Raw genomic sequence first — 144,179 nt, 5'->3', positions numbered from 1 at the left:
TCACTTAAGAAAAATACACATTACACAACTCATCATAGGAAACCAAAGCACTACCTTGTAAGTGATCATTTGTATCACGGTTCCCTTTCTGCCCATTAAAAGGGCAACTTGCAAAACTCAAGAGTGCCCCATTGTGGAACAATGGGACAATTGACTTCTCAGGGTTTTGCCATTTTTCTTTCTGCTTTATTTTGTTTTCTTACAAGGATTTCTCTTTAAAAGAGGAACTTTCTCTAGTTTAGAACCTATAACTAAATCTCCTTAGGAGTTGAAAAAAGCAAAGAGCCGATCATATCCATGAGTACATTAATATATGTAGTTTAGGTGACTTTGTATTTCTTTTTAATTTGTTTAAATGTTTATTTATTTTTGACAGAGAGAGAGACAGAGCATGAGTGGGTGAGGGGCAGAGAGAGAGGGAGACACAGAATCCGAAGCAGGCTCCAGGCTCTGAGGCATCAGCACGGAGCCTGATGCAGCGCTCAAATTCATGAACCGTGAGTACATGACCTGAGCTGAAGTCTGATGCTCAACGGACTGAGCCACCCAGGTGCCCCTATTTTATTTTTGAGAGAGAGAGAGAGAGAGAGAGAGAGAGAGCGAGCATGTGCGGGGGAGGGTCAGAGAGAGAGGGAGACACAGAATCCTAATCAGGCTCCAGGCTCTGAGCTGTCAGAACAGAGCCTGACGCGGGGCTTGAACTCACAGACCGTGAGATCATGACCTGAGCCGAAGTCAGACGCTCAACCGACAGAGCCACCCAGGCGCCCCTAGGTGACTTTATATTTCTTAGGAACAAAATACCCTTCATATTTCTTAACTTGTATACTTTAATGACTATTCCAAAGAGTAAAGAGAAAATAAAAGCTACTTGTCCAAAGTGCTGTCTTATTTTTCTACACAATGCCCCAAGGGGAAGGACATTTAAATCATAAAAAGAATATTAGAGACATCACAAAATTCTCTTCCCCTGAAGGTAAGAGACAAAAAAGGGTATAAAATATAATGACACCCTATTTCCAAGCTTCATCTCATAATTAAATCAATTAAATTTTAAGAGAACTGTGTATATAATTCACACAATTATTTTTTTCTTCCTACTATGGAATGTGTATTGTGTAAGCCTAAAAGGGAGTGAAGCCCTGGGTCCGGGCTTGAAGCTTATGCCTGATCCTTCAAACCCCACTAACAAAAACCACTCATCTGCAATGTCATCTATCTAGTTGTTGCCCAGTTCTGGTTAACATTTTCCTCTGCATAGTGAAACTACAGCTCCCTCCTGAATTATTCCTCCCTCGACCCCATTATCCCAATGTCTGGGGACCGTTTTATGACTTTCCTGGGTGTTCTGTGTTTAGGTGAATTATCTCTGTAAGCTTAAGCAGCTCCTCACAAGACATTTCCCTGCTTCACCCAGTCCTCATTATAATCTACAGGGCCACTTGCATGGAGGACGCCGCCTGCAAGCTTAAACTAAAACTTAAAATCATCTGAAAGAACAAAAACAAGAATATCCAGCCAGATGCGTTTCTAAAGCAATGAACATGTCTTCAAAAAAAAAAAAAGTTTCTGTTCAAATATGTTAGTTACACCGTCACTAAGGAAGTACGAGTCAGCAGAAACCTAGAGTGGAATGTTCCAGAGTAGTGGTGGGATTGTTGTAACAATAATAATACCTTTTACAAGTCAGAAAGTAAATAGCACTAACTCCTTTAAAAGAATACTGATGGTAGGGTTGCCTGGGTGGCTCAGTTGGTTAAGCGTCCAGCTTCGACTAAGGTCATGATCTCACATTTCATGAGTTTGAGCCCCACGTCAGGCTCTGTGCTGACAGCTCAGATTCTGTGTCTGCTTCAGCTCTGCTTCAGATTCTGTGTCTCCCTCTCTCTCTCTGCATCCCCCCCCCCACGCTCTGTCTCTTTCTGTCTCAAAAATAAACATTAAAAATAAATAAATAAAAATAAAAGAATACTGATAGTTGAAGCAGGATGTTCACTGATACCTGAAGAACGTGCACCGGTTGTAAATACCAAGGAGAAACTGAGAGCAGAGAGGGAGCTGGGACAAAGTTGAGTGAATGTTGCAAAGTATTGCAGATACACTGGTGAGCATTTACAATACAAAACCAAACCGCGGTGCAATGAATCAAGTAGATGACAACAGTTCAAAGAAGCTGATACAAAATATGCATACCTACAATTGCAAACAATGGCATAATCACAAAATGCCAACCACGAAGAAAGCATAAGCGAGGACATTTAAAAAGCAAAACAGAAAACTGTTTTCTGATCTGATGGATAATTTTGGCAGGCAATTATTCAGCAAATTAAAAGATCCCATTCAGTTCCACTCAGAAATCATCTTCACTGACATTAGCTTGTCACGATTTTACATTTTAACCAAGGCAGAATTTCCAGGCTGCCGGAAAGAAACGAGAAGGAACATTTAAAGATGAGAGTGATAAGAATTAGTGTGGATCTTCTTTTCAGACTTTTGAAAAATGAGGAATCTTGTAGGGGAAAAAAAAAATCTGTGAAGTAGAAGAAACTGACCTTGAATTGTGGATTATGTGCTTTTTCTTCCTTGAACTTGATCTGTTGGTGACCTGTGCAATCTGCATTGCTGACATGTGTATTTCTCTTGTCTTCTGACAGGTACCCTAGGGGCCCTGCATAGAAGACATTTTTTTTTTTAATTTCCTGCCAAGTTCCTCTTGAACTTAGGCAGTAAAATTTGGGTCCCAATCCTACATGAGTTACGGGTTCATGATTACAAAATTTCAAAATATATTTATTTTTTCTACCCAGAGACTAGCCAAGACAGACAGAATCCCATGTGACTTCTACGGCAGAGGAGAGTTTCCCCAAATCGCCCCCCTTCTCTGGTTGTAGTCCTTCAAGGAGTCTGGCCTTATGCTGCACAGTCAGGTACCCTAGCTCTTGCCTCCTGTCCCCATGTGAATATCAAAACCCAAATCCCTAGGAACCTAAATCTAATAGCCCCTCCCCAGCCCCTTCTCCCCAAGTCTGCTTCAGGACCAGCTTTCCTGTTTACTGCTCTGGTTTTCCTTTCTGCCTTTTTTTTTTCTTGTCCCTGGAGACTTCCCATACATTCTGCATGGTATATAACAAACATATTTGTAAATCATTTTAAATAAATGCATAATTACTGGGTGGATATGTCATAATCTATTTACCTACCTATCAAACTACTGGATTTTGTACAATTAGAAATAACACTCAGGCAAACATCACTATACCCAAACATTCGTGGAACTATAACAATCATTTCCCTGGGATAGATTTCTAGTAATGGATGGTTGAGTCAAGGGTAAGTATATTGGAAGGTTTTCATTTCAGTCATAGATAGCACACTTTGGTAGTTTTCTTATGAATTTACTTAATTCTTCCTTATTTTATACTTATTGATGGACTTACAGTTCTAGTAACTTTCAAGAGTTATAGTCACTAAGCGCATAATATTCAGTAGTTCGAACATAAATACCACCAAAGCACTTAATAAAAGTCTACCGGCTTCAATTAAACCAAATTTAGTAATTTCAATTGTCCAGAATCAATAGTAATGAACTTGTCCTGGAGTTTCCTTGAAAGATAGCTTCAGCACAGAAAATACAGGTCCAGCGTATGCAGGTTTTTTGCCATATCTCCAGAGAAAGGACAGGACGGGAGATTGAGGGATAATAAATGAACATGTAGTAGCAAGGGAGACAGGAAGAATGGCTTATGACTGCACTAAAAAGTGCTTAGTTTCATTAGTCATAGAAATGCCAATCATAACCACAATAAGGTACGACAACTTCATACGCACTGAGATGGCTAACATCAAAAGACAGACAATAACAAGTGATGACAAAGATGTGGAGGAATTGAAACTTTCACACAATGCTGGTGGAAATGTAAAATAGAGCACTCACTTTGGAAAATAGTTTGGCAGTTCACCAAAATGTTAAACCTAGAGACACAATGACCTGGCAGTTTCATTCCTGGGTATCTACCCTGAAGAAACGAAGAAATATGTATACACAAAAACTTGTACGATTGTTCATAGCAGCATTATTCCCACTAGGCAAAAAGTGGAAACCCAAATGTGCATCAACTAATAACATTATAAACAAGATGTGGTATGTCCGTCCATACAATGGAATATTATTTCTCCATGAAAGAAATGAAGAATTTACATATGTTACAGCATGAATAAACTTTGTAAATGTGAAGCCTAGTGAAAGAAGCCAGTCACAAAAGACCATATATTGTATGATTCCATTCATATGAAATTCTAGAATAGGAAAATCCATGGAGACAGAGGCTGGGGGGAAGAGAGCTAATGGATACTGGGGTTTCTTTGGAGGATGATAAAAATGTTCTAAAATTAGATTATGGTGATGATTGCACATTAACCATCAAATTATACACGTTAAGCAAGTGAACTTTCTGGCATGTAAATTATATCTCAATAAAGCTGTTCAAAAAAAAAAAAAAAAAAAAGGAGAGGGGCACCCGGGTGGCTCAGTCGGTTAAGCGTCCAACTTCAGCTCAGGTCACGATCTCGCGGTCCGTGGGTTCGAGCCCCGCATCGGGCTCTGGGCTGATGGCTCAGAGCCTGGAGCCTGCTTCCAATTCTGTGTCTCCCTCTCTCTCTGCCCCTCCCCCGTTCATGCTCTGTCTCTCTCTCTGTCTCAAAAATAAATAAAAAATGTTAAAAATTTAAAAAATAAAAAAAGAGAAAAGAATATGAACTTCAACTTACATGCCTCATCCTTCTTATCAGTTCCACCTTCCAGTCATTACCATTCTTAGGCATAGCCAAATTTCTCTCTGGCTCAATAATAGTTTGACACTTTCCCCCAAATTCCCACAGCTTATAAAGAATTCGGTGCCTGCTAACTTTCCGCCAACCTCTTTTTTCCTTCCTGCTCTTGATTTCAGCATTGGTTCGCCCAGTTTCAATCTTACTCATTACCCTATTTTCTGATCGTGCGCTATTTGCTCTGCGGAAAAATTTACTACGTGCCCCTTAGACTTTCATTGTTTAACAACGTCTTTCTTTGTGCTGCCTGCCCCTTTGCAGACGTCTTTGAAAGCAGGAAGAGGGAGGTTTGTATCTTTCCATAATGTGTTCTTATGCTTTTGCCTATAGCTCAAAGGTTGTAACGTCACAAATTATGGCTGTAAAATACAAAATTTGAACAATAAACTTATAGGACCAGTTGTTTGAGAGACAATGAAATGCATATTGTATAATCTTACTTAAGAAAGACGCTTTCTTTCACTTCTTCACCCCCAAACTCCCCTCTGCAATTGAGAATAAGGCATAATGGAGACATTTTCCAGAAGACAGCATAAAAACAGCTCTTTGTCCCCATTAATAACTTCCACAGAAATATTCTTCCTTACTGCTCCTTCCTAAGCCTACTAGTAACCCCACACTGATTCATAATTATAGCTTTTCTAAAGTTCATAGTTTCTATGTATGGACACTTCTGCAGGAATTCCCAGAGTATTGACTAGGCAATGGGATAGATGGGGTTGGGGGTGGGGTCAGAAGATCTCCTTTGCTTCCGGGGCGGGGGGAGGGATGGGAGCTGAGTGGGGATCATACAGTGGTGAGTAAAGGGAATTTTTGCTGAAGGAGTAAGTTCTCTAGATAGGAGGACCGGATTAGGGGTTGAACCAATTGTCCAAAAAAGATGGAGAGTAAATAGCAACCTGAATTCAGCAGAGACTGGGAAGCTTGATGGAGAAAGCCCATCTTTTATTCTTACCAACCTATTCATAGAGATGCTAAAAATTCAGCTGGCATGAGCATTAAATAATCAGTTTACTGTTTTTTAAAGTAAGCTCTCACACAGCCGTCTCTTCTATTTTTATGATTTTATGCATGTGCTTTGATATTTTTTCTATTTCTTTCCCCCATTTTCTCTCAAGAGCCTACTCCCGACCACGAAATGTAATGATGGGAAACATACATTTCTTCAAGATAGCATAAGATGCGGTTTACATTTTTGTTTCACTTTGCCCAAAGGGGGGTTATTTTCCCTTTTAAGGTGTTTCCAACTACAAAATTAGGGGAAGAGGGAAGGCAGGCCACACACGGAAAATTTGCACCCTGGTTGACTTGAGTTCACTTTTATATTTAGAGCCAGGAAGCTTGAATATAAAACAAATTGCAATGTGTTTGGCTATTGTGGTAAGAAATAAGCTTTCCTCTGCTGAAATAATAAAATAATTTACCATTAAAGAAGTTTTCTTTAATGATAATAGTCTTTCCAAATCATACATTTTACTTTTTTTTTTTTTTTTTGTCTCAAGACGCATCTTAATTTGCTAACCAGGCAGGATAGCCATTGCTGTGGAAAAAAAGAGACACACTCCATGCCTACCCTGTGTCTGATGTGCTATCAGAAGTCTAGAGCTTGGGGTCAGAGACCCTCACACGCAGAAAAGAGGTTATTGGCATATGGGAGAAGAGAAAACCATGGGAACCAATGGTTCACCTAGGAGGGGTGTAAAATAGAGAAAAGGGCCCAGGACTGAGCCCTGGGGACACCAACAAATACAGGGAAAGCAAAGAAGGAAATGCCAGCGAAGGAGATGGAGAAGGAGTAGTCAGGTGGGACTGTGGTGAGGTGTAATAGTGAAGTGGAACAAAACCAGAAAGGACGCCACCATGGTATCAGGGTAGCTGCAAGAATAGGAATATTTCCCGAAGGAAGTCATGTTGAATACGCTGAAAGGTCAAGGAAGAGGTGGACCAGAAAGTGGTCATTGCAGTTGACCTTGTGGAGGTAACAGGTGGCCTGGGGAGGAGCAGTTTCAGAAGACTAGCAGGGACTACAGGGTGGGGGAGAGAATAAGAAAGTGGGCACGATAGGGGCACCTGAGTGGCTCAGTCGGTTAAGCGTCTGACTCTTGGTTTCAGCTCAGGTCATGATCTCACAGTTTTGTGAATTCAAGCCCCGCACTGAAGTCAGGCCCTGCGCTGGCAACAGGAAGCCTGCTTGGGATTCTCTCTCTCTTCCTCCCTCTCTACCCCTCCCTCACTCACGCTGTCTCTGTCTCTCTCAAAAGAATAACCTTTAAAAAAAAAGAAAGTGGGCACTGTAAAGATGGACAACTTTCAAGAAGTTTGCATGTGAAGGGGAGCAAAGCTTTGAGGCAGTAGCTAGGTGGGAATATTGAGTCATGGGAGAAAGATTTCTTTTTTGGCTATTTTTCCAGATAGAATTTGTAGAGCATGTTAGTATGCTGATGAGAATGTCTCAGAAAAAAGAGAAATTGATACAGTAAGACAGAGAGTACCATACAGAATAGTTTCACTGCCCTAAAAGTCTTCTGTGCTTCCCCTGTTCATCTTTCCTCCCTAACTCCTGACAACACTGATCCTTTTACCGTCTCCATAACTTCGCCTTCTCCAGAATGTCAGATTGTTGGAATTATATAACATGTTGACTTTCTGATTTCTTTTTAGCACTGAATAACATTCCATTGTCTGGATGTACCAAAGTTTATTTATCCATTTACCTCCTATAGGCCATCTTGGTTGCTTTCAAGTTTTGGCACTTATAAATAAATCTTCCATAAGTCTCTACGTGCAGACTTTTGTGTGGAGATAACTTTGCAACTCAGCTGAGTGAATGCCAAGGAATACCACTGCTGAGTCATTTGTGAGAGTATTTTTGATTTTGTAAGAAACTATCAACCTGTTTACTAAGTGACCGTACCAATTTTCATTCCCACCGCGATGTGTAAGAGTTCCTGTTGCTCTAGATTTTTACCAGCATTCGTTGTTGTCAGTGTTTTGGATTTTAGCCACGCTAACAGGTATGCAATAGTATCTCATTGTTGCTATAATGTGAGACGCTCTTATGACATATGACGGGGAGCATCTTTTCATATGCTTATACGATATTCATATATCTTGTTTGGTGAAATGTCTGAAATGTCTTCTGCCCATTTGTTTTTTTAATCAGGTTGTCCACTTTCTTGTTGTTAAGTTTTAAGTGTTCTTTCTATAGTTAGCATAGTAGTCCTTTATCAGGTATGTCTTCTGCAAACATACTCTCTCAGTCTGTGGCTAATCTCATTTTCCTGACACTGTCTCTCCAGAGTAGATGTTTTTAGTTTTAATGAAGTTCGGCTTATCAAGTCTTTCTTCCGTGAGTCATGCCTTGGGTTGTATTTCAAGGTCACTGCCTTACCCAAGGACATCCAGATTTTTTTCCCTGTGTTACCTCCTAGTTTTACAGTTTTGCATTTTACATTTAGATCTGATTCCTTTTGAGTTGATTTTTGTGAAAGGTGTAAAGTCTGTGTTTAGATTTTTTTTTTTTTTGCATGTGGATGTCCAATTGTAGCACCATTTGTTGAAAAGCCTTTTCTCCATTGTATTGCCCTTACTCTTTTGCCTAAGATCAAAGTTGGATCTTTATGTGGGTCTATTTCTGTTCCATTGATCTATTTGTCTATTCTTTTGCCAACAGCACACTGATTTGATTACTAGAGTTTTATCCTAAATCTTGAAGTCAGGTAGTTGGTCCTCCAACCTTGTTCTTGAGAACACTGCTTCACTTAGACTTCTTACGCTCTGGCACACAAAGGCTATATATAATCTGCCTTTGAATGTTACATACCTGTGACTCTGTTTGCCAAGTCAATTAACTTTTTACAATTTCATCATCAACTGAGAATTCCGCAAGTACATTCTCATACTGTTGCTATGAATTAAAGAGAGCGAGAACTCTACACAACTGAAGTCTTTTTTAAATCCTCAAAAATACCAAATACAAACCAAGGAATTAACTTCCGTAGCAGAACAACATGTAGTAGACTGCTGGTCGATTCAGTGAGTCCGTCGCTCACTTCACGAAATAGAAGAAATTCTAGTTTGGCTTCTTAGGTTTCGCATGTAGAAACAAATACCTACATTTAGTGATCACGCCTTCAGTTACTACAAGAATTTCACAATCAAAATCCATGGCTTATGGGTGAAAGGTCCTTTGCAGATTCAAATTCAAAAACCGATTCTTTCTACAAACTGGTTATTTACTGAGATCCTCGAGCTAATCGAGCTAATCGTGTCAGAGTAAAAGGAAGCGGTCAGCAATTGTCTAGTGAAGCTCTGATAAGTAAATTAAGCCATTCCCAGGCAATAAAATTTCTATTCTGTTTAATGGCAGCTTTGCTGTTGCTGCTGCTTCTTTTTCTTCTTCTTTTTGCACAACAGTCTGGTGTTTAGTAAACCCCACTTATTACACATGTGCTCAGACAAAAATATTAACGTTGTTGATTATTTGGTAAGCTACAAACAGGAACATTAAAATATGATATCTCTATCTCCAAGAATTTATTTATTTAACAAACATTTATCAATTTTTGCCTGTATTTCAGGCTCTGTACCAGGCCCTAAGATTAGAGAGAGGAGCAAAAGCTAGCTCCTGGATTCAAGTTCATGATATTCACAAATAATTATAGCAAGCGACACATACCCTAATGTCTTCTAGAACCTATGGAAACATGAGCAGGAAATGATACAGAAATAGAGTAGGATGAGCAGGAGTGCGCTGGGCAGAGTCTGGGAGGAAGGACATTCCTGGCAGAAGGGCTACACCTACAAACACAGGAAGGGGTCATCTCACACAAAACAAATGGAGCAGATAGTCCTGTCCAGGCTGCACCCAGGGAACAGGAGAAGAGGGTGGGAAACAAGCTGAGTAGGTCAGTGGAAGCATCCTAGAACTCACATGCCATGCCCAGGAGTTCAGGCCTCCTCAAGGAGTGGGGAGCCACCCAAAGATTTTAAACAGGACGTCATTAAATTTATGCTTACAGATTCCTCTGGAAACAATGCAGAGAATGGATGGGGGAGATGAATAAGCCTGGAAGCAAAAGAACAAGTTAGGAATTTATGTAATTGTCCAGAGAAAAAATAATGGGTGCAATGGAATATTCTTTAGCCCATAAAAAGAAACAGAGTACCAGGATTTGCTACAACATGGGTGAGCCTCAAAAACATTATGGTAAATGACAGGAGCCGATCACAACAGGCCACAGACTCCATAATTCCATTCATGAGAAATGTCCAGAACTGGCAAATACATAGAAGTAGAAAGTAGGTTCGGTGTCGGGAGGTGGAGGGATGGGGAGAAGGGTGAAGGGGTGCTCTTTGTGAGGTGGGATGATGAAAATGTTCTAGAATTGACTGTGGTAATAGATGCACAAGTCTGTAAATCTACTAAAAGCCATTGGATTTTTACACTTTGAAGGGTGAATTTATGACGTGAATTGCCCCTCAATAAAAAAAAAAATGTGTATCTCTTTAGGAAAAAGAATGAGGCTGGAACGAGAGTGGTAACGATTCCCTGATTCTGTCCTGTGGAGCTGGGTGGATGGGGCCACCACAAATCAGGACAGGAGATTCAGAAGGATGACAAGCCCCTGTCTGGACATTTTGGCTTGAGGTTCCGGTGAAGTATCAAGATGGTGATGAACCATAGCTAGAGGAAGTCATGAGAGAGAGTCCGGAGATAAGGATTTGAAAGAATTCAGCCTATATTTTGTACTTAGATCCGTGGAAGTGGACACCACAAACTAAGATGGGCACATGGGCCAAGAGAGCAGAGGCTGGGGGTAGGCCTCTGAAGGGAAGTCGTGTTGAAGGAACGGACAGAAGAGGTGCCCTCCAAGGAGGGTGAGAAGAAGGTGTCAGAAAGAAAAAGGTAAATAGGTACCCTAACACCCACGGAGTCCAGTCATATCACTAACTCAAGTGTTTCAAAATACTGGGAGCATCTCTAAATACCTGACTTTGATAAATCAGGGAATGTGGTGGTCAGGTGTGTCCACCCCGGACTTGGGAAGACTGTGGTGGCCCTGGGGCTCAGAGCCTGAGCTGGACATGCCCCTCCCCCACTTCTGCCCGGTGCTCCCCCTTCACCTGGTTGGGAACGTCATAACCTCTTCACCTCGCCATCTGCATTTTCCCTGTTCTGCTAATGAAGTGGTAATGTTCGACTTTCATCATAATGAGAATCCATTTAGTTCAAGTGCTTTGTAATTAATCTTTTATGCTAATTAATCTTTTCCTACACTGGTATCTCACAAAACATGGGAAAACAAAACATTTCTCCTACAAGTCCATTGAATTAAGCTTCTTCTATCTAAAAGGGGGGGGGGGGGGGAATACAGCCAGACAAATCAGGCCACAGAAAACCTCCCTTTGCTGAAAAACAGACTCTCCAGTCTGCATTAAATTTTGCATTCAGAAAATTGGAAAAGAAAGTTCCTCTGAACCCTACCTCCCCCCTCAGTTAGCAAGGGAACCCTTGTCAACTAGCTTACAGTCTAAGAAAATAAAAAGGGTTTTCAATACTCATTTTTATATCTAGTCGGGATTTCTTTATTTGAATTTTAAATGTGGAATTATCAGCAAATGCTGCCAAGGAAAGTGTTCCACAGTATCTCCTTTATTATTATCTTTCAGGCTTACATGTAAGCCCTGCTTTATGATTTTAAACAATCTCTTTTACATATTTTTCTGTTCTGATCCTCACAGCAATGTAGGTAGAAACAGCACAGTCAGGGGAGAGGCTGCTGACCCTGTTTCTTCATCTATTTGGCCCTGGGTATGTCACTCTCTCTACCTGGGTTTTCTCATTTCAAAAATGATTGCTACTCACTGGGGTGGCTTGAAGATTAACCAAATTCATATCTGCAAAGTGCTTAGAACTCTACCTGGTATTGGGGCACCTGGGTGGCTCAGTAGGTTAAGCGTACGACTTTGGCTCAGGTCATGGTCTCACACTCCGTGAGTTCGAGCCCCGCATCGGGCTCTGTGCTGACAGCTCAGAGCCTGGAGCCTGTTTCAGATTCTGTGTCTCCCTCTCTCTCTGACCCTCCCCTGTTCATGCTCTGTCTCTGTCTCAAAAATAAATAAACATTAAAAAAAAAAAAAAAAGAACTCTACCTGGTACACAGTAAATGCTCACTAAATATTATTTTTTCCAGTATATGAAATTTATTGTCAAATTGGTTTCCATACAACACCCAGTGCTCATCCCAAAAGGTGCCCTCCTCAATACCCATCACCCACCCTCCCCTCCCTCCTACCCCCCATCAACCCTCAGTTTGTTCTCAGTTTTTAAGAGTCTCTTATGCTTTGGCTCTCTTCCACTCTAACCTCTTTTTTTTTTTCCTTCCCCTCCCCCATGGGTTTCTGTTAAGTTTCTCAGGATCCACATAAGAGTGAAAACATATGGTATCTATCTTTCTCTGTATGGCTTATTTCACTTAGCATAACACTCTCCAGTTCCATCCACATTGCTACAAACGGCCATATTTCATTCTTTCTCATTGCCACGTAGTACTCCATTGTGTATATAAACCACAATTTCTTTATCCATTCATCAGTTGATGGACAAATATTATTAATATTGTAGTTACCATCATTATCAATGTTTCTCAAGACCAGAGAAACAGAAGGGCAAAGCTTCTCAAATAATACATAATAACTAGGATTAGAAGTTCTGATGCTTTGGAGCGCCTGGGTGGCTCAGTCAGTTGAGCGTCTGACTTCAGCTCAGGTCATGATCTCATTGTCCGTGAGTTCAAGCCCCTTGTTGGGCTCTGTGCTGACAGCTTGGAGCCTGGGGCCTGTTTAAGATTCTGTGTCTCCCTCTCTCTCTGCCCCTCCCCTATTCATTCATTCTCTCTCTCTCTCTCTCTCTCTCTCTCTCTGTGTCAAAAATAAACATTTTTAAAAAATTTAAAAAAGAAGTTCTGAAACTTTCCACTGGGCCACTGAGCCAATACCAAACAAGGTTTGGGGCACAACCCAGGACCTTAGTGAGCACTGGGGAGGATGCTGGGTGGTACAAAATGAAGAATGTGCTCTTTGCTGGCAAAGCCCTGCCCATCTCCCTACCCGAGTGAGAGCCAAGTTCTTTGCAGGGAAAGCAGCTTCAGCCGCTCAGGGAAGCAGCATAAATTATGCTGTTTATTTGCCTTGCTCCTAGATATGACCAACACATCTCTAGTTTTCCCTTTAGGATACACTCATAGATGGGGAATTCTTGAGTCAAAGATTACACACTTTTTTCCGCTTCATGGAACAGCTTGCCAAATCGCTTTCTGAAATTAGTGCAACAAATTTGGTTGTACCAATTCTACTGCTTGCTCTGAGTAGCAATACCCATACGAATGTCGAATATTTAACACATCTGTGCCAAGTCGACAGGCTGAAAATGGTGTTTCGGTATCATTTTAATTTGTATTTATTGAATGTCCAGATAAGGTTAAATGGGTGTTTATTGTCCATTTACAGTGTGTGTGTGTGTGTGTGTGTGTGTGTGTGTGTGTCTTTATGTCATTGGCCTCTCTTTCCATTTGGTGGTTCTTTTGAGGTTTACTTAGTGATTTCAACTATTGTAAAATTTTTAACATTTATTTATTATTAAGAGACAAATAGAGACAGAGCATGAGCAGGAGAAGGGCAGAGAGAGGGGGAGACACAGAATGAGAAGCAGGCTCCAGGCTCTGAGCTGTCAGCACAGAGCCTGACATGGGGCTCGAACTCACGAACTGTGAGACCATGACCTGAGCCAAAGTCGTACGCTTAACCTACTGAGCCACCCAGGTGCCCCCGATTTTAAGTATTTTTATGTTTTATGAATATTACCCATTTGTCGTATTTCTTACCAATATGTTCTCCCACCCATTTGGTCATTGGTCTTTTAATTCCTTCATGGCATGCATGTGGATTTTTTAAAACCATATCATAGTTTTATTGGTAATGCTGTTAAACCTATCAATCTTTTCTTTTGTGATATCTTCCATGGCTTTCATGCCATTTCAGTCCCATCCTGTCACATCTCAGACTTGGCTCTTTCAAACAGAAGCTCTATTCATTATACTGCTGATGGAAATGTCCGGGGCCACCTTCCCATAGCATAACTACCACCACTTGGGCCACCTCCATCCAGATGCAGATCACCTGTATGCGCTTTTCCAAGTGGTAACCTGCCATCTTTTTCTACATTAAGACCCAAACATTATGACAAATACATTTTTAAAATATATTTATTTATTTGAGAGAGACAGAGAGAGCACAAGCAGGGGAGAAGCTGTCACCACAGAGCCTGATGCAGGGATCGAATACACAAACCATGAGATCATGACCTGAGCTGAAGTTGGAGGCTTAACCAACTGAGCCACCCGAGCGCCCCATGACAAGCATATTGATCTGTGTGACCTGGGCTTTGTGCAGGCATTCTTGGAGTCCCTTCCATAAAGAGACCCAGGTCCTTTTTCTCTACTGTTTTAAGGCACTCTGAACCTGTCCTTTCTGCTTGTGGCAGGAGTTTGGTTCATCTCCAGGTGCTGCCCCTTGCATTGTGCCCCACCAAGGCCTGGCTTCCCCCTGCTTCACATCCACATCGATTCACAAGCTGGCACAGTTGGGGGTCATTGGAAAACCTTAATGTTTGCTATGCACTTTTTCTCCAGAGCAGTTATGAATATTACTGAAAGGATCTGATTCCTGAATACTGTCTCTGATCTTGTCCAGAACAAGGCCGTATCATCGTTATTATTAATAACAATTTGTGCAGCAATTCAGAGATTACGGGGTATTTTCTCAATCAACTTTACCCCCTTGATATAGTGATCATGCAAATTATCTTCCTCATTTTACAGAATGAAGAATCTGACTGCCCAAGTAACTCATTTGAGGATAAGGAGCCAAAAGATACAAATACGGGTCTCCTGGTACAAATCTGATGTTATTTCTACTAAAACTTGTTATCCAATTTTAATCCAATTTTCCATTCATACGGTACCTTTTTTCCTTTTAAAAAATTTATCTCTTCGGGGCGCCTGGGTGGCTGGGTCGGTTAGGCGTCCGACTTCGGCTCGGGTCATGATCTCACAGTCCGTGAGTTCGAGCCCTGCATTGGGCTCTGTGCTGACAGCTCAGAGCCTGGAGCCTGTTTCAGATTCTGTGTCTCCCTCTCTCTCTGCCCCTCCCCTGTTCATGCTCTGTCTCTCTCCGTCTCAAAAATAAATAAACGTTAAAAAAATTTTTTTTAATAAAATGTATCTCTTCATATTAAAATAATTCCAGATTTACAAAAATGTTGTAAAAATAGTACAAAGAATTTCTGTATACTCTCTACCCAGCTTCCCCAAATACTAATATTTCACATACTTACAATTATCCAAATCAAAAAATTAACATTAGTACAACATCATTAGCTAATCTTTGGACTTCGTTTAAATTCCACCAATTTTCCCATTAATATCCTTTTTCTGGTCCAAGAGCAAATCCGCACTCACACGTTGCTTTCACTGTCCCATCTTTTTCTCTTTTAATGACATTTCATGACTGTGACACTTTTGAGAAGTACTAGCCAGTTCGTTTGTAGACCGTTCCTCTATTTGGGTTTGTCTGATGCATCCTCATGATTAATGTCAGTTACACATTTCTGGCAAGGATCCCACAGAAGTAATGTTGTGTTCTCAGGACATCCTGTTAGGAGCATGTAGTATCATTTGTCTAAACACTGATGATGTCAATTGGGATCACTGGGTTAAGTGGCATCTTCCAGGTTTCTCCACTGTAAAGATATTATTTCCCCCTACTTAATTAATAAATATCTTCTGGGGAGATACTTTGAGGCTCTGCAAATATCCTGTTTCTCATCATCTTTTCACCGACTACTGTGCTATTTGCTGAATGGTTTTCTATTTCCATCGTTCTTCCTTTATTAGTTAGAATTCTTTTGTACAAAGAAGCTGTTCCTCTCCTGCATTTATTTTTTTTCAATTAATTATTTATGTTAGTACAAATCCCCAAATTGTGATTTTATTTAATGTGTTAATTCATTAATACCATTATTTGGTCTGTTGTCCAAATTGTCCCGGATCTGGCTATGGAGGGTTCCTCCAGTCAGCTCGTGCATCCTTTGACATGTCGCCATCATTTTTCTCACTTACCGGCTCCCAAATGTTCCAGGCACATCTTGTACTTTCCCATCCTGAGCCCGAGAATCAAGTATTTTCTAAGGATGTTTGATTCTGTTTATTGAAGAATGATATTTAGAAACCAAGCTTTTGTTCTACATATGCTCATTGGTAATGAGGTTTTATTGCTTCTACGCATTCTCGGGAGGCAAAGATATATGTGCGCGCGCGCACACACACACACACACACACACACTCTCTCTCTCTCTCTCTCACGTAAATTTCTATATTGGTAAATAGAGACAGTGCTACTCTTTCGTTGCTAGTTTTTCTTTCTTTTAATAGACTTCTCTGGTTGAATTGCATTAGCTAACGTCTCTAGTGCAGTGGAATAGTAGTAGAGATAGTAGGCATCCTTGCTGATCTTAGTGGGAATGCCTCTACAGTTTCCCCGTTAAATGAGAGAATGGATTCTAGGACTAAGGCAGATATATTTTATCACGTTAAAGTATCTACCAATTCTTCTTTTCTTCAAAACTTTTATCAGCAAGAAGAAACCTGAATCCAGAAAGAAGGCATGGGAAGAAAGACACAGAGGCAAACACAGACACTGATAAAGTGTGCCAGTGTATCAACTATGAAAATCTCCACGCCTCTCTTCATTCACACCCTTGCCATAGCCTCTTTATGGGTAGAGTCTTGTATCCTGACCCCAGACTTTGGGCTGGCTCGTGAAACTTGTTCTGGCCAGTGGGATGGGCCAGACATGACAGTGTGCCAGTTCTGAGACCAGGCCTTAAGACTCCTCACACATTTCCTGTTGCCCTCTTATGACTCTGCCATTGCCGTGAGAAGCTCCTCCCCTGTATAGCTGCTGCCCGGCAGCATAGGCGCCAAAATACATACCCGTAGAACGGAGGCCCCGCCAGCCAACCCCCAGACCTGCAGTGAGAAGAGAGCTACATAGCACGCCGCGACCAGCTTAGATCAGCAGAGCCCCAGCTGGCCAGTGTTCAATGAACCAGTCCTTTATTTCAGACTCCATTTGCTTACGTGGCATAAAAGGGAGATATAAGGCCTATGATCTCCTGCCAAACATTTCGAGCCCTTGTTTTGAATAAGGTACTTTTGTATTTTGCGAATCTGCCAGACCAGCAGCCTTTTTTAATGCTAGGATCTACATTACAGCCTCCTGTTCCAAATATCATCATGTAGGTCTTTGAATCTCTTTTCTGCTATTGCACACACAGTGATTTATCTGCATTTATTTTTTTTTGTCAATTTGGCCTGGAATATTGTGGGGGTTGTCCAATATTTGATACAGTGATTTCAGCTTATTTCTTTCAGGGAAGCATTTGGGAGTAGTAATCTTTCTAACATCCTTAAACAAACAAACAAAAAAGGCTGAGGAAGATGAGTCCTATTGGTTCACTATCGCCTTTGCACCACTAAGTTTATCTTTTGTATCATAATCAATAACTCCTGTCCAATCTCTAATCAATTTTTCCCTCTGATATACTCCAAACAAACCTTCCTTCCAGTTTCAGAGGTTCTTTTATGTTCTGTGGCAAAATCTCTTTTGGCTACCCATAGTCTATAAGTTATTCACACTCTCAGTTTGGTTCCTTCCATTTTTTAAAAGATATGTTTCTCTTGTAATAACCCCTTTGCTTCTGAAAGACAGCGGTAACATAAATTTAACACAAGTTAATTATGGTAGCAAATTGCCCATGTCGCACTGACAGTACACAGAACAGGTGCACTTAAGCAGCAATGTTCAAAAGTGTCCAGGAAACAGAAATAACACCTGATCATTGCAGTAAGCTTCTACCAAAGGGGGAAAAAAGTCCCAAAACTATTGTAGAGGAGTTCAAGGCAAATCATATTTCTATGAAAAATTGATGGAGCATCAAACACGACGCGGCCTTAGACATTTCAGAGAGCTTGTGTTATAAAAGGTATAACTCTTGCGTTTTATACCTGTTCACAGTAAAAGTATCAGGAGTGTCTGAAAAGGCTACCTCATTACTTACTCTTAAATTGCCACCCTGCATTTTTAAAAGTCACATAAAATAATGGACTTGTGATATGAAGAGGGCATTGATTTCCCTGAGTTCTATCTCTGGAGTGGAAAAAAAAATGAGGTAGTATTTTAAAGAGCCATCAAATTCAATGTTTACGACAATAATAAAAAACTTTTAATAGAAAATGTTCTAAAAGAGGTTTGAGTTTTTGTGCTGGGTACAGTAAAGACTGGGACACTACGTTTACGTAGTGACAAACAGTTATTTAGGAAAGAGCCGATGCTTTCAAGCAACCACAGGTGATTTATAAGCCAAACAGAATTTCAAGAAGTAATGCAGGAAAAAACTGAACGCCACAAATTTTGTTCTCAACTAGAAACAATCGAAAAGTTCAGTTTATGCCAAGTAGCAAGCTCAAGGCCACTTACCAGGAAGGTGTGACCTTGTTTTTGTTGAAGTCAAAAGATTTCCCTGAGGCTCCCAGCTTGAGGGTTGAGCTGGTACTATTGCGGCCAGCCTTTAGGTGTGGAAGGTCCAGTCAATTCCCGGCACCCTCCTCACTGGTCCACACAAGACTCTGGGACCTTCTGCTGTCATGTGTTTTATTCCACTTATCCCAATTCTCCACTCGCATTCCCTTTCCCTACAGGCAAACATTCTAATGTGCTTGTAATCATGCAGTTAAGACTTACTGTATATCTGGGTGCCTGGGTGGCTCCCACGGTCAAGCGTCCAACTTTAGCTCAGGTCATGATCTCACAGTTCGTGAGTTCGAGCCCCGCATTGGCTTGCTGCTGTCAGCACAGAGCCTGCTTGGGATCCTCTGCCTCCCTCCCTCTCTCTCTCTCTCTCTCTCTCTGCCCCTCCCCCAGAGAGTGCGCTCACTCTCTCTCTCTTTCTGACCCCAAAATAAACAAACATTAAAAAAAAAACTTAGGGGCGCCTGGGTGGCGCAGTCGGTTAAGCGTCCGACTTCAGCCAGGTCACGATCTCGCGGTCCGTGAGTTCGAGCCCCGCGTCAGGCTCTGGGCTGATGGCTCAGAGCCTGGAGCCTGTTTCCGATTCTGTGTCTCCCTCTCTCTGCCCCTCCCCCGTTCATGCTCTGTCTCTCTCTGTCCCAAAAATAAATAAAAACGTTGAAAAAAAAAACTTTAAAAGGAAACACTTACTATATATCTATCATGTGTCAGTTCAAAGAACTAGGAATATGTCAGAGACCAGAACAGAGAAAGACCTCTGCCTTCCCAAAGCCTACATGCTAGTGGAGGATGCACAATGAAAAGACAAATAGTAAATATTAAAATGCAATAAGCACTATGAGGAAAACAGAGGGAGTGCTGGGGGGAGAGGCGAGTGCCATTTTAAATCAGGGTGTCCAAGCAGGGCCTCACTCACATCTTGATATTTGAGCAAAGAAGATGAGCATGTGATCCACACAGGGATCCGAGAGAAGCCGTCAGCAACAGCAAGCACGAGGCTCAGAAGCACCAGGGATCTGCTGAGTATATATTCATTGACTGATAAGTGTTCTTGCAAAATGAATATTGCAGTTTTATGTGCATCGTTTTAATCTTCATAATTGCATTTGTAGTCATGGGGGCTCTCCAAAGCAGCAGAACCAAGGGGAGAGAGAGAGAGATTTGCTGAGAAATTGGATCACATGGTGACTGAGAAATCTGGGGTCTGCAGTCAGCAAGCTAGGCACATAGATTGACACAAACAATGAACCATTCCGATGTTGTATTGTTTCTCATTCTGCTTCTTTCTTTCCCTCAAAGTAACATTGTTGAGATGAATAGCAGCAGGTAGGCAGGCTTCTAAGATGATCTTTGCCCCTGGGGCATGATTATGTCACAGTTAAGCGGCAAAACAACATTGCGGATGTAATTATAGTCACTAATCAGTCGACATTAAGATATTATCCCAGTGGGCCTAAACTAATCACAACAACCCTTTATAGGCAGTTTTCTCTGGTTTGTTGTAGAAGAGAAAGACAGAATCCAAGCATGAAAAGGATGCAACATGTCATGGCTGGCTTAAAGATGGGGGGGGGCATGTGGGGAGAAGTGGGGTGACCTCTAGAGTTCAGAGCAGCCCGTGGTTGACAGCCAACAGGAAAATGGGCACCTGAGTGGCTCAGTCGGTTAAGTGTCTGACTCTTGATTTCCACTCAGGTCATGAACACACAGTTCGTGAGCTCAAGCCCTGCATCAGGCTACGCACGGATAGGGATTCTCTCGCTCCCTGTCTCTCTGCCCCTCCCCTGCTCACACACGCACACACTCTCTCTCTCAAAATAAATAAACGAAAGAAAAAAAGAAAGAAAGAAAGAAAGAAAGAAAGAAAGAAAGAAAGAAAGAAAGAAAATAAATGAGGACTTCAATCCTACTACTACAAAGGACTGAATTCAGCCAACAACCTGAACAAACTTAAGGTAGATTCTTTCTCAGAGTGTCCAGATAAGAGCTCAGTCCAGCTGATACTTTGATTTCAGCCTTGTGAGACCCTGAGCAGAAAACCCAGTCATGCCCCACCTGGACTTCCAACCCACACAACTGGGACACAGGAAACGGGCGTTGTTTTAAGACACTGACTGTATGGTCATTTGTGACCCACAATAGAAAATGATCGCAGTAGTGCTGATGTACATTTTACTCATTTTAAAAACACTAATATCATATTTGCCTCACATAGGTAAGGTTCCAAGAACTTTACGACTATTAATTTCCTTGTCATGATGTTATTATATAGGTTTTATTATTTTTCCCAAAAGGGAATTTCTGTTTTATTATGAAACGTATATAACAAGACACTTGCTAGTCTAACCATTTTAAGTTCATTAATGCACTAGCATTAATTACATTCATAATGTACAACCATCAGTATCTACAGTAGTCTCCCTTACCTGTGGTTTCTCTTACCCATGGTCAACCTGGTCTAGAAACAGATGGTTCTTCCGAGAAATTGCCAGAGGGTCAATAGTAGCCTAACGCTGTGTCACAATGTGCCTGTCTGTCACCTCACTCTGTTACATTATCTTGTGCCATCACAAGAATACAATACAATGAGATATTTTGAGAGAGTGATCGCATTATATAACTTTTATTACAGTATATTGTTATAATTGTTCTATTTTATTATTAGTTATTGTTGCTAATCTCTTACCGTGCCTAATTTCTAAGTTGCACTTTATGGTAGGTAGGTATGCATGCAGAGGAAGAAGCATAGTATAGACAAGGTTCAGAGGAAGAAACATAGTATAGATAAGGTTCGGTACTATAGTCAGTGTCGGGCATCCACTACAGGTCTTGGAATATGTCCTCCAAGGATATGGGGTGACCACAGTATTTTTCATCACCACAAATATAGTTGCTTTGAATTGGCATTTCTCTTTGAGCATCTCTTCACATGTTTCTCAGTACCTTTACATCTAATTCTGCCTTATTCACCAAAAGAAAACAAATCAGGGAAAGAGAAGAAGCTCCAGACTAACATTAGAAGTTAACACAGCACACTTGCCTCTGAATGAGATGGCCTTGAATTTGAATCCCAGTTCTTGCCTCTCTGTCTGGGTTACTTAATCTCTTTGAGCCTTAATTCTCTTATCTGAGGAATGGGAATAATGGTACCGGCCTCTCTAGATTCTTTTAAGTTTTAAATGAGATGACCTATGATCTATGATCTATCTAATGGCTATCACCATTCCTAGCGAAAGTAAGTATTTGATAAACAGCAGTTATTCAGGTTGGAATGTCATTTATTTCTTTTTTTAAGTTTATTTATTTTGAGGGGGGTGGAGAGGGGTGGAGAGAAGGAGAGACAGAATCCCAAGCAGGCTCTGTGCTATCAGCATATAGCCTGATGCAGGGCTTGAACTCAAAAACCATGCACTCATGACCTGAGCCGAGATCAAGACTCAGATGCTTAACTGACTGAGCCATCCAGGTGCCCTGGGCAGCCATTTCACCTGAACCTCCCCTAACCCTGATGGTGGGACAAGCCATCCTTATGATGATGGCAGCCCCATTCTTACTACCAATGGTTTTGGCTCAGGGGTTGGTGGAAGAAGAAACAGGACTAAGAAATAACTTAAATGCAGAACCAAATGGAGGCGGGAAAAAGTTCAATAGCATTCCAACCGTAATCTTAAATAAGGGGCAACCTCAGAGCAACAGATAGGGTGGAAAGGCTGCTGGGGGGAGGACTGTCCTCCCAGGCTGCGTGAGTGCACATTCCCCAGCAGGAGGAGAAATGGTTCTGTGCTACCTCCTGCCCTGCTGGAGAGAAGATGCTCGTCATATTGACACACACTTGAATCTCAAGGAGTGCCAGATGGACTCACGGTGTGCTGTTTAAAATGCTGTGATATGCTAATGCCTGTGCATGTTTTGGGTCTGCATTCCTTTCATGTAACTGATGACACCAATAATAACTAAAATCGGCAGATTTCACTGATGATGTGAGCTCGCCACCATCAGTTTTTCAAAACATGAGTCAGGTTTGGCTTCCCACTATTATTATCTTGTGTCCTGTTACTAGCAACATAGACTACAGTCATTTCATTAAGCTTGCCAAAATGCAGAAAGGACCACAGTGAGCTAAAAAATAAAAATTAAAAAAAAAATAGCATTACCATGTAGGAAAAGTGCTTTTGACTCCAGGAGTGAGAGTCCGGTAGAATCAGGTTGGTCATGTTGGCACAGTAGTCTTTCCTTATGCAGTTTAACCAGCTGTTTCGTAGCATTTGAAAAAGAAAGAGAAAATCTAATTGCCCCGTGTACAACCTTTTTAAAGGATACTTTTTGTTTCCCATTTTATCTAGCCTCCTCTCTTCTACTTTTTAGAATTTCTAATTACAGAATTTGCTTACTGAAAATGTGTGCTTTAGGCTAGAGAAGAATATTTAGAAATCCTTACCCCAAAGAAAAGCAAGTGGGAGTGGAAATTTGAAAGAGGACCGCCTAATTCAGCACTAAAACCAGTGTGAGAAGCAGTGTGTGAGGGTGTGTGTGTGTGTGTGTGTGTGCGTGAGCATGTACGTGTGTGGATGTGTGTGTGTGGCTAAAATGTGCTTTTCAAAGTGCTGAGAGGTTGATGGGAATGTTTGATTAGCTCCTCTGAGAAAAGAGGAAAGTTGCTTGGACCTCTCCTTGTTTCTTCTTTAGAATAATTTGGATGGGATTTGTGATGCAGAAAAGCTTAAAGAAAAAAGGATATCCATTCTGTGTGGTGGAAAATTTTTGAAAAAAAATTGCTTTCTTCAAACAAGGTATGTCTGATGAATTACTAAGCTATGTAGATAGTTTTCTTTCCATACCTTATTATAAAAATGTTAAAATGTATTTCTCATTAAGAAACTATAATACACACCCTGACCAAGTAATCAGTCTGGACAAATTTCAGTCTCAGGAGAATTGGGAGGGAGTGGGGGTAGTTGACATCCTTGTAAACGACTAATATTATGTATATCAACTGTAAGTAAATTGTGCTGAGATAAGATTAGAACAAGATTTTCACTGTATTTTTAAACCGATTTAATTATGGTTAAAAAAAAAGTTGAAAAGTAGGACATTTGTGTAGAACTTTGAAGTAGCTTTAAGTCTCTTTATTATCCTGCCCTTTTTAAACCTTGCTTCCTATACCGAATGTAACAGAATTGTAACAAGTTGCTTCCAACCGTGTATGAAAAGCAGTATGAGAAATGGACACATTGATGCTAGATGAAGAGAAGTTTTTTAGTGCAGATCTATACTTCTCTCTGCTCACACAAATCTCGGTGGAATGTGGCTAGATGTACAATTGTGTATCCTGTTTCCACTGGAAGCGTTTTCTTAGGCTGAATGCTTCTTTAACTGATAAGCCCAAGAAAAGGCTGGCATTGTTAAGTCTACTATTGTAGCCCAACTTTGCAGAGGGAGACAGGGTATGAAATCTCTTTTAAGCATGATTTGTGTCAAACTAGTATAAACATGAAATAAATGCCTCAAGCACAGGTTAAACAGAGAGGATAAGATCGAATAACTAGACTCAATGGTTTGCTCTGAAAAACCCAGGCATCTCTGCCATCCCCAAATCGAGAGTAGAATTCCAGATTTTCTTTGGGTGTATTGCAAAAATAAAACCAGGCATTCTTGGCCATGGTGGTTATTCAAAAAATCTGAGCGCTAAGAAAATAGCATTTTGCCATTACGTTGTGTTGCAATAAATTTGGAAGCTTTGGTGGTTAAAGTTCTGAGGTTGTTTTTCCCTCCGTCTTTTGAAAGATGAAAACGCCCTGCAGCAAAGCAAGATCAAATGCTATTTGTTTGTGTGTTTCCTCTGTTATGTGTGTTAGTTGCAAGTGGTAGCTAAGCTTCCTCCTCCTCCTCCTCCTCCTCCTCCTCCTCCTCCTCCTCCTCCAGTAGGAAAGCTGGAAGTGCCTTTTATTTATTGAATTAAAATACCCTCTTTTGTAAAAGGGCTTTAGACAAAGAATTGCAAGACTAAAGGGCTGCATTTTTAATTGCAATGTGCTGGTTTCCCAGACTAAGCTTCATTTAAATATATCTTATACCTCACCACTGAAAGGAAACACCTAAGGAACACTGGAAATGCTTACTATCTATCTTCATAGCATTTACTGTATGAATATCGTTTAGAAGATCTAGTTATCTTTTTTGCCAGGTTACTGATTACATGAGGAATAGTTTCTTTCAGACAAAAATACACTGGGTTTAACATGGTTTATGAATAGCATCAGGAAAACAAAAATGCTTGTGCTCTCTCCTCTGTAATTCCTGTAGGACGTATCGCACGCAGAAAAGCAGCGGCGTGCAGCACAACGGTCTAAGCCAGGAGTCCTAAATTACAGTAACAGTTCTGCCACTACCTGGCTGTGTTACCTTGGGAGAGGTGTGCAACATTTCTTGACTTTTGTTTACCCATCGGAAAAACAGAAGTAGCAATGCCTGCGCACACACCCTCCCAGGGTGGTCACAAGGTCCACTGCTGATTCTCAGCTCCAAATGGGTTTTGAAATGCGCAAAGTCCCATGGAAATGTAATCTTTTTCCCCCCATATGCAAAAACAGATTACACTGGAGGGAGTCACTGGCCTGGAAAGAAATGTTACAAGGCTTCCAGAATGTTACTTGTGCCCATACGCGTAACCTCTCCTTGCTTATTTGGAAGCATGAACCAGGTAGCAGCAGCTACAGCAGCAGCAGTGGGTGCAGGACAGAGCACACAGGTCCGTCAGTAGAAGGGCCTTCTAGCTGTGTAACCTTGGGGAGGTTACTCGACATCTCTGTGTCTCCATGTCCTCACGTATGAAATGAAAAGTTGGACAAGATAGTTAGTCTCTAAGTTTCCCTCCTATTGCTATGGTTCTGTGCACTGGGACCTGTCCCGTGTCAAGACATGGCCAGGCCTCTGTATATTACAAAGTGAAAGAAGTATGGAACCTATGATATATTTAAAATATTTGTGTTTACCTAAGACTTTAACACACACAAAAATGAAATGTACTGTAGTTGCATATTACAGAAATGTAACCCAACTGTGTATACATGTGTATGTGTATATACTATTATATATTACATAATTATATGTATGTAAACGTGTGTGTGTGTGTGTATATATATATATAATATATAACAGTTTTATTATGAGGACAGTGTGGTCCAAATTGTATGCCAGACCTACTTCAGTTTTCTAGTGCATTTCTATGACTGTGTGACCTCATATGGAGATAATGTCAAATACCTAAATTTAAGGCCTTGCATGCAAGGCCAAGTTCAAGTGGCCCCCTTGTGCTGTATGGATCCTGTGGGAGTTTGTCTGGCAGGAGGATCTGCCTCTTTTTAAACGTGTTAACCTTGGCAAGTTACTTCAACTTTTTGGGCCTCGGTTTTCTCATCTGTAAAAGGCATCTATCATTAGTGTCTATTAGGATTGTGACAAAAAGCTTCCATTGGTGCTTGATATACCATCAGCACCCAAATGTCAGCAAAAAAATTTTTTTAATTTCTTCTCACATTCATTTATCTTTGAGAGACAGAGAGAGACATAGTGCAAGCCAGGGAGGGGCAGAGAGAGAGGGAGACACAGAATGCAAAGCAGGCGCCAGGCTCTGAGCTGTCAGCACAGAGCCCGATGTGGGGCTCAAACCCACGAACTGTGAGATCAAGACCTGAGCTGCAGCCAGACACTTACCTGAGCCACCCAGATGCCCCCAAATTCTCTTTATTGCATGTGACTAGAACGAAGAAATCAGATCAGCTGTGAGACACATTGATGGTGATACTCTTCAAACTTTTAGCCATTAACTCTTGTGGATGTCCTAAGTAATTAGACTTAGGAAATTATGTGATATGAGTATAATTATGAGAAATGTGTTGCCATTTCTTCATCCAGAGGATATGAGCTAATTAATCAGTCAGCAAATGATAAGCAAGAGAGGCAACTTCTGTGATGTCTGTAATTTGAGAAACCCCAAAGGCCCTCTCTCGTTGCCTAAGAATGTGTCCCTCTGGTTTGCAGAAGGGCATGGAATTCCTGGCCCTCTGAACATACATGGTGTGAGCTAGAGAGCTGCAAAGGGGGCCTGCGACATGTGACATATATGAAACGTCCTTGTACACATGGCAGTGAGCAGCTTACGTAGTTAGTGCAGAGAAGAGGGAAAGGAAGGAGCGACAGACCGGGGCAAATTTAGGTGAGGCATCAGAGATGACCGTTTGATATAGTGCTGGCTGTTAATTTTAAAACGTTCATTTATTTTGAGAGAAAGAGAGAGAGAGAGAGACAGACAGACAGACAGACAGAGAGGGAGGGAGAGAGTGGAGACAGGGAGAGAGAATTCGAAGCAGGCTCCACACCGTAAGCACAGAGCCCGTCGACAGGGGTTCGATCCCACACACCATGAGATCATGACCTGATCTGAAATCAAGGGTCGGACGCTTAACCAACTGAGCCACCCAGGTGCTGCTGGTTGTTAATTTTTAATTAAGTGGCAGGAGAGCATGCCAACAGCCAGGGCCCGCATAGCAGCTCGTCAGCTCAGATCCAGCCCTAACTCCTATTACTTGCCCGCACCCCTGAGCTCACCTGCAGCTAAGCCACTCCAGGTGTGCACCTGTGCCCTGCTGGCCCAACTCCCATCACTGGCTCCACTGCTGTGCACAGCCCATGGTGAGACCCCGAGGCCACAAGAGAGCATAATGACAATCAGGGGCCAGGCACCTGCTAATGCACCAGCAGTTGGGCCTGCCCCCACCCCCACCCCGGCCACTACAGGCGTGCCCGCAACCGGCCCCTGCCACCACACAGGCACCTGCAGCTGACCACAGCAGCCCCTGCATGCACGACGCCAGCTCCAGCCATCACCACTGCCTGCCCTCCCTGGTCTCTAGCCTCTGGACCCTGAGGCATCACTAAGGACCCAAAGAGCCCTTGCAGATACACCAAAGTTCTCACCAAGGACTACACAGTTGTCAATGTTATGGACCCGAGCAGCCTGAGCTGTTGAGACATCATACGTCCTTGGACCCAGAGCCACCACAAGCCGCTACACTTGGTTCCCTGTACCACTAGACCCAGGGTTGCAGTCTGCCCCATCATGCCTCGACCCACAGGTGAAGTCACCTTACCAAAGTCACCTTTCCTTACTGAAGTCAGGCCACGAAGTCCAAAAGAGGTAACTGGACACTGGACAAAGGTATAAGGATCATGAAGCAACAGGGAAACAACATCACCAAAGAAGCGCAGTGAATCTCCAAAAACTGGCCCTCAAGAAATGGAGATACATGAACTACCTGACAAAGAATTCAAAATAATTGTTCTAAAGCTACAATGCAGCTATATAATAACACCAGGAAAACAACACAAAAACAAAATAGGCTCAACAAAGACCTAGACGACATAAAACAGAACCAAAAAGAAATTCCACAATGAAGAATAAAATTTTAATTAACACACACACACACACACACACACACACACTTAAGTCAGTCTGTGATCCTCTAGGTAAGTTCCTGTTTGCAGAACAGGAGAGGAAGGACCAAAATCCAGCAAGATTCCCAGAGCCCCACATTCACAATGGAGCAAAGACTATTTCAGTTTTGTTTATTGCATTTTTCTACGGTTACCTCATCCGTTAAACAAACAGTCGTGGATACTAGATTTAGAATTTGTTTTTAATCAGCTAGAAAACTTTCTGCTTCAACAGACTGCAAAGCTTGAAGAGATCCTTAGAGACTGCCCATGTGAAATGCTCGGGGCTGCCTGGGATGTGTACAAAGCAGGTACCAGGTGATGCTCTGAGTTGAGACCTATAAACGCGGCACATCATGTGGCAACCTGCAAAAGGCAAATCCCCCATGCAGATGTTGTGACTCGGCTGAAATCCGCTGCCACATTCCAGTGCTAATATCCTGAGGGAGAAAGGTGAACTGAGATAGTGGATGCCAAAATCCTTTCCTCAAATCTACAAGCCATGGTCTTGGAACAAAAGAAACACTAGTTTGGTTTAGATCCAGTTTGGAGAATATTTTGGTGTTTGTGTTTTATTTTGGTGATACAATTAAAAAAAATGTTTAGGCTCACTTCTACTTCCCATTTCTCGACTAGAGGCTTTCTTCAATTCTTTTTAAAAAGCTAGGTATCATTCCTCAGCCATCTGATTGGTTCGATTGCCCTACAGTCATGTAGAAGATTTTCATGAGAATGGGGTGATGATCCTTATAAATCTGAGAGAGTAGGAAGGAACACAAGTGTAGAATCACTCCCTTTCTGGAGCCCTAGAAGAACAGAACTCAATGGGGTCACAAACCCGTGTGGTTCCTTCACCAACAAGCCGAAAAAAATCAAGCCATGATTAATCTGAGCAGCATCTTGTTGAGAGAGATTCAGCTGGCTACTTTTCCTCTCATAAGTCCTCAACTAGAGTCTAAATGGACCCCATATGAATGCAAACTGGTGCAGCCACTTTGGAAAACAGTATGGAGATTCCTCAAAAAAACTAAAAATAGAACTACCCTATGACCCAGCAATTGAACTACTAGGCATTTATCCATGGGATACAGGTGTGCTGTTTCGAAGGGACACATGCACCCCCATGTTTATAGCAGCACTATCAACCATAACCAAAGTATGGAAAGAGCCCAAATGTCCATCGACGGATGAATGGATAAAGAAGATGTGGTATATATATACAATGGAGTATTACTCGGCAATCAAAAAGAGTGAAATCTTGCCATTTGCAACTACGTGGACGGAACTGGAGGGTATTATGCTAAGTGAAATTAGTCAGAGAAAGACAAAAATCACATGACTTCACTCATGAGGACTTTAAGAGACAAAACAGATGAACATAAGGGAAGGGAAGCAAAAATAATATAAAAACAGGGAGGGGGACAAAACCTAAGAGACTCTTAAATATGGAGAACAAACAGAGGGTTGCTGGAGCAGTTGTGGGAGAGGGGATGGGCTAAATGGGTAAGGGGAATTAAGGAATCTACTCCTGAATCATTGTTGCACTATATGCTAACTTAGATGTAAAATAAATAAATAAATAAATAAATGGGCCCCATTTGCAAGAGGATGGAGATAAAACAATGAGGATAATGACGATAATCACGATTGACCACCACTGAACAAAAATAATATTTGCCGACACCTCCACAGCTATTCTTATGTGCCCAGACACTGTTCTAAGCCCTCCTCCTATATTCACTCATTTAATCCTAACAACAACCATATTGGTAGGTTGTTACTATTCCTATTCTGCAGATGAGAAAACTGAGGCACTGAGAAGTTAAGTAACTTGTCCGAGGTCACACGGCTAGTAAGTGATAGAGCTCAACCTCAAACCCACGCGGTCTATTTCCAAAGCTCACATTCTTAATCCGCCAGGCAGCAAGTACACAGGGCCCTGGTTTCCCTGTCACTGCACTAAATTAATCTTTGCCATCCCTGAAAACATCATTTTCAAGCCAACTAAATTTCAGAGAAATTGCAGAGAAAATTCCTTCCTGCAAGTGTAGACACAGGGGTAATAATGATGGAGGGGAGCAGACGTAAGGATCTCACCGGAGAAGCTCTGTCAGGAAGGGAGGTTTTTATTTCTGTCATTCTTAGATGAGCTCCTGATTTAAGAACACTTGTCAGGTGTGCTGGGAAGACCTGATTCTCAGGGGGAAGGCCAAGGAGCAGACCTCATTATCAAGCCCTGTGAGTAGCCAGTCCCCAAAAGGAGTCCTTTATCTTCGCTCGAGGGCTAAGTTAGCTTCGAGTCAGAGAAAGAAACCTATTTCCTAATGACTCAGGCCACTTCAGAAAATCACTTTCCCTGATAAGGGTCTCTACACGGACAAGACTCTAGTAAAAATTTCTCACATTCTTTCCTTCAGTGAGAGAAAGGCTAAAGTTTTGTGTGGACATGTGGTAAAAATTCATAAAAACCACCCTTCGGGCTATAGTGAGAAGGGACTCATTCTGCATTCTTTCTTCTCAGATTTAAAAAGAAAAAGAGAGAGAGAGAGAGAGAGAGAGAGAGAGAGAGAGAGAGAGAGAGAAACTATTCCTTCAGGGGAACCCAATGTATCGTTTCCAAGAGATCAGGTCACTGGCATCTCAATGCTAAGTGAATTCCCTCCTCCGGGTTCCTTTGTGTCCCAGACAGAGAAAACAGGCTTTGGAAGTAAAGGTGTGAGTCAGCTTGCCCAGACTGGCTTTGCTTGTATAATAGAGTGAATGAATCTACAGTCCGAAAGGTAAAAGGAATTTGGGGAAGCAGAGATAACACTGAACAACAGAAACAACAAATATTTATTGGGCCACAATCATGTGCTATCCATAATTCCATGCATTTGGGAAGAAGAGTGAAGAAAATAGTCTCTGTTCTGCTAGAGCTTGCTCTGGGGAGCACACAATAAACAGATCCACATGAGAGGTCTGGTGGTATTATGGGCTGTGGAAAACCTAAGAATGTATAATAAGGGGACTGGACAGAGCAGTGAGACGTGGATGATGATGTGCATTGCATGGTTAGATAAAATGTCTGATAAAGGGACATTTAAACAGAGAGAGAGGTGAAGAAAACCAGGGAGCAATCTATGTGGACACTTGGAGGAAGAACATTCCAGGCAGAGAAAAGAGCAAATGCAAAGGCCCTGAGGTAGCACCATGCCTGCAAGGACCACACGATCTGGAGCCAAAGGGTGAGGGGGAAAAGTAATGTCATGGCATTTGGACAAGCAGAATGGAGGGCACTATCCTAATGCTTCTCAAGCTCCCCTAGGTGCACCCCCCCCCCCCACTCCATCCCTCCGCCGATTCACATACTCTGCCGCAGTTCTTGCCTCTGCCCTGGATGAAATCAGAGTAGGTCCCTTAATATCTCAGGCCACATGAAGAATTTTTAAAAAGATCTTACCCACGCTACACCTCCAGACAATCAGTTTAGTCATTAATACGGATGTAATACTAAGTACTGCTTAAGTTTAAAGTTTCACCCCCACCCCAGGCCTAACTGCTGCAACGGAGAAGGAGGCATTACCAGATTCTCTCTTTCTCTGCCTTGTGCCTCTACCCACCTTCCACTTAGCTGCCAATGACAGTACCTTCAGATCCAGAGTTGAAGTGGGTACAGAGAGGAAAGGTAAGAGGACAGAAGGGCCTTACAGCGGATTCTGTTGTAAGTTGGCATCCGGGTTCCTTGGGTTTGGCAGGCATGTGCAGGTGTTTCTTGTTTGCATGGGGCACTTCTGTGGGTTCTTGGGAGATGCTACCAGTTTGTTGGGAACGCCTCAGCCGTGGTTCCCCAGATGCCACTGCATACGGATCTGCTCTGGCCAGGGGCGGGTGGGGGAGGGGGTTGTGTTACAGCTCCTTGCTCAGCCTCTGAAAAACCGGCAGTCTATCTCCTATGATTTCTACTGTGGCCTCCTCAGCCCTCCGTGCACCTGGCTTGGGCAGGACCTGAAGTGACCCCAGGCTGACTCTTGCACACGGTCTGCTTTGCCACAAGCTATTCTCTCTCCGGTAGATGTAGATGTCTCAATCATGAGCCAGACACCCGTCCACTGCACCCCCAAGACCAGTCGGTCATTTTAAATGGGGCTACAGGACATCCAAGATGGACTTCCAAAGGAGGTGACCAAGAGCCGGGATGTGTGGCCGACCGCCTCCCTCCAGACTACTACCAGAGTTATAGGAGTCGAGTGGAAAGCTGGAGACCAGAGAGCAGGAACGACTGTAGGAAAAGTTATTGGCATTCCCCCCCGCCCCCCTCTCCAGATGCAGGAGGGGAACAGGGCGTGTCCCCACCCCCATCACTTCAGACAGCAGGAAGAGGACCGTCAGGGAGACCACTTTGGAACATGCAATGAGTTCTCATGTAGTCTCCAGTCCCCGCTGAAGCTAAGACAAAGGGTCATCCGATTTTAACATCTCATTACACAGTCAATTACAATACACTCAAATGTTTATTTAGATGGGTGTGTTATGCCTGGTTAAACTTAAAAATATGCCTGGTGCATCACTTTACCCTAAATAGCGTTTGTGAGAGAGAGAGAAAGCTCTGTGTGAGTTCAGGCCCAGATAGGACTCAAAAAAAAAAAAAAAAAAAAATCCCTTGACCTCACAACCAAGACAATTTTATTACACAACGTATGCATTTTACAGTGTGCATCTTAACTACTGTCAACAGAATATTTCAAAAAACCTGGGACATACGTGTCAAGGTGAAGAGGAACGTGAAACCCTCCTGCAGGGGTAGAATGAGGCAGTAAGCGGGGATAAAGTGAGGCCTGGGGCGGAATTCTGGTGCTGCCACACATTCATTCCAACCTTGGACAGCTCCCTAAATTCTCTAAACCTCAATTTCCTACTCTAAAGAGTGGGCATAGTAGGACTTACCTCGTAGGACCGCCACGATAATTAAAGAAGATGGTATGTGTGCGGTGTGGAGATTCGGTAGGGATTCAACAAATGAAGTTGTTATGATCCCAGTGGGCTCTCAGGTTCGAAAACGTCCCATGAAGAACAACAAAGAAATGAATCCCATCTCATGTAACAGGGCACTAGACAGCTGGGCCAAAATTGTCGGGATGGACACGAAGGACGGTTGGAAGGCTCCATCAGAGCTGAGAATGGTCTGGAGAGGGCCCCTGGAGCGGGACGCCACATGGCTTTGGAGACCTGGGTCTCCTGCTTCAGAATGCCTCCTTCTGCTGGTTCTGCCGATGTCTGGGACTTAAGCCTCCATCACCTCAAATGCCCAGCCGCAGTGACTGCCCTCCTCCCACCTCGAGGAGCCTCTGGTTGCTGGGATTCAAGAATGCGCTTTAACCCACAGCCCCGTGCTTGCCTCTCTGCAGCATGGGAAGACCCAGGACCCTGTTCATCTGAGAGGAACCCACGCGTTACCAGGAGGCCAACGGGAAGATGCTATGGATCTTACAGAATCACCCTCATCTTCCTTCCTACCCCAGCTGGGAGGCTAGGCAAGACCTGAAAATGTTTTTCTGTGCCTCAGAATTGAAGGCAGACCAAAAAGCACAGAGTGTTCAGGCCAGTCGAGGCTCCGGGGATCACAGCTGGACGGATCCAAGCACACAGCTCCACATTCACAGTGGACAGCCCTTGGCAACCACAAACCTCAGAGCCCAAAGGAGAAAACCCACTGGGAGGAGGCAGCGCTAATCCACAGTGTCAAACACATTAAGTAAAGAAGCTTCTGATGAGAGAAGCTCATCTTCCAAAGCTCCATGAGAATCTTTTAACCGCACACAGTTGCCAGAGTAACTGAAAGGAGCGGTCATGGTCCACCTCGCCTTTTACTGAGGTCCTCAGCCCTTCCCCCAGATTTACTGCCCTTCCATTACGGAAGATAAATAACTCTTGGAAGGAGTTCTTTAGAGCTCATTTGGGGGCATGCCTGCAAACTAGTATTTTTTTCCTACTGGCAATAGAAGATCTAAACTACCACTTTAGAAACGTAATTACTGTTTGCAACCTTACTAGAAATCACTATTGGTCGAAGCCTTTGTGGATGTGGTAAGCACTACCATATGTCAGGTTCTTAACGAGGTACAAAATGATGGTCCGAAACACGCACACCAAAAAAGGCTTTCCCTTTTTGCTTTTCTGACACGCAGAAACATGCCACATGGATCAATGAGCCTAATGGCAGAGGCCTATCTCCATCATCGAACACAGGGATGACCTCTCTCGTCCCCCACTGCCCACCAGTAAATCTCTCTGCTTCGGGATTTGACCTGACTGTACGTGGTGATCAAAAGCGGTCCTGGGGGAAGTGAGCCTGAGTTGTCCACACCTTGGTTATAAAAAATATTTACCTATAATATTTATGGAAAATTCCTAGACTGGAACATCAGTAAACATAACCCTCTTATAAACACACTGGGGAAAAAAATCTCAGAAATCACAGTTGCTCAACCCTGGCACTACTGGTATGTCAGGCTGGATAATTCACGGTTGTGAGGCTGTCCCATGTGCTAGAGGGCGTTCAGCAGCATCCCTCGCCCCCACCCTTCTACCCACTAGAAGCAGAGGCCCCACCCCAAGCTGTGACAACCAAAAATGTCTTCAAACACTACCATACCTTTTTGGGGAGGGGGCAAAATCCTCTTGGTTGTGAACCATGGTCTTTTTTTTTTTTAATATTTATTTATTTTTGAAGGAGAGAGAGAGAGAGAGACAGAACATGACCAGGGGAGGGATAGAGAGAGAGAGAGAGGGAGACACAGATCCGAAGCAGGCTCCAGGCTCCAAGCTGTCAGCACAGAGCCCGACGTGGGGCTCAAGCTCATGAGCCTTGAGATCATGACCTGAGCCAATGCTTAACTGACTGAGCCACCCAGTTGCCCCGTGAACCATGGTCTTAAACATATCGGAGACTCCATGGTGACATTCTCACAGCATCAGCTCAAGGTCACCCACTCCCAGAGCACCCCAGGGGTGCAGGCTGTGTTCTTCCTCCTCAGGTACTGCCACAGCTTGTAAGATTCTTTGTCACACTTGTTCCCAGAGCCTCCCTCCAGACTGGGATACAGCCTCTCAAACCCCTGCTTGAGGCTACCACAAGACTGGCACCAGGGCCCTTTTCATCTTAAGTGTTTTCATTTTTTACTACTAATCATGTCAGGGAAAGAGATAACTAAAACGAGATGAAAAGGGTTTGGGGGCGCCTAGGTGGCTCAGCTGGCTAAGCATCCAACTCCAGATTTTGGCTCAGGTCATGATTTCACAGTTTGGGAGATGGAGCCCCGCATCAGGCTCTGTGCTGACAGCGTAGAGCCTGCCTAGGGTCTCTCTCTCTCTCTCTCTCTCTGTGCCCCTCCCCACCTCTCTCTCTCCCTCTCTCAAAGTAAATAAACAAACTAAAGAAGGGGAGGTTCGAATCAAAGCTTCAAGAAATAGAAACCGACTCCAACTGGCTGGAGTAAAAGGGCCCAGAAACATCTATGTCATGAGCAGGAGACCCAGTCCAGCTGGACCTCTGTCACACTGGAAATGGGAACTGGAAAGTGGCCAGAAACCAAGGTGTCTTCTCCCCCTGCTTCTCTCGGGGCCATAGGCTTTCTCTTCTCCTCTCTTTGGCCTTCATCTCTATATCTTATTCAGGGTCCCAACTCCAAATCCCAAGGGGGATCTTGATTGGCATAGGTTATCTTTTCCTGCCAGACCAGCTGCATCACTTAATTTTAGCATGTATTATTTCTGTGTCTGACTGTAACATCTGAGACATTCATTTCAGGGGTCTTTTGAGATTAAAGCCCTAGATGTAACCAGACATTTAAATCTGCAAAGAACTATACAAATGAGTAGAGTTTTTATTTTATAATAATATATAATAAATCATGGGATTTATTTACATTAACAGTTACATGAGAGGTTTGATATAGTCAAAAGAGCATGGGACTAAAATAGAGACCTGGCCTTAGACAAGTCACTTTACTGCTCTGAATTATAGGGATAATAATGGCCATTCTACATCAAGAGGTTCTTAGGTGATTCAGATGAGAGATTTGTTGAGAAAGCTTCTTACAGACTCTGTCATTGTTACAGTCTTCTGTAGTTACAAAGATAGGTACTTTGAGTTAGGAAAGAATCGGGAATCATTTCTCAGCTACAAGCCCAACTGAAAAGGAAACACATTATCTCACTTGTCAGGTGGTCCAGAGGTGGGCCCCACCTCCAGGCACAAGACAGAGTTCCAGCTCCATTTCTCTGTGATTCACTTGGCTGTCCTCCTCCTTTTTTGTGTTGACTTTTTCCTCACACTGACTTGTCTCGTGGTCACAAGATGGCTGCCAGCAGACCAACAAGGGAGGCAACCTCTCTCCCTGAAAAACACAGACTTAAGTCTTTCCATTCGGTGTGTCTGACACAACTCAGGACACAGCCCGCCCTTGAACTAGGCGCTATCGCTTGGAGGGGGCCCCATGTTGATAGGCTCAAGGCTGGGGTTCTGAAGCAATCGCCAGCAAGGGGGAGAAAGTATATATAACAATCCTTGGCTTAGACTTGGAATCAGGATCCACCCCAGGAGCAGGGATAGAGCAGCTTCCTCTAAGTCATCTGTGTGCATTTATTCTTTTTATCAAATTGGGGTTGTGTTAGGAAAGAGGAAGTGGAGAAGAGGTCGCTCTGCTTAGGCAACCATCAGCGTCCTGTCCGCAAAGCCTGCCTCAGAGCACATCTTCAAGTAGCCTGGTATATTCTTAGCAGCCAACATGGAGAAAAGGGAAACTCTCCCCTGCCTTCCTTGCCTATTTGGCTTGTACTTTTCTGTTGGTATTTCTTTAAGATAGAAGAAGGGATTGGAAAGAAGAGGAAAATAAGGAAAGGGAGAAAAACTACCATGCTTTCTGGCTCGCTCCTGTGTTCTCTCCCTCCCTCCCTCCCTCTCCCTTTCCTTCACAGAATCCTGGGGGATTGTAATAGTGACTGCTGGTGTCATGGCAACAGGAAATGCAGTGTTTCAGGCCCAGCCCAGAGGAATAGGATCTATGTAAAGGTTTATATGCAGATCGAGGCCACCTCCACATTGAAAAGACCCCTCCTAGGACCAGTCTTCCTTCTTCCAACCTCACTAGATCAACCCACATCCACTGACAAACAGCTGAGGCTTTACATCAGGCAGAGATGGGGAAAGCAAAAGCCTGCACATGTAGCCTCTCCCCATTCAGAGATGTCTGCCCTCGGGGGATTTTTGGCATTTTGGAAATACAGCACAAGCCTCTCATAACTATTAAGCATTTCCAGATGGACACTGGCTCTTTCTGCCTTGTGGACAAAGAGTACTGTTAGGTGCTCCCCCTTGTAGCATCATAGATCAGACAAACACCAGCACTGCATAAATCTTACACGCCCACTAGGGCAGATTTTCTGCAAGTGAGGGGCTCCAGTAAGCCTCTAGGGGGCTTATTAAAAATGATGAATGCAAAAATAATTTTTAAGTCTTCCATGTCTCCCTATTGCCTAAAGGATCAATTGCACATTCTTTAGGCATGACATTCAAGGCCAACATGGCCCCTTCTTTCCTCTCTAACAGTCTGATCTCTCGCCCAGCCTCTCAGAGCAGCTCCCAGTTCCTGAAGCTACTCAGTCCCGTGTCCTGTCCTCCCCTCGTCACTCATTGTGTTCCGACCTGCCAGTTAAACGAGTTCAAGCCCCTTCCAATCCCCATGCCCCAGGCCTATGTGGCCACCCACACTTTTTGCCATCACCGTATCCTTGACAGCAGAGATTCTCACTTCTGGCTGCACAGGGGAGTCACCAGGGGAGCTTTAAAACAATAGTGATACCAACTCAGAGCAATTACATCAGAACAGATGAAGAAAGCATACTTATTACAAAACAGTGATTTGCAAATGCTGGGCTCTGGGCTCAGAATGCCTGCTGTAAATTCCAGCTCTTCTTCCGCAGCCTTGTGACCTTGGGCAGAGGACCTCTACAATTAAGGCAGGAAGGAGCCCCCACCTCATGGGGTTGTTGCAAAGATTAAATGAGCCATTATTGACACTTAGTATGTGCTCAGTCTGTGTTAGTTATGGTGAGGGCACATCAGTCTCCTTCTAGAAGACCCTAGGCAACTTGATGATGGGACCTGCATCTCGCTCCTCTCCGCCTAGCATGGAGCATACAATTTTTTTGGATGATTAAATGGATGCACGAATGAAGATGAATTTTGACTTGAGGAGGTCACAAAGATTTACAAGAAAGAGGTGGCTCATGAACTGAACGTTGAGAGATGGAGAGGCTTGTGTAAGGCAGATGAGGAGCTAATCTAGACAGAGGAATAGCAAGCTCACAGGACGAGACGCTGAGGTGTCGCATGTAGAGAAAAACCCTCCTCTGACTCCCAGGTGTGCTGGGGTCCGAGGAGAGGGTTACAGACAAGAACTGCAGTGTGATGGCTTGAAATCCCTCACTGAGGAAGCCAGGCTTTTATTCCACAGAGGATGAGTGGACTGTGAAGGAGGATTCTGAGAGGGTGAATGTACACTCGGACCCATGCTTCGGGAAGCTGATCCTCCCCAGCTGGGGGGAAGGATGACCCGGAGCAGAAAGCAGAGAGCAAGGAATGGGTTGGGAGATGACTGCAGCTTCTCGTTAAATATCAATGTTATCTATGTTCAATCTTCCAAACAGCCTGTTTCACTAATTTCTGACTTATTTACATAGGGGCACAGAGTAAGGATTTCAACAGAACAAAACTGTCACACTCACTTCTGTCTCTCATCACCACTTACCAGGTTTTCTTTCTCTGAGGTAATCAATGTTATTGAGATAAAAATATATATATATATATATAGGAATGTTCTATTGACAATTGTATGCCAACAAATTGGATAACTTAACTGACGTGGACAAATTCTAGACACGCAAAGCCTACCAAGACTATGAAGAAATAGTAAATCTGAATAGACCTGTAACTAGTATAGAGATTTAATCAGTAATCAAAAATCGCCTGACAACAAAAAGCCTTGGGTCTGATGGCTTCTCTGGTGAATTCCACCAAACATTTAAAGAAGAACCAATATCAAACCTTCTCAAACTTTTCCCAAAAACTAAAGATAAGGGAATGCTTCTTAAATCATCCTGTAAGGCCAGCGTTACCCAGAGCCCAAATTAGACAAAGGCACCACAGGAAAAGAAAACTACAGTGTCGCCTAACAATACAATATCCCGTATAAATGTGGATGCAAAACTCTTCCACAGAATATTAGGAAATTGAATTCAGAAGCAGATTAAAAGTAATTATACAACATGACCAAGTGGGATTTACTCCTGGAATGGAAAAATGGTTGAACATGCAAAAATCGACTAATGTAATATACCATGTTAATAGAATAAAGGGAGGAAAAAACAAACATCATCTCAAGTGATGCAGAAAAATCATTTGGCAAAATTTAGCACCCTTTCATGGTAAAAAATACTCAGCAAACTAGGAATAGAAGGAAACTACATGAACATAATAAAAACCATATATGAAATCTTATAGCAAACTTCCTGCTCAATGGTGAAAGACTGAAAGTTTCTCCTTAGGGTCAGGAACAAGACAAGGATGCCCATCTGTTTTTACCACTTCTATTCAACATAGCACTGGAAGTTCTAGCCAGAGGAATTAGGCAAGGGGGGTAAATAAAATTCATCTAAAATGGAAGGAAGAAGTAAAATTATCTGTTTGCAGATGGTATGCTCTTATACGTAGAAAATCCTAAAGATTACACAACAAAATTGTTAGAATGAATAAATGAATTCAGCCAAATAGGATACAAAGTCAACAGATAAAAATCACTTGCATCCTTATACATGAACAACGTACAGTCTAAAGAGGAAATTAAGAAAACAATTCCATTTACAATAGCATCAAAAAGAATAAAATACTTAGGAATTAATTTAATCAAGGAGGCTAAAGACTTATACAATGAAAACTACAGAATATTGCTGAAAGAAACTGAAGGACGCATAAATAAGTAGAAACGTATTCCATATTGATAAACTGGAAGACTTAGTATTTTTTTTCATTTTATTATATATATTATATATAATATACACACACACACCCCCACACACACACATATATATATATAGATAGAGAGAGAGAGAGAGAGAGAGGTAGAGAGAGGGACAGAGAGAGAGAGAGAATCCCAAGGAGACTGCACACTTAGCACAGAGGCTGATACAGAGCTGGATCCCATGACCCTGGGTCATTACCTTGGCCGAAATCAAGAGTCAGATGCTCAACCGACTGAGCCACCCAGGTGCCTCTGGAAGACTTAATACTTTTACGATGTCAATACCAGGGCACCTGGGTGGCTCAGTCAGTTAAAAGTCAGACACTTGATTTCGGCTCAGGTCACGATCTCATGGTGGAGCCTGCTTAAGATTCTCTCTTTCCCTCTCTTTGCCCCTCCCCCACTTGCATGCATTTGCATGCTCACTCTCTCTCTCTCTCTCTCAAAAATAAATAAGTAAAATAAAGTCTATTTTTAAAAAGATCTCAATACTACCTAAAGCAATCTATAGATTCAATACAATACCTATCAAAATTCCAATGACGTTCTTTGCAGAAATTGAAAAATGCATCCAAAAATTTATGTGAAATCTCAAGGGACACCAAATAGCCAAAACAGTCTTGAAAAAGAAGAGGAAAGCTGGAGGACACACAGTTCCTGATCTAAAAGTAAAAAAACAAATTACTACAAAGCTATAGTAATCAAAATAGTGTGGAATTGGCAGAGAAACATACAGCGACAGAAACATACATGGAACAGAATAGAGTGCCCAGAAATGAACCCTTACATACATGGTCAAATCATTTTTGACCACGGTGCCAAGACCATTCAATAGGGAAAAGACAGACTCTTAAACAAATGGTGCTGGGAGAAGAGCATATCCACATGCAAGAGAACAAAGCTGTACCCTCACCTAACACCATAAACAAAATTTAACTCGAATGGACCAAAGATCTAAATGTGAAACCTAAAACTATAAAACTCTTAGGGGAAAACATACGACAAAAGCTGCATGACATTGGATTTGGCAATGATTTCTTGGATTAATGATTTCTTGGATTAACAATTAAGTTGGCTGGCTACCCAAAGGCACAGACAACAAAAGAAAAATAGACAAATTAGTCTTCATGAATATTTAAAAATCTTGTGCATCAAAGGCACTGTCAACAAAGTACAAAAAAATGGGATAAAATATTTGCAAATCATAGCTGATAAGAGATTAATATCCAGAAAGTATACGTGACTCCAAGAATTCAACAAGAAAACCACCTGCTAAAAAACCAGGCAAAGGACTTGAATAGACATTTCTTCACAGAAGATCTCCAAGTGGCCAACAAGCACACAAACCGTTCGTCAACATCCCTAACCATTAGGGAAACGCAAATCAAAGCTGCGACGAGATGCCACTTCACACCCATTAGAATGAGTACCATCTAAAGAAACTGAAAATAACAAGGTTGGTGACAACATGCAGATGCCAGACCCCTTGAGCGCTGTTAATGGCCACGTAAAATGGTGCAGCCATTCCAAAAACAGTATGGTGGTTCCTCAAAACACAAGAACATAAAACTACCATATGATCCAGTGATTTCCCTTTGAGGTATAAACAAAAGAACTGAAAGCAGGGTCTCTAAGAGATACTTGTACATCCACGATCATGGCAGCATTTTTCATGATAACCAAAGTGTAGAAGCAACCCAAGAGTTCATGAACAGGTGAAAGGATAAGTAAAATGTGGTTTATATATACAATGCAGTATCACCCAGCACCAAAAAGAAAGAAATTCTGAGACAGGCTACAACGTGGATGAGCCCTGAAAAAATCATACTATTTGAAATGGGCCGGTCACAAAAAGACAAATACTGTATGATTCACTTAAATGAAGTACTTAGTCAAAATCCTTGAGGCAGAATGCTGGTTGCCAGGGACTTGGGAGTAGGGAGAGATGGGGAGTTTTTGTTTAATGGGCGTAGAATTTCAGACTCTTACAAAACGGTTAAGATAGTAAATTTTACATTTGTGCATTTTAGCACAATTTTTAAATTGGAGGAAAAAAACCTGACGAACCGTATAAATATAAGGTGATGTTATTATTTATTACCAGCTCGCTCTTTTCTAAATCCAGGCAACGAGAGGTCTAATTAAGTTGGCTGGCTACTCCACTTACGTTAGTGTGTATTTTTATTTCACAATCAGGCTTCATTTGCCTCACCAGAACTTCATGTTCAGGACTCCATATTCCATCTCATGGCGCAATCCATAAATTCATGAATCAGTAACACATTCTTTTGGAAACTCCAGTTGTCTGGGTTTTGTTCAAACCCTGGTGAGCACACGAGGATTCAGGGCTCCAACATTACTGTGCACCACACAGTTTCGTGGCACTGGACAGTCTACAAGTACTGCTTAACAGCGGTGGCAGCCATCCTCATTTCTGGCCTCTGGAATGGCTAAGAGAGGGTTAGAGGTTTTTCAACACACATTTCAAAAAGGCACATTTATACTTTCTTTCAGTATATGAGTGAATGGGCCAAACAAGGAGAGAAATTGAAGTGGTAAGAAAGAGTTCTCAAAACATTGATTCCAAGAGACCAGAGTGATTCTAGTCCATGATGAATGAGTCAGCATTTGGGTGATAACTCCTACAGGATTAGAGTGTTTCCTGGAATCCTGTTTGTTTTTATCCACCCGTCCCAGCACGTAAAGGTCAGGTCCATCATGTCTCCTCAAGTTGTAAGACACAGATCTGAGAGCATTTCTCTCTGCAATCCATCTTCAGTTTGTTGACGATCAATAATGCTTATTGAGATATAAATCACATGCCATAAGATAACCCTTGAAAGTGTACAAGTCACTAGTTTTTAGTGTATTCACAAGATCGTCGGTTTTCTTTTTTTATTTCCCAGGGAAAGGAGAAAGCCCCAGCTACTCACTCCTTAATCCAACATGTATTTATCGGGCACATAAAAAAAAAAAATCGAGTAAAAAATCCTTGCCCTCATGGAGCTTGCATTCTAGTGGAGAACACAAACAGTAAACAAGTACAATAAATAAAGTATGTCCGTGGCAATAGTAACATGAAAAAAAAATAGTGGGAAAAGGATAGGGTGTACCAGTTGGTGGTGGGTGGCAGAGGTTATGTTGGGTGGTAAGGCGATGTCTCAAGAGAAGGTAACATTTAAGCAAAGACTTGAAAGAAATGAGGCAGTAAATCATGTTCTGATCTTGGGGGAGGGGCATCCAGGTAGAGGAAACAGACCATGAGATGAGAAGTGTGTGCTAGAAACAGCCAGGAGGCCATTGTACTCAGAGCTTAACAAGTAAGGGAGAAAATGGGGAGAAATGAGGTCAGGGGGGCCAATGGTGCAAAATCACATAGGGTTGTAAGCCACTTGTCAAGACTTGGGCTTTGATTCGGAGTAACATGGGGAGCCACTTCAGAGTTCTGATTGCTGTGAGGATTGTGGAGTCAGAGGAAGAAGGAACTAGCCCAGTAAGGAGGCTGATTGCGATAACCAGGTGACAGGAGGCATGGCCTGGAGCAGATGGCAGTAGTAAAGATGATAAGACATGGTCAGATTCTGGATACATTATGAATATAGAGCTAACAGCCTTGGCTGATAGGTAAGATGTGGAGAAAGAGAAGCAGAAATCAAGGGTGACCTGATAAAATCTGCAAAGCTGAACAGTAACAGCCAACTGGTGGTGCAGGGTTAGGTCGGTACAGTAGGGTAGCTTGATATACTGCATTTATTCCATAAAAAGTTAATGGTTTCGTCCTGAAAACATGTTAAGTGGCTCCGGAGCTTCTCAGAGTCAAAATAGTAAAAGACGAAAAAAATTTTTTAATTGCTATCACCCTATTTCCAAAACATAACCCAGCTATTTAAGCATCAAATTGCCAAACTGACTGTATGTATGATTTTATTTCTATTTTGAAGCTAAGAGCCGTTATTTGCCTATTATGTAAACAGTAGTCAACAACTTTTACTGGGAAATTTAACACATTGCAATTGTTGCTGGAAATTAGCAAAATAATCCGTTCTGTTTGAGGTTACTCTTGCTGCCTAATTTAATTGTCTGTAATAAAATCTTTCATATACTAAAAAGTTTTATTTAAGTTAATTGCATCAGGTACTTGTATTACTACCTCAACCATAATTTGATAATTGCTTTTTGTTAATAAAATCTGCATAGTACTGAATCTAAATATTGCGTATAAGCTTGCACTGGACCTAGCTAGTATTTGATGGTGTTTCCAATTCTCTACTTTGGTGGCTTCGTCATCAGCCATGGAATTTTTACACAGAAATCAACAAACGCTACAAGTCAGGGGCTTTCCCTGTCTCCCTGCCCCAGAGAATAACACCACTGAGGATAGCAGAGTGCAGGGTATGAATGCCAGATTTAGGCCACACAGCAATGGCACTGGGCAGAGAGCCATGCACCCCAGAAGACAGGGGTGCTTTATCACTGACATTGCTTAGAATTGCTAGCTTATAAAGGTAATAAAAAGCAGACCAACCTTAAGCCTGTAAATTCTTTCAGACAACGTTCTTCCTCACTGCCTGTGCCCAGGGCAGATCCTTCCTACCTACTCCACCTCCATTCCGGTCCTACTGACTACCCTGGTCACCAGGGATGTGACATTTAACCTTTCTAAGCCTTACTTTCCTGAGGCATCATAAAATCTGCCACACTGGCTTATCGTGAAGATTTGAGGCAACAGAGTATGTGCTCCACGTAATGAGTAATGGTAGTATGAACAAACCTTTTAGAGTTTCCTCATAGCCTCAAGAGCAGGAGGAAACCCCGTACAGATCGATAGCATCTTCATACCCACTATGCTAACCTCTGAGCTCCTGTCAGTGCTGTTCCTCCCCCAAGTGACCTTGGGGTCACTTCTCCCTATTTCTGCATGTCCAAACTGTTTGTCTTTCAAAGTTGATCAAATGCTACCACCTCTAGGAGGCTTTCTCTTATCCCCATGGCTGTCATTATCTCTCCTTTCTCTAAAATTCCCTGGCCTCCTGGGGAATCTCTGACAGTATCCCAGACCTACTGGATTAGAATCTGTGTTTTAACAAAACCTCAGGTAATTCCTATGCATGTAAGATTTAGCAAGTCTTGCTCTAAACCACAGGTCCTCAAATTTGTCAGCACATTGAAATTACCTGGGGGAGTTCTTAAAAACACAATGCTAGATCCCACCTTAAGAGATTTTGATTCAATTAGTCTGAGGTGCAGCCCGGACATCAGGGCCTTTTAAAACTCGCAGACGATACTAATATGCAGCAAAGTTTGAGAACCACTGGTCTACACACGCCTCTTCTATTCCCTTATGGAGCCTGGCACACTTACTAACGTTATGGTTATTTGTATCTACACATGTCTTCCCACTTCTTTTAAAATATAAGCCTTTTAAGAAACCTTTATTAGTTCCATTTCCATCACTTCCTCCCTAATAATACCTAGCCATATAATGGGAATTTAATCAATATTTATTGAATGAGGAATGCATTGTTTACTTGTAATCCAAAAATGTTCTCTCAATATCATAAGTGTAGCTTTTGTCCTAATTTAAAGGCTGGTTGAGCATCTTCCCGAAATTGTGGAGTTACTTTGTCTTCGGTTCTAAGTAAAGACCAAACCTGTGAAGAATAGGGACTAGTGGCCAGCAGGGGTTCTGGGTACCAGTGAGGCTGGCCACTGCCATCTCTGTGGGCTCCTTAGAGCAAGCTGCCACTTAGAATCCTGAGACTCCAGGGAGCGATGCAAAACGAGGCAGCCCTCCCCGCCCCGCCCCCCACTCCATGCGTCCAATTTCAGAACTCTTGGCTGAAATGTGACGGTGTTATTGTTTCTTCCTCTCCAGGGTGCCATTTTGATTTTTATGGGGATTGTTGTCCTCACTATGAAGGCATCTGTTATTGAAATGTTCCTTGGTAAGTACTTTTATATGTGTATCTGGATACACTTTTAACATTTTCCTAAAGTCCAAAGAATCTTGCCAAGAAAAGGTTTAAACCAAGACATTGCATGTAAACAGCACAGTGTATCTTTTTATGATACATAGTTTGGAGGGAAGTTTCAATGAGAATGTTAACTGTGGATCAAATTCAGGATGTAAGTGTGTATATATTTTTGTATAAGGCAAATGTATGTATTACATGTTTGTACATATTACACACATTTATACGCACATATCTGTGCATTCTTCAGCAACTAGCCAACATTGCAGATAGAGCACATTTAAGGATTCTGAATTTGGGAACATTCTTGTTTCTTATTCCTCAAAAAAAAAAAATTATTATCACTGACATGACCTTACTTGTAACCACTGGTGACCCATACTTTTGGAGATGAAACCCTTACCCATTATCAGCAGGGAACACAATTTTGGGTAGGCTCTGGAGGAGCAGCAGCTCGCCCAGAAGAGAGAAGAGGGTTGATGGGTTTAGCTTTAAGCCCAAGGGTAATCTTCTAGTAATTTCAACCCCACTGCACCCCAACCATGTTGGATAGAGTGACCCCACGGATGGCTGTGATACTAATGCCAGGGAAGTGTGCAAAGCCCTTTCAGGCAGTCTATCTGTTCACTAGGGCTGCCACAACACAATACCACAAACCAGGGGTGGGGGTGGGGGTGGGGGGTGCTTCAAATGGCAAGATTTTATTCGCTCACTGTCCTGAAAGCTAGAAGTCCAAACTCAGAGTGTCAGCAGGCTTGGTTTCTTCAGAGGGCTGTGGTGGAGAGTCTGTTCCATGCCTCTCTCTCAGCTTCTGGTTGTTTGCGGGCCATCTTTGGCACTTCTTAACGTCACACCCCTCTGTGTGTGCATCTGTGTGTGCGCCCAAATTTCCCCCTTCTTATAACACTTATAATCCAACATATTGGATTAGAGGCCCAACCTAGTCCAGTAGGACCGCATCAGAACTTAAATCATTACATCTGCAAGCAGCCTATTTCAAAATGAGGTCATATTCGGTATTGGGGGCTGGGACTTCAACATATGAATCTAGGATGGACAAAATTAAACCCATAACATAGTCTGAATGTTCAAGGTCTGTGCAGAGGGCGTCTACACAGCAGAGTTGGCAAATGGAAGAGAAATAGGTAACACAGCTGAGAAGGCAAGAGGGCTTTCACCTGGTGGAAGGAGACTAGACTGGGAGTCGGAGGGTTCACATGGGTTCTGGTCCAGACTCCCCCACCAACCTGCTGAAGGATATTCACCTGGGAAACTCAGGCTCCTTCACTTGGACCTTGTCCTTTGAGAGGCTGCCCCCTCCCACAATCACTCGCCTGTTAGCAGGTTTCTTATTTAGGGCAGGTAGAGAGTCAGAAATCAGAAGGCTTTAGTGACTGTAAAACAAACAAAACAAGCAAACCCTGAGGCCATTTCATACTCAGCATGTCCCCTGCATCACAGAACCAAGAAGGAAGACTTGACTGTCCTTCCTGGTCCCAGCCTGACTCAGCCTGCCTTTCTGCAAAACTCTCTCCCCTCAGGGCTACTCATTCAGAAAGTGAGAAATCAAAGTAGACAAAGGAGACTCCTGTCACAAAATCCCCTCTCTGTGTCCTCACACGTCTGCCTCCCTGGCATCTCTCTTGTTCATCTGCTGGTCTCCATCCCAGGACCATTTCCCTGTCATGCTCCTTGGTACCCATGACAGCCTCCCTGCCCCAAATCCTGAGCCCTCTAACTCCTTCTCTACCATACCCCAATCTCTCTAAAGCCCATGTCTGATCACCACTCTTGAGTTAAACTCCTCAGTATTTCCCTTTTGTCTTTGAGATGGGGTCCATATCAATTAAAGTGCCTTGCTTGTTGGGGAGGCCTTACTGATATGGCCCTTGCTGTCTTCTGTGCTCCTTGCTCCCCACGGAGTCCACTCTGGCTTCCAGCGACCTGAAAAGTACTGACTTTCTCATTCCCCTGAGACTCACATCATTTCTCCCCTCCAGGCCTTTGACCATGCTGTTCCCCCTCCTGGAATGTTCTTCCTCTTGCCTCCATACCTCCCCAAGCCCTACTGGTCCTCAAAAACCTTCCCTCAGCCCCTCATTTGATCAGGCCATCTTTCTAAGTGTCCCGTTGCACCCTGTATTGATTTCCATCATAGCTGCATGGCATTTGCCTTGCTACTAGCCCAGGTCCCCCAAAGCTGTGAACTCATTGCGGGCAAGAGCTGGTGCATTGCCAGTGCTTGACACATCCCACCGGCACTCAAGAATAATCGTGAAATAAATTGTCCTCCTTAGGGATGCTGGATTTCTAAGGTATCAGAGTCCAACTCTGTACCCAATTCTGATGTGTGGGTTTTTTCACCACACAAAGTGATTCCCCAACACCAGCTGAATGTCCTGTAATTTAACTCAATTCTGACTCTACCTACCTGAAGATGGCGTCAAATTCAACAACTGCACCTATGGGGAGCAAGTGGTATACATGGGCTAAGACAGTAGCCAGCAAACTTTTGTTCTGGTTCCAACTTCTGCCCCCAAATAACTGCCGCTTTAGCCAAGGTGTTAACCTTGAACTTTGTTTCTTTTTTATAAAATAAAAGGATAACCTGCAAAGCTCCTCCCAGCTTTAATATTCGTGATCTGAAGCATAACTGTATGATTTATATGATTGTAGAGAGTTAGTTGTCCTGTCTTTGCTATGAAGCTCTGATTTATTTAATGCCAGATGTTTCATTGAGAACATAATCCCAAATTAAAGCATGGGGGAAATTTGAACTGCTTTAAAATGACCTGCCTCGTAAATCAGTTTTCAGGAAGGCATTGTGGACACTTAAAGAGAACCAGAGCTGGATAGTGTTTAAAGAGGTAAAAACAGATTGTAATCAGGAACTATTGCAGTAGAGGAGATCGCACTATAGAACTGGGCTCAAATCCAAATACAACAAGGAACATGGAGATTTCTATCCAAGCAGCAAGTCGCATGGGTCAGTGGATGGAAATTACTGAATGAAGACATCAAGGGTGGGGGGTTCTTGCTAAAGGCAGACCAGGGCGATCAGGTATCAAGGGTGGAGGATTCTCTCTAAACAGGATTCTTGCTAAAACCGAGTGATGCAGAATCAACAAGGAGAGACAATGAAGCCCACGGTCAAAGGCCAGCTGGGAAGAGGGTCTGGAGGAGTTGAATTAAAGTTTGGTCAAGGAGAGAGTTTTTGTCAACATCACCGGAGTTAGTGTCTTCAAGGGTCCTGAAGGGATCTATCAAAAAGTTTATGGGCTAAAACGAGGCACTTCCATAAAAGTTCTGGGCACATAATAAGTTTTCAGTAAGTACTTCCTGATTTGGTCATTGATTAGATGTTCTGGCCCTTCATGTCTTTTCTTGAAAGTAAGTGAATTCTGATTATAATGCATTATTGATAGGGAGAACTGGGACACAAGTGCCTATTAATCATACCAATGATTTTGGAATGGACTTTGCATTATCATAAGCCTATATGATTTCAACATGACCCAATTATAAAACATTTTGCCTTTTTCTAATTGTAAAAGAAACATATTCTATATAAAATATGGAATACATATATGGAATACACTATAAAATGGGGAAAATATAGAAAATAGAAATGATAATTCCATCATTAACATTTTGCTATGTTATTTCTCTCTGCATGTATTCTAACTTTGTCAGAATCATTCTTAAGTTTAGAACTGAGCACTTGCCGTTTAATATTCTTTAACACATCATTTGTAATAAATGCTCAGGATACCCCCATTGTTGGGATATTTCCAACATTTCATTATTTCCAGATTGCCATTATATATAATGCTGTAATGGACATTTGTTTACCTCACTTTTTATCTTTATCTCTAATTATAACTTGGGATATATTCCTAGGGGCATATTTTCTAGGACAAAGAATAGAAATATTTTTAAGGCTACTGACATATATTGCCAAATGGCTTTCCAGAATGACTGCACCTGCTTAGACTTCACCAGCAGTGTACCTAAATGCCATCATCTCAAATCCATGCCAAGATTAAGTATAATCTTGTATTCAATATTTGCTGACATGATAAGAGAAACTATCATGTTTGGCTTTACCTTGCATTTCTTGTCATTAATGAGACTGAACATCATTTTAAGCCAACTCATTTGTATTTATCTATAAGCTATCTGGATGATAATTTATTTAAATTGAATTTTAAAACAATCACACTTCAGCCCTCTCAACTGTACTCATGGCTACTCTAAAGAGGAAGAGAGTGAGAAGTGGGGGGAAATCTTTTCTTTGAAAAAGTAATATCAACAGTTCATTGGTTTGGTAATTTCAAGCACTACTATCAAAAGGTGAGAACCGTATTCCCTTTATTCAACGCTACTCAAAACTAGAATATTGAATTTTCAACAATTGAGAAGTATTGCAACAAATTTCATAAACCATGATTGCCTTGGAACTTTGGCCTCTAGATTTAACATCCTCAGGCCTTCTAGACACTAATGGCCTCCATAGCCTGGTGACTAGCTACTCCTACAGAAGGGATTGGCTTTCAGACCTGTGGTCCATTTTGTCCTTGGAAGTGAGTATTGGCCATCCATCCCTTATTGGTCATCCACCCCCGCGCTCTGCCTGACTTCCTAAGAAAGGCAACACAAGACTGATTTTTCTCTTTCCCAAATTCAACAGTTAATTCACCATTTCCAGTGCAGGGAGGGAAGCCTTATATATGAGGAATGAAGACTTGCTCCAGGGCACAAGCACATTTGCAGCCTTATTGACCAGCCCCCCCGCCCTTGAGGAGTGGTTTCTGGAGAGTTTTAATTAACAACCATCTAAGCCAAGGGGAGGGCCTCTGCGTTCCATTGAAAATAATGACTTTATTAACCACTGTGGTAAAACTGAGCCCAGTTATGCATGTTTTCAGCCTGGAGGGTCATGGGGGAGCAAATGCGAGTGGTGGGGTGGTCTTACCGAAGTATTTATAGTCCTAATGATACAGAGACTTGTAACCCACTTGCCACAGGCACACAGACCTGGGAGGACAGTATTTGGTTTTCCACAAATATTGATACCCAAATGTATTACTTACTATTTCATTTATTCCTTCTACTTGCTTAATTTTCTTCTATATACTTATTTAGTACTTGCTTTTTTTTTTTTTAAATATTCTAGGGCTCGTTGTTTTCGTGGATAAAATGAAGATGTGTCTTTGCACAGAGTTAAATGACACAGAGACCACTATAAAAATTAGACCTCCAGGACACTCACACCCACCCAAACCCCAGAAGTAAATAACACGTAAAAAATGTCTGCCTTCATTCCACCTGGCTCGACTTCTGGGTCTCATTCAGTTCTCTTTCATGTGCCTGTTCTTGCAGGATATGGTATGTCAACTGTCCAGGCCTCCGCTTAACATTAAAGGTCGAAACTGGGGATAATTCAAGGGCTGTACCATTGGTGCAGACTAGCTAATCACAAGATAAATACAAAGTTTTCTTAACGAATGCTGGTGACATTTTCCTTCAAAGGTAGTTGCCAATTCAAGAATTCCTAAGTCCATGTATGCTTACATTGAGCATCTGAGTTGTGTTACACACACACACACACACACACACACACACACACACACGGCAGGAAGTAGAATGCCTGTTTTGATTACTCTATCTCTCCATGTTTACCTCTGGAGTCCCAACCCCATCCACAAAGTGAGCTTCTCAAAAACGTGGCTAATATAGAGACACGTGAAACAGTACCAGCTTTGGGTGGGTAGAGGAGAAGGGAGGCCTAGAGAGGAAGGAAGGAGAATGGAGAATTGACCAGCCTTTTGAAGGGAAAACATTGCTTTTCTATCTGCAGGTAGAATTTGCATTGGTAGAGACATGAGCGTTTTCAGACACTGCTAATAAAAAAAATGCTATGAGAAATATTCACAATACATATTGAAATTTTAAGTGGGCATGTCTCTCAGACAAGAAATCCTGTTTGGAAATTTATTTAAAGGAAATAACAAAGGATCCGTGTGGAGATGAAGCAATTTATATTAAATCAGATGTTAGCTAAATTCTGATACATCCATACAGTGCAATACCTTGCCCACACTTAAAATTATTGTGAGAGGCACACTTAATGACATGAAAAAGTGTTTGTATATATCCTCAAGTAGAAATAAGTTATAAAACATTGTAAACGGTGTGAGCATGATCAAAGGTTTGTTTGAGCACCTGCATGAATAAGTACACATATAGAAAAAAACCCAAAAATATTATACTCTTGTGTTCATTTATATTTATAATTTCCTTACTGTTCTTTGTGTTTTTTACATCCTTCAGTGAGGAACGTGTACTATTTCGGAAATAAGAAAAACTGGCCAATGTTATTTTTTAAAAACACAAGGCTCAAACTGGTAACATGACTTCGAATTAAAAAGGAGAGAGTTCCCCCTCCTTCCTCTGGTGTTACACCTCCTGAAGACAGCCGTCTCCAAAAGCTGTTCTATTCATGTTTCTGAGGGGAAAGGTCACCTACCTGCAGTCGGCCTTGATGGGGCACAGAACCAGGTGCTGCACCAACAGGGGACACCCAGGTCACACCTACCACCGTGCGACCAGTCCTCCTCTTCTCCCCAGCCCCCCTCCTCCTAGTTTACCTTTCCCTGCCAGCCCTCCCTTTCTCACTCGCATGCACATGCGCAGACATGCACACAAGCACACAGGCATGCGCATGCGCATGGAGTTCTCCGACTAGCGGGGAATTAGCCCTTTGGAAACTGAGTGTGGACCGGAGGAAAGAGCGCCAGAAGAGCTCGGTGCTCATCCTTCCTCCATCATTTATTCCTGCGCCAAGCAAAGAGTAGACTTCTCCAGGCCCACATTTCCTCCTTTGGAAATTGGAGAGAGGGGAGTTGATGTGGTGAAATGTGAAGAAAAGCAAAGGGCAGGTATACAAGAGATGTTTTTGAAAGGTCTGTTTCCGCGGAGGACAAAAACACAAACTAATCGTCTTATTTCCCCGACCTTCATTTAAGGGAAAATTAGTTCACCGATGAGAATATTTTAACATGGGATCGAAGCAAAGATAAGGGTCAAAGGAAAGTGTTTAGGTAAAGTGATACTGATTAGGTTTTCTTCAATTTTTTTTTTTCATGTAGTTTTGCTGGTGACTGGAATACACTCAAATAAAGACATGACAAAGAAGATTAAAAGGCCCAAGTTAAGTAAGTAAAACTGCAGTTCCTTATTAGCATAAGACTTGTATCTCCCGTGTATTGGGCTGTTATGCTTGTTTCAGATAATTTGGAAGGTTTGGGGTTTCTTGGTCTTCCTTCAATTACTTTGCATTCAGTCTAATTAGCAGTAATTATTATTTACCACCTACTTCATTCCACAAAAGCATCTGAAATAGGAGCACTGATTTTGGGGTAAAAGATACGTGGTCCCATCATATTGGAAAATTTCAAAATGTACATACAAAGGCCGGGCAACACTAAGTCTCTATGGCTAAGCTGGAGTAGCTAGTTTCTTGCCATTGAAATGGTGTCTCAATTCTCCATACCAGAAAATTGAGTCTGGCTAATGCAAACATGTTCACCTTCCAGCATGCTCTGGGATAAGAAGGTAAATCTCACAGAAAAGTGCATAAGGTTTCACACCTAATCAGTGGAAAGAGGAAAAATAAATTTCATTTTTGGATAATAGATCAGTTAAAATTAGATGACAGAAAACCCAGAATAACAATTGCTTAAATAGGAGCAAAGCTTCTTTCTCCTGTAAACATAGTCAGTTTGGGCTTTTATGGAAGGTTTACAGTCTCCAGGGACCTGGACCCCTTCTGTCTTGTCATTCTGCTCTCAACATGGCTCTCAACTCATTGCCCAGAATGGGTGCCCCAGCTCCATCCATCACATCCACATTCCTGTCAGCAGGAAGAGATGAAGAAGGACACATACCCACCCCTTTAAAGATAAGTCCAGCAAGTTAAATACACCACTTCTACTTAAATGTCATTGGCCAGCTTTAAGGAAGAATGGGAAATGTCTTCATTTCAAGTATCCACATGCCTAGCTAAAAGTAAGGGATTGTATTACAGGAAAGAAGGAAGAATGGATATTGGGAAATCACTAGCAGGACAGGACATAGATGGAAAATCTCACACTCCAATACTGTAAACACGCTCAGATATCTGGATCTAAATTTGTGCATTTGATGGAGGCCTAAGTGAAGGTACATTTATAAAGGACCATGAAAGAAATGCTGTAGATATAGTCAATGTTCTGTGCTTCCCACAACTGAAACTTCTTCACAGGCATTAAATTTAGATGCTGGCAATCAGCAACATTAATAATTTGAAATAAAAGAAAGATATTTGCTTCACACACCATTCTTTTTCCCTTCTGCTCCTTTAAACCCTCCATGTGGGATTTCCTGTTGAAACGAGACCAAAAGAGCAGCCATCCACAGCCTCCAAGCCTAAAATCCTAAAAAGGAATCAGTTGTTTATTTATTCCTGTCGGTACCAAGAGCCAAGAGAATCAGCCCAGGGGCAGATGTGTGTTCAAAACAATGATTGGGTTAATATGGAGACAAACGCACACCCAAGTATGAATTCCTTTGGGCTGTTTCCAGTATCTTCATTAACTCATCTACAAAAATCATGAAAGGCTCCATGATTACCATGACAACAGTTGTCAGTGACTATGAAAGCCTGTGCTAAATGACCCAAAGGCAAACCTCTTTGAGAGATCTCAAATGGATTAGATTTCTGATATGCTAAATTCTAACCTTATACTCGAAATCTCCCTGGTGATGCAGCACATTTGAATCAATACATGCAAGAGGCCTTTTCTCTAGTTGGAAACCCTGGCACAATGATGAAATAAGGGGGGTAGGGAGATGGGGATACAGTGAAGGTAATAGGATATTCCCAAACCATGGTAATGTCTGATTCTTTACCTCAGGAGTATTTCCAAATGACAGTCTATATGGCTTGAGGCCAAAGTCATTTTCATGTTTTCTTTTCGCTGTTGTCAGTCTGCCACTGGGTTAGGTGACTGATGGCAAAGAGGCACTCCATTCATTTGATCAGTATTTATTGAGTGCCCACCAAGTACCAGTTTCTATGTTAGACACCCAGATACAACAGCGATTGAGACTCAGTCTTTGCCCTCACAGAGCTCAAAATCTAGGGAGAAAGAAAGGCAAGTCACCAGGCAGCTAAACGTACTCCAAGAATGTGGAGAAGAGCTGTATATCTGGGAGGGCTTCCTGGAGGAAGCACCGCAACTATACTGATATGTGAAGACCGACTAGGTATAGACCAGGCAAAGGTGAGAAGAGAGGGATGCAAGCAGAGAGAAAACAGCACGCTTAAGGCCTGGAGAGTGGAAAGAGCTAAAAAGTAGTTTGATGTGACTGAAACATAGAGTAGGAAGTGAAGGTGTTGAGATAGGAGGTGAAGGACTAAACAGGCGTGGGATCGGGAGAGCTTTGTTACCGTGCCCGGGAATCTGGACTTCCTTATGAGGGCTATGGGAATATCTCAGCGCACATTATTTTGGTTGCAGTCAGCATAACTCCAAAAGGGATTTTGGCAGGACGTGGGTGGGGGGTTGGTAGCTGGAACTCGCTGGAACCACACCCCAAACGAAAAGGCCCCAAGAATGAGTACCTCTGCTTCTCTATGCATGTCTGCCTCACTGTCTCCCTCTCCCTCTCTCTCCCTGGTCCTCCCTCTCCCCCTCCCTTTACCCACTCTGTGCACAAGGTGTCTGTCAATACTGACTCCACATTCCTGGGAGAGAGAACCTAATTGCATCATCCCAGGCTGCAGGGTGGTTCTCAGAGAAGAATAAAGTAGTTAGGGTTGTGCTGGGGAAATAAGACCATCCTGCCAAGAAAAAAAAAATTGAAAAAACACAAAACTCTTTCTGCCGACAAATGGAGAGAGAGGAGAGAGCATGCAGTTTGTTGGTGAGGGTACGGATTTACATGCATGTACGGGTACAGTGAAAGCATCTACTGAGTCTGCCCAGCTCTTCACACGAAGGTCTACAGTCAAGTAGGAGGCACGACAATTACATCTTCTCTCATCTCCTTGAGAGGTGAATGCATGGGTTCCATGGTTGTCTCCCCTATACCTGGACAGCCCCGAGCTCCTTCTAGAAGTAAGTATTTACGGATCCACAGGTCAGAAGGCTGAAGGCTTTGCATCATAAGATCAAAAGGTGGGCCTTTTTGGAGCCCATATTCCCAGGAGACGCTCAAAAAGGAGGAGGTGGGGAGGAGGTGGTCTCCGAGCTCTTCCCCAAGGAAAATGTTGTTTCATTTCCAGCTCAGCTGACACCCCAAAATGTATCTTGTAGGGAGCTACTGAAGGATTTTAGGCAGAAAAGGGAAATCATAAAAGCAAGACTTTAAACCAATCACTTTGGCCTCAGTGTGAGAACGAACTGGGTCAGTGATGCTCACAGTGTGCTCCTGGACCAGCCGCACCAGCAGCACCTGGGACCTTCTGCCCCACCCTGCCCAGGCTGCTGACATCAGACATGCGAACGACGGGTCCCAGCCATCCATGTTTTAGCAAGCCCTCCTGTAATCCCAATGCCTGGTGAAATTTGAGAACCCAGGAAGTAGACAGACATCCCAGATCAGGGGTACTTTCAGATATGATTGTAAAACCATGGGTACGCATCAGTGCCCTCTGGCCCCTCTTGGGGCCAGCCCTCCGTTGGCACCAGTGCCCATTCAAGGCTAACAAGAATAAAGTAATCTGAGAGTTTTGGTGAGTGGACACTGACCCCTACAACCCATGCAACGCTGCTCTTGACTCAGTGCCCACGACTTGGTGCCACAGGCTGGCAGAGCCAGATTGGAAATGCAGGTCTGTGTGAGGTTCAACCCCAGATGCTTTCTTAGTGCCTTCTGCCAAGCCAGCCAGGGCTTAGGAACGAAATATCTGTTGCCTGGAGACAGATGAGGGGTGTGGGATGACTACAGGCTGACCAAATAGGAAATAAAGTAGAAGAGATGTGGAGAGAACAGGAAAAGGAGGAACCAGCGTGGGTGTCTTCCTTTGGTCTGGCCAGAAGCCATGTGCCATACAAGTGCATCTATTCTGTCTACATGTAGACTTTGCTTTCTCTCCTTCGTTTCTTTATCATTTCTTTTTCTTCTCATCTCCTTTTCCTTTTTCCATTTCTTTGGTCTTCCTATGGCTCCCCAGAGGCCCTCATGGATATCACTTATCTCTGTTGGGGGCCCTTCAGACCAAGAAGGTATTACATGTTGAAAATAATCTGGCATGGGAGTCTTACAAAAGGGAAAGCAAAGGTTAAAAAAAAAAAGAAATGGGAGAAGCTCTTACAAACTTACTCCTCGCTCTTATGCATGACCATTCATTTCAAGATAATATTTTGCTTTCATGTACACAATTGTATTAGGCACAATGTAATTTCAGCACGCTTGGCTTATCACATCACTTCATTTTCTAATCAAATCAAGTCTGACTCCAAACTGCCAATTTCCAGGGGCTGAGAAATTAAAATTTCATCATTACAGGGGCTTCCTCCCTCCCCGCTCCAGTCCCTGGAAGGCTTATGCAATCTACAGTATTCAGGGAGCTCCCCTGCCCTGCTCAGTGTCCAAGCCCATGTTATCTGTAGAAGTTGGGCACTCCATTGTTTTCTGAAATGTGGGATCTTGGGAAAGATGGCGGCAGTCCCAGGACTAAGGATTCACCATGAGGGGCACCACACCAGGTATTGCTCCCAGATGATTTTCCTCCAAGGCAGCTATTAGGGAACAGAGACATTTCCCCCACCGAGACCTACCTGCCCACTCCCACCTTCCCAGTCTTGGAAGATCATTTCCTCTCCATCACTCTTTGGGCTGACCAAGGTCAGTGCTCTCAAACGGGGGATTTGGAGAAACGAATTCCCAATGCGTGAGGGAGAGCTGTCTTTGGGCAACTCTGCCCTCTCTCATGCAACCTTGAATTCCAGAGGTGGGAGAAGACAGGCCTGACTACCTTCTTAGAATAGTAAGGGGGGGTGGGTGGGGGGAATACAATCAGAATAAACCTAAGTTAATGTCTCAATAAATCAACCCACTGTATAGTCCATGGTAAAGCTTACCACACTATATGCAATGAGAGTTTCACCAAGTTTATTTTTAGAGGTGATTTCTCAAGGTTCTCATTTTCCTGATATGTTTTGGAGCCATGGGTTGACCTTACTTAGAGGCACCTCAGTGGTAGACATAGTCAGTACAAACCTATTCAAGCAGTTGCTAACAAATGACCAAAATGTGGGGGCATTTTTCTCAATTGTTGTAGGCTACAAATAATTATTGAAGGGTTCGGGTATATTCATAAGACTCTTCTCCTAAGGCAGTCACTGTACTTTATGAATTTTAATTGTTAACTTCATCTATGTGTAGATTCCACATTCAAAAAAGAGCCTAGTCTTCAACTCATGAACATTTCAGGCCACACTGTAACAAACACATCATATGTTTCCCCTTAAATTATGTCCACCAGCATCTCTGGAACAATCCCTGCCAGGCAGTGTCTGTAAAGGAGGGAAAAAATATTTTAAGTTATAAAGTCTCCTCCATGGCTTTTCTACCTGTAAGGAAGCCCCAGAAGAGCCTCAGAAGCAATGGCTTCCGTTAAAAGTGGGTTCAGGCGAGATGGTATCACACAGGTGAGAGCCATGATCAGCTCCATGCAACATGTTACCAGCCATCCATCCTGCAGAGTCCCTGACTTCAGTGAGTACCCAATCTTGTGGAAGATAAAATTAAATTATGCAAAGGTGAGACCTCCTGGACCTAATTCCCACTGCCACACACACACTAAACGAGTTTATATGGCTCCTATGTGCACTACACTTCCTCTGCTCTGTACTTATCCCACATTCTTAGAAGAGCTTTTTTATAGAGTCTGTCTTGCCATCTAGATCAAAAGCAACATGAAGACTCATTGAGTGCTCATTGAGTATTTGTTGAATGGATGGACAAATGAACAACAAAAACAACATCCAAAACCCACTATAAAATAAAGCAAAATGTGGCAAATGATTACATAAGAATAACAAGGGATGTATGAATAAGATTCATACTGGGGCGCCTGGGTGGCTCAGTCGGTTAAGCGTCCGACTTCGGCTCAGGTCATGATCTCGCGGTCCGTGAGTTCAGGCCCTGCGTCGGGCTCCGTGCTGACAGCTCGGAGCCTGGAGCCTGTTTCAGAGTCTGGGTCTCCCTCTCTCTCTCTGACCCTCCCCCGTTCATGCTCTGTCTCTGTCTCAAAAATAAATAAACATTAAAAAAAATTTTTTTAAAGATTCATACTGCTTTGATGAAGAAGCATTCGAGGTAGGACACGAACTGAAAGTAGGGCAGAGGTATGTGGGAGGGTTTTCTAGGTAGACTAAGCCCAGACATCCTGGAGAAAAAGTGGAAGATGATGTCAGGAAACAGTGAGTGATGCGGTCGGTTTAAGTGTGGGGGAGTCATGGGAGATGCAGCTGGGAAATGGGTTAGGACTAGACAAGGCCAGGTGGAGAAGCTTTGTTCTTTGCCATTCATTAGATGATGGGGACCCTCAGAGTTTCCTGAGCTGTCTACACAATGAAGACAACAATCAGTAGGATAAGTAACAGTGAGATATTCTCCAGGGCAGTAAAGCTACATTCTGAAATATTTCCATTACATTGAGTCTGTTAAAATAGTCTTAACTTGCAGTGAAATGTACAACCTTTAATCCATGTGGTTCTTTCCAATAAGTTAACCTTAATACGTTGTAAGGCATGGAAAGATTTTTGCAATCAACCTTGAAAGGTTGATGATTCCCAGAGGTACTGCCTTGGGCATGAAGAGGTAATTGTTCTGGGATTTGGTTATTTAGTGCATTGGACACTGATGAAGAGACAGCTCTGGGTGGTTGTCAGATTTGGGCAGAACACACACACACAGCTTCCCGAGTAGGCTCACGTGTTGTTAGCTGTAGCAACTTGTGAGTAACCTTCAGTGCTTGCTTGCTTCTTAGACACCTGGTACCAACACCAGTGTGTTCTCCACACAGAATGGTGTGTGCGCCCTTTCTCAGACCACGAAACAGGAAGAGGATTCACTTTCTAGCCCTCCTTCTGAGGTGGGAGTGAGAAGAGAGGTGCACTCTCTGTGTTGCAGATTTTTAGTTGAGCAAACTCTACCATGGCACTTGTCAGAAATAGCAGGAAAACAATGGGATAAATGCACAGATGAGTGCACGCACGCACGCGCACGCACACACACACACATTTTCAAGAAATATTCACCCACTGGTGGTTGTCAGTGACCTCTGAGTTCAGGAAAACCGTTAGGATTAGATTAGGGAAGAGTAATTTAATTCTTTCTCTCAGTTACGGAAGAAGTAAACAGGTGGAAGCGGCAAAACTTTGGCTTTAGAGCCAGAGACCTGAGTGCGGGTCCTACCTCTGCCACTTACTTAGTACTTGGGCTTGGGCAAGTCAACTCACTTCTCTGAAATGTAGAAATAATATACCTCTCAAGGTTTTGTAGGGTTCAAGTGAAAGAAAAAATGTGTATTAGAGTCCTTTGAAAACTAAAAATAGGTTATTTTTAGAGACACAAACTTTTGCAGCTGCCCAAAAGCTGTGTTGCCACAGATAGATTAACCTCTGTTCTCCAGTCACTCCTTCATCGCTGTCCTTCCATAGAATATGGAAGCCTGGTTAGAAGGACCAACCTTTACAGAGTTCTTAAGAAGTGCTTAAAGCTTGAGCTTGGAGTTACCTGTTGAGGCACATGCTCTCTACTGGGTTTGCCTTTGTAAACAATTTCCATCACATGCCTTATGTTTCCCTCCAGTGTCGCTTGATATAGTCTTCTTAAGGAATCTTTTATGACCAAAGGAAAATATTTTTAACCCCAAGGCTTTACATCTTGGCAAAAGCTTGTCTCAGGGAAAATGTGGCATAGTGTTAGAATCAGACATTTTAGAGTTCAAATCCAGCCCCACCACTAACTAATGCTGTCATTCCATCATCTAGAGTGATGTCGTCCCAGTGTTAGCTTGGCCACCATGGATCCTCAGATGCCAGATTAAACCTGTATAAATACCAGTTCTATAATCTTTTAAAAATCCTGGAGCATTCCCCATGATTTCTGGAGAATCTGCAATGAACTTCCTGATTTCTCTACCTAGTCACTCCTGTGTTGCAATGGCCTTCCTGTTCCACCCTGCCCTGTGATTCAGCTACTTTACTAACTTGTACAAGAAACTTCCCTGCATCTGATGTTTTATCATATTTTGGAGCTTTTACTATGTACTTTCCAGGATCAACAGAAGGGGTCATCTTGTAGAGCATAAAATTTTCTGCTAACACCTCATTTCACCCTCGCTCTCTCTCCCTTACCATCTCATGCCCCTACCTCCCTCTCAAGCCCCTTTTACACATAGATGCTTCTCCTTGCCTCTCTGAAGAGTTCAGCCCACACACAGGTCCTTGGAAGCTCAGCCTCTATCCCGAGTAGGCTTATCAATAAATTTCTTCTGAAAAAAAAGCTATTGTACAGTCCTGGAAAGAGGGCTAGCAAAAACAATTTATGACATCTTGGTTATGGCAGGATTATTAATTCATCTAGTCCCCATGTGATTTGACCCCTGCTGACCTCCCAGTCTGTATCAGAGATCTCTCTCTCCCTCCTCCACTGTTCTCTACACACACTGGCCTCCTTTATATTCTTCAAACCACCAAGCCCATTCCCACATCAGAGTTTTTGTACTGGCTCTTCTTTCTGTCTGAAGGCTCCTTCTTCTAGGCTTTTGTTGCCTAGCACATTCTCATCACCAAGTAACAGTGGTAGGAGATTAAGTAGACAGGAGTACAGGGACCAAGTCCTTTGGGCCTTGTAGGCCATCTCAAGGAGCTTGGACATTATCCTAAGGGCAATAAGAAGCCAATGAGGGTTTTAATCAGGAAACTGATGAAATGTGATTACATTTTTTTCTAAGAATCACCCTGAGTCTCCAATGGGGAAAGCTTGGGGCAAAGGGTGGGCAACATGGAAGGAAGAAGACAAGATAGGTGGCTATTATGTTAATAGTCCAGACAGGAAATGTTGGTGACTTGGACCAAGATGGAGGTAGAGAGAAATAGCAGATTTGGAAATAAAACTAATAAGATTTGCTAATGGACCAGTTCATTCATTCATCCATTCATTCACTCAGCAGACATTTTTGTTTTTTTTTTTTTTTTTTTTTTTATGAAATTTATTGACAAATTGGTTTCCATACAACACCCAGTGCTCATCCCAAAAGGTGCCCTCCTCAATACCCATCACCCACCCTCTCCTCCCTCCCACCCCCCATCAACCCTCAGTTTGTTCTCAGTTTTTAAGTCTCTTATGCTTTGGCTCTCTCCCATTCTAACCTCTTTTTTTTTTTTTTTTTTCCTTCCCCTCCCCCATGGGTTCCTGTGAAGTTTCTCAGGATCCACATAAGAGTGAAACCATATGGTATCTGTCTTTCTCTGTATGGCTTATTTCACTTAGCATCACACTCTCCAGTTCCATCCACGTTGCTACGAAAGGCCATATTTCATTTTTTCTCATTGCCACGTAATATTCCATTGTGTATATAAACCACAATTTCTTTATCCATTCATCAGTTGATGGACATTTAGGCTCTTTCCATAATTTGGCTATTGTTGAGAGTGCTGCTATGAACATTGGGGTACAAGTGCCCCTATGCATCAGTGCTCCTGTATCCCTTGGATAAATTCCTAGCAGTGCTATTGCTGGGTCATAGGGTAGGTCTATTTTTAATTTTCTGAGGAACCTCCACACTGCTTTCCAGAGTGGCTGCACCAATTTGCATTCCCACCAACAGTGCAAGAGGGTTCCCGTTTCTCCACATCCTCTCCAGCATCTATAGTCTCCTGATTTGCTCATTTTGGCCACTCTGACTGGCGTGAGGTGATACCTGAGTGTGGTTTTGATTTGTATTTCCCTGATAAGGAGCGACGCTGAACATCTTTTCATGTGCCTGTTGGCCATCCGGATGTCTTCTTTAGAGAAGTGTCTATTCATGTTTTCTGCCCATTTCTTCACTGGGTTATTTGTTTTTCGGGTGTGGAGTTTGGTGAGCTCTTTATAGATTTTGGATACTAGCCCTTTGTCCGATATGTCATTTGCGAATATCTTTTCCCATTCCGTTGGTTGCCTTTTAGTTTTGTTGGTTGTTTCCTTTGCTGTGCAGAAGCTTTTTATCTTCATAAGGTCCCAGTAATTCACTTTTGCTTTTAATTCCCTTGCCTTTGGGGATGTGTCGAGTAAGAGATTGCTACGGCTGAGGTCAGAGAGGTCTTTTCCTGCTTTCTCCTCTAAGGTTTTGATGGTTTCCTGTCTCACATTTAGGTCCTTTATCCATTTTGAGTTTATTTTTGTGAATGGTGTGAGAAAGTGGTCTAGTTTCAACCTTCTGCATGTTGCTGTCCAGTTCTCCCAGCACCATTTGTTAAAGAGGCTGTCTTTTTTCCATTGGATGTTCTTTCCTGCTTTGTCAAAGATGAGTTGGCCATACGTTTGTGGGTCTAGTTCTGGGGTTTCTATTCTATTCCATTGGTCTATGTGTCTGTTTTGGTGCCAATACCATGCTGTCTTGATGATGACAGCTTTGTAGTAGAGGCTAAAGTCTGGGATTGTGATGCCTCCTGCTTTGGTCTTCTTCTTCAAAATTCCTTTGGCTATTCGGGGCCTTTTGTGGTTCCATATGAATTTTAGGATTGCTTGTTCTAGTTTTGAGAAGAATTCAGCAGACATTTTTGATCAGCAGTAAACAAAGCAGACAAGAATCCCTACTTTTGTGGAATATATATTCCAGGAGGTAGATGAAGATCTGACTGAAACTGGGGCCTTGACAAGTAGTAACATTTACACAGATATAAGAAAGAGGGTTCCGGGTGTGGGAAATGATACAAGCCAAGTTTGCAAGATGACATGCATTTGAAAAGTGCCAGGAGCAATATTGGCGAGCCCAGAAGTCCTGTGGAGGGGATTGGGAAAGGGCTTAAGGATTCTGAAATTTGTCCACGGGCAGCAAAATAGTATTGATGGTTTTTGCCCAAAGATTCAAGGTGGTCAAGGACCGTTTAAGAAAAATGGGCAAGAATGCTTTGCAAAAGAAGTCACTACCAAGGAAGGATGCACATGATCTGGTCACTGGGCATGAGGATCAAGGAGACAGTTCATCTTCAAATTTTATTTAAAGGTCATTTTTATTTCATTAATGTTTTTGCTTAATGATCTTAAAAATAGGACTTTGCTTGAGTTCAATAGCACAGTCTAACAAATTTCATATTCAGTTTCAAATTTCTAACAAATCAAATTTCACATCAAAACTGTTTATACATAAGTGCTTTTATGTTATAATAATTCCTCCTCATAAGCTGCCAGGAGGCAACCTTACAAAGGGCTTCTCTTAACTGATTAGGAAACCTATCTGTTTTCCAGAAGCAATGTAGCTCACCTGGGATCAGTGAAAAGATGAATATAAAACAAGTATTCCGTTTGATTTGGTCTGCTATGTGATTGGTGTATTGTATGCGACATTACCCAGTCTGATAACCCATCACCTGATCCGTTGTTAGATCAGGCAGAAGACCTACCTCTAGTATTCCTGTGTTGTATGAAATAGTGACTCAGACAGTACCAGTTTTGCCCAGGGACCCGCTGAGATCCATACAGCAAACACAGGACCTCAGTGAGCAGCAACTAAAGTTCATCTCTCAGTTCTAATCATCTGGGTTGTAAGCGGTTCCCTGTTGCCTATGGCTGGTGCCAAGGACCTCCAGGAAGAAATCTTGGCGGATTCTGCAATGCTCTCATGTGAGCTCTGTCAGTGAAAGTGATAGTGACCATGAGAAAGCAAGGTAACCTAAAGGCATCCTACTAGGGAGAAGAAGAGTACATGGCCAAGGAACAGGTCTCTGTGCAAAGGTTCCACCCAAGCAGTTCTGGACAATCCTAGCATCTCTGTGGCTTCAGCCCCGGGTTCCCTCACCACCATGGCACCTGTCTACTCTGGAAGGACCGGGAGAGGCTCTCGTCTTGCTTTCTTCAAACGTTGCTGGCAGTAACCTTTTGATGACTTCTAGGTTATCCCCTGAGGTTGACAGTGGGGAAGCAGCGCGCACTGCCAACCCCCCTCACCAGGCATTTGCCAAAGGTCTTCCTCCTCCCCTCAGACCTGAGGATGATACTTCCTGAGCTGCCTTAATTTTGTCTTGTCCTCTTAAGGAAGTCTTAGTTCTGCACGGTTGAGATAAAACCCAGAGAAGGGTGAAGGGAGATACGAAAATGAACCTGAACAACAAAAGAGAAAGAAAAAGGAAAGGAAAACCTAAGCTGTAAGATCAGAGTGGTTCAAAAGTATTCAGAGGAAATGCAAAGAGAAATCACTTCCTTTGGGCTATAAGTGGATGGATGAAAGATTCTTCGAGGTTACAAGAAAACAGACTACTTCACAAATAACTAGGGGAATACTTTAAAGAACCAAACTGTGGTTTCTATACTCAAAGAAAAGTGGCCCCCAAAATGCAAATGGCCGCTTCTTCCTGAGGCTGGATTCAGACATTACACTTCCCAGTGATTTGGGCAATTACTTTTAATTAGCTCACTCTCTCCAGCTTAATTTTTTGTACAAATTTAACAAATATTTGACCTTTAGCCACACTTTGCCATTGCACTCTGTTTTTCCAAAGTACATGAGCATATGTGCTTGATTTCATTTTTCCCTGCTATGGGTTGAGTTAATTCACTGATTTTGCTAATCCAATTGGGTGCAGTTAAAACAGAGCTTATTTAGGGCACTTCCAGGCCTTTGTAAAAAATGAAACAAACACCCCTTGAGGGAAAGGGGAACTTGATTAGCAGGAAGCAAAATATTCCCATGTGACATTCCCCCCTCCCCACTTGTCTTTTTAAAACAACTATTTCATGGAAAATCCTTTGCGTGTGTTGTGTATACCTTAAAGTCTTTCAATAGCGTTGATCACTGTGTAATACTCAGGCAATAAGCTTCCAGATATACCCCCATTTATTCCACTCCAGAAGATTTGGGTTGGCCTACAGGAGAGCCAAAGTCACATCCACATTAAATCCCAGTTCGCAGAGCTGGTCACCTCCTGGTTCAAATCCCTAAGAACCAAGAAGGCATGCTTCGGTTTTGTGTCCATGTAAAGGAGCAGATGCATTTGGGGGTGGGGAAGTGGTGTGCGGAAGGGAGGAGAGCCGAACACGTCCACTTACGCCCAGAGATCAATTAACTAATTTAAGGAGACACTACACTGGCGTCTTCAGCCCTCAAATTGCTTACAAAAGAAAAAAAAAAAGATATTCTGAGACTCAAAATAGTAAATTCAGACTTGAGTATCGGGATTTAAGAGAATGAAAGATAAAAGGAAAATAGCTTTGGAGAGGAGGCAACCTGTGGTAGGGAGAAGAAAACCACAGGCTGTTCTGAGCACAGCACTCCGCTTCTTAACCTAGACCACAAATTGTTTTAGCCTGTGATCAGACTCAGCCCCCCCACCCCCACCCCCCGGGGGAGGAGGGCTTCCGATATCGTCTGGGAGGAGCTTAGGAAAAGAGCAGAAGTTCTAACATCAGTTTTCTCTTCAGTCTGAGAGAAATGCAACTCTGCTCCATTCAGGTATATAAGGGTTAAAAGAGAGAGAGTTGGGGGGGGGGGGTAGTTTTGGGTACAGCTGGAAGCCATTAACAACTCTGAGACCATCTCAGTAACCCAGGGAGAGGGTGGGTGGCCTGGCAGAGATCCTGGCTCCATGCATGTCCTCACCGACTCTTAGCCCTGGGCGGGGCTTGATTCTACCTCCCACCCAATGGAGAAATCTCGTCTTCAACTCTTCAGTCCCTGCTTGTATACTTCAGCTCACGCACCGCTTCACAAGGCAGCCCATTCCTTCAAGGACAGCCTCGATCACTGGAAGGTTCTTCTTTGCAAAATTTGCCTCTATGGAAAGTCGCTCCTTCAGTTCTAGCTTGGTCCTCTGGTGTCCTAGCACACACCAGCCCTACATGTGAAGACGGCAATCACTTGTTGCCTCCGAATTCTCGCCTCCTTGTGGCCAGACAACCCGTTCTGCCAGCCAGCCCTCCCACCTGATGGTTTACAGACACCTCCTGAGCCTCTGCCTATTTTTTGAACTATGCTCGTGTTTCAGAATCCCTTCTGGAGACCAGGGCCCTGAACGGAATACATTTCCCAGCTGCAAGGGCACCAGTATAGTATCATCCAGGAGACCTTGTCCTTCAGAGTTTCTGAGGGAAATTTCTCCAAGGAAGATGCAGCTACATCCCCTTTTAGTTGCTGCCCCTGGAGAACCTACCTCACCTCGTTTTCAGACAAGCTTTCAGCTCTAGAACACTTGCCTGATGGATGGTGCTAGTCTGGCAATGGCTGTCACAAAGCCAGAGAAGGACAAAGGAGACAGGAAAGACTGAGCTTCCCCTGGCTGCTCTGCAGAGGGGATGGGGGGGGGGGGGAGGATCCTAGTTTTCCATCATGTGTTGAGGCAGATGAGTAAATATCACTATCATCTTGAGCCCGGACCTAGGACCCCTGTCTAGGACCACGACCTAAGATCTCTTCCATTATCTGTCTCCCCTGCCCAGAAACCTTCCACTGTGTCCCACCTCCTGCACAGAACACAAGCCCTCAAGCCTCCTGACCCGGCCCAGCCCCCCCCCCCCCCCAATCCCCACCTTCCCACCCGGCTCCAGTACAGAGCCTCTGATGCATCAGGCCGCCTGGCCCTAGCCCGTGCTCCCTCATCTACCCTCCCTGAAATACCTTCCCTGTGGCCCAAAAGGTCGTCTGACAGGTCCCTCTTTTCCCGAACTAGCTCCAGAGCATCTGAAAAGCCAGTGTTCCCCAGTCATGGACCCACAATGACATTGCTGACCCTCCCGCCCCACCCTGGAGGTGGGTCTTTTCCCAGAGTTCTCCTCTTCAATTGTCTGAATAAGCACAAGAATCCACCTCTGTTTTTGCTCTCAGCAGGTTAAATGCGGTGGATGGTCACTGTTGTTCTTTTAGCCTGAGGAATGTCCTAATTATATCTTTGCTTTCATTATATGGAGAGGACCCGGGGTCGGCCCAGGCCCTGGCTTTTAGAGATTAAGTAAATGATCATGTATGACCTGACAGAGCCACCCAGTGTATAAGCTGATACCCCTAGGTGTCATTTTGGCCTCATTTTGCTTTCCCAGCTGTGCCTCAGATCAACTGTGATGTCAAAGCCGGAAAGATCATCAATCCTGAGTTCGTTGTGAAATGCCCAGCAGGGTGCCAAGACCCCAAATACCACGTTTATGGCACGGACATCTACGCGTCTTACTCAAGCGTGTGCGGTGCTGCGATTCACAGGTGGGTAGCTCCACGGGGCTTAACAACCAGCACCCAGGCTGCGGGCAGGGCTCCCCCCCACCCCCCACCCCTCCCACCCCCTGCCATGCAGGGCCGCCTGCTTTAGCAAACGAGACTCTACAAATGTAACCGAGCATCCTGTATTTCGTGTGGCAACCCTATCCCCTGGGATTAGGCAGAGGCCAAGCATGGCCCCGAGTCTCCTTTCACAGCCCTCCGGGGAAAGAACTGACTTCATGGGACGGGGAGAATTCTACTCTCTCACGTTCGTGACAAGGGAGCCACAGTTCTCGGTGACGTGAAGCATGTTTTTTCTACCTGTACGTGCTGAACAAGGCAATAATCGGGATGGGACTAAGCAAGGCACAGAAGTGTAGAGAAGAAGTGTCACAGCCGTGGTGATGGCCTGGAGACAAGTAGAACAGGACACGTGAGAAGGAGGGTGGCAGGTGGCACTGCTTGGTCAGCTGTCCTCCAGGAAGGAGGACAGGAAGCATGACATGTTTTGAACTAAGTCACTGCCTAAATGAGGAGAGGCAAAAGTGACCTTCACAGAATCCTCATCCTTCTTTCTTTTTTTAAGTTTGTTTATTTTGAGTGAGAGCGCGCGCGCAACCAGGGGAAGAGCAGAGAGAGTGGGAAAGAGACTCCCCAGCAGGCTCCGTGCTGTCAGCGCAGAGCCCCGCGTGGGGCTGGAACTCACCAACTGTGAGATCATGACCTGAGCCGAAACCGAGAGTCAGCCACGTGACCGAGTGAGCCACCCAGGCGCCCCGAAACGCTCGTAACCTCTTTTGCTCAGGCTGCGAGTCCAAACACAGGGGAATGCGTGTCCACGCAGCGCCTTTGACAAAAAGGCCAATGTGTCTGGGTCAAGCGCCTCACCTGTGTCACCTTATTTAATCCTCACAGTTCCCAATGCCGTGGCTGCTACTACCGTCCACATCTTGAGAGAGAGAGAGAGAGAGAGAGAGAGAGAGAGAGAGAGAGAGAGAGGCAGACTAGATTTTCTAAAGCCGCACTGTTAGAAAGTACCCGCGTGGGGACTGGCACCTAAGTCCAGCTCTTAACTACCACTCTGAGACTGCTTTGAGATGCGGCCCCTGAGTCAGTGCTCGGCCACCGGATGCCGGATGAAGTTTCTGAATCAGTCAGGCTTCTGTATCTTTTTCCTTCCTGCACACCGGTCAGGTGATAGTGCCGTCGTATCTCTGCCAGACAGAGGGGCAAAGATGTAAAATTCACTCCCTTTGAAGGTGTGTCGTCAGCAGCTTTTCAGAAATTTGGGGAAGCAGCAAAAGCAAAGTCTATGTGTAAAATAAGACTTAAGAATTACTGGAAGAGTCTGTTGGCTGGCCTCTTTTCCCCACCACTGCAGGGGGATGATGAGCTGATTTTCTGATGGGAAAAGGACTACAAACGCTCTATTACGGAGAACTAGTGAAACATTCAAGAGAAACAATACCAGGGGCGCGTGGGGGGCTCAGTCGGTTGAGTGTCTGACTCTTGATTTCAGCTCAGGTCATGATCTCGCAGTTCATGAGATCAAGCCCCGCGTGGGGCTCCTTCTGCTGACAGCACGGAGCCTGCTTGGGATTCTCTCTCTCCCTCTCTCTCTGTCCCTCCCCCACTCATGCTGCTCTCTCTCTCTCTCTCTCTCAAAATGGGTAAATAAACTTAAAAAAAAAAGGGACAGAAACTACACCAAACACTATTTCTTAATGCCAGACCATGAAAAAAAAAATTTCGCTTTCACTCTGAAATAAATCTCCTGAAAAAAGGAAAGAGGCACACAAATCTACACACACATGCATATGCACGAATGCACACGTGCGTGCTCCCACACGTGTGCTTGCACGTATGTGCATGCACACCCACATCCCCACACACGTGCATGCCCAGTCAGCTCCAGCGCCATTGGCCCTCTCCAGGCTGTGTCTGTGTGGACACAGGGTCCGCTGCAGAGGCTGAGCCTGTCTTTGGGTTGCCTGTATTTTCCCATCTGTGATCCAGATGGTTGGCACTCTGCTCCCTCTGGCATTTGCTGGATCTCTCTTGCCTTTCCATGCTTCCCATGCAGGACAGAGTCACACGAGTTCATTCAACCTCACAAAGATGTCATCGTAATCACAGTAATCCCTTGCGCTATGATTCCCTCCTTCCAGCATCATCTCGACCCTGAGGCTGCGGTGAACATCCCCAATTGCTACAAGAGGAGCTGAGAAATAGGGAAGCTAATTAAGTTGCTAGTTAGTTGCTAATTCAGGATTAGACCTCATGTCCCCTGACTTCCAGTCCAGAGCCCAGGTGACATATGTACATAAGAACAGGGGCAGGGGTCCCAGCATTGCTTAATGTACAAGTGAGGATGTGAGGTAGATGTAGACTTTGGACCAGTAAGAGTTGAGAATGGCTTTATGATGGATGGAAACCCCACTGGGGAGAAAATAAGAAGGGTTTTGACAAGGACCAGGACTCAGCAATCCCAATGTTGGGGGTTGGAGAGTAGGAAAGAACGTGGGAAGAGAATACAGAGGAGGGTAGAGGGGCGGAGGAGAAGAGCTTGAATGTTTCAGAACACAAGATTTGCTACTTGAACCGAGTGCCATTGTAGTTTTCTGGACCAGTGTCTGATCTAGTGCGAAACTACTCAGAAACTATTCAGAAACTGTCCCTGGGGAGGATGAATGGAGACCTTAAGGGAGAACAGATAGGAGTTTTCTGATACTCTCAGTTTTGTTTTTCACAAACAGAATGAGTCTGTCTTCATAAGGCAGGATTTAAGACCTAGAACATGAGTAGAAAGTACACACGGGTCCTCCCATATTATCCCTTCAGAGTCCCCACGGTCAGAACTGGGAAGCTGGAGAGAGCATACTTTGGTTTAGAAATTCAGATTTAGCGTTAGAATTTAATATTAATACAATATATCATAATCAGATGTCTTATTATGAATGGTTCCCTTGATTCTGTCAACCCAAAGGGATAATGAACACACTGGAGGCATCATATTTCAGCTCAATCTTGTCCCGAACTAACCTCTATACATAGAGTAGGACCAAGTGCCAGGGAGGGGGAAGATTTCTGCCCAATGGGGTTATGAGGAGGCCATCCCCATGCAGAGTACTCTTCATGCTGATTTTTTTAAATGTTTATTTTTGAGAGAGAGAGAGAGAGAGAGAGAGAGAGAGAGAGAGAGAGACACAAGAGCATGAGTGGGGAGGGGCCAAAGAGAGAAGGAGACACAGAATGTGAGGCAGGCTCCAGGCTCTGAGCACAGAGCCGGACACGAAGACTGAACTTGTGAACCATGAGATCATGACCCGAACTGACGTCAGACGCTTAACTGACTGAGCCACCCAGGCGCCCCTCTTCATGCTGATTTCTGACCAGAGGCCCGCCCTGAGAATGGCAGCTGTTCAAAACGGCCCTTTTCTCTGAACCACGCAGCTGACCCTCAGCGTAGCCCAATCCCTGGATACCAGGGATAGGGAGGAGAAGGCCATGCCCAGTACCATGCAGGGCATCTAAGGAATGCAAAGAAGTAAAACTGTTTTGCTCTTTTGGAGAATATTTACGAGGTATCTATCTCTGAGTGAGGATAGAAATGAGGGCACATGTACATAAATTCTCCAAAGTACCATGACTCCCATCTGCTTCATAAGCAAAACCACAGCCTCTTTCAGGCTGTCTCTCTTCTCTAGTGTCTCCTACAGTGGTCAAGTCTCTAGTGCATTCCATCTCCATGGACTACTAGCACCTGTATTTCACAGACCATTGACCTCTCCGGTATCCACTCTTCTCTAGAATATCTGGGAAGATCCACATCCTCCAGTTAAGTCCACTGCCAGGGTCAGGCATCAGTCTGGTCTGCAACAGGGAAATCTCAGGAACACACCCTAGCTGGGTATCACATCTTCCCCAAAGTCTAGGTTTTCAGCCTTACCTCACCCTCACAAGGGATATCAGCAGGCCTGTCCAGCTTGAGACCACCCCCGCCCCCACCCTTCCCATCTCCTTGAACAGCCTGAGGGAAGCCTGAGGGAAGCTCAACAGACCCCCCCTTCGCTTGCTTCCCTTCCTTCTAGGTGGCAGCTACTGTTCTTCTCTTTTTTTTAATTTTTTTTTTACATTTATTTATTTTTGAGAAACCAAGACGAAGTGTGAGCGAGGGAGGGGCAGAGAGAGGAGGAGACACAGAATCTGAAGCAGGCTCCAGGCTCTGAGCTGTCAGCACAGAGCCTGATGCAGGGCTCGAACTCGCAAACTGTGAGATCATGACCTGAGCCGAAGTCGGACGCTCAATCGACTGAGGCGCCCAGGTGCCCCTGTTCTTCTGACTCTTAAACAGGAGCAAATGCACGCACACACACATTTCCTGAATACACTGGAGTATGAAACCAAGGGCAGAATAATTTCTTGGGAAGAAAATAAAAACATAAGTGTTATTGTGATTTCTAATTCCCTCATTAATTATAAGTAAAAGGAGCATGGGATAATTTTTTTAATAACTAGAATTTTCAGCCGCACCAGAGCTGTGCTGGTAAATGTTTAACAACCAGCTCCTCAAACGCAGGGGTAATTCTGATTTTACCAGCTTCTGTGGCATAAATACTCCCACTGTGGCTGAGTCAAGCTACGGTGGGAAGCGAACCAACTCCCACGATCCTGAAAAGTTAACAACTGGCTTTCCTAGTGGCACACCACTGACAGGCCTTCCAGCACAGAAGCCTAAAACACTGCCTTTTCCATATGAACATTTCTAATCTGGTTGGGAGACAAAAGCAACTCAAGAAATTTTTAGAAGATGGCCCAAGACCAAATACGATCAGAGTCTCGGTTGTGAGACAAGATTCTAAGGCATCGTTAGGAAGGGATGCCGCAAAGTCTTTCCAGAATCTCTGGAGAGAAGAAAGGGTTGGGCACTGAGCAACACAGGCCTTGTCAGGCAGAAGTGGGAGCTGGTTTTCCAGAGCAAAAGATCAGGAGGAGCAGACAGGGGAGTGGGAACCAGGTGCTCTGTCCGGGGAGCCGAGACCAGCCTAGCCACAGCTGGAATTGGTGAGGTAACAGATCCTGAGCCCCCAAGAGAAAGGAGGGCAGGGTTGCAAAGATTTGGAAAGATGAGGAGTTTGGTGCCTGTGCTTTTGGACTCTCAGAGGCAACTGTGACCAAGCGGGACCGACCCGGGATTCCAGGTCAGCGAGACCTGGGTTCAAATCCCTGCCTTGCCAATTTACTAGTTACAAAATCTGGCCTGAGTCACTCCGCTGGTCCAAGCCCAATTCTGTGAAATGGGAACAACAGCACTGCCTCTATGCCACAAGTCAGGGGTTTGCTGGGTGGACCCAGTGAGATACCATACATGAGAATGATTTTAAATCAATTAAGTGCTCCACATGTCAAGTACTATTATCACTGTCTTTCCTTCTGGGTCATTGAGCAGGTGAGTCTTGAAACTTGTTGGTTCATGAAGGTGGGAGGGCAGGAAATGGCAACTCTCACTCCTGGAGGGAAGGGAGGGTGTTGATGAGAACAAATCTAAGTGCTTTTTTAGTTCCCTCTGTGCCATAAATCACAGATACCCACAGGAGCCATTTTTGGCTCTGGGGCAAGGAAATGACAATGTGAAGTGATTCCGAGGAAGCAGAATGGGACCCCTGCTTCACATACAAGCCAAGAGGTATATATGTCAGTCACTGTTACATCAGGATCTAAAACCTTCAAAATCCTAGAAATTAAAGAAACAATTTCTAGTCCTTCAGGACTCTTTTTAGTGAGTTCAGTATAGCCACGCACCTTCCTTCCCTTGCTCAAAATAAAAGGAATAATTTGCTTGGTAAAAGTTCATGGCCACCCTCCGAAACAACTGGACTCATTCTGTGATGTCACAAAACCAAACTGGAAATTGTCAGAAGTTTTACTCAAAAGATCTAGTTAGAATGAGCAAACCAAGGAAGAGAAATTTGAGGCATGGTGGCAAACAGAAATTGCTGCCCAATGGAACAAGCAGGTTCTGTAATAAGAAAGAGAAGCATATCTGACCTGGGAGGTCAGATGCTGGGCCATGGGATGAAGGCACCCTTCTTGGGGGATGGACTGAAGGTGAGGATAAACCTTTTCTTAATCTCACTCTTTCATATCTTCAAATAAAGATGGAGGCTACTTTGATATCAGTCTGTTGACTGTGTCAAAGAATATTTTTCTGTTCTTCAATTTTTTTTTTTTCTCTTCATAGTGGTGTGCTTGATAATTCAGGAGGGAAAATACTTGTTCGGAAAGTTGCCGGGCAATCTGGCTATAAGGGGAGTTATTCCAATGGTGTCCAGTCATTGTCCCTGCCACGCTGGAGAGAGTCCTTCATCGTCTCAGGTACGCCCACACACTGGAGAAACACAGCCCTACCCAGGCACTTGGCTTAAGTGACCTCATGGGATGAAATGTATTCTTTTCAATGTCCTATTGGTTTTAGTTTATGGCCCAACTCATTTCATAAAAGTCTGAAGCATTATCTCTTCTGATAATTAGGATCATGAAACAATAAATTATAATTACAGTGATAAATCACTACAAAGTCTGGAAATATTAAAAGGCTCCAATTTCTCATTTTAAACACACTGCAGCTATCCATAAATCCAATCAAACTTTTAATGAAATGAATTACATTTAATAACTTCGGTTTTGAACTACTCCTTTAGTTAGGCCAAATATGTCTCATATCTAGAACCTCATTCCTTGATATTTCTGGTAAATGGAAAGGGATATAGGCTCTTATAGAACTGAGCTGCAATTTTGAGATTTCTTTTTATTTAATTGATTGTTTCACTCGTTGGTCCTTGCTATCTAGCTCCTTAGGATTTTTGTGGATAACATTTTCACTCTTTTCCTCCCTCTTCCAATGAGGTAATGTCAATGAGCTAATGACAAGTGTGATTTCATGGGAAAAAAGGTGACCTAGTATCTGTATTATCATGACCCTCCCTTTCCTATTATTGTGAATTCCGCAACCTTTTGTTTTGAAACTTTTTTAATTGAAAGAATAGTACAATGAATATCCACATTCCCTTCACCTAGCAACATTTGCTTTATTAACCTACTTATCTACATTTTTCTCTAAACCATGTGAAAGTAAGCTGCAGGCATCATGACACTTTATCTCTCAATACTTCTGCACACATCTGGTAAAAACAAGATTTTCCTAATAACCACAATACCAATACCACACCTAAAACATTAACATTGGTACAATTATGTTATCTAACAAATAGTTCTTCCTCAACAGTATCCAGTTATCTTAGTCTTCATAGGAATTTCTTCCTCCTCCTCCTTTTCTCTCCTTCCCTCCTCTCTCCCTCCCTGTCTCCCTGTCTCCCTGTCTCCTCCCTCCCTCCCTCCCTTCCTTCCTTCCAGATCCACAGTCTAATAAATAATAAAAATCATCCATTGCCTTTAGTTGTCATGTCTATTAACTCTCCAATAATCTAAAACTATCTACCACCACACTACCTTTTTTTTTGTCATGAATGACAGTGACATTTTTGAAGTCCCAGCCAGTTGTCCAGTACTGTGTCTCCCAGTCTGGACCGACCACAAACATGTCCAGCCATGTCCTCATGATTGGATTCAAGTTACATATTTTGCCAAGATTACTACATAGGTAGTATCATAGCATATGCATTGTGCTTTATCACAGTGGTCATATCAGAAAACACAATAATGTCAGTTTATCCAGTTGTCGGTGATGCTAAACTGGACTGCTTGGATACTTTACAGTATCTCTCCATGGTAGAGATACTTTGTAACGAATAAGCAATCTGTAGGGAGATACTTCAAATCAGCATGAATAGCTCATTCCCCAACAAATTCATCCAATGGTTTAACATCCATTGATGATCCTGGCACCAGCAAGAATTACACTAGAATTTGCAAAATTATAATTGTTCTAATTCTGTCATTCCTTCCACATTTGTTAGCAAGTTTTCTTACATAAAGAAGAGGGTTTTTTCCCTCTCTGCACACCTGTTTTTTTAAGTACCACCAGGGAGTCATGGATTGTTTTTGAAAATATGTTATAATCCATTATCACCATTATTATTTTCTTAATTTAACATACAGTGTTGTCGTGGCTTCAGGAGTAGAACCCAGTGTTTCATCTCTTACATGACACCCAGTACTCATCTCAAAAAGTGCCCTCCTTCATGCCTGTCACCCATCTAATCTATTCCCCTACCCACCACCCTTCAAGCAACCCTCAGTTTGTTCTCTGTATTTAAGAGTCTCTTATGGTTTGCCTCCTTCTGTGTTTTTATATAATTTTTCCTTCCTTTTCACTATGTTTATCTGTCGTGTTTCTCAAATTCCACATGTGAGTGAAATCATCTGATATCTTTCTCTGGATTATTCCACTTAGCATAATACCCTCTAATTCCATCCACATTGCTGCAAATGGCAAGATTTCCTCCTTTTTCATCGCTGAGTAGTATTCCATTGTATGTATATGTGTATGTATGTGTGTGTCCATTCATCAATTGATGGAAATTTGCGCTCTTTCCATAATTTGGCTATCATTATTCTTTTTGATGCTCAAGTTTTCCAAATTCAGCCAGTGGGAGCCCTTTGTGCTTTTTTGGCACGTCCTCATTGGTGTTTGAGCACAACATAGTGTTTATCCTTGTGTTGTACTTGGCCTTATGCTGGGCCTTGCATATCCCATTTTCTTCAAAGAGGTTTCACATGATTTTAAACTATATTCTAGCAAAGCTTCTGGCATGCCAACAAGATTAGGAATCTTGAAACTCTCCTGAGGAGCCACCTGTGGAAGACCACCCAAAGCAAGGAAAAGAAAAATGTTTCATAATATAGTAGGTCTTCCCATCTGGATGGTGTTCTGGTACCTTTATGCATCCCATGCCCCAACTCCTACTATCCTCCATTGATCAGAGTTGGTTTTTTTCAGAGTTTTAATAGAACTACAAACAGACCTTTTAGGATTCTTCACAACTTGAGCAATCCCTGTTTCCTCTTGCCTGCAGAATTCTGCAGCCTAGGGTTCAAATTAAACTGGCTTCTATATCAGGTAGTGGAAAGTCATCAACCACAGTGCCGTGAGAATTCAGAACAGGGGCCATATGAAAATGCTAATAGCTAGACTACAAATTTGTCAAGTATATAGAGAAATGTAATCCCCACATAGGTGTTTACCAAGTAGCTCCTGGCTAAATAAGAGTGTTTCCATCTTAAATGCATAGCCTGCAATTCAAGAATCCCCAACAGAGGTTTAAAGGAAAAATCAACTCCAAGAGAGTAGAGATGTTTTGGGTTTTTTAAATGAAAATCAGTCTACTGAGATTATTCCCTACAAACTCAACTTCCATGTCCCCTCATTTCACCTAGTGACATTTAACCAAAACACTTTTTGCCAATTATAACAAACATTGGTGCTTCTGCAACGAGTAGGAATCTCTTTCGAATGGGTGACTTGGGGGGGCAACACTGGCCAGCAGCCAAGCCGCGCTCCCCACTATCTGGGAGCTCAAGGCCACCAACTTCAGCTGGATGGTGTCAGAATCCTCCTCTGAAGGCTCCGGTGCCTCCATGACCTTCTTATTTTTAATTTTCACGCATCGCTGTGCTCCTTTAGTTAATTCACTTTGGTGGGCTGGGATGGAAGCAGACGATAGGATATGCCTTTTTGGTCAGCACAGTCTTTTGGCGGTCCGTGGATAGGAATGGTCAGAGAGGGACTCCCTAATACTGCCCATTTGTTCTTTGATCCACATTTCAGAAAACTGAGCTCATGCTCCTTTTCCTTCTGAATAGAAGCAGGAAAAGCCATAGGATTTTAAATGTGAGAACAGTAAACCGATGAAGACCATGTCTGTGCAGTCCCCTCTGTTGATCAAGTGAGGCCAACGGCCATAGGGCCCTCCCTGGGCCCGAAATAACCTCAATCACAATTTGGAAGAGGCCCAGTCAAGGGCAGGGGACCTGGAAAACTCTGTTCCCAGGGGACTTTAATGGGATAAAATAACTCAGTCAGCCCAAACATTTTGCCTCATCCCCACTTTGAGTGATATTTATAGACCATACCAGCAGAGAACCTTTGCATCTCTCTGGTAATACATGGTTCCAGAACATTTTAACTTCTTTTTTTCATTAGGCCCCTACAACTTAATATATAGTAAGTTGGTCCATATCATTGTCCCTGTTTTCTGAATGAGAAAAATGAGAGTCTCAGAGGTTGAGGCAGAGAATACATGGCAAATACAAACACAAACGTAGATGTTCTCATTCCCAGTTCCAGGTCCTTTCTGAGACCCCATCATTCTGGCTGCTTCACGGCTCTACAACCTTTTGTGTCAGTATGGCTTTTGGCAAGAATCGTGCACTAGATTCTGTTCTGCCGCTCGGGCTCTCCATTCAGTACTCCTCCCCATCTCGTCCCCAAGCCCGTCCTATAAAACTATTTCCTTAGATTGAGATTTAAAATTCTTTCACTGTCCGATGCAAATATTAGATACCAGGTAGGACCCCTCTTAAGGGTATTTGAAATTGTAACAGAGATCTAAGCATGATCGAATAAATACTAATTGATCATCTCCTACATACCAGCCACCGCTTGAGGCGGTGTCTCAACGGTTACCAAGTGAGACAAATCCCCAGTCTCCAGGGAGATTCCACCTTCCAAGTGACACTGCCCACCTCATTGCGGGGCAAAACTCCTGTGTGGAATTCGAGGCATCATTTCCTGGCGGAGGAAGGCTTTAGACGCAACAGCCTTTCCCGGGCAATTTCCAGTCCTATCAGGCTTGGTACTTGCTTACCCAGCTCCGATCACCTCATCGTTATTCTTTTTTATGCCTCCTTTGTTTTCCCTGATACATATTAACATTCCTTCTCCTCACCTGGCCTCTAAACTTTCTTTCCCTAGGTGGGCAACAAATGCTTATTTTGAAAACTACTTCTAGGTTTCTTTAGTGCCATGGAATTCAAATGGATCCCACAGGGTCCGTGAAAGGGGGAAAGAGCCATTCATGCACAGCCAGCTTGTGACCAGAGCTCTGGAGCATCCAGAAGGAGAGCACGGGGAGTGCTTTTACATTCATCTACTGACCTAATTAAACATTCAGCACCACACATATGAAAACCTTAGCTCACATGTCACATCTTCATGGGCAGAACGAGGGTTGCTAATGTTAACTCTGAGTCACAGAGATATTATTGCTTCCTTTCTAATATTAATAAAACACAGGCTATACAGGAAAACAAAACCTCACTTGACTTTCTTATTGTAATCAGCAGTTCAGCTTGGTGGGGGAGACCACAGATTTATTGAACTCAAGAGAGATCAATAGGAAAGAGGGAATCAGCATACCAGAATAGAACCATCTAAAACTTCTAGCTCTACAAATAAATTATTTGTTTCTTTTTTGCAGAAGGTAAACCCCAAAAGGGTGTAACCTACCCATCGGCGCTCACATATTCATCATCTAAAAGCCCTGCTGCGAAAACAGGCAAGTGTTCATATGTGATTTCATCTAAATATTCTGAGTTTGTAAACACGTGTTTTAGGAGGTAGTGTAGAAATTAACATCTGGTCAAGCTCCACTGATGCTAGCAATATTTTCACCAATGCCAGAAACGTGGCCCCAGAAATCAAGGGGATCAGATGGCTGGGGCTGAGGAGTAAGGCTTCAGTTTTTGGTTTTGGTTTTCGAGTTCCAAGATGATCTCTATGTTTTGTAATCTTCATTCACAATGGTTGTTGCCTTGAATTGTATTGTTACTTTAGAAGATGACAGGACATTCTGTCTAGAAATGTTCCCTGGCAGATGAAAGGGGAAAAGCTGTCTCTTACTAGGTATGAAATGAAGGGAAGCAAAAAGGATGGTGTTAACAGAAAACAACTAATAGAAATAACCCAAGCCAAAGATACAGTGTTTATGAGGTTGTGCGTCATGTGAACCACAAAGGGAGCACAGATAGACTTCAGGTCAGGAAAATACCTTTTTCTAGGTTTTTGTGTCAAGGGAGAACTAGGCTATGCGTTATTGTGTCTTTGGGGGCATTTTGATTTCCCACACAAAGAGAAGGGATAAACATCCCTTTCCAACATAAACACAAAAGGGACACTTGGGGTCTTGCCCAGCTTCTAGAGGAGCCACTCTTTGAAGTTATAGTCTCTGGGCACCTGGGTGGCTCAGTCAGTTGAGTGTCTGACTCGTGGTTTCAGCTCAGGTCGTGATCTCACGGTTTGTGGGTTCGAGCCCGACATCAGGCTCTGCACTGACAGCGTGGAGCCTGCTTGAGATTCTCTGTCTCCCTCTCTGTGCCCCTCCCCCACTGGCTCCCTCTCTTTCTCTCTCAAAATAAATTTTAAAAATAATAAAAAGCATTGGGGCGCCTGGGTGGCTCAGTTGATTAAACATCCGACTTTAGATCAGATCATGATCTCATGGTTTGTGAGTTCGAGCCCCATGTTGGGCTCTCTGCTGTCAGTGCAGAGCCTGCTTTGAGATCCTCTGTCCCCCCTCCCCACCCCCCGTCCTTCCCCTACTCGTGGACGCTCTTAGGCTTTCTCTCAAAAATAAATAAGTATTAAAAAAAAATCCAGTGAGAACCATAAAAGGGGGGGGTCCCCTTTTTTCCTATCCCAATGACACAATTCCTATAGAAATGGGGGGAAGCAGATGAGATGAAGATATGGGGGCCAGCAGTCACTTGCTCTGGTCTTGGCATGTACGGATAACAGGCTTCCTAATCCCTCCAAGACGGTGAGTTAACAGGTAAATCAGGTCAGGATGACCCCCTCACAGCAAAGCAGCCTTCTTCCATGGGAAAAGAGCTCACTCAACAAATAGGAAACATCTTAAAAAAAAAAAAAACTACAAAGCACCTTGATTTGCCAGGGGCAGCTCCTTCTGATTTAAATGCTGTTTCCCCAGTCAGGCAGCAACTATCAGGCAGGCAGCTGGTATTGGGCTCGAGTCTCAAGCTACTCTGAACTAAGTAAAAACAGGTAAGTGTTGGTTCGGAGAAGCTCACCAAACCCGAGAAGGCGCATCGCTGGCACTACAGCGAGAGAAAGGGAAGGAAATGCTTCTCAGAGGGTTCTGAGCCAAAGTGGCCGGAGAGCCCCCTCCTGCTTCCCCTTGGCCACGTGCCCCGGCCCCTCCCACCCCCCAGAGGAAAATCAAAATCCATTACACTTGACTTCACAGAGCCTCCTGCCCTCACAGCCTGTACCCACCAAGGCCACTCCGGCCCCCCCGTCTTGGGAATAAGACAGGTTCCACCACCACTCTAGAGAGACCTTGGGCCACCCTCTGGTGGGAACTACATTCAGGAATCTCGAGGCTCTTGATGACTTGCCTTCCACCGTGTTCCCCTTTGGAGGAAAGACATACGGAATTTGGAATCAAACCAATAGGGGTCCGAATCCTGGCTCTGCTACCTGTTGTCTGTGAGACCTCTTCTTGGCTTGGCTTCCGGGACTGTGACTGGTATCCAATGTGAATGCCTCTGTCAAAGAGGCCTTCACGGCGTCTGGCACGTAGTAGATGCTTAGTGAATAGATTACCTGCCCTCGTGTATAATCCTGACTCAGTGGCGGGAAGAGCAAACCCTCCCTCGTCACCCTGACCTCCAGACACTGCTGTTAACTGGGCTTCAGTGTCCGCACTGTCCTCCAGTGGGGGAAGGGGAGGGGTGACACAACACGACGATAAGTGTCAGCTACTGCCACTTGCCGAGTGCCCACCATGTGCCGGGCACTGTGCGGGCCCCTCACAGACGTGGTGCCTAGTTAGGACCCGGCCTCGTCAGGTCGGTCTGACCATCCCCGTTTTACAGCAAAGGAACGGTAGTGGCCGAGCTGCTGAGGCCTGAAGTCAGGAGTCCAGCCTGATGCTGGCTGACGGTTCTCAAATCAGATTTCCAGGGTCCGTCCCAGATGCAGCGCATCAGAATCTATGTGATTAGGGCCCCGGAGTCTGCATTTTAACGCCGTCGCTATGATTCAATGATGAGTCAGGTGTAGGGAGCTCTGAGGACCTCCCGCTCCTGTTGAGCAGGTTGTTCAGAACTGTTCATGACCTGGGGCGCCTGGGTGGGCTCCGTTCGTTGAACGTCCAACTCTGGATTTTGGCTCAGGTCACGATCTCACAGTTTGTGGGTTTGGGCCCCACATCGGGCTCTGCGCTGATGGTGTAAAGCCTGCTTGGAACTCTCTCTCTCTCTCTCTCTCTCTCCGCCCCCCCCCCCCCGTCTCGCTGCCCTTCCCCCTCTCATGCTCACTTGCTCTCTCTCTCAAAATAAACAACTAAACTTAAAAAATTAAAAAAAAAAGAACACTACATGACCTTGTCCATAGAGTAATATGTTAAGAGCCTAAAGGAAATTTTCACGTTTTCCCATGAAAATCTTTGAAAAGATTTCCATGAGGCTTCTGTGTATCTGACATTGTATGAAGAAACCATTTTAATGGTTTCGTTTCTAACTGCTCAAAAGGAACCTGGTGCAATGAGGAATTCACTTTGGGTCACATCAGGCGTTATGTTCCGTAAGGAATTGGGAGCAATTGGGGAAGAGCTCTTTCTCTGTCTTCATCTTAAAGACAGTTCTGTTCCAGGCAGGAGAGCAGGTGGAAACAACAGCCCATGGAAGACCATGGAAAACCAGACACATGGATCTCTTGGTTGAATTTATGACTTGCTTGAAAGTATCTGTGTCCTAAGCAGCTAACACGACTGGCTGCCATCAGGATATTTAATCTGCTCTCCAGCCATCAATGTTAGCAAAGGAAGACTGGGGGTGCTTGGAAACCTCACAATTAGCCAACGGTGTGAGAAAAAGACATTTCATGTTTTCAATATCTCATGAGTGTAAGGTGACAAAATTCATTACTGCTAGAAGTTTTATTTTTAATTGTGGCTTAATTAACAATTTCCAAGTAAAATGTACTGTAGGTTTTATATCTTTCTTTCCAAATTAATACTTTTATCCTATTTCATAAAATATATATGTTATTCTATTAAATGGCTCTTCCCTGTATGAAGCGGGTCCTACCTGGGCCCACATCCCCCTAACAAGACGCTAATGCTTCGGAGCATTTACCAGAGAGTAAGACAGAAGACTACTTCAGAGAAATCAGAAACTTCCCTAGGACTTGTCATGAAGGCTCAGTTCCTTTGAAGTCACGGAAATTTCATAAACCACGCAGGTTTGGTTTTGCCCAAGGACGGCGTGAAGACTGGCTGACCCCCCCAAAGCTGCTGCCAGCTCTTTAGCAATCGTCTGCCACCATCTCCGGGCAGATTTGAAGGTGACCTACTGTTAGCGACAACAGGGAAAAGGAGAGCCCGGATGGCCTACGAGAGCAGACTGAATGGCCAAACTCCAACCTGTGTCTGGGGCACTGTATGCTGATATGCTCTCCCGAGTCAGTGCTGACAGGTGACAGCGGCAGGGTGGGAAACGAGCAGATGCCAGTGCTGGGTGATGGGTCTAAACGCCCCGGCACACATGTGCCTGCGTGACCGGTCCAAGGTCATGGTGCTGACACTGTTTTCCCAGCATGCTGTACGATGTCAAAGAGGAAGATGGATGGTTCACAGGAACAGCACGGCACCTAATCTCAGATGCTGTCCCTTCGGCCTGCTGTTCTATGTACCAAAGATGCATATCCCTAAGCAGAGTTAAAAGCTAGAGCTGGGGGCGGGGAGCACCTGGGTGCCTCAGTTGGTTAAGCATCTAACTCTTAATTTCAGCTCAGGTCATCATCTCACAGTTCATGAGATTGAGCCCCATGTCGGGCTCCATGCTGAGAGCATGGAGTCTGCTTGGGATTCTCTCTCTCCCTCTCTCTCTCTGCCCCTCTCCTGCTCCTGCTCTGTCACTTGTCTCTCTCTCAAAATAAATAAACTTAATAATAATAATAAAAAAAAAGCTATGGCTACGATGCTGTGGTAATCTGAAAAATGCCCCAGCACCACCAAAGATACCCACGTCCTTGTCCCTGGTATCTGTGAATTCTTCCATATACGGCAAAAAAAGAAAGGGGAGGGGTGCTTGGCCAATGGGATTAGGTTAAGATCTTTGGATGGGGAGACTATCCTGAATTATCTGGGGCAGGGGGAGACAGAGGGAAATTTGATACACAAGGAGGAGAGGGTCATGTGAAGACAGAGCAGAGAGAAACTCAGGATGTTGGCCTTGAGGACTGGAGGGGTGTGGCCACAAGCCAAGTAATGCCAGCAGCCACCAGACAATGGAAGAGGCAGAAAGCAGGTTCCGCTCACACCTTGACTGCTGACACCTTGAGGTCAGCGACACTGACAGCGGCCCAGTGACACTGAGTTCCAACTTTTGTCCTTCAGAGCTGTGAGAGAATAGATTTTTGTTGTTTTAAGCCAGTTTGTGCATTTGTGACAATTTATGACAGCAGCACTAGGACACTAATACAGAGGAGCAGGCATAGGAGTTAATGTCCCTGCTGGGGGGCTCAGGTGACACATGTAACTGGTCCCTCCCAGGACTGGGGTGCTGTTCAGTTTGGGGACCATTTTGTGTTCCCTTCTGACACAGACCATGGCTGTCAATACAATATCCAATGCCCAGAGGATAGCCACTGGTGCCCTAAACCTTCAGAAAAACTGTCAGGGCCCCCAGAGAACTAACACATTAAGACTTGTTTACAATTGTGGAGGGGTGCCTGGGTGGCTCAGTCGGTTAAGTGTCTGACTCTGATTTCAGCTCAGGTCATGATCTCACGGTTCAAGCCCCACATCGGGCACGACGCCTGCTTGGGATTCTCTCTCTCCCTCCTTCTCTGCCTCTTCCCCACTCACACTGTCTCTGTCTTCCTCAAACTAAATAAATAAAACTTAAAAAAAATTTTTTAATGTTTATTTGAGAGAGAGAGAGAGAGAGAGAGAGAGAGAGAGAGAGAGAATGAGCGGGGGAGGGGAAGAGAGAGAGGGAGACACAGAATCCAAAACAGGCTCCAGGCTCTGAGCTGTCAGCACAGAGCCCGACCCAGGGCTTGAACTCACGAACAGTGAGATCATGACCTGAGCTGAAGTTGGATGCTCAACTGACTGAGCCACCCAGGTGCCCCAACTAAAAAAATTTCTTTAAATCATGGAAACAATGTAAATCACTACACATGAATGAAGAGCACAATTTAGTAGAATCTAGGTGATCCTTACCATGTAATTATTTCCATTACCCCATTTTACAGATGAGAAAACTGGGGCCCAGAGGAGTGATTTGACTAGTCATGAACCAGTCTAAGCTAGAACATCTAGAATGCATTCTCTGAGAGTAAGTCACAGTGAAAGCCCCAAAGTTCCTTCCATCCCTAGGTCAATGCTGACACAGCAAAAAAAAAAAAAAAAAAAAAGAAAGAAAGAAAGAAAGAAAGAAAGAAAGAAAGAAAGAAAAAGGTTCATAAACCATTGCTTCTGGTGTCTGGCAAATTAATTTGGCAGTAAATCATGTTCTGCCTTCTCAGTGTTGCTGTAGGATTTAACTTTTAAATATTTTATTGTTATGGGGCGCCTGGGTGGCTCAGTTAAGCGTCCAACTTTGGCTCACGTCATGATCTCACATTGTGAGTTCGAGCCCCGCATCGGGCTCCATGCTGTCATTTCAGAACCAGGAGCCTGCTTTGGATTCTGTGTCTCCCTCTCTCTCTGCCACTCCCCCACTCACGCTCTGTCTCTCTCTCTCAAAAAATACATAAAAAAAAGTTAAATATTTTATTGTTATTTAGTCTTTGGTTTGTTTATTGGCTCATTGTTCCCTCCAGATTGTACATTCCTTTCGGGCGGGTGGATTTTCTCCTCCGCAGCAGCTAGCAGAGATCTTTGCCCAAAGCTAGTGTTCAATAAGCATTCGTTTCTGTCCTGATGGGCCCACCAGCCAATTGGTAGGACTCAGTATAATTTCGTCTTTTTTACAGATGAGGCCACGAAAGCCTACCAGAAGCCACCAGTTCCAGGAACAACCTCACAGCCAGTCACCCTGACGCAGGTAACGGGAGCCACTGCGACTGGAGCCGCCCACGCCAGCCTGCCAAAGCCGTCCCCATCTGCCGACTCCACCAGCAGCAGCCTCAGACCCCAGCCCGTTGGCCTCAGGAGCGGGGAGCTGGGTCAGTAGGTAGACTGTGTGTTGTCATGCTCTAGGAAAGTAGGAGACGGGGCTTCCGGGGTAACAGCTCTGTCCGAATGCTCGTGCGGAGTCCCGCCTCTTGAGCTGGCTGAGGAGTAGCGCCGAGACCTGAGCCGGAAGTACGTGGTTGTGTCCTTCCAGACTCCAGGGGTAAATCTGAGCCTGATACTACGTTAGGACCAAGCTAAGAGCTAAGCGAACCACGTGGAAGGGGCTTAAGACAGATTCGGAAGTGTGACTGCTGTTACCATACTTAGGAAGGTAGGACGTTACGTGAAACTTTCCCATTGCAAAAGCCGAGTCGAAGGGATAGTAGGCTTCAAGGTAAATGCTGTTGCGTTTTGTTTTAAGGGACAAACGTATGCTCCTGGAAGTCTTCAAATATTAGAAGCAAACAAAACCAAAACCAAAACCAAAAACAAACAAACAAAAAAAAAAAAACTATAAGAAAAGCCAGACAGCTAAAGTTTTTATTCCCTTTCTGATTGCTTTTTATGTATCCATTTCTTAAATAGTGTTTTAGATTTAACCAATCTTGGTATTACATGGTATTACCTCAAGAGCTCATCTGATAACTCAGTCTCTAGTTTCTATGCAGGTTTTTATGCAAGCCATCCTAGGCTAACAAGACCATCTCATTTCTAAAGGTCTTCTAGAAAGAGTCCGGAACATTCCACAGCAGGAGTGACAGCAGGTTTTTCTAAATATTTCCCACCTAGAGCCATTTTCTCCTTCTAGAAGGACGTGCCCAGGACTTGTTCCTTCAGCCTCACCTCCCGCCACACAGCAGGGCCCTTGCCTGTTCCATATCAGAGTCCAGCCATCCATTCGTCCTTTTTTCTAACAAATAACATCAGCACTTGCAACATGCTGGACACTTCGAAGCACCTTACAATTAGCCTATGAGATCCTCATAACCGAGCTACGTAATTAGATCTACGACTTCTGATTTCACTAATTCCTTGCATTGATGAGGAAACCAGAGAGAAGGGCAGTGAGGAAACTGGCCCAGGTCACACGGCTGGGAAACAGCAGAGCCACGATGGCACCCCAGAAGCCGGGTTCCCCCCTGACTGTCCTGCAGGAGGCATCCCTGCCATAAACGAACACCCCAGGCAGGAATGAAGCCATCCCAGAAGCAGGGGCCTGACCTGCCCTTGCCACGGATGGGGCAGCGAGGCCAGAGGATGTTAGGCACCCCCAACGCCCACTGAGGTGAAGAATAACAACAATGGAGCACGCAGTCCATGCTTCCCTGGGCTGGGCACCCTGTGTGCACTACTTTACTCAATGTTCCTAACTACTCTATGAAACAAGGGTTATTTTCATTCCATGGGATGAACAACCCCTGGAAGGATCGATGATGGAAAGTACCCAAATAAAAATGCCATAAAAATAATTGCCGGGATACACAGGACATGACCCCCGTCCCTGCCCCCGCCATCCTGTTCCTGTGGAACCCCGGCTAACACGAGCACAGGCACATGATGCCTGACAGCAAGAGAAATAGGAAGCAAGGATCCTGGGTGGGAGAGGCCCTCAAGCCACAAGCTTTCCTTCTTCATAACTTCAGGCTCTTGACTTTAGGGGCCCTTGATTCTCTCAGAGACTTTTGAGTGGTTGAGTAAGTTGTTTGCTCCTGGTGTCTCCTCGGAGGAGGTCAGTTTTTACATAACACGTGTAATTAAACATGTGGCATATTTATCTGGCTACACTGGGAGCTTGGAAATCCTGTGACAGGCTGGGCCTGTGCTGGTGGAAACCTCAAGGAACTTGAGTTCCTTGAGTGGCTCCTGACCTGGCAAAGCCTCATTATTCCTGGCTGGGGGACAGGAGCCGTTGGACAGCAGCCTCCCAGCCCGGCCGCCTCCCTCTTCAACCTCAGCCAGCGCCCACGCCGCCCCACAGCCTGCCAGGCAAACACTCAGAAGGAGCGCTCCATGCCGCCTCCACGGTAACTGCCAAGAAATGGGCCAGACTGGAAGGGGAGGAAGGGAGAGGGGGCATGAAGAAACCATGTTGCCCGCTCAAAGGATTTGCTGTAGGAATGAAGAGAAGTGAAAATGGATGTTTGAAGGCCTCTGTCTTTTTCTTTTCTTAAGAAGAGTTTGTTGAAATACTTTCCACATATCATACAATTCACCCATTGAAATTGTACAATTCAGTTGTTCTTAGTATATTTGCAGAGTTAGGCAACCATCCCCACAATCGATTCTAGAACATTTGCATCATCCCCAAAAGAAACCTGTACCCATTAACTGATCCCTCCGTCCCCCAGCCCCAGGTAACTGTAAGTCTACTTTCACGAATGCCTGTTTTCATGTATGGCTATAGGTAGCTGGCTGTGATCTTGTAGCCCAACTATATTAAGTCATAATCAGTACACAGATAATTCCTTTTTTTCTTCAAATCAACTGAGAATGTTCTGCCAGCTCTAACAGAGCAACTCTCCTATTGCTGATAGACAAGTTACTGCCTTTATTAAGGGTTTTCTCCTCTTTTGTATTGACGAGAGTCAAAAGATTGTAGAAGTGTGTTGTAGATGGGGTGTCCAGGTAAAACCTAATTTATTTGTTTATTCAACAAATATTTATTGAGAGCCTGCTATGTGTCAGGCACTGCCCTGAGATCCTGGGCTACACCCGTGAACACACCCTACCAAGATCCCTGCAACAGGTCCCTTCAGCTTAGGACACCTAGAAGTGTGTACCAGAACAGGAGCAATCTGCCTCTGGGATCAACGAGTATCTTTGCTCTACAATAAGATAAAAGGCTGCCTCTCAGACGGAACATAGGAACTTGGAGGGAGTCTTGCGGAAGGTGGAAACTTTGTAGCAGGAAAAGACAGGGGCTCTCCCAGCCCAAGAAGAGGAGCTGATACAGATGGAAGAAAAAGGATGGGTCTGGACACCCCTTAACTGACCCGTGAATAGGCAAACCTAACAAGACAGTGAGGAGCAAATCAAGGCTGGGGGTAAGGGAGCCAAGAGCCAGAGCAACAGAGACTTCTCAGAGGGACAGGAGTGAGGCTGTCCGTCATGAGAGAAGCCAGACTACACGGGCACCACAGAGCCACATCCCACAACCAGAGAGGGCAGCCAGTAGAACCAGATCCGTAGATATGCTGGGGAAGGAGTTCTGGAAAAGATGGAAGATCCCTCCAGGCCTGCTCTGCAGGGTCAGCTGAATCTACCGCAGGCTTACAAGGGTGGGGTGGCTCTGCTGGGCATGATCTTCCTAGTCGGGTTCCTTTCAAGAAGTGCCACAGGTGACTCGGGAGACCTAACATTACATGTGCCCACGAAGAAGGGTAAACCAAGGAAGGGAGCAGAGCGCCGCCTGGTGGCAAGACATGCGGGCGGCCGTGTTCATTCACCTTCTCGCCGTTTATCTCCTCTCTGAAAGCGTATCTGTCTTTAAGTTTATCTGGAAAACTTAGGTCTTCAAGTCCAGTCTTACAAATAGTAAGAAAAAGATGAACATTCCCATGGAAAAATAGGTGAAGGTCATGACCAGGCAAGCCACAGTGGAAGAACTGTAAATGACCAATAAATAGAGCAGAAGATGTTCAACCTCCCCAGGAATCAAATCAATGCAAATTAAGCTATACCACATCCTTCTTCACCAATTCACACGAGAAACTGAGGATACGTGGTTTGGGCAAAAGTGTAGAGAAACGACCCAGAATTTGCACTTACTGGAATGTATCCTGAGGTAACGTCATCTGAGGGGGACAAGGAGCCTGGACACAGATGTTGTTCCTAACAGAAAAAGAAGTACAAGCGATTTAATTGTCCACCATCAGAATGGTTAAAGCAATTAGCACACAGCTATTATCATTTTGATGAGTATGTGCACCTCCTGGCAGGAGACTGGCCTGTGGTAGGTTGTTAACTCAAGGAAGGAGTCGACAAAACAGCACGGGTGCTGATCTCACTTTTGTGTACCAGCAACCGGAGGATAGAGGGATTGCATGTGGGTTCTTGCTATACACGGCATATATTTTCACAGTGAGCACATGTTATCGTTACAATGAGACAGAAAACAAAGCTATTTAGAGTTTGTATTCAGACGGATGGAACAGAGTCAAAGGGAGGGAAACATTGACTTGTGGACAGTTTGGGTTTTAAGAGAAATTGATATTGTTCCATGACCTTTTTTTCTCTCCCCCTCCCTGAAACTTGGTTCCTTCTTTCAGCTCATTTCCCATGGTTCCCTCTTTATAAAATCCCCCTCCTTCCTTTTAAAGCCTTGCTTCAGAGCAATTGCCCAATAAATAATGAACACCGAAGTTGCATTTGATTTTCTCATAAAGTAATTAAGGATAACCCTCCGTGTGCCTTTAAAATGACTGAAAGCTAATGCTATTTGTGTCAATACCCTGTTAACGCCATTTAAGCAAATTGTTAAATGTTAAGTGACATTGCTATTGAAGGATTACTTTAACCTCCTCAGGAGTGGCACCATTGAAAATTATTGTAAGAATAACGAAGTATAAAAAAATATATGGCACTTTAGTAAAAGATACTTTGACAATTGTGAAATACAAGGGTGATTATTATGTGGAATTTTCAGTCAGTATTTTGAGTTAAATCCCTGCTCCACCCCCCCCCCCTTTTTTTTCCATTTCAGTGCCTCCTCGGGGTAGGTTCAGACCGCCCAAGGACAAAGCTTTACCTTAGCTCTGACCTTGGTAATGTCTTGCTAGGCTGGATCATGGAAAGAATGAGAACAGTTCAATGAAAATTCATGCTCTGACCGGTCAAATGTTATTACAGATCTCTGGGCCACCAGCACCTACACAAGCGGCCAAAACAGCCCCCGCGCAGATCCAGGTAAGAACCTGAACTCACCTTTCCAGCTACTGATGGAAGTTAAGCGTGTTTACATGAGCTTTGTCATTCCAGATCCTTGCCATTTGATTTAGATTTGGACAGAGGGCATTAAACCAGTGATGCCAACAGGAGATACTGCTCAGGGGCCCAGCTTGTGAGGAAACTTGAAAGGAATGCAAAGCTTTCACCCATGGCTGTTCCCTCGAGGCACTTTTGTGCAGGTTATGATGGAAATTCCTAAGGATTCAGTAACTAGGCTCTTGTAAACCTGAAAAGGGATACTCTCTGGGGTTTATGCTTGAGGAACTAGGGTAAAAGAAAGATAAAAATTTGTGGCTTTGTCTAGGGAAGGGCAGAGCCGATCTTGCTGGGGTAATTCTATGATATGGAGAATAGAAGCCCATTCTCTCTCCTCCAGGAATTCTGTGACTTATGACACTCCCAGCAACCCTTTGTTTACGTCTGTGTGGATCCCTTAAAGTTTGGCCCAAGTCCTGGGATGGCAGAGGGACGAGGCAAGTAATTCTCTTCTCTGTGATGCCCTGGAGGCCTGCAGAGATTAGAAAGGAAAATCCAGCAGGGCCGGGTGCTTTCTACAAACTGTGCTCAGGGCCTGGGCCACAAGCTGATCCACTTGATCCAGGGACACAAAGCCTTTTGCAGCCACAGGGCACTGCCATGTGGGGCCTGGGTCTCCCAAGGAAAAGAGTCCAGGTTTTACTCTTGCTGGGGGATACCAGTCTGTCCTCCGCATGTTAAAAGATTCCTAGAGACTGTAGGTTCTGTTTTGCTTTGCTACTGGATCAGAGCAGGGGCTCCATGTGGTCCCCCTCTAGTTGCTGCCCAACTGTACCTTTGCCAAAGCACACACTGTTGTCCTGGACAAAGGGTTTTAAGAATCAGATCTCTGGGCAAGGCAAGGGTTCCAAGGCCATCCTAGCCTTCAGTAGGCCCCCGGGACCCTTCAGGCAGCCAGGCACGGGCCACTCCCGCACCCTGTCCCCTTGGCTAGGATCTCTGCCTCCTCCACCACCCCCAGAAGGAGAGCCAAGCTCAGCCAGCTTGGCTGACCTCCAAGGAAGATCTGAACCGGGGGCACTTATACCAGGGGGCAAATTAAGGGAGGAGAGCAGACTGCTGGTTGCACCTGAATCAGCTGATGCCGTGTGATCCCATCAGGTATCCAAAGTCAGGATTCTCCCAGAGCTGCTTTCCAGAAGTCTGCTGGAGCACAGGTCAGCCCGGGTAAGCTGCCCGCTGCTCACCAGCCGTGCTCCAGCACCCTTGCAAATACCTTACTCCCCATGCACTGGCTGCTGGCCCCTGCCACATGGTCAGAGTTTGTGGGCATGCCAAGGCGTTTTACCTTCTAGAAAACATCTCTTTGCTTTGTCTGTTCTTGGTGTGTCAAAGAGAAAAATCTCCAGCTGTGCAGACACCCAGTAGCGCTCATGGGTTGGGTCTGCTTGAGAGGCTCCCACCTGGGCGGCCTATGCCCCCACCTTGCACACCCCAGGACCCGCCTCTGGGATTGATTGAGCTCACATACACCACAAATCAGACACGGCTCAGGGGGTGGTTGGTAATGAGGCACATTACCTGATCTCCAAGCTCCTACTTTTGACTCCCAAGAACCCAAGGTTACTTTCAGTGATTGACCCCATTCTCTTTTTCTAATGCTACCTCTCTAGTTCTCTAGCTCTGAGCCCTCATTCCTTTCCCTTTCTCTTTCATGCTCCCAGCCATTATGCTCCATCTTCCTAAACTTTCCAGATGCGCCCAGCTGCCTTTGTATCCTCAAATCCTACCCATTTCTGCGGCTCCTTCCCTCACCGTCATCCCTGGAACTTTGCTCTGAGCTACCCACCCACCCCCAGAGAGCCCTGGCCTCAGAGTGTCTCCTAGCCCACGGGCACCCAGGCCTCACCGGTCCCGCAGCCTCGTTAGGGCTCCTGCCTGTGGGCAGAAGCCACTCGCACACCGTGAGCAAAGGCAGGTCAGAACGTTTGGGGCTCTTAGATACCCTCTGTCAGGCTCTCACCTCAGAGGTAATCAGGCCTATCAGGCAAGTTGCCCAGTTCTTCAGCTAGAAAATCACTGAGACATGGAATTGGGATGAATTGCATAAACTGCCTCTGGTCTGATTCCCCACCAAATATGCCAGAGAAAGGCTTTTGCCCCACGTCAGATACCTTTGAGTGAGTGGTCAGGAGGGGTCCCAGCCCTCTCACTGTTAGACATAACTATCTAGAACTTAGGCCCATTGATCCTAATTTGGCTAAACTAGTGTGTCTCAGAGTGAAGCCTGAGGACCCTGCTCATGGGGATCCTGGGATGTCCTCCCTGCTCCCACCGCACAACTGAGTGAGGCCAGACTTTCTTCTCGTTCTTCAACCGAAACATGTCCCAACAGACTGAGGAACAGATATCAGATTCCCACAGTCTTCTGTTATGCCAGGCATTGAAGAAATTTGTCACCCTTGTCACTGAATTATTTTGGAAAATAGCTATTTCTCGTGTTAAAAAAAAAAAAAGCATAATAAATGGTGAAATGGTTAACATTCTGTTTCAAATGACCGAGCATTTTGATTTTTAGTAGGATAACACACAAACAAGAACCCCTTGGGGTCTTTGATCATTTTTTTTTAACATTTATTTATTTATTGAGATACAGAGCACAAGAGGTGGAGGGGCAAAGAGAAAGGGAGACACAGGCTCCAGGCTCCGAGCTGTCAGCAGAGAGCCCAACGCAGGGCTTGAACTCATGAACCGTGAGATCATGAGCTGAGCCAAAGCTGGATGCTTAACCGACTGAGCCACCCAGGCGCCCCTTCAATCATTTTTAAGAGTATGAATTTGAGAGCCTTTCAAATATACAAAAGGAGCCTTCACATCCACCTTACGTCTCATCTTTTCTAGGATAAATTTCTCCGGTTCCTCCCACAGGTCTTTCTGTGACCTGGCAGATTGTGACCACAGTCCTTGAAAGACTCACACAGAGCACTCAGACCAGAACACAATGCCACCCACGAGGGGTGTGTGCCAGGGCACTGCCTCTCGCTGCCTAAATATTCTGCTTCCATCATGGCAATAACTCAGTAACTCAAGTCACCAGGGTGTTTTTCTCTTGCACTTCTACAGAAGCAGGTCACATCCGTCCTGTCTTTGTGCCATTGAGTCTTTGAACCCAACTTAGAATATCACACTTATCGCTGTGAAATTCCTCAGTTTTGTCTCTTGCCATCTTCCTGTATCTTAATTCTGTCATTTAGTGTATTAACTATCCTTCCAACTTTTCTGTCATCCGCATAATTGATTAATGTGCCACCTGCCTCTTTTCTCATCACTGATACAAATCTATACCACATGGGACCAAATCTCAGAGCCCCACTAAATACCTGTGTTTAAGGCAACCCACTAACAGACGCGGACAGCTATACATGGACCTCATGAGATTGTCGTTGGCCTCAGTAGTTCATCCTCTCCTCCACAGGACGCCAGACTTAAAACCCACCTCCCACCATGCCTTCTGCCCAACCTCCCCAATTTAAGCCACCATCCCCACTGCAGAGGAACTGTTCTTTAATTAAAAGAAATTCTATTTCCTGAGCATGCTAGATGTCAGACACTGTGCCTTGCATTAGGACTACAAAGACAACTAAGATATTTTCAGGTTCTGGAATTCTGCCTCCACAGGTAGAAGGCCCCACACCCTGGTCCTTCAGAGTCATCCGTAAGGCCACTGCCACCTCTGGCCTCCACTGCCAGGCCCTGCCCCTCCTTCCAGCACCCTCTGAGTGGGGACAGGAGCCATCTTGCTAGCATGGCCACGCCAGCTGTATTTCCAGGGGAAGGAGGGTGCTTCTGATGATTTCAGTTAGAACTCGGTGACTTTGCCTCAGAACCATTCTGCTTCTGCTGTCTGGCTTCAGGCTACCATGTTCGATCCAATAGGCTTCACCTGCCTGGAAACCCAACATGGAATTAATGTTGTCTGCACGCGAAAAGGCTGCCAGGTCCCAAACCAATATCCCACACCAAGCTGGGAGGGCAACCCGTCTGTAAACCCAGCATTATGGATGCGTCAGTGACAGATCAAGTGCCTAGAACCTTGGACTGTCCTCAGCCTGCTCTGATAGCCCTTGTGCTCTCTCTGGCCCAGCCAGCGGCTCTGCGAGTGCGTGCCATTTCACTACAGCAAGAGGGAGCTGTCCACGGGGACCGTGCGGCTCCAGGCAGGGAGCCGGGCCAAGGGAAGGAGGGTACGGGGGTGCCCCAGCTCCGGAGGCCTGCTGCCTCTCAGACCGCCACCTCCTAACACTCACACTCCAGGGGACTCTCTGGGGAGAACCCGGTGGGGGGGGGGGGGGGGGCGAAGGGCCAACTGTGTTTCTGCCCCATAAAACTTTACAGCCCTAAGGGCCGTGTCTTACAGCTCCCGCTTGGGTCCTGTGCTGGTCACCTCCAGATGTGCAGGGAACGGAAGCTGTCACCAGTGCAGAGGTCATCACCAGGGTCTCAGAGCAGGGATATGGGGGTCCCCCACATTTAGCGTGAGTCACGGGGAGTGTGCCAGGTTGTGTGTCCTTCAGTGGCCTAAGATGACCCTGAGATGCCGACGTGACAGTGACTTCGCACGTGTGATGAACAGGGGGTGATTAAGTGCAGGCTCTGGAGCCTGAGCTCAAAGTTCAGCTCGACCTCTCCCTGTGCCTCAGCTTCCTCACCTGTAACGTGAGGTCGCAGCCGTAACCCAACTCACGGGGCCGTTGTGACTTAAACTTGCAAAGTGCTTGGCCAGTGCCTGACGCCAAGCGCACTCTTAGTAAATGTTAACAGATCTACATTTTTTCCATGGAAATCCTTCAGAGCCAGTTCTTCCCTTAGACGCTGACTGTATCTATGAGATGACCAAGCAAGTATCGTCCCAAAAAATAAGTCCTTGTTTTTTAAGACTGGCTTACACTTTGCGATGTGATTTTGTACACATTAACCTCTGTGGGAAGCAGGTCAAGGCAGGTGTTCATGACCTCAGCTTTACACAGGAGAAAACTTGAGGTCAGAGAAGGTAGGCAAGTCCCCCAACCCCCCGGCCAAGGTTGGGTAGACAGAGGATGGGTCTTCCAGTGCCTTTTATCCTCACATCACCTGGTTACTCTTCAACACCAGAAAGTCAGTGTTCTCACAGACTTCCTTCCCATCACCACCAAGTCCAAAAAACACCAAGTCTCAGCTGTCCAAATATTTTTCAGCCTCCAGCTTTTGGGTAAGTGATTTGGTTCATGCTTGTCCCAAACAAATATAAGTGGCACCAACAGAAAGATAGGCTCCCAGGACAGGAGGAAGGGCTTGGTTCCCTACTGTCAGGGAACTGTTTCTCTCTTGCTAAAGTATGCCCAGAATTCTAATTCGTTGTAGCATTCAAGGGTGCTGAAAGCCTTGGGCAAAAACTGAGATGCTACCAGACTCGTTCTTCAAGGAAAGGGTGAAGTGCGTGTGTTTACCAGTAGGTGGCGATAGAGAAATGAGACGAGCCGACCGTTTAAACTTCTAAGTCATAAATATTTGAACAGGGAGATCATCTCACCCAACCTGCTAATGTGATTCGCAGAGAAATTAAGGTTCACAGAGGGTAGGAGACTTGTTTAAGGTGTACACCTGGTTAATGGCTGAGCCAGATTAAACTCAGTTCTCACCACTAAATCAGAATGTGCACAAACGCAGACGGCCTTTCAAAATAGCCGGGCACCTTCATCCTATGAAGGAAAACATCACTTCTTTTGGGTGTGTTACTCATTTTGGCCTGCCGCAAAGCTGATGGGCTGATTACACTTTCTGAGCTGGGGAGGTGGGGACAGAAGGAAGGGACAGAGGAAGAGAAACAGCTATTTTGGTGTCCTTATGAGGCTTCATAACACGTTTGTGCTGCCTCTGAGCCCCTCCTGGCCATGATTCTCCAAAAGATGTCAGGGACTATTGGGTAAGAATCCCCCTCCCTTCCTGACCACCTTTCCACCTTATCAACCCCAGTTTATAGTGGGGCATTAAACATTTTACTGCACATAGAAATGCCCGGTGACTCTGCTTTATTCTGCATGAGGCACACAATGAGCAGCCGAGCCCCAGGAAATGAGTGGACTGCCCACTCCCTGACGGGGCCAGATTTGTTCTGTGTGGTTCTAAGGAAGAGAACATAAAATAGATGGGTGAGTCAAATGTAACTGAAATGATATTGGGTATATGCTGGGCGCTTAGTAAGTGTGGATGGAGGGATGGATTAAGATTTCCGATCAATACGATGAAAAATTTTCTAACAGTCTCAATGGTCCGAGAAGAAATGTACTGTCTTGGTTGGGTATGTAATGAGTTCCCTGTCTCTGGCGGTATCCAAGCACCAGCCATCCACTCACTTGGTAGTGATGTTGTGGAAGCATGCTGGGGAGGTTGGTCTGGATTGGATGAGCTTTTAGGTCCCCTTGAATCCCGGGATTTTTATAGTCCATGATTCTTGGTGCACAGTAAAAGAAAGGAAAGGGCAAAGATGTTTTTGTCTTTGGTTTTCAGAGCTTCCCACGAGAAAAAACGCTGTAGGTTTTAGGTGGTATCTTCCTAACGTCTGGTCCCGTGTTCTTTTATTGAACTCTCTGCCACAAGTGGAAAATGTTATCATCCGGGCAGTTCACTTGAAAGTTTCTGCTGGTTTCACCTAAATAACAAGTTTGCTTCTTTTTAATTTTGAAAATCAGGGGAAATGGACTTGTGGAAACCTGGATCGGTCCTTTTAGATGCAGGTAATTATACAGCCCAACCCCCTGGCCACGACTAGATGGAGACATAGGATTACAGAATCACGAGAGTCTGATAATCCAGCTGGTGGCACAGAGGCCACTGTTGTCCACCGGATAACGAAAGGGAAGTGAGAGTCATGAAGACCCGAACGTACAAGGGAGTGAGTTCCTCACCCCAAAATTAGGTTTAGAGGCTCACTCCATCTCGAAGCACACTCTGACTTCCTTCTATTGCCCTGTCCTTCTTTGCAAAGTGGTATTCAGCTTGGCCCTTGACATGAATGAGTGTTGCTCGCTGTTTACTGTTTACTGAATTAAGGGTCTGAAACTCCAACAGCAAACACAGCCTTCTGGCTCTCGGTCTGAGGGTAGATTTTACTGGTAGGGAACGACGGGGTGGAGGAGAGGCCTCTGGCCTCACGTTTCTTCCCCCCTCCCTCCAACATGGAGCCTTGGACAGTTTCCCTGAGAGGCTCCTGGCTGAGAAATGCCGTTAGACACCCAAAGCGAATTTTCAAAATGATGTGAGGAAGTGGGATGAGCAGACTGACCTTTCATGGAAAGATGAAATCATGTGCTTGGCAAATTGGAAAAACTAACAAGCCTGGAGAAAGCTCACCACAGCCAAGAGCAGAGCCCCCCGCACTTCCCTCCTCTGACGGAGCCTCTGGGAGGGCACCCCACACTCCAGGCATGCTGAAAATAGGAAGACCAACTTCCCAGGCCATCTTATTGATGGTCTTTATTCCCTTATATGATACATGTGTGAATTTGGCTTCCATGTAAATGGCTCTAAAGCACTTTCCCAAGGCTGAAATTCAACACACACACACACACACACACACACACACACACACGCACTAAAAGGACAAAACCCTTTTGTAGCTTCCCCTCTAATCTCAGGCTGTGGAGGGGAAGGGTTGCGTTCTAGACCCTCTCACTTGTTGGAGTTGCTGGTGTCTTATCTCCTGCCCTGCAGCTTGCATCTGCCACCCCCCCCCCCCCCCTTAGACTGGCCATGTGTCTCACCCATCTTCGTGCATTGACTCAGTCACCAAATGTTGACCGAGGACCTATGGTGATAGGCACCATGAAGGTTTATACGATGGGTAAGACACATGCCCTGACCTTGAGATTTTCAGAGTTTTACAGAGGGATAATTCACACTGGCAAAGTGCTTACTGCTTGCAGGTAAGAAAACTAAGGCTCAGACAGACTCAGTTAACAGGCAGTAGGTAACAGAACTCAAGTCTTCTGACTTCAGACCCCTGAGCACCCATAAGCTGCCATGTCTTTTGTAGACTGTCAGTAATTCAGTCTTATCTCTCAAGGTGGGGGTGGTGTGGAGAAGAACACAGTCAGCCTGTAGCCAAGCCCCTCGCCCTGTAGCTGGGTGTGAATATCCATTATGTCCCCATCCCTGGGGTAAGGCCAGATGCTTCCTGTTCTTGTAAGTCACCAAAAGTTTTACTGCTCTTTCCAGGATTTGTTCCAAAAGAAGAATTAAGCACACAGGCTTTGGAGCCGCTATCCCAGGGAGATCCAAGTAAGTTAACTGACAACTAGAAACCCATAGTGGCCGTGACATCCAATCTGCTTCCCTCTCTCCCCGCTTACTCCCACCCAAACCCACCTCTTTCCCACCCTGGATCTATTGATCTCCTCTCTTCTGTCACTTTGTTCTAAGGGGAAAGGGAAGCTTATGGAGGATTTAAACTGTGTACACGAAGGGGAGAGGATCGGATTTTTTAAACATCACTATGGCAACAGGGTGGGATGGAAAAGGGAGACAAAGGAGGGGGTAGAGGAGGAGACTGGCTTGCCAGCAGGGCCAGGGGCTTACTGGGCATGAGGGCAGACAGAGCTCCGAGCTGGAACTGGAAATGGAGAGAAACAGGAAACAGAGAGGAAGAATCTAGAGGCTTGGAGGGGGAGGTATGAGAGAGGAAGCAGCTGGGATAATGGTACTGCCATGAGGTCCACAGGGGTAGGGCAGGGAGATGGTTTCTGTCTTCCATCTTCTGAAAGACATTCGGTCCAGTAGGTGCCTGACTCCCCAGATCTGACTTGAGAAGGAGGAGCCCCCTGGGAATTCAGAGTTGGAAGATGATGAGCTAGGGTTTAAAACCAAGGTCATGAGAACAGGAAAGGTGACCTAGGGAAACCAGAGGGCTTAATCGTGAAGAACTTCCAGGGTGCCTGGGAGCCTTAGTTAAGCATACGACTCTCGAGTTCGGCTCCAGTCATGATCTCATGGTTTGCAAGATTGAGCCCTGTGTTGGGCTCTGTGCTGACACAGTGGAGCCTGCTTGGAATTCTCTTTTCTCTTTCTCTCTCTCTCTCTCTCTCTGCCCCTCCTCCACTCTCTCTCTAAATAAATAAATAAATACATTTTTAAAAAGTGAAAAAACTTGAAGAACTTCAGCACTAAATAGGTGGAGAAGCCACCTGAGGATATCAGACAGGAGGGATCCGGGCGGGGTTGGGGGGGAAAGAGGAAAACCGAGAGGCAGGTGAGTGCTACAGGCCCAAGGGAGCACCCACAGATTCCCCTAGAAAGTCGCTGCAAGTCAGCTACCAGGGCGCTGTGAGCCCCAACCCAGCTGTGTGTGAGAATCACCTGAAGACTCAAGATGTCCAGTTCCTGCTCATACCTACTGAATCCCACTCACCCTAGATCTTGCTACTCAGTGTATGGTCTGGCCACATCAGCATCACCTGGAGGCCTGTTAGGAGGGCAGAATCCCACGCTCTACCCCAGACCTACTGAGTCAAGTGATTTCTTTGCACATCAAACCTTAAGAAGCACAGCCCAGAGAGATTCCCAGGCATTCTTATTTGTTGAAGCTGCATAAGCGACTCTGATATATATCCAGGGTTAAGAAGCACTGGCCTAATGTATGAGACAACACAAAGCATTAATCTATAAAAATTGTGTCATGTTGGAGAAAACCAAAGCAATTAAGAAAATTGGTAGATTGATTCCCGTAGACACTATATCTTACCTTTTCTTCCTCGTCTTCCAACCTCTGCCCTCTGTGACCGTAATAAATTGTTCATGCTGAACATTTAGTAACTCAGTTCTATCCTGTAGCAGTGATGCCATCTACATATCGGCATGTTTTCCTCTCAATACGAGAAAGCCGCTGTGTCTCAGTGAGCACATGCGCAAAGCTGAAAGCCAGATCATTAAAGCATTCTGGGCAATGGGGAGCACAGGTGATTCCAATGTCAGCCATCAGGTAGTAGTAAAGAGACCTAAGCAAATAGAGAGCATCTCAACTTCTTTAAAGCTTAGCTATGAAGTGAACACTTGAATCCTGAACAAGGTTCAAGTTGTAAGAAATGAGAAAAAATTTGTCCATGAAGAAGAGGCTCATTGCTTTATTTAAGTAAGCGCCACACCCAGCATGGGACTTGAACTCCTGACCCTGAGATCAAGACTCAAAGTTCTACAAACGGAGCCAGCCACGCGCCCCGTGGGCTTTATTTATTTAAAAAGAAAACCACCTTTAGAGTGCCTGGGTGGCTCAGTCGGTTAAGCATCCAATTTCGGCTCAGGTCATGACCTCCCGGTTCCTGAGTTCAAGAGCTACATCAGACTCCTTGCTGTCTGTGAGGAACCTACTTAGGATCCTCTGTGTCCCTCCCAGGCTCAAAAATAAACATTCTTTAAAAAAAAGAAAGGAAGTCACTTCGGGGCCTTATTCTAATTAACAGTTATTAAAAAAAAGACTTTTCATTTTAAAAGGCATATTGAACTAATCTACTGACATCTAGAAGAAAAAGCCCTGTTCAGGAGTGCTTCTCAAACTTTAATGTGCACACAGGTCACCTGGAGTTCTTGCTGAAATGGGGATCTGATTCTGTAGATCTGGGTGGAGCCTGGGAGTCCTCATTTCTAGCAAACCACAGGTGCCTGCCTGGTGAGCGGCAAGCCCTGAAGAACACCACTGCCACCTGCTGGCAACAATTCTCATTGCAAGCTCGGACATAGGAAAGAATGGGCTGGCCCTGTGTGGGGTACATCAGTAGCCCTAGAACTGTTCTGCTTCTCTTCTGCTTTTTCCCAGGCTTCTGTGACATCTTTAAGCTTCACTTCTTGATTTTCTTTGATTCCTGTAATATTCATCTCAAGGATCATGCTTGGGTATAGGCAGTTTGGGGGCAGCAAAGACAGGGGAAGCCAGCAGAAAAAGAGTTGGCCGGCACTAAATGTCCAGGCAGACAGGAAGCAAAAGTTTGCAAGATCCACTAATGAGCCAAGGCACTGATTCCAGATGGAGCAGAGTCAGCCAGTCCCAGAGAGGTCGCTGTCATCGCCTACTTCTCCCCTTGCTTTCATTGCCATGCACCAGTGCAAGATAATGAAGCACATTCTCAGATACAACTTTTTTCCCTTAATCTGCCAATTCCGTAGTATCACTCTTTAATAAGTATTTCTCATCAAATCTGCTTAAAACTGTGTCAATTCATGTCCATTTCTTGTTCTCATTATATATGTGTATATATATATATATACATATATACATATATGTATATATATATATACTTTGATTGATTGGTAGGTAGATGGATATCCCTCCCTGCCCACCGACCTCCTTCTGGGGAAGGGAAGACCCCAGTCGCATGGAAGCAATACAACATGCACTGAAGAGAAGAGAAGGCTGAGAGTGGCCTCATGGGCGATCCTATGGCAGCTTAAAGAGATCCAGGCTTGTTCAGGCAGCTGCGGCCACCAAGCACAAAGGGCATCACTGGTCCTTGTGTCCTCGTGGATGCTCCAGCCCAGAAATTCCCAATTTTACTGTCCCCCTCTCTTTTTCTCCACGTGGAACTGTGCTTTGAAATATTTTTGTCTCCCAAATTGCAGTTGTTAAACGATTCATTCCCCATTTTTTTAAATGTTTCTTTATTTTTGAGAGAGAAAGAGGGCACAAGCAGGGGAGGGGCAGAGAGAGAGACACACACACACAGAATCCGAAGCAGGCTCCAGGCTCTGAGATGTCAGTGCAAAGCCTGACGTGGGGCTTGAACCCACAAACCATGAGATCGTGACCTGAGCTGATGTCAGACGTTTAACCAGCTAAGCCAGCCAGGCACCCCTCCCCGTTTTTTTTTTTTTTATTGATCAAAGGGATACATACCTCCCAATAAGAACTTCTGATCAGCTTTGAATAATCAGTTTTATCATACTAAGGTGATGCAATTTCAGTCGAGAGCAAAGAAGACACTATTAGCCTATGTGGCTTTCCACCAATTTCTACAGCATTTGAGAGGCCGAGAATAGCTCTTCGCCCCCACCTCCAACATAACCTCCATATATTCATGAAAGTCCAGGGATCCTAGCCAGAAAAATGTCCCAGTCTTTATCACAACTAAAAGAAAGGGAAAAATTCAAAGACTGCTACAAACAAGTACTGATAGGTGTAGATAATTCTATGGTTAATTCTATGGTTGCCTTACCCAGGGACATGACGAGAAGATTGGTATTAATTTCTCATTCTACCATTCCTGCCCTCCCCTCCGCACTGGCCTTGCTGATTTTTTCTTGCCTTTATAAAGACCCAACACATAATTCTACAAAATTAAGACGAGAGTTAGCACAAGCTCCTGAGACTCAGTCTTCGTGAATTCTACATCTAGGGGTCTGAACCTACATGGTCTGAGCCTAGGAAACCATCCTCAGGATTTCCCCAAACTTGAATGGGAGGTCATTGCTTCTGAAGTCTATCAGTGTGGCTGGGGCAGAGAATTCTAAAACATTTATAGAAATAAGTACTAGTCCAAGTGTCCCGGACCTTGGGGCCCAGTGAAAATCTGTCAGGAATATAAATAAGTGAATATACCCTGCATCTTGCCACTTTTTTTAATTTTCTTTTCATTGGATTATCGGGGGGGGGGGGGCGGGCTCTGATGGGGAAAGAGGGAGGGGGAGAATGCCCAGGTTAATGCAATGAGAGATCATCAGAATAACAGACCCCTTTTCCATTCCTCAGACTGCAAAATTGACTTGTCATTTGTAATTGACGGGAGCTCAAGCATTGGCAAACGTCGGTTCCGAATCCAAAAGCAGTTCCTGGCTGATGTTGCCCAAGCTCTTGACATTGGCCCTGCCGGTCCACTGATGGGCATCGTTCAGTATGGGTAAGTGCTGTGAAACCAAGTGGCGTTGCATACTTAATCTTGTGCCACAAATAATACCAACGCATCCTAGAGCATAAATTCATGTCTTCCCTAATACAAATGTAAGTGAAAGAAACTGAAGCAATTCAGGTGCCATTTAAGAAATCTGATTCTTCCAGAAGGGAAGGACAGGTTAATGAACATTTGGAAGTAAATGGCATTTGCACTTCCGATTGGTAGAGAGGATATTTATCTGGGAAGGAGGAGAGCTGGAATCCAGTGTTCGCTCCGCCCACAACAAGCACGTGGCCTCAGGCTAGGCCTTCGCCTCTCTCTCGTCCTCAGTTTTGTCATCTGTAGATGAGGAAGGTGGACCGTACCATGTGCTCACTCCTGCACACCGACAGGTAAGATGCCCAGAAGATACGGTGCTCTAGGTTGACCTTTCTCTTTTCTCCATATGACCTTAGGCCTCTGCACTGGTACCAGAAGAGCTCACCAGGCAATGGGGAAGAATGGGCGGGGAGGGGAGTGGTCTGTCAGTCAGCTGAGCACCAGGTGCCTGTCCCCATTCCGTTCTATTATTTTAGCTGGGGTAGAAATCAAGCATTCATACTGACATCCAATCTCAACCTCTTCTCTTCTTTGGGATAATAAGCCCATCTTATTTCATTATAATACGAGAAACCTACTTCTCCCTGAAGCAGATATACAGATATTGACAGGCAATAAGCAAACGATCAGAAGAGCGAACAAGCACAAATCTCAAATAATAGATGGACTTTTGACCAGAAACCATTAAGGGCAGGATAGTTATCTCCCTTTCCACAAAGGACTCTCAGACACAAGATGACCCCTTCTTCCCCGCAGACCCACGGCTTAACCTTAGCAGCGGAAACTAACACAGACCTCTGTGCCTGTAGCTCAGAAGCTTCAGTCACGACTTAATTTCTCTGCACCTAAAATGTAAAAACATATGTACCTGACAACAACCAGAGGGTCTCCAGATCCTTTGGAATTCCCCAAGGATCTCCAGGAGCTGTATTTTAATCAAGGCTGTTATCTCAAAGACCTTAGAATATTTATTTTTCAATTGTCAAAAGAAATAATCACAAATCCTTTGTTTTCATAAATTTATAGCATTTGTACTTTTAACATTGAATTCCAATGACACGTTTAGTACTATCTTGTATTCCTCTGAAGAAAAATTAGTAGATGAGCTACCTGGCCCTTGTATATAGTCAGAGTCAAATATATGAAAATAACCAATTGCGTCAAATGTCAACTCTCAAGGGATCTATCTTGAAGACTTTAACTTGAAATAGAAAAATGAGATTTTTTGGTCATTGTTTTGTTTTCGAAATGTCAACCTATTTTCATTCCTACGTTACTTTTTAAAGATAGCAAACGGAGAGCAGGCTTCTCTAGGGAGGAAGTGTAAGCATTTTAGTGCCAGATGTCCCCGGTCAATTTTATTGGGGGGTTCAAAGCTTGGCGCGTCATCTTGCATTAAAAATAGCTGCTTTAAAAGCTGTGTATACCAAGGGTTATAGTATAATATGAAAATAAGGTAATAAATATGTCAGGGGAAAGAAAAATGGGCGGAAGAATAGTGTTGTGTGCCAGTGGGAAGGCGGATGAACGAGCAAATGTAGCAGGGAAGGAAAACCAATTCAATAAAGGCTCCTTCCCCCCAGAAAACTATTTCCCCCCACGTTTTCCTAATGTGATCACCATTTGCAGAAGAAGAGTTACCTCCATGCTTTCCAATTTCGCTTTCTAAAAATGCCTTTGCTATTCATCTTTTTCTGTATCCTGGGTCCTTATTAATTTGGAGCACTTAAGAGAAATTGCATGTTTTCCTTCACTTTATGTACTCATAGAAGCGAATCAATCATCTGCACCTTCCTTCAGCCATAGGGTGGGCTAGAAAGCACAACAAACTGGTGACAGGATGTCTTGAATTCTGGCCTGAGCTCTGCTGTGTGATCTTAAGCAGGTGCTTTAACCTCTCCGTGTGAGTGCTGCCATCTGTGAAGTCCTGGGGGCGGACGGGATGATTTATTAGGGCGCCACCAGCCCTGATGTCCTATGATTCAGTGACTGGCTCTGTACTCGGAAGACACCCAATAAATGAAGGTTGGGCTAACAGACTAAACGAGCCGCCTCTCCCTTCCTTCCAGCCTTGGTTCCAGTTAGGTGGCGTGGTCAGTAATGACATGATGTGTTGCACGGAGGTGATGCATCCTTTAGTGGAATGTGGGGAACACAATAAATTGGAGGGCGGTATAAGAAGTGTGTGTGAGGTGGAAGGGAAATCCGTGTGCCCAGCTGAAATTGCTTCTGATTTCAGCCCCCTGGCTTCCTTCCTGAGGGGGCTCCCTTCAATCCTTTCTTTACCAAATGGTCTTAGTGCATCTAGAGAGAGGGAGTGGGGCAGGAAAGGGGAGGAAGCAGAAGTAGAGGCAGATGTGGGGCCTGTGTTTCTGGAAGATGAAAAGCAGGAAGGGCCAGTGCTTGGCTGATTTGGTATCTGATCCCTCTCCTGGAGTCTTGGGTCCTCAGTGGATTCCAGTGCCCACCTTAGGGTCACTGGGATCGTGTTGCTTTCTCAGGATCACAGAGCCTTGGGGCCATAGAAAGTCCCACATGTTATAGAGAGGAAATGAGGCTCTACAGGAAGTGCCCAGCCTACCAACAATGAGCACTCCAAGGAGAGGTGTGGGCTGGGAAGAAGCTGGCCAGGCAGGAGTCCCTGAAATCTGGAAACTCTGCTCATACGTGCCAGGCTCAGAAGATTCCTTCCCCGCGTTTCCTTAGGAGGGCTGCGTCAGAATTTAGACTTTCACGGCTAGATTTAGACTTTTAAATTTAGAATTTAAGAGACTCATACTATTAACAGGAAACAAAAGGCAAATATGAGATAAAAATACTGGAAGTATTAAAAATGATCTGATTTACAGGATGCAGTGCTCATTCCGAATCCTGATTCCCAAGCATCCTACACAAAGATCTTTTGGGTGCAAGAAACAGAAAATCAGTCCAGGTAGCCCAAGGGAAGGGGGGTTGATGTCACGGGACTGACAAGTGGTTGGTCCTTCCCTCTTTGCCTCTCTGTGTCTCTCTGTCCCCTCGATTCCCCATTCAGCCGAGCAGCGGGCTCGCGGTCTCTGCTCCTCCGCACCTTCACCTTGCACTTCCTGGGCTTCTGCTCCTGATCCAGACCAGGGGAGGCCTCAACCACTGTGGTACCAGCATGCTCCCACGTCCCCCCTCCCTGCACATGAAGAAGCCTCTAACCCCCAACCGCACCAGCCTTCAGGCAACCACAGAGTTCATTCCCCAATCATCACACGCCTGCTGTAAGAGAGGCAGTGCTGCCCTCAGAGAGGTTGAGTGACTTGCCCAAGAGCACACAGCTAAATGCATGACCACTGGGGAGAGGGCAGGTATTAAATCTTGGGTTAATCCCTACAATGTCAACCAAAATTGACTTCAAAGCAAAGATTTTGCTCATCTGCCAAGAAAGCTTCTGATGATTGAAGCTTTCCACCAAGCTGAAGACTGAAACGCTGTGCTTGAGCAAAAAGCCTAGGACCAAGCCCTTGTTTTGCAGCTGAGCTCTGATTTAGAAGTGCACAGCCAACAGGCTCGTGACTGCACTTAATACCAACAGGCACACAGAAGGGCTAAACGCAAGGACAGCCGGAGCAAGCGGCTAGTAGGTAAACTCGAGCCGGCAGAACAAATGAAACCAACACACTGGTGTTTTCACTGCAGCCTGGATCCGCGTGTGCCTCGTGCCCCCTGACCTTCAACATGATTTTGTTTTAGCCCCCAGTTTCGGTACAAATGGAACAGAATTGCACCTGTGCTTCTGAACTCTGTAATCAACCCTAGGATATCAACATTCGAAAACAGTTACAGAACAAAGCCACATGTTGGCTTTTCTTCATTTCAAAATGAAATAAGACTTTTCTCTGCTCATTGCTCTGTAACAGTCGTCCAGTGTGGTAGAAAGCGGGCTGTACTTTCTTACCCTTCTTACCTATCAGCCCTGGACTGAAGACCCTCAGTCGTACACTCAGCGGCTCCCCTCCCTCCTTCCCTGCCCCCCCCCCCCGCAAAGAAAGGATGCCCAGAGACTCCCGTGGGTCAGCTGAGCCCCCGTGCACAGGACAGTCAGAGCGGAGGGAAGAACCAATGTCAGGCCTGGTGTGGCAGGCAGAACAGTGGCCCCCAAACTCGTCCACATCCAAATCCCTGGAACCTATAATTATGTTACCTCACAGGGCAAAAGGGACTTTGCAGATGTGATTAAAGTTAAGGACCCTGAGATGGGGAGATTATCCTGGATTATCCAGTGCCCCAATCTAATCACACAAGGCCTTAAAGCAGAGAATCTTCCCCAGCTGTTATCAGTCAGAGGAACATATGCCTATGGAAAGATGGTCAGAGGTGTGAGTGTTGACTTTGAAGATGGAGGAAAGGGGCCACGAGTAAGGAATGCAAGTAGCCTCTAGAAGATAGAAAAGACAAAGAGATGGACCCACCCCACCCCTGCCCCCAAGCCTCCGGAAAGGAACACAGTCCTGCCAGGGAGACCCGTGTCAGACTTCTGACCTCCAGAACCGTAAGCTACTGAACGTTTAAGCCCCTAGGTTTATGGCCATTTGTTAAAGCGGAAAGAGAAAATGAATATGCCTGGCAAGGAGGACCATTCTGTCACATTCTCTTGAGTCTGCAGCAAAGGAGGAGCGGGCAGGGCTGGAGCATGAGACATGGCTCCAGGGGGCTCAGAGCAAAAAGCTGCGGCCCAGGCCCCGACTGCATGCTAGTGTCACCTAGGGGGCTTCACAGATGCCACTGCCCAGGTCCCATTCCAGACTGAGTAAGTCAGAATCTGGTAAAAACCCAGAAGCTGATATTTTAGTCTGTAATTTCAGTCTGTTGTTGAGAGAGTCAGGCACAGCTCGGCTTCCCAGGAGCAGAGTGGCCACGCCGTCCAGAATTCAGATCTCTCCCATGCCCACCCCATTCTCCTCATGCCCTAGTCTATACTGCCTTTACAGAAACCAACGGGGCCCCCAAGCAGCCTCTCCAAGGGCCTAATGGAACTTGTAAAGACTGCCTCTGCCTTCCTCACAGGACCCTTCTCACAGGATCACAGGTGAGCCTGAGTGCCACACTCCTCAGGGACACAGTCTCAAAGCTGAATGAGCTATGAATAAAATCTACACAAAGAACGCTATGCTTTTTCTGTTCCTCGCCATTCAGTTCTCCCAGAGGTACAAATAAAACACAGAGTGCACTTGACTTCTACCACTTCCCTTTCAGCGGTCCCCCTTCAGCCCCCACCACATGTTGGCTGGGTTTATCCCAGGGCCCCCCCTGAGATCATTCTCCCTACATCCCTAGATCCCTAGATCATTCTGCTAGAGAAGCAGATGGCCACCCCCATGCAATTAGAACCACTTGGGGAGCTTTTGAAAATCCCAATTCCCCGACCAAACCTCAGATCGATTAAATCAGAATTTCTGAGTGTGGGACCCAGGCATCATTAATTTTTAGAGCTTCCCAGGTGATTATGTTGTGCAACCAGAGAGCTCAGGCACAGATAGTCCCACAGGCTTGTGCTGTCATCTGGTGAATCCTCTCCCAGCTCTGTGCCTACAGAGCTGCCTCCGCTCCGTCCTCCTCCTCCTTTTCTCTGCCTTTCTCATGCTTCCTCTAGACTCCTCAGCTGTTCTCCTCCCTTCCCCTTATCACTGGCAGCCCACTGCTGATTTTCTTGATGGCGCGGCATCCTCTAAGACATTGCTTCTCAACATGGGATCCACAGTATCATCTGGGAGAAAGGCAGAACCTCAGACCTCACTCTAGACCTATAGAATCAGACAGGATCCCCAGGAGATCGGGTGCACGTCTGAGCCCAGGGGGTGCCAGCAAGTGTGTCTGTTGCCAAGACATTCCACGTTGTAGTGCTTCCGAGCCCTGTGATGTGGTCACAGATGAGCCAGCCTGAGAGTCCGTTGGTTCCAGAGTGACTCTCAGATGAGCAGATTGCATGTCTGCTTTTCCCCCATAAGGAAGAGGTACTCAGGTCAATTCTCCACTTTTTGGTGGGTGGATTGAATTTGTTGTCATTAGTGACAAAAAAACACTCATCTAAAGACAAAATTTGATTCTGAGACCCTGCTTCCCATCTCTGATCCTTGGAAGTGTAAGGCCAGTGTCCTTTCAGAAGGGGCTAGTTGTACAAAGTCCCTCAGCAGATTGGCCCAGGCCACCGGGTGGACCATAGCTCTCAGTCCTTTGAGAGGATGGGGGCAAAATCATTTCTGTTCTGAGCCAGGTAATGCACTAAAGGAACAAGTTTGCCACCCAATCTGTAGCCACCAGCATGTCGTTGGGTGGCCAGGGTCACCCTAGAACATCCTCCTGATTTCACGTGGTACATCTCAGTGACTAAGCCCATGAATCATCACATTTTAGCATTAGTAACCTTAAGGTGATGCCTTGTTGGAGGAACCCGTTTTGAAAGGTTCTTGCTATATGATCAGTTAATATGTCTCTACTGGCATAAAAATTCATTTGAGGGGCTCACGTAGTGTGACTGAAAGTATTATGGGGGTAAAGCAGTAGCCTCTGGGACTAGAACTGCATGGACCTTAGGACTGAAAGGGCTTCATTAGTCCTCAGACCCCAGGCCTTCCCAAACTTTCCTAAGGATAGGATTCGCCTGGATCCCTAGTTTAAAACAAACAAACAAATAAAAATTCCCACTTCCAGCCCAGATCTACTGAATTGAGTTTCTGCCAGCAGGAGATCTGGTACCTATGTAGTTTAACAAGTGCCTCAGGTGAGTTGCACCAGCAGGAAAGCCTGGAAACACTGATATCCATCCCAATTCCCTAGCCCCTGGTCCCAAGCCTTCCTAGGAATTGATCACCTGGGGCCATTTCTGACAGGTATTCTTTTTTCTTAAACATTCACAGACTCATCATTTCCTGTCACATAAATTATTCCTTTCCATGCACAAATTCTGGCTCCCTATAATTTCTCGTCATTAGCTTCTTTTCCAAACAGAACAATTTGTTATTTTCTCCTTGAGCTATAAACCTTTTTTTATTTTCTTATTTTCAAAGGAAAGCTTTGAAATCGCTGAGGGAAAAAAATTGTTTTCCTTTAATGAGATCTTGTAATAAAATTACTTAGATGGAAATGTAGTGGCATACCTCTTTGAACTTTTTAACTAGTCTGTCTCTGAAAAGTAACCTGGCTCGGGTGTCAGGCCACCAGCCCGTATATCCTGAAAAAGGATACATACACCCATGTGTTCTAGTACCAAGAGCTGCTACAGTTTGCAGATTTAAGACTTATCGCTCATCCCTCTGATTTAATTACATTTCAATTTAATAAAGATTTATTGAGTGTTTACCATGCACTAAGCTCTATGCCATTTGTAGGAGATGCTAATGTGAAATTCTTCTAAGTGGTTTGATTACATTTGCCTATAAGTCTCTTGATGGATGGCTCAGTTGCTTTGCCCCTAATCATAATTTTAGCATTTGGAGAGTTTCAGAGGTCCTCTGATCCAAACTTTCAATCTGCTAAAAATAAATCAATAAATGTGATAGAGATTGTGTTCTTCAGGACTTCACCATCTAGTAAGGGAGGCAATATTTTTAAAAGAAATAACATTAAATAAAATTAAAAGCATCCATTCACTGGGTATGTGAATAGCTCATCTGTCTGCCTCTGTAGATGGATTCATCCACCTCTATGGTATCATAAAGGAAGAGAAGGATCAGTGTGGAGCCCAGAAGCAGAGTGTTCAACTCCACCGGGGATGATCTGAGAGAGGAAAGGACATTTGAGCTTTCTTCCTTTCATTTATTTATTCCACAATCACCTATTATCACTTGTACGCTAAGCACTAGGGATAGGAAATACCGGGACATAGCGCCTGTTCTCAAATAGGTAACAGTCGATCCTCCTGACTTGTGGCTTCCATATTTGACAGCAAACTCTCATGGTACTTTTACAGTCATCTGCAGACTAGCACAGCATAGGGGTGGGATTTGAGTTGCTTGACACACATCCCCAGCCCAGGTCAAGCAAGGCAATGTTGTGCCTTGTTTCAGCCGCCATGCTATAAACAAGTCTCCTTGTCACAATCTATCTAGTGCCACAGTCTTCATATTTTTGTGCTTGTCATTGGTTATGTTCACTATTTGAAATGCCCCCCAAATGTGGTGCTGAAAATGCTATCTAGGGTCCAGAGCACAAGAAGGCTGTGATGCACTTACCAAGACACTACAACTGTTTGATAAGTTTCCTTCAGGCATGCGTGACAGTGTGTTGGTCATGAGCTCAAAGTTAATGAACCAATAATTCAGTACTTTCAGAAAAAGAAAGAGGAACATCGCTGATATGTGTGTGCTTCTGCTCTGGAAAGTTCTAAGGTAATATCTATAATGTCTGATGAAGCTATGAAAAAGATGGAAAAGTAGCTGAACTTATGAATTCATGAAGTGAAGACTGATTTGCAAAAAAAAAAAAAAAATGGTATTGTGAGGCTAAAAGCCAAAGAAATTTATGGTAACATTACTCAGGGTCAGGAAACTGTTAAACCCTTCTCAGCTGTGTTTTATTAGACAGAAATATTGCATGTAATTAATTATTTGTAAGAAACATATATTAAATTAGGTGTCTTCCAACAGAAACGTACATAAAACAAGTTTATATATCGATCTGCTGATGAAAATGTTGTGACCAGAGGCCCACAGGAACCTAAGCCAGTATTTCCCCTAGGAGCAAGGGCTCAGTATTTGCTAATGTGATGCTCGCAGCAACTTTATAGAACGTAACTACTGCAAATAAGGAGACTTGGCTGTATATGTAGAATGGGAAAGAGACAGGTAATCGATTGCTCTGCAAAGTGATGAATATCAAGACAGCTTCCTGAGCAACATTCCAGGGAATGCTGTGGACGTGACTAAGTGACTAGGTTCTACATTTAAATACATTTTTTTCTGGAAAAACTTTCAAAAGAAAATGTTATGTTTTTGCTTTTTAAGTTATGTGTGTATGAGCAATACTTTATGATTAGCTATGATTTCTACACGATCATCTCACATGTGCAGGAAATCCTGCAGAGGGAGAAAATCTAGCCCACAAATCAGTTTCAAATGTAATTAAAATTTGGTGAGTTTAAAATTGTACAACTATGGAAGTGTAAGTTGTGTTATGTTTGGTAGACAATTTACATACTTACCATTGGCAATATCCATTTTACAATTTTTAATTTTATAGCCCATAATATTTTGTTTTGGTTCAACTCGTATTTTATTTTTTAGGCCTTGAGAAAGTTCCTAGTCCTTGGTAACCAAGGGAAGATCAAGACTGGGGACTCTGAAGCCTATGCAGCTCAAGGGTCCTGTGAAGAAAAAGAACACAAAATTACAAATACAAAATTAGGCCCCTTGGAAGAAGTATTATTAGCTCCCAGGTTAATTTGCCTCTGATCAGCATGTATAGCCTATTGAATAAAAGGTCCTCTGCAGAGAGGTGCCTGGGTGGCTCAGTCAGTTAAACATCGAGTTCTTGATCTCAGCTCAGGTCTTGATCTTGGAGTCATGAGTTCAAGCTCCACATTGGCTTCCACACTGGGTGTGAAGCCTGCTTAAAAAAAAAAAAAAAAAAAAAGGTCCTCTTCAGAGGCCACCCTGGGTACAGGAAGACCAGGTAGGAAATTCTAGCAGTTCAAGAAAGGAAAGATCAAAGTACAAACATGGGGATGGAAAGGAAGGGAGAGATACAAGAGATATTTATGAGGTTGGTCTGATAGGAAATGTCATTTGATGAAGGAGGTGTCAGAACATGTCCAGCATGTTTTCTGCTGAGATGACAATGAGTCAGAAGAGGGAACACAGAAGGGGATATGAGTGGTTGGATGGAGCAGATTTAGAAGATAAATGACTTCAGTTTTGGAAATACAAACCTGAGGTGGCTGTGGACCGCCCCCAGGCACCACACAGTGCATTCTGGACAGAGATGGATGGAAGTCATTTTATGTCTATCTGGGGCTCAAGACAGAGCACCCACCAGTGTGCACCAGACAGCTGTTGGCATGTGAATGGTCTCTGAACCCCTGGTGACTGAAGTTGATGAGCTCTCCCAGGGAAGTGCATAAATGAGGAGGGAGACATGAGGGAGATACACTCTGGGCAACACCATCATTTAGAGGTAGAGATGCACAGAAAAAGAGGAAATGTTTGTTTCTTCATACTGTTCATTGAGAACCTGCAGGGATTACATACTGTGTATGGTGTTGAGTTAGAGGAGAGCAGAGTCAGGTATGGAGGTTGTCAGCACCGGGCAGGGTGACAGGGAGCTAGAGGTAGAGAGTGAGCACAATTTGGGTTTTCCAGATGAGGGAGTTAATGAGCAAAGTCACAAAGCTCAAAAACCAGGAAACAGTGAGCAGCTCTTTCCAACTAGGATATAGGTTATCCTGGGACAAAGACAGAGAGCATGATATGAACATTGTACGTTGGCATTAAATTATGGATGGGCTTTTGAAAGCCAAAATATGAAGTTTAACCATGGGAGCCTCTGATGATTTTTGAGCAGAGGAATTTTACTCTCAGAGCTGAACATGAGGAAGAGGTTTTTAGAAGATGTGCATACAATTGGCTTTGCACAGACCAAATAGAGACTCTTATAATAGAAGCAGCAAGAAGCAGGGTGCCTGAACTCAGAGGGTCACTGCAGACATATGGAGGAGGGATGAAAGCAAGTGATGGTGTATAGAGGAACTTGAAGGGTTTTACTGATTGGACTCATGGGCCCTATGATGAGCAAATAGCGATGGGAGTCCAGGTTTTGAGTCTTGATGGCCAGGGGGCAAGTTCAGCATTCACTGATTGATCTGCAAAGCATATAAGCCCCAAAACCCTTGAGCCAGGAGAGAGAGAGAAATCTAACCATGGAAACCACAGAGCTCCTTCTCTGTGTGATGCCTCCTCCCCGTCCCGCACAGGGCTTGTGTTACTGCAGCCCATTCGTGAGGACCCACACCATACTTAGGTTGAGAGTAAAGTCGGGCTCAGCTAAAACGCCCACATTTCCCCATTCTGCAGTTTGCTTTGTTGTTGTTTGTTCTTGTTGAATCCTAAACTAGAACTTGGTTTTCATCTGGTGGCATTTTTCTGGTTGGGTTTGGCCCCAACACTCACATCACTGAGCTGCTTTTAAACCTCCTTCATCTTCTCTGAATGGAGCCTGTCCTGCCTCTCACCGAGACAAGCATGCCTTCTGAGCACTTTGCTTTGGTTTGGTCTGAGAACCAGCCCATGTCCCTCACTTTTACTAATAAAATGGAGGACAGAGGGTCACACTGCCAGTCTCCAAGAGTTCTCCTCTGACATAGATCACCTTGAGATACCTAGAAAAGTGGGAATCATGGGCGGAGTAGGGGAGGGAAGAAGGGAGAGAGACAGAAGATGTCTCCTCTCAGTCCTAGGGAACTGGCTTCCTGGTGACCACACTGCCAGGTCTCCTAGAGGACTTGCTAAGAATCCACTGTAAGTCCCCTTGGAATTCCCACCTAAACCGCCTAAAGCTGCTTCTCCTGGGACCTACTCCAGGTGCTTGTGGAAAGGCTGCTTTTTTAAAGTCTTCTCCTGGAACGTCTGGGTGGCTCGGTTAGTTAGACCTCTGACTCTGGGGTTCAGCTCAGGTCATGATCTCACAGTTTCGTGAGTTTGAGCCCTGCGTAGGGCTCCACACTATTAGTGCTTGGGATTCTCTGCCCCCCCCCCTCTTTCTGCCCCTTCCCCACTTGCACTGGCCCTCTCTCTCAAAATAAATAAACAGAAAAAAGTCTTCTCCCTCCGCTTGAAGGCTTAGTAAACTGCAGGCATGACCTGTTACATGATTTGCTGGGCCCTGTTTTAAAAACTAAGGATTTCAAGATGGCAGCATCAGAGCACTGAACCGAGCACTGGCTTTTCTGGAGTGGGGGGCCCACGTGACCTTAGAGGTCACACTCACATGAAGCCATGCCAATGGCTCTGTGTCAGTGCATCGTGAGATGTGCTCATACTGTGCTTCCCCACTTCATCGCGGCTTTGGGTGCAAACACCCACCCGATAGATCCCCCCTCCCCAACCTGGTCATAAAAGGTATCCACACCCTCTGCTCAGCTGCTCCCATGCCTGTACGCCCAGCTTACCCACAGAGACTCGTCTCTAGAGAAGGATTCTCCCTCCCTTTCTCCATTTAATTCACTCCACCTCCTCTCCAGCTGACCTTTTGGTTAATAGATTAACCTTTTGGGTAAGATTTGAATATTCTCACCCAGTCACAGGCACCACAAAATGAAAAAATAAAGGGATGTCCTCTCCTGGACAACACTGTTAAGGCGCAATTCCAGTGGAGGGGTGACCCAGGCAGTGGCTGCCAGCTGGGATTATCTCCCTGGAGAGGAGGGTCTGAGGCAACCTGGGGACACCTACACATTTGCAGAATCCCACTTGACTATCATCCTGGTTTTTTTAGAAATCCGAATGTCACAATCTTTGCTTTTACCTAGATGAGGAAGTTGAAGCCGAGAGAAGTTAAACAACTTTCCAAGGTCACACAGCTAGGAAATAGCACACTCAAAACTAGAACCCTGAGTCCTAAAACAGACCACTTTTCTCTACACACACTGAAGAGGACCCCAGTCCCCCCATCTCATTGTTCCTTCTGTCCACAGTGGGTCATTTTATGAAACCCAGCTCAAGGCTTTGAAGCGGCTTCCATTCTATTCATATATAAAAGAATAGACTCTGATTTCTGCTTTCCTCCAAAGGATTTTAGAGTTGGATTTTAGAGTTGATTTCTGATTTGTTTTCAACTGAATACTTAGATCAATCACATTACAGTAATGTAATCATGGAGTACAACTTTAAAACTTCAGAAGACACCCTATATCCTTGATGGGATTAGAGTGGTGTCTTAATAAAACCATATACCTTTTTCAGCATATAACATGTTCTCTTTCCAGCTAATTTTTATTTCTTGTTCTCACTCTCCAGAGACAACCCTTCTGCCCAGTTTAACCTCAGAACTCACATGAATTCCCGGGATCTGAGAACTGCCATAGAGAAAATCACCCAGAGAGGAGGGCTTTCCAATGCAGGTATGTGACCGAATTCAGATCATTCTAGCTTGCTTCCACGGTTCTCCCTCTGTGTGATTGTCTTCTAACATCCTATATAGGAGGAGGAAAAATAATAATAATAATCCATCAAGAAATGACACACATATACAAATGAATTATATCTTTTCTAAGGTATCATCATGGATTCAGGGGTAAGAATCATCACCACACATATGCTGAAGAGTTCCAGCATGCCTGGTTCCTCAGGTTGGCAGCTTTCTTCAGGACAAGCAGGACTGCTATTGTAACTGTTTCCTAATTGACTGACAAGCCATAAACTATTTAACATTAAATGTTATAACCAATTCCACTCAGAAAGCTCCACAGTGCCCCTTGGGAATCTTCTTCCAATGAGCTCCCCTGTCCTAGTGTTGACTCTGGAAACAGAGACAGGTTCCTTGTTTCAAGCTGAGTCTCCTGAGATGTCTGCACCTTGGTGGTTAGGGGTGGGGTGGGGGGTTTACCAGAAGTCCAAGTCTAGCCCTCAATGTGTCCAGAAACCATTTTGCCAGTTCACCAGGAGCTATCCAGGCATTGGGGAACCCTTTCACACTAACCAAACTGAAAAGTTGCCAGTAAGCCTATGCCAGCATATCAATTCATAAATGGTAGTCTGGCTTTGGGGGCACTGGGAGGGCTGTCTACTTCTCAGGGAACCTCTTTATATCATTGAAACCCAAAGAAATGGAGAAGTGAGCCATAGTTGCTTGGCATGGAGCACACAGAGAATAGAACTGACTCTGAAGGAACATCTTTGAAGTTACTATAAGTCTGATTATTTTGTTCTCTGCTTCATTGTACATCTCTGTGGACCGGTATGTTAGTATCTGGCAAATGAAAAGCCCTTGATCTTCGAAAAATGCTAAATAAACATTAGCCAAGTCACTGCTATCTGGGACCCCAAATCAGTATTACCACATTGCAAACGTAATAGACTTAATTTCTGTTTTAAAAAAAGTTTATTTATTTATTTTGAGAGAGAGACAGCATGTGAGCAGGGGAGGAGCAGAGAGAAAGGGAGAGAGAGATAATCCCAAGCAGCCTCTGCCCTGCCAGAGCAGAGCCCGACATGGGGCTCGAACCCATGAGCTATGAGATCATGACCTGAGCCGAAGTCGAGTCAGATGCTTAACTGACTGAGCCACCCAGGTGCCCCGATAGAGTTTATTTCTGATTTGTTTTCAATTGAATACTTATATCAGTCATACTGCAGTAATGTATCATGAAGCAAAACTTTAAAACTTCTGAAGACACCCTATGTTCTTGATGGGATTAGAGTGGTGTCTTAATAAAATCATATACCTTTTTCAGCAGATAACATGTTCTATCCCTGCCCTGTACTGATCAGAGTTTGGGTTCAGAGAACAGGACCCATTTCAACTGGTTCAAGCAGAAAGGGGTTTATTCCTAGGTATTAAATGGTTTTGAATATAATCAAAAGGACTGCAGAAATGAACTCTAGGTTGAACTTTGAGAGATTTTTTCTAAAGTCTTCCTGCAAAACTTGGCCCTCCAAGGAGCTGCTGCCTCTTCCAAGATCAGGAAATCACATTCTCAATTCTGCCAATAGAGCCTCTTCAGGAACCTGATTTAGCCAGGAAGCCACCACAGTCAGGAAGTTCCTGCTACGGTGGTCAGCCCCCCAACCAGGCCTTGCCTGCTCCATTCACATGCACAGAAAGAATGTTCTGCACCCTGCCACCTCAATGGCAACAAAGCTAGACAGCAGACATAAGTTCCTCTGGCACCACCCAAGAAGTCAAGTACCCTACAGATGCTCATAAGCAGAAAGAGCAGAGTCCAAAATACAGTCTCTGCCTCTCTTCACTCTTCTAAATTTCATGTATGCACATCGATTCATGAAACTAGAACAAATCCAGGGCTATAGTTGCAAGGGAGTCTCAACAACGTAGTTTTCAGATTTCCAGTCTCTGCTTCCAAGATGTGCTAGAAGGTGGATGCAATGTGGGTTGAGCAGTAATGGACCACGGCCTCCAAATTTAAGATTGAGTGAGGCCAGGGGTGTGCTCTGTTTACAGGCATCTAACATTAAGCCAGAGGGGACTGCCAGGTGCCTTGGGCCTTGAGGGACATGTCCCTTGGCTGTGAAGGCAGTTCTCAGCAGCCAGGTTTTCCCTTAGCAACTGTGCTCCCTGCAGCCAGATCACATGGGTTTTCCAAGACTTTTCTCCAGCAACTGAATGTGTGATCATTTGATCCTTCCTTTGACAGGTTAAGATTAACCCGTGGAGCCAGGATATTGGCCAAAACCAAAAAGCATTGAGTGAAATGACGTTAATCCTAAAGTCTTAAGATGGTTCTTAACTTTTATTTAGATTGAAGACCCCTTTGAGCATCTCCTGAAAGCTACTCCTCTACCCAAATAAATACTTTTATACACAAAATGTTGTGTATAATTTCAGGGAATTTGTGGATACACAGTGCCCATTGCCCCCAGGGGTCCACGGAGCCCGGGTTAAGAGCACCACCTTACTGTATGCAGCTATGCTAACTCTAGGGTGACCTGGTCATCCCAATCTTCCCAGGAACATATGGGGCTTTCAGCGCTTAAACTGGGAAAGTCCCAGAAAACTGGGACAATTGTCACCCTGCTTGACTGAAAAATCCCTGAGGTCCTATGTGGTGTGAAACATGTGCTTTGGAAAGGCAGGCTGGGAGGCTCCATTACATCTTACAACTGTGGCTTTCAGCTGAAATGGAAATCCAGGCCCAGAGGCCCGGAGTGACCTACCTGGGCCCACACAGCCAGTAGGCAGCACAGCCAGGACTAGAACACAGTCCCTCAGTTCTTAGCAGGTGCAGTGCTTCCCTCGCCAGCCAGACCTGTGCCCCTAACTGGACAAAAGATACCACTCAACTTCGAATGTAGCCTTCCACACCCAGCAGCCCCTAGAGCACCAGGCTGGCTGACCCCCAGTGACAGGAGGTGGAGAAAAGGCTCCTGTCGCTCCAGGTTAACCCCTCCCACCCCATGCTCCCAGAAAGAGCATAGTGTGGTTCCAGCATGCAGGCAAAGAGGGGACCCTTTTATTCCCATGAAAGTCTTTCTCATCTGTTTGCTGGTCCCTAACACTTTTTTTTTTTTTTAAATAAAAGACAGTTAGAAGTTAAAGGCTTAAAGTGACATGGGGGAGGGAAATGGTTAGTGGTCATGGTTTTACAACATTGTGAATGTACTTAATACCACTGAATTGTACACCTCAAAACAGTTAATGTGGTTTTAAAAAAAAAAAGTTGGTGGGGGTGGGGGGAACCAACAAACAAAAGAAGAGAATGAATGGGTTTTTCTGGCTCTCTTTACACCACTGGGATCTTGCCTGCATTTCTAAGCACTCCAAGCATGAAGTTTCTTTTTCTTCCAGGCCGGGCCATCTCCTTTGTGACCAAGAACTTCTTTTCCAAAGCTAATGGGAACAGAGGCAGTGCTCCCAATGTGGCCGTGGTGATTGTGGATGGCTGGCCCACCGACAAGGTGGAGGAGGCTTCGAGGTTTGCAAGGGAGTCAGGAATCAATATTTTCTTCATCACCATTGAAGGTGCCACTGAAAATGAGAAGCAGTACGTGGTGGAGCCCAACTTCTCTCATAAGGTACGTAACTGCCCAAGGGACCCACACACCGTCAGGATCTGCTGCACTTTGCAAAGCTGTAACTGCCATCAAGGCTGTTCTCCTACTTTTGAAGAAGGATTGAGCTCTCTTCTAGGTAGGGGAGCCTCTAGTGAGGGGCTAGTAAGTCTGGAACCCAGACTTACCCTCTCAGAGCAAGACCCCACACCCACCTGGTGAACTGAGGCCAACAACAGCCCCTCGGGAGAAGCAGTGTCCCCAAGTCTCCAATAGAGGCTTCCCCAGGCTCTTTCCATGGCCACCGAGGACCTCCACCAGGCCACCTGGTGAGGCCTCATGTGAGCACACACACAGCCACATGTCCACTTGCTCACACACATGTGCATGCACACATACACACACACTGCAGATTAACCAACCCGATAAACAAGAAAAGAAAGGCATTGAATCAGGTCAGGCAGATCAGGTTTCCACACTCTGCTCATGGTTTCTGTGGAGATGGCTGGCAGCAGACAGGAGCAGGATAGACGGGGAGCCAGGCCTCTGCGCCCACTCCCCTGGAGAAGCTCACCTTTTGTATGTTTTACACAGTGCGACTCCACATAAACCTGCCTCCAAGGAAAAGGCCCCAGCTTGAAACGGAAAAGAAAGGAGGGAGGAATACGTTGTACTGGTTTGTCTTTGACTCCCTTCTAGCTTTGATGGTCTGTGTCTCCAGATCTCACAGGGCTCAACCTCCTGCACCAATCTGCTGACCACTTCATCGTCCTTGAAATTCTCATCTCCCTTGACTTCCAGGACACAGCGTGGCTCTTATCTCCTTTGCTCTCTCTACCCTTTCCTGTCTTGCACCCGACTTGCCCGGACTCGGTGCTTGGCCCTCTCCTCCCCTCTCACTGGGCTTTCTCCCCACAGAGCCCTCCCAGGTCACAGCCACCACCTTCACTCACAAGTCACAAGCAACAATACCCTCATCTGTCCCCAACCCCGGTCTCTCCTGAGCTCTGTTTCCATCTGTTTCCAGCCAATTGACTTCCCTCCACCTGATGTCATGAAGAGCTTTGAATCTTGCATGTAAAAAGCTTGAGTGCCATCTTTCCCACCAAATTTATTCCTCCTCTGGACTTCACATGAATGGCCCCACAGCTGTCCCAGAGGCCTCGATAACTCCCAATGCCACCTCCCTGGGTCACGCTACCACTCTGCATCTGGTCTGTCTCCCCCCTTAGGGCTCCCCAGTCTAGTTTAGATTCCACAATGAAGCCCAACTCCTGTTTATGGAGAGTTCTTCCAGTCCGGAGGGGTCCTTGCTCCAAACCCTTCATTGTCCCCCACACTCTTGAGGCCTTCTGGAGTGTGGTCCTGACCCATCTCCTGCCCACGCCAAGCACCACTGCCCTCTCCCTCCATGACCTCAGCCAGTGCCTGGTGGGTCTCCCTCCTTTCCCTCCACTGGCTAGAACTCAGCTCAAATACCACCTAGTTCATGGAAAGTTTTATAAACCCCTTTTAGGTTTTTGCAAACCAATTAAAAACATTTCCTAGGATACTTTAAAGCCATTTCTTGTTTTAAAATAAATTGGTAATCTTACTGCTTCATCTGTAGTCACCAGGTCTGTGACTCTCTCTGTGACCCCCGGACAGACAGCGGCAAGGAGGAAACACTTCACTTTAGGAACAAGCCTGGTCCCTTCCAGGAGCACACCAGTCAGGTTGCTCAATGTTTATTTGTAGCTACCTTAAATTTTTTCTGGAACACGCTTGGGCACAAGTCAATAAATACTCATTTGTCTGGAGGCAGGGTCATCTGGAGGACAGAATTTGGGTTTTGCAGGCAGAGAGACTTGTGTTCCCGTCTTAGGGATTCAGGGATGTCCCTTCACAGCCGGCCCCCAGTTTGTTCCTTCACGAAGAGGGGTTATATCCTCCTTTTAGGGTGAGGGCAGGGGGGTATGAGAGAATCTCTCCAAGAACTTCTAGCATGACTCCTTACATATGTATGGGACCCCTTGTTGCTGGGTGCAAGGCTGCTCTGGAAACATTTCTTCAGCTATTTCTCATGTATCTTGTTTTCCCCATCAGAACAAAAACTTTCTTTAATCCTCTCATATGTTGGTGCCCACCAGTGCCAATCTTATGGCCGGCTGCCAGTACAGATGAACTGAGGGGCCCAGGGAGGCACGGGTACAAAGCTGAAATGAGTGATTCACCTCTCTCTAAGGATTTGCTTAAGTGATAGCTCTCCCCTAAAGCAGAGAGCCAGCTGAGGGAGTAAGACTGAGTCCAGAGACAACTTGAGGGATCTTTGCCCCAATGAGCACCTAACTGGGGGAACCGTGGTGCAGAAAGAGCATTAGGAAGAAGAGTGCAGAAAACAAGAGTCTGTTTGCTTCTTTCTTCACCTGCCTTGCTGGTCAGGGTAGTGACAACAGCCTGGAGAATGTGACACCTGACGTGGCGAGTGTCCCTTCCCTCTGTCTTCCAGGCTGTGTGCAGAACAAATGGCTTCTACTCGCTCAATGTGCAGAGCTGGTTCAGCCTCCACAAGACAGTGCAAGCCCTGGTGAAGCGGGTCTGCGACACCGACAGACTGGCCTGTAGCAAGACCTGCTTGAACTCAGCCGACATTGGCTTCGTCATCGACGGCTCCAGCAGCGTGGGGACAGGCAACTTCCGCACGGTTCTCCAGTTTGTGGCCAACCTCAGCAAAGAGTTTGAGATTTCGGACATAGACACACGAATCGGGGCTGTGCAGTACACCTACGAGCAGCGGCTGGAATTTGGATTTGACGATTACAACACCAAGTCTGACATCCTCAATGCCATCAAGAGGGTGGGATACTGGAGTGGTGGGACCAGCACAGGGGCCGCCATCAACTATGCCCTAGAACAGCTCTTCAAGAAGTCCAAACCCAACAAGAGGAAGTTAATGATCCTCATCACTGATGGGAGATCCTATGATGACGTCCGAATACCGGCCATGGTTGCCCATCACAAGGGTAAGCTGGTCTTGCTGACCAGTCCAGTGAGGGACAAGGAGGGGGCTGTCTTTTTATTTTGTTTTATTTTATTTTATTTATTTATTTTAAATATGTTTTATTTATTTAAGTATTTTATTTATTTATTTGTATTTTTATATATTTATATGCATTTATAAATGTTATTTATTTATATTTATTTATATTTATAAATATTTTATTTATTTATTTATTTGTTTGTTTATTTATTTATTTATATTTGAGAGAGAGAGAGAGCGCAAGCAGGGGAGGAGCAGAGGGAGAGGGGAACAGAGGATCCAAAGTAGGCTCTCTGCCGTCAGCACAGCACAGCTGTGGCTGTTTGCATGGCTCAAACTCATGAACCATGAGATCATAACCTGAGCAGAAATCAAGAGTCAGTAGCTTAACCAACTGAGCCACGAGGCACCCCGGGGCTGTCTTTTTATGCACTGGTTTTGTCCACCATTTAATAAAATGCCCAAAACCATGGGGAATGTATTTGAGGTGTTGGTAAGCACTACAGGCCTCTATGAGCAGCAAAGAAGGAACAAGGTGGGGAGTACCACGATGGTTTACAAAGTGTCATGGCAAACCCAAGGCCTGCAGATGACTGGGAACATTAACCCTCTCCTTTGCGCCCAACACTCTGAGGCATTACACACGAAGTTGTAATGCATTAAAAAGGAATTTGACTCATTATTTTAGTCTCTATTGAAGGCCACCAAATTGTGTTAGAAATTTGAAGAAAACTAGCGTTTTAAAAGAAAAGTACTGGGGCGCCTGGGTGGTGCAGTCGGTTAAGCGTCCGACTTCAGCCAGGTCACGATCTCGTGGTCCGTGAGTTCGAGCCCCGCGTCGGGCTCTGGGCTGATGGCTCGGAGCCTGTTTCCGATTCTGTGTCTCCCTCTCTCTGCCCCTCCCCCGTTCATGCTCTGTCTCTCTCTGTCCCAAAAATAAATTTAAAAAGTTGAGAAAAAAAAAAATTAAAAAAATAAAAATAAAAGAAAAGTACTATTTTTTGTAAGTAGCTGCTAGCCAGATGTTGGGGGTTTTGAGGAAACCTCAAAGAAATTTTCATCCAAAATACTTAAAGAGATATTTCTTAATAAAAATTTGTAAGAGGGCAACAGAAAGTTTAAAACTATGAAAAATGAGGGGCACCTGGGTGGTTCAGCTGGTTAAACGTTTGCCTCTTGATTTCAGCTCAAGTCATGCTCTGATGGTTTGTGAGTTTGAGCCCCACATTGGGCTGTGCACTGACAATGCAGAGCCTCCTTGGGATTCTCTCTTCCCCGCCCTCTCAGCCCCTCCCCTGTTCACTTTCTCTGTCTCTCTTTCTCTCTCGCTCTTTCTCAAAAAATAAACTAAAAAAATTAAAACTATGAAAATTGAGCTGTTTAGAAAATCAGTCCCATTAAATGCCTTTTTCACAGAATCAAGTTTAATCGCCATTTTGAAAAGTACCACAAAATATCACAAAAATACAAACAACTGGCAAAAACCCAAGTGCTAGTAATAATAGTAAGGATAACCAAAGTAAACTGAGTTGTCCATGAACACCAAAGACTGGACAGATCCATACTAGGGTAGAAGACTCACTCAGGGCCAGGGTTGTCCCCTTCTTCTGAGCCTGCATTTGATTTCTGTTAGTTTGCAGGATATTCAGTATTCTTTAAAGCTGCTTTAATCCTTCCCTAAACAAGGAGGGGGAAAAATAAACAAGCCTTCTTGAACCAGCAGTTCTGCCTTCTGGGAACCAAAGTAACCAGACACCAGGTTCAGGCAGAGTCTTCCCAGTGATTTGCCCTTGTAGAGCCTACGGGGGGTATTCAACAGCAAAATGGTAGATGGCCTGCATGTCGGCCAGCAGTCACAGCCTCCCTCGGGCTCATGTCAGCGGAGTGAAGATAAACAGCTGAGACGCAGCCTTCTCAAAGTTCCAAAGTGAGTGGGCAGAGCCAGATGGGCCAGCTTTTGTCTGAAAGCCCAGGGCTCTCCTGCTATCTCCAAACATCTGTCTCCAGTTCATGTTTAGCTCCACTCTTACTCATTTTCCTAAATGGACATCCTTTGGGCCTCACCCAGAGGATATCCTCGGCCTCCTCATTAGAAGAAGCGAAGACTGAGAGAGACGTTCTGGGAAACTTTACAATAGAAGCAAATTATGTGGAGGCAATGAGCATTGTGTCCCCAGGAGTGTCCAAGCCAAGGCTGGCTGACCATTGGTCAGAATTGCCAGTAGAAGGTTCTCTACAAGGGTGGACTCAAGGATCTGAAAAGCTAAATTTCTAATACTGTTTGTGTTGCCTTTATTGGGGGGCAGCCTTTCAATCTTTGTGCAAAACGAGGGCTTAGCCGATCTAAGCCACGTTGTGCAGCAAATCTGTTCCCACTGCCACTTGGCAGCATTCTTAAGCCTAATGCTAGTGTTTGTAGACAACAACATAGACAATATCCAGAGAAAAGACACTGGAGAGGTAAGAAAAGGGACTGGCAGCTTAAATGCAGCTTATGGAGCCACAGTTGAAAAGCAGCTTAGGCCACAGCCATGTGAGGTGTGGATGACTCTCCAATCAGCACAACAGGGCGCTTGGAAGATGGTGACATGGGCTGCCATGGGTGGCTGGGTAGGAGAGCCACACCCAGGCTCTCCCCTCTGCTTCATGGCCAAGTAGCTGACCCCACTCTGCCAGCCTGCAGGTGGCATGGGAACAGGCTTTTGCAGAGTAATCTCAAGCTCCCGCTGACCAGCTGCCCCCAACCCCAATCAGGAACCATCCAGCAGCGAGTCTTCCAGTTTTCCCACTGAGGACAGATGCCTAGTCTCTGAGTCTGTCCTCTCCTCCCTAGGGACTCTTTTTCCTCACTGCAGTCCAGAACCTTTAACCCCCCGGCACCCTTCCCCATTTGCATCTAGGCACACCGAGATCCCTCCCTAAAAAATAAAACCAAACTCTTTGACACCATGTTCTGCTCCACTTCCCACCTACCTCCTTCTCTTTGCAGCCAAACTTTTGAAAAGGATCAGTTCTATGTGCTGTGTCCACATCTTCTGTTCTTTTTCACTCTCACCTCACAGCAATTCATCTGGAGTTTTTGGCATCTACTTACTTCCCTGAAACTGCTCTCACCACTCTACCTATGTCTTGTTTTCTAAATCCAATGTGCATTTTTGTTTGTTTGTTTTAATCCCACATGACCTCCCTGCAGCATCCAACACTGTTGGGCACTTCCTTGTCTCGAAAGCCTTTCTTCATACCAGTGATGGAGCAGACGCTGGGTCACCATCTCTCCGGGTCCTTGTGCAAGGGCTCCTGCGCTGGGAATGACATTGCATTGTATGGCTTGTAAAGTCACCTTCAAGCCTAAAGTAATTCAGTTCCACGGTTTTCGTTAAGATCTCAAACTGACTTTTGATGCATTTAAGACTGAGGGGAGCCTGGCTGGCTCAGTCAGTGGAGCAAGTTGACGACTCTTGACCACAGGGTTGTGAATTCAAGCCCCACATTGGGTATGGAGATGATTTAAAAACAAAAACAATCTTTGAAAAATCAATCAATCAGATTTTATTTGGCTCTACACACAGGTAGAGCAGGCATGTACTGTGTGATGTCATCTACATGGCACCAAGTTTTACTTGTCCCAAAATACCCTCTACTGCCCTTGGACATGAACATCTTATTTATTCCATTTTGTCTGGGTTTTTTCCTCCCAAAGATTCCAAACTCTTATGAGATGGCAGCTCTATCAATTTTGTTACTGTTGGCACATAGCAGGTGGTTATGCTTTGAGGAACACTTCTGATTTTGAATTTGTTTGCATTCAAACACAATAGCCAACAGAGCAACGGTAAGGCAAGGATTCATCAGCAGTACCTTTTCTTGGGCACTTTTGCTTCATCTAAACTTTGTCCCCACAGGAGTGATCACCTACGCAATAGGTGTCGCATGGGCTGCGCAGGACGAGCTGGAAGTCATTGCCACTCACCCCGCCAAGGACCATTCCTTCTTTGTCGACGAGTTTGACAACCTGTACAAATTTGTCCCCAAGGTCATCCAGAACATTTGTACAGAGTTCAACTCACAGCCTCGAAACTGAATTCAGAGCAGGTGAAGCACTGACGGATGCTGCTTTCCCGACTGGCTCTGGGACAACCCCAATGCATTATGGGGCAGTAAGGCGTGTAGGGCTTGGACAATGGATGTGCTGTGATTGTTTTCTGCCTGTGTGGTTTTTCATACTTTGAAACTTGGAGTGAGAAAGATGATCAGAAACTTATAGAATGAGGCAAAATGATACATCATTTTGAGGGTGCTGGGGATTTACATTTGGTGATTATTTTCAAAATAAATGTTCAGAATCGAGTGCAGAACTTAAGACAGGCTTCACTAAAGCTTTTGTGAGATTTTTTCCATTTTTATTTCTAATTACGATTCTGTAACCCTCAACAAATTTCATTTTTATCACAACAATAGAGGAGTAGCTTCATTAAATGTTTTAAAGGATTACATGCAATCATTCTGACCATATCATGGCTAATGTTCACAGGGTTTATGGCAGGACCACCCTCCGCTCTTCTTGTTTCTCAGAGCACCTGCTATGCACCCACCCCTGGCCCATGGTAACAATACAACCATGGGGGTGCAGAGAAAGTGTGGCAGCAGCATAGCCACTCTTGATTTACCTCCCTCCTCTCTATTATCTGAATCACTGTGTACCTGCATCCTATAGCGTTAGGAGTTGAGGAACGGCCCTGGAGGACCACGGTGATCTGGCCTAACAGCAGTGCGTGAGGCTGCTGTTGGCCTGAGCTGCACCTTAGACTCTCTTAGAGACTAAAATGCTGGCTCCCAGGCTCCATTCCAATAGCTATGGAATCTGGGTCTTGGGGGGTGGAGCCTGAACACCAGCATTGTTTGAAGAGCTCTCTGGCGATACTGCTATGCTGCCATTGATTGAGAACCATGAGCTGCCTCTGAGGGGTCAGTGTTATAGGTGTTTCCTGGGAGAGCCCGTTTGTGCCTGTTGCCTTGTGTCCTATTCAGTTTTAGCATTTGTGCTGCATTTGTCGTTAACCAGATATGATCATTAATAGTTGCATTCAGATAAGCCAGGATGGGGTTTGGTTGAGCTCCACTTTCTACTTCCAGCTCCTGCCAAGGACTCATCTGTTAGGATATGAAATCTGTGTGTAATGGTGGAGTGTTCCAAAGAATCCTTAATAAAGATGACTTACCTGACAAATTGTGTTTCGTGAAAATGTGTGTTGAAGGCTGCTACCATGAATGGCGGCAAAAAGATTATACCTGTGTCAACACTTGGGACAAAATATTTAACATAAACAGTTTGAAGATATCTATTTAGCAGAATTTGTATCAAACTTACCAAATTTCTCGGTACCTGGAGAGACAGAATATTGTCAACTAAAAACATTGAAGTCTACAGGGAGGAATCAAGTCATTAATTGTCAGCAATTTCAAATTCTTTAACCCTAAATTTTACTTCAAAAGCGATTACAAACAGATTTGTTCAAAAACCTCCAAATACAAAAACATTTTCAAAAAGGAAATTCTTTATAAAGATACCAGTGACACACACAATTAGTGAGAACTTCAGCTAAGAAACTAATTAAAGAAGTTAAAACAAGTACAAGGAAATCTTATTCTGCTTATGTTTTTGAATATGCAGATAATCAATACAAAAGAACTTTGTTTAATGTCTCTTCAATGTACATACATAAAAATATGTACACATACAAGTGTTTTTAAATTTTTTGTCTTTTTAAAAAAAATGTTTATTTTTGAGAGAGAGCATGCGTGTGCAAGAGAGCATGAGTGGGGGAGGGGCAGAGAGAGAGGAAGACAGGATCTGAAGCGGCCTCTGTGCTGAGAGCAGAGAGCCTGATGCAGGGCTGGAACTCAGGAACCGTGAGATCATGACCCGAGCCGAAGTCAGACGCTTAACCAACTGAGCCACCCAGGCGCCCAGTTATTTTTTAATTTTTGAAGAAAAACTTATTTTGGGAAAATAGTTTTTGAATATAATTATTTCATAGGGGCCTTAATATAAAAGCCAATTTGTCATCAATACGTAAATATTTGCAAAAATAATATAATCTAAATCACTTTGGTGTCCTCTTTTATTCACAATACTGTTCCAGTTTGGAAAATAAATTATATGATCACTCTAGTTTAGGTATCATAGTTTTCAAGATAAATGAAACTTCTCCAAGTGGGCCCATTGTCTACATGTTGCCAACAAATATTTGAGTGTATGTGTGTGGAGGAAGGGAGCATCAGAGGTGAGGTTGTCGAGGAACCTGGAGACTATGGAGTTGCCAGAATCATCTGAGTCGATGTTCAAATCGCCACATTTGGTGGCGTGAGTCAGGATGGAGAGACCAGTAGTGAGCCAAGCTTCACCGTCTTCGGCGAACGAGAGGTGATCCAGTTGGGAGAAGACAGCAGTGATGAGGGTGGAGGGCTGAGGTCAGATCTCCAAGGGAGCTGGAGACATTGCAGAAGGAAGGAGGGAGACTGGAAGGGCAAAGGAGGTGAGGAGCAGGCCTCTCCCCACCCTAGGCGTGAAGATCAAGGGATGAGAGAGCACGAAGAGCCTCCCCTTAGGGTGCAGATGAGCAGGGGCAAGAAAGCCCTGAGGCTTCTGGGAGCTTGCTGGCAACAGAGAGGAGTGGCCCCATGATGCAGTGGGCAGGCTGGCGTGGGAGTGAGCTGGGTCAGGTCAGGGTTGCACAGAGCAGTTTGGAGATAAGGGTCCTGGTGGTGATGGATGATGTGGGAAGCTCGGAAGTAAATGCTACCTTGCTCTACCCAGACTGTGCCCAACACTGCTGGGGCCAAGCCAGAATCTGAACACTGGGAACAGAAACTTACAGACAATTCACATCAAGCCCTCCAATGGCAAAAGAGAAAAACCAGTCTCGAGGAAGGTCATGCAGATACAAAGGGAATTCAGATCTGTCTTCCAACTGACTTATTTGACTGCCTTCCTGAGTGGGGGAGGGTTAGAAGTTAGAACCCCCACCTTCACCTCCATCTCTCTTTCTCTCTCTCTCTCTCTCTCTCTCTCACTCTCTCTCTCTCTCTCTCTCTCTCTCTCTCTCTCTCACACACACACACACACACACACACACACACACACATAATCTGGGTCTGCCCTCTGGGCTATGGTCCAGCCTTTGCAGAGCTCCTGGGTCCTGCAGACTCAGAGCCAATCTCCTAAGGCAACTTTAACTTTCATTCCGTGGTCTCAGCAGAAAAGCTTCTCTGTGCCCTTTCTCCTCCAAGGCAATCAAAACAAGCCGAGAAGGAGCATCAGGCCAGTTTCTCTGGGTGCATGTGATGTCTAAACTCCACTTAACTTAATTTTCCCACCTTTCAGGAGTTAGGGCCCTTTGAAAGAAGTTTCTTTGCTAAAAGTTTTATAACAAGGCTCTGCTAAAAATGTCCAGCCAAATGGACAAGGTTCAGGGTTCAGATATTTCTTATTTCTCTGGGCTCCTTAAACCCTTTTGAATAGGACAAAACCTCCATGAAGCAAGTTTTCCAGCAACAATCTCAAGGGGCTGGCCTGGGTTCATAAAGAAGACAATGCTTCTGTGTGCAAAGATTTTCCCGCCTCGCAAAGGAGTTTCCAACTAAGAATGTTATTTCCCCCTCACAATCCTAAGGAAAGTTCTCCCCTTAGATTACCAACACATAAATGTAGTAAGTAGGAAATATGCTTGAAAGCATGAATTCAATTACTTTGGAAAGAGACATTTATTCAGCTAATGCCTTTGAGGAATTCACAGTCCAGCGGGAAACACCACCAAATGAACAACTAAAACCATGTAATTACTATCATGGGATCATGCACTAAGTGCACGGTTGGTGATTGCAAACAACCTTATGAGAAATGAAATCATACTAGTGCCCGACAGTTCCTGAGTGTTTGCTGCGCACTGGGCTCTATTCTGCGGGCTTCTCATGTATTAACTCACTCATCTTACCCCTATGACTTGCTGAGAGAGGTACTATTATGCTCGATTTACAGACCATGCAACCAAGGCATGGAGGCGTCAAATAACTTGCCCAAGGTCACAGAGCTGGTAGAGGCAGATCTGGGAATTAAAGCCAGACAATCTGACTCCAGGGTCTATATACTTAACCACTTTGCTTCTTGTTAATGGTGGCTGCATAGAAGGTTCTCTACCAAGCTTAACAGTTTAAAGTATATGTATAATTCTGCAAAGTGTGCTCCCAGGGTCTATTAAATGTACAAAGTGAAGAGTCTGTTAAATGTCCAAGGTACACTGCACTTCTCCCCATTCCTACACCTGATTCTCTGGCCGGCCACCTTGCCCTCACTTAAGATGAGTGATTTTTTTTTTTTTTTTTTGAGAGAGAGAGAGAGTGAGAGAGAGAGAGAGAGAGAGAGAGAGAGAGAGAGAGAGAATCTTAAGCAGTCTCCATGCTCAGCAAAAGCCCGACACAGGGCTCCATCCCACAACCCTGGGATTATGACCCGAGCAGAAAATCGAAAGTCAGATGTTCAACCAACTGAGCCACCCAGGAGACCTGAGATGAGTGATTTTAACCTATTATCCGCAGTCCCTGTAGCTCCCTGAACACACTGGGCTCGCCATCCTCTTGTTAAACTCCTCATTATGCTTCAAGTCTCAGGCCAAATGCCACCTCTTCTTTGGAGCCCTCTCCAATTTGCTCAGATAGATTTAGACTCTCTGGATACAAAATCCTGACCCACCCATTTTCCAGCAACCTCCTGAGTCCCTCTCTTTGGGGGACACAATTCACACATGTCACTAGGGACATGGAACACAGGAAATGAGAACTTTGAATGTAAATCACCCAAACAGTGTCAACCCCTAATACAATGGCGCTGGTAGAATGGGAGGCGGAGATACTTCAGGAAGAGAGAAGCATGATACGATGGCAAGAGAAAAAGAGGATCTAATTCCGTCCAGTCTGCACCACTGTTTAGAACGCCCTTCCGACGTCTACTACTGTATGTTACAATCGCTCTTTTTCTAGGGCTAGGGCCAAAATCCTCTCCAGGGACCCACCCACAGGGTAACTCTTCTCCTCACCTTCTGCTCTCACTTCTGCAGAAACGGAAACCCTTTTTTTAGTTTACCCTCTTGAATCTCTTTCAACAAACATGTTTTCTTCCAACAAACACCTATCATGTACCAGGCATGGTAACAGACACCAGGGTACAGAGATGATGAATAAGATCTGGTCTCTGCCCAAGGAGCTTAGAGGCCAGTGTGGGAGACACAAAGATAAACAGCTAACATCTGACTGATAGGATAGTTGACAGGCACGCTTGGGGAGGCTTCCTAAGCTGGGTTTGTCTGTTTTAGCCAGACAAAGATGGAAAAGATACCCCAGCAGAGGGAATGACAGGAGCAAAGGCAAGGAGGCAGGAAGCAGCAATGCACAGAGAGAGTGACAGCATGAAATGTGAGGTGTCCAGGAACAGAGCTGGGGAGCAAGGCAGGGGCCAGGCCACAGGAGGCTGCATTGGTTAACACTCTCTCAGCTGCAAGTAACAGGAACTCAATTCACAGCAGCTCAAGCAAAGGGGCAGTTTTTGGAAGGAAACTGGAGTAACTCATGAAGTCCAGGGTTAGGGAGGCAGCAGTCACAGAAAGGGGAGGAAGGTCAGGAGCAGAATAGGAGAACCAGGCAGCCCTCTCCCTCTGCTCTCCTCCAGAAAGATCTTCATCTGGAAAGTGTTGGGCAACCCTGCAGAGAGGGAACAAAGTGAAGCTTCCTGCCCATTAAGGATTGACCCCCTGCAGCAGCCTTCTTCAGCAAGGTCACTCAGGAAACCACACCGATGTGGCTGGCTGGGGACAAGCACCCCCACTGTTCTATCTGATCACCTTACAGGTAGTAACCTCTTGAAGTTCCTTCATCAAGTTGTTTGGAATGCTAGTGACTGTGTGTCCACAAGTTCCTGCATTGGGAAAGAACCAACGACAGGCTGAATAAAAGCCTTCCAGCAGTGCAGTCTCCCTCTGTCTTTTTAGAAGTTTTACCCCAGAGGGGTGCCTGGGTGGCTCAGTTGGCTAAGCATCTGATTTCAGCTCAGGTCGTGATCTCACGGTTCCTGGGGTTAAGCCCCACGTCAGGTTCTGTGCTGACAGCTCAGAGCCTGGAGCCTGCTTCAGATTCTGTGTCTCCCTCTCTCTCTCCCCATCCCTTGCTCATGCTCTGCCTCTCTGTCTCTCTCTCTCTCTCAAAAATGAATAAACACTAAAAAAAAAATTAAAAATTAAAAAAAAAATAAGTTTCACCCCAGAAAACCAATGACTGTCTTGCTAAGACTTTCACTTCCTTCTGCCTGGATGGCTACACTTACATTACTTGTTTACAGGCTGCAGCCTTCGAAGACTGTTAAGACTGTCAGAGAGGCAGAGCACTGCTTCCGGTATCCACCTCTGTTTTCAGTAGGAAGGCCTGACCAAGGAGAAATGTGCTGTTTAAATAACCATCTACATGGAAAACAAATCAGATTGAAAGACCACAGTTTCAGTGCAAGCTTTTCTTCCTTCTTTCCTTCTTTCTTCTTTCTTTTTTCTTTCTCTTTCTCCTTTCCTTCTTTCCTTCCTTCCCCCCTCCCTCCTTTCTTCCTTCCTTTTTCTTTTCTTTTTTCTTTTCTTTTCTTTCTCCTGTAATTGAGAAATACTGAACTTAGCTTTATTCCTGCCATCCCTTTTACACAAACGGGGCCTGCAGGCTAGAGGCTGCCCAAGTAAGCAAATCCTAAACTCGGCTTGGCAGCTGAGGCTTTCTTATAAAAAGTACAATCCCAGCTGAATGGCTTCTTTCTGTGCCTCCTCTAGTTTCACACTCAGTTGAGGTGAGCAGGGTATATTCAGGTTAATGGCAAATTTGAATCTGGGTTCTCAACAAAGAGCCTTTACATGGCTGCCCAGGGCACAGAAACAGGGAAGGTCTGGAAGCCATGGCAACTGGAAACACCAAAACCAGACCCCAAATCAATTTAATTGTTGTTAGCCTGACATCCCCAAGGCATCTGTAAACCTGTATCCTGATATTACAATATCGATTTTTTTTTTCAATTACCCTAATAGTCTGCAAGTTTCTCCTTGAAACCCCAGTGAAAGGGAGTTTCTTTCCAACCTCAATAGGTGGGGGTGTGTGTGGCGTTTGAAAGCCAAAGAGGGAACAGGGGCAAGTCGAAGGCTACAAACCACTGTGTTAATAACTGTCTAAGATATGCACCAAGCAAAATAAATGAGCAGACAGAAATTTCTAAAGGGCAGAGCGGCAGTACAGTTTGGTTCTCTCCTAAGAGAATACCCTCATTGAACCAGGAGACAACCAGAGTGTGGAAACCACAGGGGACCCTTCCAGCTCCTATGACCTACATGCAAGGCCTGGAACACCCACAGGCCTGTTTCTCTCTGCAGAGAGGGGGCATTCTCCTGAAGTGAAAAATCAACCTTTTCATCTGGGAGCTGCTCCCATCCTGGACATCAAATGCTGGTGGAGCTGCGGCAGCCTCAGGGGGGAGGGAGGGATGCCCACAGGGGCAGCGGCCAAGAGTGTCCTGGCTGGACCACAGGCTTGCTCATGAGAAGATCTGAGACAACCCTCAAGACCCCAGAAATGCTTGGTCCTGCAGCATGCCCATGAAGATAAGCCAGTACTACGGAGCAGTTATGTTCCTATGATTGCCTTCATACCCACAGGCTGAGGAGGCCTAGGGAAATTCCGGTGACAGAAGGAAAACCAACCGTTAGACATCAATGACAAAGTCCCAACGTGCCACCAATTGTGCTAGCAGATTTATATTCACCACATCATTCCTAGGACTTACTTTCCACCTGGGCCCTCCCTAGGGTTGAGCCATAGCTTATAAAGAGAATCCACTGCCCTCTGGTATTGGTGTCCTGCCATGCACGTTGATGTCCCGTGGGACAAGAGAGCCTATGTAGTAGGCTGTCTTAAGCCACTTGGGCCATTTGTGTCCTTAGCTGCCAAACCTGTTGCAGTGTGGCAAGCCCACCTGGCGCTGGCAGTAATTGCGGCTGCCTGGGGCCTGCTGGCCACTTGACAGCTGCTGTTTTTTTCAAGTTGCCCTAGGAAGCCCTTCCTACCACAGTATCACCCTCAAAGAGGTTTCTAGATGCCCCAGATCTTGCACACCCACAACAATGCCAAGGCCTACCCCAGTCACCTGTCCCAGTTGCAAATGCCCTGCCAGGGGTTGGGGAACTTTTTCTTCCTAAGAGCAAAGTACAGAACAAAGAGTTCTCTTTTCAGATATACACATGTTTGCAACCACACCACCTTCACCACACTGGGTTGATACCCTGAAAGCTTTGGGCTGGGATGGTACATAGGTTTCGTCTGGGTGTCTGGTAGGAGTGACTGCCTAACGGAGCATATGAAGAGAGATTCTGAGGCCAAAGGGCCCTTAAAGAAAGAGACACTAAAATCAATTCGTGGTATCTGTCATGGCAGTGGGATGGGGGAGTTGGGATCTATCCATCTCCATAGTTTAAAGAGCAAAGCTGCATCTTGAAAAGCACACTTGGGGAATTAAAAGGGAGCTGTTTTAGATTTTTGCTCCTAAATGTGGCATTGCCTATAAATTCTTTTGAATAAATCTCATCATTTTCTGGGGAAAATTAGGAATGGAGAAAATTAGTTTTATTTTAGTGTGACTCCTTTCCTAAGAAGGTTTCTAAATAAATCACCTGGAAAGATCCAGGTTACGAATGTTTTTAAACCAAGAGGTCTTTGTAATGTGTTGCTTTTGGTTACCAGGTCCAGAATTCTCCACAGCAAAGCTTCTTGCAGCAGGCTGGACACTGTGAGCAGCTACCCTAGGTTTGCTGGGGTGGGAATAGGAAAGAGCTGAGAACCTGGCCCTCCTGAGGGGCTTTCAGATGCCTGCTACTATCTTTGCAGGACTTAAGTGGGATAAGAGATGTGAAGCCATCATTTCTTAGAGGGGAAAAATAGACTCTCAGAGAATCTCTTGTCTGGGCCCACATATTGGATAAATGGCTGGTTTAAACGCAAATCTGCCTCAAGAAAAAAAAATCATTTAAGTAAATACAACATACTTTAAGTAAATGCAATAAAATTATGCACCAATATTTTGGGGGGAAACAATTATTTAAGGTTTGCTACCTATAGAATAAAACAGAAAGCCAATAACCTAAAAAGCCATGGAACAAAATAAAGTGAAGATACGAAGAAAGCTCAAAGTTATAAATTCTGAATAAGAGGGAGGATGAGAGAAAGATGTCTAACATGAAGTCGGAAATACAGAATTATTTGAAGAAATATTGTTTTCAAACTTTCAGGCATATATAGAAACTTCTCAAATGACTAGATAAGAACAAGTTTCCTGGATGAAAAAAGAAATCCTGTGTTTTTCCCTCACTGAAGAACACAGATCGTACTTGATTTTAGAAGATCAGCCACCTGCAGAGACGGTAGTGGGTATTTCTCATTACCCAGAGACCTTTTTGTCATCTTTCTTGGGTGTGAGAAGGCATTGCAAGTCCCTGCCTCCACCTATTCAGGTAGGAGCTCCCTGGAGAACCTGCCAGAATAACCATTTTATTCATCTTCTCAAAAATACAGCTTATGTTTTCATTGACTTTCTCTTCTGTTTTTCTGTTTTACATGTTACTGATTTCTGCTTTTATTTCCATCATTCCCTTTGTTCAACTAACTTTGGGTTTATTTTACTCCTCTTTGTCTAGTGTCTTAATGTGAAAGCTGAGGTCATTTAATTGAAAGTTTCCTTCTTTTCTCATATAGGAGTTCAGTGCTATAAATTTCCCTCTGAGTCCTCTTTATTTTGTATCTCACAAATGTTGTTGCATTTTCATTTTCATTCAGATCAAAATATTTGTTCACAATATTTTTAAAAGAATTTATTTTTTTAGAGCAGTTTTAGGCTCACAATAAAATTGAGCAGAAAGTATAGAAATTTCTTATATACTCCCTGCCCCCCACCCTCCACAGCCTCTCCCACTATCAAGATCTCATAGCCAGGTGGTACATTTATCAAAATAGATGAGCCTACTCTGACACATCGTTATTACCCAAAGCTCACAGTTTACCTCAGAGTTCACACATGTATAACGACATATATCCACCATTATAGTATCATACAAATAGTTTCACTGTCCTAAAAATTTTCTGGGCTGTCTATTCATCTCTCCCTCTCCCAAGTCCCTGAAAAACACTGATATTTTTACTATCTCTATAGTTTCCAGATTATCATATAATTGGAATCATATAGTAGGTAGCCTTTTCAGGTTCATTCTTTCACTTAGTAATATGCATTTAAGTTTCCACCATGTCTTTTCATGGCTTGACAATTCATTTCTTTTTTTTTTTTTAATAAATTCTTAATGTTTATTTTTTTATTTTCTGATAGAAAGAGAGAGCAAGCCAGGGAGGGGCAGACAGAGAGGGAGAGAGGGAGAGAGATAATCTCAAGCAGGCTCCTCACTGTCAGTACTGAGCCCAATGCGGGCCTCAAACTCACAAACCATGAGATCATGACCTGAGCTGAAACCAAGAGCTGGACGCTTAACTGATTGAGCCACTCAGGCACCCCAACAATTCATTTCTTTTTAGTGCTGAATAATATTCCGTTTTCTGGATGTACCACTATTTATTTATCCATTCACTTACCAAAGGACATCTTGATTGCTTCTAAGTTTTGGCAATTATGAGTAAATCTTCTATAATATCCTTATTCAGGCTTTTGTGTGATTATAACCTGTCCACTCATTTGGGTAAACACCAAGGAGCATGACTGCTGAATTGTATACTAAGAGTAGGTCTAGTTTTATAAGAAACTGCCAAACTGTCTCCCAAAGTAGTGGTACCATTTGCATTCCCATCATCAGTGAATGAGATTTCTTGTTCTACATCCTCACCAGGCAAAATACTTTTTAATTTTCCTTTGACCCTTTGGTTATTTAGAAGTGTGTTATTTGGTTTCCAAATATTTGGAGATTTTCCAGACACCTTTCTTTTATTGGCTTCTAATTTAATTTTACTGTGGTCAGTGAACATACTTTGTATGATTTGGATCCTCTTCTATTTATCAAGACTTGTCTTATGGCTCCGAATATGGTCTATCTTAGTAAATGTTCTTGGCACTTGGGGAAAAAACAGGTGTTTTCTGCTGTTGTTGGGTAGAATGTTCCATAAAATGTTAATTAAGTTGGTACTGTTACCCAAGTCTTCCATATCCTGATTGCTTTTCTGTCTACTTGTTCTTAGTTATTGCAAGAAGACGTTTGAAATCCCCAACTATAATTGTAGATTTGTCTATTTCTCCCTTCATTCTATTAGCTTTTGCTCCACTTACTTTGAAGCTCTGCCATTAAGGGCATACTCTTGCAGGACTGTTATGTTCTCTTGATGAATTAACCTCTTAATCATTATGAAATAAACCTCTTTATCCCTGGAAATATTCTTTTCTCTGAAATCTATGTTGTCTGATGTTAATATAGTCACTAAGCTTTCTTTTGGTATGGCATATCTTTTTCTATCCTTTTACTTGTAACCTAGTTGAATCTTTATATTTAAAGTGGATTTCTTGTATGCAGCATTTCATGTAGGCAAGGTCTCATTATTTGTATATAATCTGTCAGTTGTGCCTTTTAATTATGGTGTTTACACCATTTACATTTAATGTTACTTATGTGGTTGGGTGTAAATCTACCATCTTGATATTTGTTTTCTATTTGTCATACTTGTTCTTTGTTCCTCTTTTCCTCTTCCTGTCTTCTTTTGGATTAATTGAATTATTCTGTTATTCTATTTTGTCTCCTTTATTGGCTTTTTTAAAATGGTTGCCTTAGATTCAATGGTATACATCTATAATTTATATTATACTACTTCAGAAATGTATAAGAACCTTGCAGTCTATTTCTATTACCCTCTTCTAGCCTTTGTGTTATTATTCTCATATGTTTCCTTCTACATTTGTTTTATAACCCTGTGTATATTATTTTTTGCTTTACTTTTTAAAATGGGGGGGGGGGCAAGTGAGCAAGGGCCAGAGAGAGAGAGAGAGAGAGAGAGAGAGAGAGAGAGAGAGAATCCCATGAGGGACAGAGAGAGAGAGAGACAGAGAGAAGTGGGGCTCACCCAAAGCAGGACTCAAACTCACAAGCCATGAGATTATGACCTGAGCCTATGTCAGATGCTTAACGACTGAGCCACCCAGGTGCCTTCTTATTTTTTGCTTTAAACTGTCAATTGTCATTTAGCAATTTAAGAAGTAGAAAGAGTAATTTTTTCTGTTATTATCTTGCATCAATTACATTTGCTATCAATTTCCTCCTGCCTGAAGGACTTGCTTTAGTATATCTGCTAGTCATGAATACTTTTGGCACTTATGTGTCTTTGCCTTTGTTTTTCAAAGATATTCTTATTGGGTATAGAATTGAAAGTTTACAGAGTTTTTTCTTTTCAGTGTTTTAAAGATTCTTCTCTGTCTTCTAGCATATCAATATAGTTATAAAAACAACTAAATGCCATTGTTTACTAATTCTGTATGTGTTCATTCTGGGTTATTTTTAATTTATTACATTCCCTCCTCATTTGGGGTTGTGTTTTCCTGCTTCTTTGCATTCCAGATAATTGGATTCCAAGCATTCTGAATTTTACCTTTTGGGGAACTAGATATTCAGGGTGTGTGTGTGTGTGTGTGTGTGTGTGTGTGTGTGTGTGTGTGTGTGTTTGAGCTTTCCAGATCTTACTTTTAAGCTTTAAGACAGAGTCAAAGCAACCTTTAGCCGAGGGCTGAGTTTTTCCACAGTGATAAGGCAATAATATCCTTCTGAGCCCTCTACCTAATGCCTCACATTTTATATTATTCCACTGTGCTGGTGGAAACAAACTATTCCCAACCCTGTGTAACACCAGAGGATTGTTCTGCCTATATACTGGGTGACTCTTTCCTCAGCCTCTCATAGTTTCCTCACATGCTTGTACATACCAATACTCAGCTGAAGAGTTGGAGAAGACCCAGTTCAGATCTCCAGAGCTTTCCTGTAGTATTTTGTCCTGCAAACTCTAACTATCTTGGACTTGCCAAACTCCCAACTCTGTCTCTTCAACTCAGAGATCTCTAAGCTCTGCCTGGGTTGCCCCTCCTTGCACTGATCATGGACACTCTCTCTAGGCAAGAAGCCAGGTCAACAATTTGTTTTCCTCTCTCTCAGGGATTATTGCCTTGTGCTGGCTGTTGTTCAATGTCTGAAAACTACTGGGGTTTTTTTCCCCTCTATTGCTTAAAGGGGGACGGTAAATCTGATCTCTGTTACTTCACTTAGCCAGAAGCATAATTTGGTCTTCAATTTTAAAGAGCAAAGGAGGGGTACACTTTTTATATCAGAAGGTTGAAATTTAGGGGGTTTTTTGGTACTGGTTGGCCCAAAGAATTTATGTGTAAGGATGTTTATTTTTTATGACATTTCTTAAGGTTTTTTTTTTTTTTTTTTTATAGCATCTTTAGGAAAACAAACCGACTTCTTCTAAGATGTAAAAGGTAATCCTCTTGGAGCAGAAAGAATTCAAGAAGAGTTATGTACCAACTGATATGAAACTTAACCTTAGAGACAAACTCCAGGCTATATCTAAGACAACAGAGTTCTTCAGGATTTGTGTGAAAGGAAGCCTACTTATCAGGGTTTGTTTGATGGTTCTTCAGAGAGTGAGTGAATTCAAAACCGGGAATGAACAAACAAGATTAGAATGACTGTAATATCCCATGGAGAAAGCAAATGTCTCATTTGGAAGGTGATTTGAGGCACTGTTCTCAAGAATTGGAAAATTAGGACTCAGCATTCACAAACCACATATATTTCTTTTCATAATCAGGGCGAGAGAGGAGAAATGAGGGCAAATGCAAAATAGAAATGAGTGATTAAAGAGGTTCCTGGCTAATGGGGTAGTTGTGAGAGGGAACATTTGTTGTCTAACCCAAAAGCCATTTGAAATTGACTTCTCACTGCCATCTCCTACTACAGACGCTAAACAGTGAGATACTCACTTTCTCAACATCCATTAAAGGTAGAGAGGCAATGTTGTGGCCAGTGAGATACATGGAGAAATCTGCTGGAGGGCCACTGGGCAGATTTCCTTTGCTGTCAAAAAAAGAAAAGTCCTAATTAGTTCTGCCCTTACCCCCTTTTTACCTTCTTCTTGCCTTGAACTTGATAATATGACTGGTATTGTGGGCGCCATCTTGAGACCAAACAATAGATGAAAATCCAATACTCTCAGAAGGGGCAAAGAGAAATAAAAAGAGCCTGGGTCCTTCTTGACATTTTGAACAGTTGGACCAATGCCAACAACTCCCTTACACTGGGCTTCTTATAGGAGAGAAACAAACCCTAATTTTTAGGCCATTATTTGTTGGGTTTTCTCAAACTTAAAAGCTAATTCCATTTCTTGCTGATACAGAAGCAAAAGGCAAATTGGCAGGGCTGTACTTTGTACATTGACGGCAAATAGGCCCCAGTAACAATGACAAACACAAAGGGAATAAGATAGGAAAGGTGGCTAATATCCATAGCCGATTCCTAATTATTCCTTGCCATTTGTTTCACATGTTTGTACCTAGAAAGACTGTTCACGTTAGTGGAAACAGACCACTGACTATAGTATCAGGAGCCACACTACTCTTCCAACTGACACACAAAAAAGAGATGTTTGGGTAAAGCAATAGACTTGGGGAGAGGGGAAAAAAGAATTGGTGTCCTGTTTTTCCAGAAAAGGTAAGGGACATGGAGAAGCTCAGTAACACACCTCCTCTGATCCAGGAATCTTCAGATGGGATTCTGAGCAAATTCTTGATCCACCTTGATTGTTTCCTCCTCACCCCTCAACTTGCCAAGAGGAACTGAATGTGAAAAATTAGTACTGCTTTTCCTGAACTCCTTGAAAATTAAGAAACACAGATAGATAATCCTTGGATAAAAAGAATAAAAACCATAATACCACACACTGAAGAAATTACAAGAAACATAAAAACACAGATCTATAGAAAATAAATGTGAAAACCTACAAAAAAATGAAGTATTTCCTACAAAATATAAATTATCAGAATTAATTCAAGAAGTGAGTATTTTGAACCAAAGGTATTAGAAAAGCAATGAACAACCCTACCTCTAAACAAGAAGGCCTCAGGACCGAAAGTCTCTCAGCCAAGTTTCATCTAATCTTTAACATATAATTTCAAAGACCTCTTAAACAATTCTAAACTGTAGAAAAAGATGAAATCTCCCCAATTCATTCTATGAAACAAGTATTGCTTTCTAAAAACATTTTATTCAAGTATAAAATACATACAGAAAAGTGTACATGTAAGTGTAAAGTAGATGAGTTTCCATGACCTAAACAATCGAACATAAACAGGCACCTAGACAAAGACACAAAATGTTACCAGCACTGCAGAATCCCCCTCAAACTCTTTCAGACACTACCTCCCCCTCTACTTATCTCTCACTGAAGATAACCACGTTCCTGTCTTCTAACAGTTAACAGATTAGTTTTGCCTGTTTTTGCACTTATAAAAAGGCAAGCATACAGTATTCTTTTTATATCTGCCTTTTAAGGCTCGACATAACATTTCTGAGATTCATCCATATATTGCATGTGCTTATAAACTCTTCATTCTTGTTGCTGTATAATATTCCACTGTATGAACACAAAAATGTATTTATCCATGCTATAGTAGATGGACTTTTAGGTAGTTCCTGGTTTGAAGCTATTGCTAATAATGTTGCTATAAACATTCTAGAACATGTCTTTTGGTAAACATACGTATGCATTTTATTGGGTGTTTGCCCAGAAGCAGAATTACTAGATTTTATATTTTCACGTTAGTAGATTCAGCCAAGTGGTTTTCTAACACATTTGAATAAATCTGCATTCTCACCCACAGTGGGCGAGCC

General features: G+C 44.3%; 1 protein-coding gene across 1 annotated transcript; it reads left to right on the top strand.

Moving 5' to 3' along the window:
* The first annotated feature begins 23,153 nt into the window (after positions 1-23,153).
* On the top strand, positions 23,154-129,407 carry VIT (vitrin). Its single transcript, XM_047851154.1, has 15 exons — positions 23,154-23,267; positions 45,904-45,973; positions 53,152-53,217; positions 68,294-68,450; positions 74,689-74,822; positions 79,886-79,963; positions 86,413-86,604; positions 91,403-91,459; positions 98,206-98,250; positions 99,731-99,793; positions 104,247-104,394; positions 117,462-117,565; positions 120,970-121,196; positions 123,661-124,174; positions 128,094-129,407. The coding sequence occupies exons 2-15, from the start codon at positions 45,922-45,924 to the stop codon at positions 128,270-128,272; spliced, it is 2,016 nt and encodes a 671-aa protein (XP_047707110.1). The 5' UTR covers positions 23,154-23,267; positions 45,904-45,921; the 3' UTR covers positions 128,273-129,407.
* Positions 129,408-144,179: the final 14,772 nt, after the last annotated feature.

The sequence above is a fragment of the Prionailurus viverrinus genome, chromosome A3 (genome assembly GCF_022837055.1).
Source record: "Prionailurus viverrinus isolate Anna chromosome A3, UM_Priviv_1.0, whole genome shotgun sequence".
Lineage (NCBI taxonomy): Eukaryota > Metazoa > Chordata > Mammalia > Carnivora > Felidae > Prionailurus > Prionailurus viverrinus.
Note: the sequence above shows the minus strand (reverse complement) of the source record. Positions and strands in the feature narration are given on the sequence as shown.

Bases quoted from the DNA above. Each gene is read 5' to 3' on its own strand.
- VIT (XM_047851154.1), top strand. From the start codon at position 45,922: ATGGGGATTGTTGTCCTCACTATGAAGGCATCTGTTATTGAAATGTTC. The intron at 74,823-79,885 runs GTACGCCCACAC...TCTTTTTTGCAG, and splicing joins AGAGTCCTTCATCGTCTCAG to AAGGTAAACCCCAAAAGGGT. The intron at 79,964-86,412 runs GCAAGTGTTCAT...TCTTTTTTACAG, and splicing joins AAGCCCTGCTGCGAAAACAG to ATGAGGCCACGAAAGCCTAC.